The sequence below is a fragment of the Apus apus genome, chromosome W (genome assembly GCF_020740795.1).
Source record: "Apus apus isolate bApuApu2 chromosome W, bApuApu2.pri.cur, whole genome shotgun sequence".
NCBI classification, from domain to species: domain Eukaryota; kingdom Metazoa; phylum Chordata; class Aves; order Apodiformes; family Apodidae; genus Apus; species Apus apus.
The window spans coordinates 4830585-4974763 of NC_067311.1; the positions used below are offsets into that span (position 1 = coordinate 4830585).

At 44.4% G+C, this 144179-nt stretch overlaps 1 protein-coding gene across 1 annotated transcript; it reads right to left on the reverse strand.

Annotated features, from left to right (window-relative positions):
• Positions 1-49252: 49252 nt before the first annotated feature.
• Positions 49253-92134, reverse strand: LOC127395164 (zinc finger protein 366-like). Its single transcript, XM_051641664.1, is given in 9 exon segments — positions 49253-51284; positions 51287-51670; positions 54976-55150; positions 61788-61979; positions 64036-65360; positions 67055-67124; positions 82288-82434; positions 82942-83051; positions 92013-92134. Coding segments are annotated over 7 exon segments (2469 nt in total). The 5' UTR covers positions 82396-82434; positions 82942-83051; positions 92013-92134; the 3' UTR covers positions 49253-51069.
• Between the last annotated feature and the right edge of the window lie 52045 nt (positions 92135-144179).

A 144179-nucleotide genomic window follows, 5' to 3' on the forward strand; every position in this document is an offset into this window, starting at 1 on the left:
CAACTGCTTGGCTTCTCTCTCATCCACGTTGTAGGTTTCAGCACCACTATCAAAGCATCGGAGCAGCCAAGGAAGAATTCCCTCACCGTCAGTGTGGGTGAAGTCCTTTCTCATGAGGCGCAGTTCTTTCATAGAGAAAGGCTGGGCGAGGTCACCGTCGTCATCTGATTGAGGAGGGCCTGCTTTTCTATCTGCTTGAGAGTGGTCTGTTTTGTTATCTGTTTGAGAGGTACCTGCTCCATCAACTGATTTAGAATCCTCTGCCTCCTCAGTTTCAGTCTTTGTTGCTTTAAGAAACTCTGGATATCTCAGATGGGAGCGGGTAAAAAGGGAGGAGCGTTTTGCCTTTGCCTTGCTCCCGGTCACAGGATTAACTACTTTGATGTGAAAGGGAGTGGACTTTATCTTTGTAGGAACAGTTGTTTTTGTAGCAGCACTTGTAGAAGCAGCTGTTTTTGTAGTAGTACCAGTGGTGGTCTCAGCAGCAGTGGTGTTGGCAGCATCAGAGGTGGCAGCAGCAACAGTGGCAGCAGCATTGCCTGTGGGGGATTGGCAGTGATTAGAGCAACACCTCGCCCTACGTATCCACACTACATTATAAACATTCAGCAGAAGCATCCCTACTGCAACAATGCTATTCAGATCAAGAGCTGGGAGATTCAGCTCAAAAGAAAATGGAGAGGTAAAGTTGAACCAGCTACTGCTGTTAACAACATGGACTGTTCCATTCACTTTAGGAGTTGTACCATAACTGTATGTCCTGGTTTGAGCCAGGATTAAGCCAATTTTTCTTTTCACTGATTTTTTTTTCCTTCAGTAAGCTTTCTTTTAACTAGCAACTGTGTGTTCTGCTAGGCTGATAAGACAGTGGAATGTTTTTCTAACTACTAAGGTTTCAAGGTTACACCTTCACTCCGCCGGCTCAGACACTATGGGGAGATCTCTGACCCCCCCCCCCCGTGGGAGGCTGAGTTAGACAGACAGCAAAATTGGCCAAAGATATTCCATTCCATATATCTACGTAAGCTCAAAGGAAGGTCAGAGATCATAGAAGACAGCTTCCTTCTTCCTCTCGCCTTCTCTTCCGTCCATGGCCGGCGTCCGGGGAGGACTCTGTTCATCCATCACCGTCGACCCTTAGGCTCGAGCTCTCCTGACCCTCACAACTCTCTGCTTTCTCCAGCAGCAGCTCCGGGATTCCTCGGGACTCTTCCCAGTTCAGGGGAGTGCTGTGGGAGTTGCTGGGGGTGGGGGGAGGCGAGAGGCTTTTGCCCATATCTGAATATATCTGTATATAATTGTATATATTTTCTTGTATGATTCATTAGTGTTTTAATTAAAGCTGTTGTGGGGAACGCCCTATCTTCTTTACCCCACATAAGACTAAACAAAAGATGCCTTTCAAGCCAGCAAAACAGGAGTGACGCCTTCACTCAAGAACAGAATGAGCAGGCCTCTTGCCCTGCAAGATAGGTGCATAGCAAAGGAACAACATAAAGGTTATGATGACTGGCAGAAGAAAAAACAGTAGATTAAAAACGTAAATATACATGGCCAATGGTAATTGGCTAATTCAGACAGTGGTATCTTTTGGAACAATGGTCTTTGGTCTATAAAAAAGAAGAAAGAGAAAAATCTGCGGGGGTTTTTAGGACTCTGCTCGCCCTCTCTGCCTGCTTTGGACAGACCCCGCTGCAGCACCCGGACCTGCTTGGACGCCACTCCCACGCTCGGAGGGACGGAGAAAGGGGGGCGCCGCCTGTGCTCGCCCCGCGGGGGTCGTGCCCGCTCCCTGGAACTCTGCCTGCCTGGCCCGGACCGAATCGGACCAAAGAAGCCAGCCCAGCCTGCGTCTGCCACTTGCCACGGGACCGGAGCCTTGCCCGCCAGTAGCAGGAAGGGGTCACCCCGGTTACTGGGACGCCGGCCCCCTTGCAGATCTCCAATTGAGCCTGCCAGCACTTCGGACGATCAAATTAAGAAAGGAAGGTAAATATACAGGCACACACGCACACACACACATACTTTTACCTTCTTACAGGGCTCAACTCCTACCCTTTCACTCCATTGGTTTGCACCTCTCCTGAACCTTGATCCCTTAGTGTGTGTTATCCCTTAATAAACTGATTAATTTACAAACTAAACATTGGTCTCAGTAACAATTTCTGAGCGTGGTAGGGGGGGGGGGGTACTTCAATCTACCCTCTAAGAAACGATCCCACACTCAGGGCTCATTTATAAACCTCTCCACATTGGGGGGGGAAGTCGCGAAAATATCCTGACAGCCGGTAGCCCTTGGTACCGGCCCGCGACATTTTTGGTGTCAGAAGTGGGATATTGAGGGTCTTTTGGAGCCCCATACCACACTCTCAATTGCTAATTAACAAAGTCAAACTAATCTAATTGGTATCAAAATGAGCAGTGAAAATATCAACACTGAGGCTGCTTATGCAGAAAATACCGAGGTTCAGGACGGGTCGGTTCCAGCATCTTCTATATTTGAGGAACAACTGCGCAAATATGTGTTTGTACAACCTTTTTGGGACCACCTTAAAAAGCACCAATACATTCCAACCTTTGAAGAATTTATGTGGGCTCATGAATACTATGTGAAGGGAGATTTCCGTATCATAGCTGATAACATTATAAATCTGGATAAGGATTTCCCTTTTCCTGGAGAAATAAAAATGGGTATCAAGAATAAGAAATACGGGCCAGACTATATTAATGCTCGCTGTTTCTTTATTCTGGCCACGGTTGCGTGGCAGGATAGAGAAATGCAACAGCATGAGTTTACAGAGCTGCAGCAAGAGTTTAAAGGGCTGCAACGACGTCTTGAAAAAGGGGTTGCAAGGCTGCAACGAGAAAATGAGGGGCTGCAACGAGAAAATGAGGGGCTGCAACAAGAAAATGAGGGACTACAACTAGAGATTGAACAACTGCGAAAGCAGTTAGAGCAGAAAGATGCTTCCCCTTTAAGGGAGGAGGACTTTGGGGATGCCTGGAACTCCTCAAATTCCTCAAAGTCAGATAGTGAAAACCATGAGCTTCAGGATTGCTATGAGACAATGGAGAAATACAAGCCTGTAAGTTCGTTGCAGGTACCTCTATCTGATCAGTCGGTTAAAAAGCATTTATCTTTTAATGATACTGTAGAAATAATTAACCCTTCCCTTTCAAAATCAAAAAAGCAACAAGCCCCCGCGCAGCTGCTCCCTTCCTCCTCTCCGGCCGATAGCAAGCGGGAGAGCTCAGCAGCCGAGATAAGGGTGCTGTGTGAACTCCTTACTAAACGAATACAAGCCCTGGAAGAAAAATATGATCAATTTTCTGCTAGGGAGGAAGACATTTCAATCCATTCATTTTCTCCATGTAGTTTTGGGGACGAGATGACAGAGGAGGGAGTGGAACATAAATATGTGCGCCCGGTTGTGAGGACTTCAAGTTCTCGCAGAGAGGGTGCAAGGAGAAAGGAGGTAGTAACTAAAGAAATACCTTACACTCCAATGGAATTGACAAATATTAGAAAACAATACAGCAGGCTCCCATCTGAGACAGAAGCTGAATATGTAATAAGAGTGTCCCTCACTGGAGGAGACCATATCATGTTAACTGAGGAAGAAGCTGACGATTACTGGGGACCCGGAATCATTCTAACAACTGATGATGATTCACACCCCTGGAGTCTAACTCAGCGTGCAGCTTATTGTGTTGGCTCAAGTAATCTCCTTGCTAGAGGAGAGCCATTGACACTGAGTGGGGAAAACTCTAATCTTATGGCGAACATCCGAAAGGCTGCTGTAATTCAAATGATTCATGAACATAGATTAGTAGCAGGTGACAGGGGTCCTATGAAACTTCGAGTGAATCCCGAAAGACTGAATGCTCTAATCAGGGGACTCCCTACACAACTTCAAGGGGTAGTCATCCAAATGAAAGAAAAAATCAAAAATGGAACCATACAAAACAAAACATGGTCTGAGTTGGCCAGAGAACTGACTAATTACAGCAAGGAGTACGGTATAGATATCTCTGGAAAACCCCGCAAGCCTTCTGCGGTCAGACAAGCCACTCGATCTTCATATGCTGATGTGGCTGCTAGGCCACCCCGGAACCCTCCTCCTCCTAAGCAACAAGAGAAGTCACGGGGTGACCGGATGGATGTGAATAGAGGCAAACAAAACAGAAATCCAAATAGCACATACAGAAACCGACACCCCCCAAATCAAAGTGATTCATCACAAAAGGATAAGGGGCCGTACGCTAAGCTTAAGGAGGAAGCCAGGCGTATAGGTATCCCTCCGAAGCTTTTGTCCCAGAATGTTTCTTATCAGTACCTGAAAGACCTAGTAGAAGCCTGGTCCGGAAGGCCTGATGCGAGGTTTAATTCAAGAGAAAATCAATCTGGAAGGTCTAACTCACGTTCTAATTCGAGAGAAAGACCCAATAGTTCGGGAAACTAAATACCCCTCCTTCTGCAAAGAAAGGAAAAGCTAAAAGACAGCGGAGGAGGGGAAAAAGACAGGATTTTGATACAGGAACTGAAAATTATTGGCAAACAAACAGTAATCAATCAGGCCCTAAAACTTGTAGTCCTCCAAAAGATTGGCAAAATGTGTTAAGGTTAGTTCAAAATAAAAGTGGGGACTTAGAACTTACCTGTGCTGTTGGGCCAAGGCGTTATCCTGTAACATTTGTGGTAGACACAGGAGCACAAATCTCCACGCTGAAAGCTGATGTAGCTGAACAATGTGGTATTAAACCATCTTTAAAGCCAATATATGTAAGTGGAGCATTTGGCAACTCTGCTTTACAAAAAACAGCTAAAGTCACTTTGAATCTACCAGGAGAAGTAAAACCAATTCGGGTTAAAATGATTGTGGGTGACATTCCGTTCAATCTGTTAGGAATGGATGTTCTCACGGGCCGTGGGTGGAGAGATGAAGAAGGCCGTTACTGGAATTTTGGCACATCCACACCAAAGATAAGGTTGTTAAAGTGTGCTCCGCGCCTGCCACAAAGCAGGATAGCAAATGTGAAACAATATCCAATTCCAATTGCTGCAAAGGAAGGCATTAGAGAAGTAATTTCCGATTTAAAACAAAAAGGCATTATTGTGCCCTGTCATTCACCATTTAACTCCCCAATCTGGCCTGTAAGAAAACCAAATGGTAAATGGAGGATGACTGTTGATTACAGGAAACTGAATACCAATACAGACACACTTACAGCTGCTGTACCTAACATCGCTGATTTGGTATTAGAAATCCAGGAAGCAGCACACCCAGTGCTGGCCTCGCTGGATATAAAGGATATGTTTTTCCAAATCCCTATTGATCCTGAGGACCAAAAATATTTTGCCTTCACTTGGGAAGGGGTGCAGTACACTTTCACAAGGCTGCCTCAAGGATATAAGCATTCATCCACACTGGCCCATCACGCACTTGCGTGTGAACTAGAAAACATTCCAGAAATCAAGAATAACACCAATGTCAAAGTCTATCAGTACATAGATGATGTTCTGATAGGTGGCCAAAGTGAGAAGGAGGTAAAAGTAGTTTATGATGCTATAATTAAGCATCTAATTGACATGTACATAGAAATCCCAGAGGAAAAGAGACAACCACCTTCCCAAGAAGCAAAATTTCTGGGAATAAAGTGGAAAAGGGGAACCTGGAATATTCCTTCTGATACTTTGTCCCACCTGAAAGAAATAAAGATGCCCTCTAATAAAAAGGAATTGCAGGAAATACTAGGAACCCTTCAGTACTGGAGAAAGCATATCCCAGATTTGTCTATCATAGCACGTCCTCTTTATGATTTACTGAAAAAGAATCGCCACTGGGAATGGAATAAATCTCATAATGAGGCCCTTGAATTATTATTATTGGAAGCACAGACTTTCCAAACTCTGGGACCTCTTCACCCAGAAGATCCAATAATAATAGAATGGGGGTTCTCAACCAGCGCCTTGTCCTATCACTTTTGGCAACGAGGGCCTAAAGGGAGTACTCGACCGATTGGTTTTTATTCTCAATCATTTAAGGATTCAGAAAAGCGATATTCCATTCTGGAGAAAGGTTTGTTAACTGTGTGCACAGCATTGACAGAAGTCAGCAAAATCATTAAAAAACAAAGGGTAATTCTTCAAGGCCCTTTCAAAGTAGTTAACCAAGTGCTGTCAGGAAAAGCCCCTCCTGAAGGAATATCCCAGAAGGGTACAATTAGGAAGTGGTACAGCCAAATTGAGTACTATTCTGGCCTTTTCAAACTTGAAGAAGGTCCGGACAAACAATTAAAGATTCAGGAACAAATTGAATCGACAGATGAGAAAGGTTTAACAATGAAAACTCCCAGTCCTATTAAAGAAGCCCCGGAATACAAGAGTGAAATGGTTAATGCGTGGTTTACAGATGCTTCCTCACAAAGAGAAGGAAAAACCTGGTTGTTTAAATCTGCTGCAATTAAACCCTCCACAGGCGAGCAAATAATAAATCATGACAAGGGCAGTGCCCAAGTGGGGGAGCTGGATGCTGTTCTCAATGTTTTTGTAAAAGAAAGAGCCTCCAAGGACGCAGTATACATTTACACAGATTCATTTGCAGTCTTCAAAGGCTGTGTAGAATGGATAACTTTCTGGGAAAAGAATAATTGGGAAATTAACGGGGGTGCCAGTTTGGCGTAAAGAAAAATGGCAGCAAATATTGAAAATTGCCAAAAGGAACCCTAATTTTCATGTAGGGTGGATTCCTTCTCACCAGGCTAATTTGAAAAATGAAGCTAGTAAGTGGAATAACTATGTTGATGAACTAGCTAGAATTAATGTGGAAGAAATCCGATTAGCTATCACAGAAGGAGAAAACCAGGAATGGAAAAAATTATTAGAATGGCTCCACTGTAAAAGAGGCCATTCGGGAATCTTTGATTTATATAAAGAGGCACAAGCCCGTGGATGGCCTGTCACCCGTGAGCAGTGTAAAACAGTCATTTCTTCATGTGATCTTTGCAAAATCAGACTTGGGGAACATCCACTGACATCTGATCATTTGCATATCAGGGAAGGAAAACCCCTGTGGTCCACATGGCAGGTGGACTACATTGGTCCCTTCCGCAAATCTGGAAATAAACAATACATCATTGTGATTGTGGAGGTAGTATCAGGATTAACCTGTGCTGAAGCTGTTTCTAAAGCAAATGGGGAAAACACAGTTCATTTCTTGGAAAAGGTATTTGGGGTTCTCCCTAAACCCACAAATATTCAATCTGACAATGGAACTCATTTCACATCATACCTAGTACAACAATGGGCCAAAAGAGAAGGTATCAAATGGACATTTCATGTCCCATACTACCCACAAGCTAACGGGATAGTAGAACGTACTAATGGATTAATTAAAAGTCTCATTCGTCCACAGGATTCCAGATGGGATGAAAGATTGAGATATGCAGTTTCTACTGTAAACAATAGGTGGGGGGTGAATGGGTGCCCTCGCCTAAATGCTTTTTTCCCTACATCACCTACTCAGGATGGTGACAAGCACAGAAGACCTCATAACAAATCTAAAACTCCTCTCCACCCTGGACAAACTGTTTTGGCAAACTTGCCAAATATTGGTAAGGTCAAACTTACTTTGCAGACACCAGTGAATTCGAATATGTGGGTTGCAACTGATTTAAATGATAGACAACATAAAATCAGTACAAATTGGATAATTCATGTTGAGTAAGACGATATCTTTTTTAGGAAAATCAGTTATTTCTGCATACCTGTGCTAGTGGTGTTAGTTAATACATTGCAAATTGTAACAGCATGAAAGCCAGAGACATCCCGGTGACAGTACCAGGCCTGATCAACCTGTTACTGAACACCGGAGGAGTTACTTTGTGACCGCTGTGGGACTGATCACCCCATGGTCTAAACAAGGTGCTCTATAACAATGTCTCCTTCCATATTTATATTCACCTTTGAATTGTTGTTGTTTGCAATGTATTGTATTAGATGGAAATACTTAAAAATACTGCTACAGAACTCAATGAAATATTAAGAATTTGTTTCAATTTGGGAATCTTCCAAGTAATTTGCTTCCTTTTTCTATAAAATTGAAAATTAAGTATGTATTATAATAAATGCAATTATTCTATTTCTTTTACTTTTACTCTTTTTAAATAAGACTGATAAGAAAGAAATGTTTTCCTAACTACTGGATCCTCGAGGTAACATTTTTATTTTGCCGGCTCAAACACTTCAGAGAAATTTATGACTCCTTGTGGGAGGCTGAAACAAACGGACAGCCAAATTCCTGCTCTCCTAATCTTCACCACTCACTGCTTCTCTCCACCGGCAGACTGGAATTCTTCGGAACTGTTTGCAGCTGGGAGGGGGGGGGGAGAGGGAAGAGGGAGCCTTTACATGTGTTTGAACTTGTTTGTACATGGTTGTGTATATATATATATATATTATTTTTTTTTTCTTTTCCTTATATATATCATTGGTGTTTTATTGAAGTTGTATAATTATATATTTTGTTTGGGAATTGTTCCCTTGCTTGTCATTATGGATTATTGTATTTTGTTGTTTGTTTTTTTTTTTTTAATATTTATTTTTGTTTTTACACCCGAGGAGGGGAGAAATCTAATGTGAGGAAAGGGTATGGACAAGAGCCTGATTCACACATACATATTCGTGGACAGTAAAGACACTACATAATTGCTGTCTTAAAAGCCACGGGGTGAGATGTGGGGAACGCCCTATCTTCTTTACCCCACATAAGACTAAACAAAAGATGCCTTTCAAGCCAGCAAAACAGGAGTGACGCCTTCACTCAAGAACAGAATGAGCAGGCCTCTTGCCCTGCAAGATAGGTGCATAGCAAAGGAACAACATAAAGGTTATGATGACTGGCAGAAGAAAAAACAGTAGATTAAAAACGTAAATATACATGGCCAATGGTAATTGGCTAATTCAGACAGTGGTATCTTTTGGAACAATGGTCTTTGGTCTATAAAAAAGAAGAAAGAGAAAAATCTGCGGGGGTTTTTAGGACTCTGCTCGCCCTCTCTGCCTGCTTTGGACAGACCCCGCTGCAGCACCCGGACCTGCTTGGACGCCACTCCCACGCTCGGAGGGACGGAGAAAGGGGGGCGCCGCCTGTGCTCGCCCCGCGGGGGTCGTGCCCGCTCCCTGGAACTCTGCCTGCCTGGCCCGGACCGAATCGGACCAAAGAAGCCAGCCCAGCCTGCGTCTGCCACTTGCCACGGGACCGGAGCCTTGCCCGCCAGTAGCAGGAAGGGGTCACCCCGGTTACTGGGACGCCGGCCCCCTTGCAGATCTCCAATTGAGCCTGCCAGCACTTCGGACGATCAAATTAAGAAAGGAAGGTAAATATACAGGCACACACGCACACACACACATACTTTTACCTTCTTACAGGGCTCAACTCCTACCCTTTCACTCCATTGGTTTGCACCTCTCCTGAACCTTGATCCCTTAGTGTGTGTTATCCCTTAATAAACTGATTAATTTACAAACTAAACATTGGTCTCAGTAACAATTTCTGAGCGTGGTAGGGGGGGGGGGGTACTTCAATCTACCCTCTAAGAAACGATCCCACACTCAGGGCTCATTTATAAACCTCTCCACATTGGGGGGGGAAGTCGCGAAAATATCCTGACAGCCGGTAGCCCTTGGTACCGGCCCGCGACATTTTTGGTGTCAGAAGTGGGATATTGAGGGTCTTTTGGAGCCCCATACCACACTCTCAATTGCTAATTAACAAAGTCAAACTAATCTAATTGGTATCAAAATGAGCAGTGAAAATATCAACACTGAGGCTGCTTATGCAGAAAATACCGAGGTTCAGGACGGGTCGGTTCCAGCATCTTCTATATTTGAGGAACAACTGCGCAAATATGTGTTTGTACAACCTTTTTGGGACCACCTTAAAAAGCACCAATACATTCCAACCTTTGAAGAATTTATGTGGGCTCATGAATACTATGTGAAGGGAGATTTCCGTATCATAGCTGATAACATTATAAATCTGGATAAGGATTTCCCTTTTCCTGGAGAAATAAAAATGGGTATCAAGAATAAGAAATACGGGCCAGACTATATTAATGCTCGCTGTTTCTTTATTCTGGCCACGGTTGCGTGGCAGGATAGAGAAATGCAACAGCATGAGTTTACAGAGCTGCAGCAAGAGTTTAAAGGGCTGCAACGACGTCTTGAAAAAGGGGTTGCAAGGCTGCAACGAGAAAATGAGGGGCTGCAACGAGAAAATGAGGGGCTGCAACAAGAAAATGAGGGACTACAACTAGAGATTGAACAACTGCGAAAGCAGTTAGAGCAGAAAGATGCTTCCCCTTTAAGGGAGGAGGACTTTGGGGATGCCTGGAACTCCTCAAATTCCTCAAAGTCAGATAGTGAAAACCATGAGCTTCAGGATTGCTATGAGACAATGGAGAAATACAAGCCTGTAAGTTCGTTGCAGGTACCTCTATCTGATCAGTCGGTTAAAAAGCATTTATCTTTTAATGATACTGTAGAAATAATTAACCCTTCCCTTTCAAAATCAAAAAAGCAACAAGCCCCCGCGCAGCTGCTCCCTTTCTCCTCTCCGGCCGATAGCAAGCGGGAGAGCTCAGCAGCCGAGATAAGGGTGCTGTGTGAACTCCTTACTAAACGAATACAAGCCCTGGAAGAAAAATATGATCAATTTTCTGCTAGGGAGGAAGACATTTCAATCCATTCATTTTCTCCATGTAGTTTTGGGGACGAGATGACAGAGGAGGGAGTGGAACATAAATATGTGCGCCCGGTTGTGAGGACTTCAAGTTCTCGCAGAGAGGGTGCAAGGAGAAAGGAGGTAGTAACTAAAGAAATACCTTACACTCCAATGGAATTGACAAATATTAGAAAACAATACAGCAGGCTCCCATCTGAGACAGAAGCTGAATATGTAATAAGAGTGTCCCTCACTGGAGGAGACCATATCATGTTAACTGAGGAAGAAGCTGACGATTACTGGGGACCCGGAATCATTCTAACAACTGATGATGATTCACACCCCTGGAGTCTAACTCAGCGTGCAGCTTATTGTGTTGGCTCAAGTAATCTCCTTGCTAGAGGAGAGCCATTGACACTGAGTGGGGAAAACTCTAATCTTATGGCGAACATCCGAAAGGCTGCTGTAATTCAAATGATTCATGAACATAGATTAGTAGCAGGTGACAGGGGTCCTATGAAACTTCGAGTGAATCCCGAAAGACTGAATGCTCTAATCAGGGGACTCCCTACACAACTTCAAGGGGTAGTCATCCAAATGAAAGAAAAAATCAAAAATGGAACCATACAAAACAAAACATGGTCTGAGTTGGCCAGAGAACTGACTAATTACAGCAAGGAGTACGGTATAGATATCTCTGGAAAACCCCGCAAGCCTTCTGCGGTCAGACAAGCCACTCGATCTTCATATGCTGATGTGGCTGCTAGGCCACCCCGGAACCCTCCTCCTCCTAAGCAACAAGAGAAGTCACGGGGTGACCGGATGGATGTGAATAGAGGCAAACAAAACAGAAATCCAAATAGCACATACAGAAACCGACACCCCCCAAATCAAAGTGATTCATCACAAAAGGATAAGGGGCCGTACGCTAAGCTTAAGGAGGAAGCCAGGCGTATAGGTATCCCTCCGAAGCTTTTGTCCCAGAATGTTTCTTATCAGTACCTGAAAGACCTAGTAGAAGCCTGGTCCGGAAGGCCTGATGCGAGGTTTAATTCAAGAGAAAATCAATCTGGAAGGTCTAACTCACGTTCTAATTCGAGAGAAAGACCCAATAGTTCGGGAAACTAAATACCCCTCCTTCTGCAAAGAAAGGAAAAGCTAAAAGACAGCGGAGGAGGGGAAAAAGACAGGATTTTGATACAGGAACTGAAAATTATTGGCAAACAAACAGTAATCAATCAGGCCCTAAAACTTGTAGTCCTCCAAAAGATTGGCAAAATGTGTTAAGGTTAGTTCAAAATAAAAGTGGGGACTTAGAACTTACCTGTGCTGTTGGGCCAAGGCGTTATCCTGTAACATTTGTGGTAGACACAGGAGCACAAATCTCCACGCTGAAAGCTGATGTAGCTGAACAATGTGGTATTAAACCATCTTTAAAGCCAATATATGTAAGTGGAGCATTTGGCAACTCTGCTTTACAAAAAACAGCTAAAGTCACTTTGAATCTACCAGGAGAAGTAAAACCAATTCGGGTTAAAATGATTGTGGGTGACATTCCGTTCAATCTGTTAGGAATGGATGTTCTCACGGGCCGTGGGTGGAGAGATGAAGAAGGCCGTTACTGGAATTTTGGCACATCCACACCAAAGATAAGGTTGTTAAAGTGTGCTCCGCGCCTGCCACAAAGCAGGATAGCAAATGTGAAACAATATCCAATTCCAATTGCTGCAAAGGAAGGCATTAGAGAAGTAATTTCCGATTTAAAACAAAAAGGCATTATTGTGCCCTGTCATTCACCATTTAACTCCCCAATCTGGCCTGTAAGAAAACCAAATGGTAAATGGAGGATGACTGTTGATTACAGGAAACTGAATGCCAATACAGACACACTTACAGCTGCTGTACCTAACATCGCTGATTTGGTATTAGAAATCCAGGAAGCAGCACACCCAGTGCTGGCCTCGCTGGATATAAAGGATATGTTTTTCCAAATCCCTATTGATCCTGAGGACCAAAAATATTTTGCCTTCACTTGGGAAGGGGTGCAGTACACTTTCACAAGGCTGCCTCAAGGATATAAGCATTCATCCACACTGGCCCATCACGCACTTGCGTGTGAACTAGAAAACATTCCAGAAATCAAGAATAACACCAATGTCAAAGTCTATCAGTACATAGATGATGTTCTGATAGGTGGCCAAAGTGAGAAGGAGGTAAAAGTAGTTTATGATGCTATAATTAAGCATCTAATTGACATGTACATAGAAATCCCAGAGGAAAAGAGACAACCACCTTCCCAAGAAGCAAAATTTCTGGGAATAAAGTGGAAAGGGGGAACCTGGAATATTCCTTCTGATACTTTGTCCCACCTGAAAGAAATAAAGATGCCCTCTAATAAAAAGGAATTGCAGGAAATACTAGGAACCCTTCAGTACTGGAGAAAGCATATCCCAGATTTGTCTATCATAGCACGTCCTCTTTATGATTTACTGAAAAAGAATCGCCACTGGGAATGGAATAAATCTCATAATGAGGCCCTTGAATTATTATTATTGGAAGCACAGACTTTCCAAACTCTGGGACCTCTTCACCCAGAAGATCCAATAATAATAGAATGGGGGTTCTCAACCAGCGCCTTGTCCTATCACTTTTGGCAACGAGGGCCTAAAGGGAGTACTCGACCGATTGGTTTTTATTCTCAATCATTTAAGGATTCAGAAAAGCGATATTCCATTCTGGAGAAAGGTTTGTTAACTGTGTGCACAGCATTGACAGAAGTCAGCAAAATCATTAAAAAACAAAGGGTAATTCTTCAAGGCCCTTTCAAAGTAGTTAACCAAGTGCTGTCAGGAAAAGCCCCTCCTGAAGGAATATCCCAGAAGGGTACAATTAGGAAGTGGTACAGCCAAATTGAGTACTATTCTGGCCTTTTCAAACTTGAAGAAGGTCCGGACAAACAATTAAAGATTCAGGAACAAATTGAATCGACAGATGAGAAAGGTTTAACAATGAAAACTCCCAGTCCTATTAAAGAAGCCCCGGAATACAAGAGTGAAATGGTTAATGCGTGGTTTACAGATGCTTCCTCACAAAGAGAAGGAAAAACCTGGTTGTTTAAATCTGCTGCAATTAAACCCTCCACAGGCGAGCAAATAATAAATCATGACAAGGGCAGTGCCCAAGTGGGGGAGCTGGATGCTGTTCTCAATGTTTTTGTAAAAGAAAGAGCCTCCAAGGACGCAGTATACATTTACACAGATTCATTTGCAGTCTTCAAAGGCTGTGTAGAATGGATAACTTTCTGGGAAAAGAATAATTGGGAAATTAACGGGGTGCCAGTTTGGCGTAAAGAAAAATGGCAGCAAATATTGAAAATTGCCAAAAGGAACCCTAATTTTCATGTAGGGTGGATTCCTTCTCACCAGGCTAATTTGAAAAATGAAGCTAGTAAGTGGAATAACTATGTTGATGAACTAGCTAGAATTAATGTGGAAGAAATCCGATTAGCTATCACAGAAGGAGAAAACCAGGAATGGAAAAAATTATTAGAATGGCTCCACTGTAAAAGAGGCCATTCGGGAATCTTTGATTTATATAAAGAGGCACAAGCCCGTGGATGGCCTGTCACCCGTGAGCAGTGTAAAACAGTCATTTCTTCATGTGATCTTTGCAAAATCAGACTTGGGGAACATCCACTGACATCTGATCATTTGCATATCAGGGAAGGAAAACCCCTGTGGTCCACATGGCAGGTGGACTACATTGGTCCCTTCCGCAAATCTGGAAATAAACAATACATCATTGTGATTGTGGAGGTAGTATCAGGATTAACCTGTGCTGAAGCTGTTTCTAAAGCAAATGGGGAAAACACAGTTCATTTCTTGGAAAAGGTATTTGGGGTTCTCCCTAAACCCACAAATATTCAATCTGACAATGGAACTCATTTCACATCATACCTAGTACAACAATGGGCCAAAAGAGAAGGTATCAAATGGACATTTCATGTCCCATACTACCCACAAGCTAACGGGATAGTAGAACGTACTAATGGATTAATTAAAAGTCTCATTCGTCCACAGGATTCCAGATGGGATGAAAGATTGAGATATGCAGTTTCTACTGTAAACAATAGGTGGGGGGTGAATGGGTGCCCTCGCCTAAATGCTTTTTTCCCTACATCACCTACTCAGGATGGTGACAAGCACAGAAGACCTCATAACAAATCTAAAACTCCTCTCCACCCTGGACAAACTGTTTTGGCAAACTTGCCAAATATTGGTAAGGTCAAACTTACTTTGCAGACACCAGTGAATTCGAATATGTGGGTTGCAACTGATTTAAATGATAGACAACATAAAATCAGTACAAATTGGATAATTCATGTTGAGTAAGACGATATCTTTTTTAGGAAAATCAGTTATTTCTGCATACCTGTGCTAGTGGTGTTAGTTAATACATTGCAAATTGTAACAGCATGAAAGCCAGAGACATCCCGGTGACAGTACCAGGCCTGATCAACCTGTTACTGAACACCGGAGGAGTTACTTTGTGACCGCTGTGGGACTGATCACCCCATGGTCTAAACAAGGTGCTCTATAACAATGTCTCCTTCCATATTTATATTCACCTTTGAATTGTTGTTGTTTGCAATGTATTGTATTAGATGGAAATACTTAAAAATACTGCTACAGAACTCAATGAAATATTAAGAATTTGTTTCAATTTGGGAATCTTCCAAGTAATTTGCTTCCTTTTTCTATAAAATTGAAAATTAAGTATGTATTATAATAAATGCAATTATTCTATTTCTTTTACTTTTACTCTTTTTAAATAAGACTGATAAGAAAGAAATGTTTTCCTAACTACTGGATCCTCGAGGTAACATTTTTATTTTGCCGGCTCAAACACTTCAGAGAAATTTATGACTCCTTGTGGGAGGCTGAAACAAACGGACAGCCAAATTCCTGCTCTCCTAATCTTCACCACTCACTGCTTCTCTCCACCGGCAGACTGGAATTCTTCGGAACTGTTTGCAGCTGGGAGGGGGGGGGAGAGGGAAGAGGGAGCCTTTACATGTGTTTGAACTTGTTTGTACATGGTTGTGTATATATATATTTTTTTTTTTTTTTTCTTTTCCTTATATATATCATTGGTGTTTTATTGAAGTTGTATAATTATATATTTTGTTTGGGAATTGTTCCCTTGCTTGTCATTATGGATTATTGTATTTTGTTGTTTGTTTTTTTTTTTTTAATATTTATTTTTGTTTTTACACCCGAGGAGGGGAGAAATCTAATGTGAGGAAAGGGTATGGACAAGAGCCTGATTCACACATACATATTCATGGACAGTAAAGACACTACATAATTGCTGTCTTAAAAGCCACGGGGTGAGATGTGGGGAACGCCCTATCTTCTTTACCCCACATAAGACTAAACAAAAGATGCCTTTCAAGCCAGCAAAACAGGAGTGACGCCTTCACTCAAGAACAGAATGAGCAGGCCTCTTGCCCTGCAAGATAGGTGCATAGCAAAGGAACAACATAAAGGTTATGATGACTGGCAGAAGAAAAAACAGTAGATTAAAAACGTAAATATACATGGCCAATGGTGATTGGCTAATTCAGACAGTGGTATCTTTTGGAACAATGGTCTTTGGTCTATAAAAAAGAAGAAAGAGAAAAATCTGCGGGGGTTTTTAGGACTCTGCTCGCCCTCTCTGCCTGCTTTGGACAGACCCCGCTGCAGCACCCGGACCTGCTTGGACGCCACTCCCACGCTCGGAGGAACGGAGAAAGGGGGGCGCCGCCTGTGCACGCCCCGCGGGGGTCGTGCCCGCTCCCTGGAACTCTGCCTGCCTGGCCCGGACCGAATCGGACCAAAGAAGCCAGCCCAGCCTGCGTCTGCCACTTGCCACGGGACCGGAGCCTTGCCCGCCAGTAGCAGGAAGGGGTCACCCCGGTTACTGGGACGCCGGCCCCCTTGCAGATCTCCAATTGAGCCTGCCAGCACTTCGGACGATCAAATTAAGGAAGGAAGGTAAATATACAGGCACACACGCACACACACACATACTTTTACCTTCTTACAGGGCTCAACTCCTACCCTTTCACTCCATTGGTTTGCACCTCTCCTGAACCTTGATCCCTTAGTGTGTGTTATCCCTTAATAAACTGATTAATTTACAAACTAAACATTGGTCTCAGTAACAATTTCTGAGCGTGGTGGGGGGGGGGGGGTACTTCAATCTACCCTCTAAGAAACGATCCCACACTCAGGGCTCATTTATAAACCTCTCCACATTGGGGGGGGAAGTCGCGAAAATATCCTGACAGCCGGTAGCCCTTGGTACCGGCCCGCGACAGCTGTGTAGTTTAGTTTTCAATCCAGCCAAGTCTCTCTCTTTTTCTCTCTCTCCTTCCCTACCTGGGTGGGGGGGTGAGGGGATCGAGAGCATTGTTGTCGGACCTGAGTCAAACGGTGACACTGTACACATAAAGTGCCCCCGTAAAGATCAGTATCATAAGCCCTAGGATCACTAGGCTGATAATTATACGGTTGATTATGGCTACAGTTCTGTCGATAAAGCATAAAGCAATCACAAGAGCAGCTACACAGAGCAGCATGCCCTTGGCTGTATACCACATGTACAATAGCAGGTTTGGAAAAAGATCCAGTAGATTCATTGCAGAAGGTGTCTGTTCAGTTTTCAGTCCGTCAGGAAATTCAGCAGAGCTGTTGCCCATTGCTATCTGAGGGATTCCTCCCATCAGAGATGGAATTTTGAACACTTCCAATTAATGAAAATGTACAATCTGGGCTTAAAATTGAGCCCCATGTTGGGCGCCAACAAATTGTTTTCACCATTTGACTCAGGTTCGACAACAATGCTCTCTGAGCTTACGTAGATATATGGAATGGAATATCTCCGGCCAATTTTGCTGTCTGTCTAATTCAGCCTCCTACGGGGGAGGTCATAGATCTTCCTGTAGTGTCTGAGCCTGCAGAGTAAAGGTGTGACCTTGAAGACCCAGCAGTCAGGAAAACATTCCACTGTTATCAGTCTTAGTTGGAACACTCTGGTGCTAGTTAAAAGAAAGCTTACTGAAGGAAAAAACAATCAGTAAAAGGAAAATTGGCTTCATCCTGGCTCAAACCAGGACAGCAGCTTCATCTGCCAGTTCCCTCAGGAGCCATGAATGGATCTTGTCAGGTCCCATGGACCCGTGCACTTTCAGGTTCTCTAGATGGTACTGAACCTGCTCTTCTCTTGCACTGGGTGGATCTTCCTTTTCCCAGTCCCTGCCTTTGCCTTCTGCATCTTGGGTGGTGTGCCTAGAGCCCTTGTGCGTGAAGACTGAGGCAAAAAAGTAATTGAGTACCTCAGTCTTCTCCATGTCCTGCATGACCAGGTCTCCTTTTTTCTTTCTGGACAGGGCCCACATTTTCCCTCGTCTTCCTTTTATCACTGATGTACCTGTAGAAGCTTTTCTTGTTACCTTTGATGACCCTGGCCAGATTTAATTCTATCAGGGCTTTAGCTTTTCTAACCTGATCTCTGGCTGCTCGGACAACTTGGTTGTATTCCGCCCAGGTTCCCTGTCCTTGCTTCCACCCTCTGTAGGCTTCCTTCTCATATCTAAGTGTGTCCAGGAGCTCCTTTTTCATGCATGCAGGCCTCCTGGCATTCTTGTCTGCCTTCCTCTTTGTTGGGATGCATTGTTCCTGGGCTTGGAGGAGATGATCCTTGAATATTGACCAGCTTTCTTGGGCTCCTCTCCAGGGCTTTATCCCATGGTACCCTACCAAGCAGATCCCTGAAGAGGACAAAATCTTCTCTCCTGAAGTCCAGGGTAGTGAGTTTGCTGTGCACCCTCCTTATTGCCCTAAAGATCCTGAATTCCACCATTTCATGGTCACTGCAACCAAGGCTGCCCTTGAGCTTCACATTGTCCACCAGCCTGTCCTTGTTGGTGAGAACAGGTCCAGCGTAGCACCTTTTCTCATTGGTTCCTCTACCACTCGGAGAAGCAAATTGTCATCAGTGCATTCCAGGAACCTTTTGGATTGCTGGTGCCTTGCTGTGTTGTCCCTCTAACAGATATTGGGGTGGTTGAAATCCCCCATAAGGACCAGGGCTTGTGAACTTGAGGCTACTCCTATCTGCCTATAGAGGGCCTCATCTGCTAGGTCTTCCTGATCAGGTGGCCTGTAGCAGACCCCCACTATGATATCACCTGCCCCTGTCTTCCCTTTAACCCTGACCCATAAGCTTTCAGTCAGCTCCTCATCTATCCCCAGGCTGAGCTCCATGGACTCCAGCTGGTCGTTGATGTAGAGGGCAACACACCCTCCTCTTCACCCCTGCCTGTCCTTCCTAAAGAGCTTGTACCCATTCCCACACTCCAGTCATAGGAGTCATCCCACCATGTCTCAGTAATGACAACAACGTTGTAGCCCTGCAGGCCATGTACATGTCTCTAACTCCTCTCGTTTATTCCCCGTGCTACGTGTATTTCCATGGAGGCCTTTAAGTTGGGCCCCCATTGAAGCTGTCTTATTGGCTGGGATTACATTCTCCTGCATTTCAGGTGTTCTCCTGCTGGCCTGTGATCCTTCTCCAGGCCCGGGGCATCTATTACTAGCACTGGCCTCAAAGTGGTGGCAGCAGGATGGATTGAAGATCCCCTCCCCCAGCAACTCTAGTTTAAAGCCCTCTTTACTAAATTGGCAAGCCTATGGACAAAGATGCTCTCACCTTTCTCAGAGATGGACACAATCAGCCCCTAGGAGACCAGGTTTCTCGAAGATAGACCCATGGCCTAAGTATCCGAAGCCCTGGCTGTGGCACCACTCCTGTAACCATTTCTTGATTTTCCCAATATGATTGGCCCTTTCAAGCCCCTTCCCTTTGACCGGGAGGACTGATGAAAAGACTACCTGCCCTCCTGAGTCCTTCACCACCAATCCCAGGGCTCTCTAATCCTTCTTGATGGTCTTCATATTGCTCCTGGCTGTATCATTGGTGCCCACATGAAACAGCAGGCACGGCTAATAGTGGGACATATAAGTTTTGGTAGTCTTTTGGTGACATTCTTGATATGAGCCCCCAGTAAGCAGCAGACCTCTCTAGAGAGTGGGTCAGGTCAGCAAGTGGGTGCCTCCATCCTTCTCAGAAGTGAGTCCCCTACTACTATCACCTGTCAATTCTTGTTTGCACTGGTTGTTATACGGTGAGCCAATCGGGCTGCCTTACCGAGTTCCAGCAACTTACCTGATGCAATATGTTTTTCCTCTTCAGTCTGCAGAACTGTGAAACGGTTCTGCAGGGGCACCTTGGGCTTTGAGGGAGGTCTCTTCTTCTTGCTGTTTTTTACCTTTGAAATCTTATATTCCTCTTCAGGCCCAGGTAGCCCAGAAGGCAAATGGCATCCTGGCTTGTATCAGGAATAGTGTGGCCAGCAGGAGTAGGGATGTCATTCTCCCCCTGTACACGGCACTGGTGAGGCCTCACCTCGAGTACTGTGTACAGTTCTGGGCCCCTCACTTCAAGACAGATATTGAGGTGCTGGAGCAGGTCCAGAGGAGAGCAACGAGGCTGGTGAAAGGATTAGAGGGAAAATCTTATAGGGATAGGCTGAGGGAGCTGGGGTTGTTTAACCTGGAGAAGAGGACACTCGGGGGACCTTATCACTCTCTTCAACTACCTGAAGGGAGGTTGTAGTCAGGTGGGGGCTGGGCTCTTTTTCCAGGCAACCAGCAACAAGACAAGAGGGCATGGCCTGAAGCTACTCCAGGGGAGGTTTAGGTTGGATATTAGGAAGTATTTCCTCACAGAGAGGGTGATTAGACATTGGAATGGACTTCCCAGGGAAGTGGTAGAGGCACCATCCCTGGATGTGTTCAAGGAAAGGCTCGATGTGGCACTTAGTGCCATGGTCCAGCCGATGTGGTGGTGTTGGTCATAGGCTGGGCTTGATGATCTTAAAAGTCTTTTCCAGCCTTGGTGATTCTGTGATTCATTACTGACTTCCCTCCTTTCTGTGTGTGCTGGTGGGGGGGTTATTGGCTGTGTGGCCATAGGGTGTGGGTTCACTGCAGCCCCTGGGCCTGGATCCAGCTCTCTCTTTTTCTGCCTCCCTGATGATACACAGTCTTTTCACCGTTTCCTGCAGCTTGGCCACCTGCTGCAGGAGGTCCTCCACCTGAGCACATCTTTTGCAGGCAGGTTTTCCACCTATCCCTGTCCCATGTGAGAGGTCTAGGCACTTCCCACAGCCAGAGGTCTGTACAGCAACCTCTCCCTTCAACAGCTCTATCTGGGTGGAACATCAGTCGCCACCAGGGTGGATGGTGCAGACCCCCCCCCAGCTGGAGCTGGAGCTTTGGCTCTCTGCCAAGTGCTCACCATTCTCCCTCGTGGGTCAGGTAGGATAAGCACCCTTGACCTGTGCAGATGATGGAGAGAGGTGATTCTGCTCCTCAACTCTGCTCTGGTGAGACTGCACCTGGAATATCACAGAATCACAGAATCTTAGGGGTTGGAAAGGACCTCGAAAGATCATCTAGTCCAACCCCCTTGCCAGAGCAGGATCACCTAGAGTACATCACACAGAAATGCATCCAGGCGGGTTTTGAATGTCTCCAGCGAAGGAGACTCCACAACCTCTCTGAGCAGCCTGTTCCAGTGCTCTGTCACTCTCACAGTAAAGAAGTTTTTTTTGATGTTTACGTGGAGCCTCCTATGTTCCAGTTTGTACCCATTGCCCCTAGTCCTATCGCTAGACATCATTATAAAAAGCCTGGCTCCATCCTCCAGACACTCGCCCTTAACATATTTGTAAACATTGAGGTCGCCCCTCAGTCTCCTCTTCTCCAAGCTAAAGAGACCCAGCTCCCTCAGCCTTTCCTCATAAGGGAGATGTTCCACTCCCTTAATAATTTTTGTGGCTCTGCGCTGGACTCTTTCAAGCAGTTCCCTGTCCTTCTTGAACTGAGGGGCCCAGAACTGGACACAATATTCCAGATGCAGCCTCACCAAGGCAGAATAGAGGGGGAGGAGAACCTCCCTTGACCGACTAACCACACCCTTTCTAATACACCCCAGGATGCCATTGGCCTTCTTGGCTACAAGGACACATTGATGGCTCATGGTCATCCTCCTGTCTACCAGGACCCCCAGGTCCCTTTCTCCTACACTGCTCTCCAGCAGGTCAGCCCCCAACCTGTACTGGTACATGGGGTTTCTCTTCCCCAAATGCAAAACTCTACACTTGTCCTTGTTGTACTTCATCAAGTTTCTCCCTGCCCAACTCTCCAGCCTGTCTAGGTGGCGCTGAATGGCAGCACAGCCTTCTGGTGTGTCAGCCACTCCTCCCAGTTCAGTGTCATCAGCAAACTTGCTGAGGGCACACTCTGTTCCCTCATCCAGGTCGTTGATGAAAATATTGAATAGTACCGGTCCCAGTACCAACCCCTGAGGGACTCCACTAGTCACAGACTTCCAACTAGATTTTGTCCCATTGACCACAACTCTCTGCCTCCTTCCTTTCAACCAGTTCTTGATCCACCTCACGTCCTGACCATCAAGAGCACACTTCCTCAGTTTACCTACACCCTGGCAGAGCATGACTGAAATAATCACACCAAAATCCACAGAAAACATTCTGAGGCTTCTTACTTTTGAACTATCCTGCTGACTTCAAAGGCCATTTAATTGTGTCATCCTTTTACATCAAAATAACCGGAGACAGCAAAGCTGTTTATCTCCGAACATTGCTAACATCTCTCTACATGTTCAGTGGCAATTACAGGACAGAGAAAACACACTACAAGAAAATTTGCTTGCAGAAGTATTCCCATCCCGGTGGGAGCATGGAGAAAGCTTTTGAGTTGTTTTAGATGGATTATAAAATTATAATAATTATTATAAAAACAACTGCTTTGTCACCCTGAATGTTGATTTCTCTCCCCTTGGCTGAGAGCCAGAGATGCCTCTCTCTATTTCTAGATAACATTTTGTGCATACAGGTGGGGGGAATGTAGGAAAGAAAGCTTGTTAGGCTGAACAATAGTGTTGGCCCTAGAACAAATAGTCCTGACCACAAATAAATTTAGCCGGAGCAAGACGGTTTCTAAAAAGTAAAGCAGTGAGCTTTTGATAAAGTGTCCGATAAGAAGAGGCCAGGAAAAGAAATCCAACATCATTTCAGACAGAGCTGCTTTACTTGACACTGTTTCACAGCATGACTGACTGGGGACAAAGAGTATTGTCCTGGTTTGAGCCAGGATGAAGCCAATTTTCCTTTTACTGATTATTTTTTTTTTCCTTCAGCAAGCTTTCTTTTAACTAGCAACAGTGTGTTCTTCTAAAGCTGATGACAGTGGAATGTTTTTGTAACTGCTGGGTCTTCGACGTCACATCTTTAGTCTGCCGGCTCAACCTCCTACAGGGAGATCTATGACCCCCCCCCGTAGGAGGCTGAGTTAGACAGACAGCAAAACTGGTGTCGCAAGCCGGTACCGGGGGGCTACCGGCTGTCAGGATACTTTTGCGACTCCCCCTCTCAATGTGGAGGGGTTTGTGAATGAGCCCGAGGGTCACACGTGGCGCTGCCTCTCACGGAGCAACGGCCGCCGCGGGACCGTATTTCCGGGTGGTAGCTAGAAAGCACCCTCACCTCACCACGCTCAGAAATTGCCTCTAAAGCCAAGATTTACTCCACAAACTAATTGGTTTATTAAGGGTTAACACAAACCGAGGGATGATGTTTAGGGACAATGCAGGTGTGAATGGCTATCAGGGATATCAATATGTATGTGGTGAGAAAGTGTCCTTTAGGGAGGCAATGCAAAGGTGCTTTTAAGGGAGAGGATTAAGGACCAAAGGGAGGAGGGAGGAGGGAAGGAAACCCGACGCCGGTCCTCCTTAAGAGGTCGAGCTGTGTGTGCAAGTATGAGGAAAGGAATATGTGTGTGTGTGTGTGTGTGTGTGTGTGTGCGAGGTGATGTTACCCTCCGGCGACTTGTCCAGTGTAGGTCGGTGGCCGGAAGGCAGGACGGCAGGTCCGTGGTGTCGGAGGGGCAGCCTCTCGGCAGCGGGTGCAGCGGCCGTTGGTTTCCTCTCCAGCGGCAGCAACACGGGGAGGGGGCTCCGGCCCCGACCCCAGGGCTCGAGACCCCGGCACGCTCGGCGCTGAGGCTCAGGCTGGACCCGGGGCAGGCAGGCAGGCAGGGTCCCAGCACCAGTGTCCGCAGCAGGGGGGTGTCCCACGCAGAAAGCGTCCGAACGGGCCTCAGGGAGGAGGGAAGGGGCCCACCTGCTGCCCTCGCCACCTTTTATACCCCCTGACCCACCGGTCCAGTCAGTGTCACTGTCCAGAGCCAATGAGCATCCATGAGCCCCACTTTAAGGTGGTGACTGCCAGGGGCACAGGATGGCTTGTCGTCCATCCTTTCTGTCCCAGGCCACATCTGTTGTTTTGGGTTCAGTTGTCCTTGAGAAGCAAGTCTGTTTTAGTTTGTTAGCTGGGGATAATCAGGAGAGGCCTTCGCTGGCTTAAAAGACATTTTGTTTAGACTTATGTGGGGAAGAAAAGAACAGTTTCCCACAACTGGCCAGAGGTATTCCATTCCATATATCTACGTAAGCTCAGAGGAAGGTCAGACATCACGGAAGACTTCTTCCTTCTTTCTTCTTCCCTTCTCTTCCGTCCATGGCCGGCGTCCGGAGAGGACTCCGTCCATCTATCACCGTCAACCCTTAGGCTCGAGCTCTCCTGACCCTCATCACTCTCCGCTTTCTCCAGCAGCAGCTCTGGGATTTCTCGGAACTGTTCCAGCTCAGGGGAGTGTGGTGGGAGTTGCTGGGGGTGGGGGGAGGCGAGAGGCTCTTGCACATACCTGAACATATCTGTATATAATTGTATGTATTTTCTTATATCATTAGTGTCTTAATTACAGCTGTGTAGTTTAGTTTTCAATCCAGCCAAGTCTCTCTCTTTTTCTCTCTCTCCTTCCCTACCTGGGTGGGAGGGGGAGGGGATCAAGAGCATTGTTGTCGCACCTGAGTCAAAAGCTGACAACAACTTATTGGCGCCAAACGTGGGGCTTGATTTTAAGCCCAGTTTACACATTTTCATCAATTGGGAGTGTTCAAAATTCCATCTCTGATGGGAGGAATCCCTCAGCAATGGGTAAAAATTCTGCTGAATTTCCTGATGGATTGAAAACTGAACAGACACTTTCTGCAATGAATCTACTGGATCTTTTTCCAAACCTGCTATTGTACATGTGGTATACAGCCAAGGGCATGCTGCTCTGTGTAGCTGCTCTTGTGATTGTTTTATGTTTTATTGACAGAACTGTAGCCATAATCAACCGTATAATTACTGGCCTAATGATCCTAGGGATTATGGTACTGATCTTTACGGGGGCACTTTATGTGTACAGTTACAGTACAAGTCCTAGTGGTACAACCCCTAAAGTGAACGGAACGGTCCATGTTGGTAACAGCAGTAGCTGGTTCAACTTTACCTCTCCATTCTCTTTCAAGCTGAATCTCCCAGCTCTTGATCTGAATAGCATTGTTGCAGTGGGGATGCTTCTGCTGAATGTTTATAATGTATTGAGGATGCGTAGGGCAAGATGCTGTTCTGCTCACTGCCACTCCCCAACAGGCAATGCTGCTGCCACTGCTGCTGCCAACTCCTCTGCTGCTGAGACCACCACTGGTACTACTACAAAAACAGCTGCCTCTACAAGTGCTGCTACAAAAACAACTGCTTCTACAAAGATAAAGTCCACTCCCTTTCGAATCAGGCTAGTTCATCCTGTGACCAGGAGCAAGGCAAATGCAAAACGCTCCTATCTGAGATATCCGGAGCTTCTTATAACAACAGAGGCTGAGACTGAGGAAGCAGAGGATTCTAAATCAGTTGATGGAGCAGGTACCTCTCAAACAGATAATAAAACAGACCACTCTCAAGCAGATAGAAAAGCAGGCCCTCGTCAATCAGATGACGAAGATGACCTTGTCCAGCCTTTCTCTATGAAAGAACTCCCTAGAGACAACTGGTCATGTGTTGCAGCCATTAAGAAGAGACGTCCTGCTACGAGACAGCAGCGAGAGAGACAGGACCCACTGCCACACCACCCGTGGGGTCTCTTGCGTAATTATTTTAAAGAGTACATGAGAGTCTGGGACAAGAAACCCACTGATATTCTCCAGTTATGTGTGCAAGAGCTATTAAACAGAAGAAGAGCAGGAGATGGTTCTTCCAAGAAGGTTGCACCAGTCAAGAACCAGGATGGTTCATCGAACTCTAATACTCAAACTTAGAGGTGCCCTGCCTCCAGCCAGGGGGAGGAGATGGACAACAGAGTTTACTGGACTGTAGAGGAACCTCTCTCCTGTCCATCATGCCACCGATGTGATTTGGAGTAAATGGACTGCCTTAATCACCCAGAGATCTCGAATAGGAAAACCTACTCGTCCAGATAACTCCTGTCGTCTTGTAGGGAACCGCTGGAAGTGGAAAGCTGCCGTGTGGAGTCCTACATGACTGGTTGCACAAGCAGCTGAAGGAGAAGGTGAATCAAGTCAGTTTGCAGAGGTAAAAGCCATCCAGCTGGCTTTGGACATTGCTGAGCGAGAGGGGTGGCCAAGACTCTACCTCTACACTGACTCATGGATGGCAGCAAATGCCTTGGGGGTTGGCTAAAGCAGTGGCAGCAGAACACCTGGCAGAGAAAGGGTAAACCTATTTGGGTTGCTGACCTGTGGAAGGACATTGCAGCTCGGGTGGAGAAACCGGTGGTAAAAGTGCATCATGTAGATGCACACGTACCTCTGAATCGAGCCACTGAGGAACATCGACACAACCAACGAGCAGATGAGGATGCTCAAGTGTACCAAATAGACTGGGAACATAAGGGTGAGCTCTTTCTGGCTCGGTGGGCCCATGATACTTTAGGTCATCAGGGCAGAGATGCAACATACAAATGGGCTCGTGACCAAGGGGTGGACTTAACCATGGACACTATTGCACAGGTGATCCATGACTGTGAGACGTGTGCTGCAATTAAGCAGGCAAAATGGTTGAAACCTTTGTGGTATGAGGGGAGGTGGTCAAAGTACAGGTTTGGGGAGGCCTGGCAAATTGACTACATCACACTGCCTCAGAGCCGCCAAGGTAAGCTCTATGTGCTTACAATGGTGGAAACAAGTACAGGATGGTTGGAAACATGTCCTGTGCCTCATGCCACAGCCAGGACTACTATCCTGGGCCTTGAGAAGCAAATCTTATGGAGACATGGTACTCAAGAGAGAAATGAGTCAGACAACGGGACTCATTTCAAAAACAGTCCTGTCACTGACTGGGCTAAAGAGCATGGTATTGAATGGATATACCATATCCCGTACTATGCACAGGCTTCAGGGAAAGTTGAAAGGTACAATGGTTTGTTGAAAGCTACCCTGAAGGCAAGGGGTGGTGGAACTTTCAAGAACTGGGACAAAAATTTGGCAAAGGCCACCTGGTTAGTTAATACCAGGGGATCCATCAATCGGGCTGGTCCTGCCCAGTCAGACCTTTTGCATACTGCAGATGGGGATAAAGTCCCTGTGGTATGTGAAAGGAACCTGCTGGGTAAAAGTGTTTGGGTCTATCCTGCTTCAGGCAAAGGTAAACCTGTTCGGGGTGTTACTTTTGCTCAGGGACCTGGATATACCTGGTGTGTTGATGATGGAGGATGGTGAAGTACAGTAACCTCAAGGTAATCTGACTCTGGGGCAGAATCCTTAATTTGACAGCTGGTAAAGTACAGAGCCTATATGTAATATATGGTATGGAATAAGGGGTGGAATGTCCTGGTTTGAGCCAGGATGAAGCAATTTTTCCTTTTACTGACTTTTTTTTTCCTTCAGTAAGCTTTCTTTGAACTAGCAACAGTGTGTTCTTCTAAAGCTGATAAGACAGTGGCATGTTTTTCTAACTGCTGGGTCTTCGAGGTCACATCTTTACTCTGCCGGCTCAACCTCCTACGGGGAGATCTATGACCCCCCCACCCGTAGGAGGCTGAGTTAGACAGCAATACTGCTCAGGGGAGTGCTGTGGGAGTTGCTGGGGGTGGGGTGAAGCGAGAGGCTTTTGCACATATCTGAACCTATTTGTATATAATTGTATATATTTTCTTCTGTACCTGGGTGCTCTCGATCCCCTCCCCCTCCCACCCAGGTAGGGAAGGAGAGAGAGAAAAAGAGGGAGACTTGCCTGGATTGAAAACTAAACTACACAGCTTTAATTAAACACTAATGATGATATAAGAAAATATATACAATTATATACGGTTGTGGGCAAAAGCCCCTCGCCTCCCCCCACCCCCAGCAACTCCCACAGCACTCCCCTCAGATGGGACAGTCCCGAGGAATCCCAGAGCTGCTGCTGGAGAAAAGCGGAGAGTTATGAGGGTCAGGAGAGCTCGAGGTCGGGGAGTCGATGGTGCTGGATGGATGGAGTCCTCCCCGGACGCCGGCCATGGACGGAAGAGAAGGGAAGGGAAGAAGGAAGGAAGTTGTCTTCTGTGATCTCCGACCTTCCCCCGAGCCTACGTAGATATATGGAATGGAATACCTCTGGCCCATTTTGCTGTCCGTGTAACCCAGCCTCCCACGGGGGGGCCACAGATCTCCCCGCAGTGTCTGAGCTGGCAGAGCGATGGCACGACCTTGAAGGCCCAGCAATTACAAAAACATTCTAGTGTCTTATCAACCTAGCAGAACACACAGTTGCTAGTTAAAAGAAAGCTCACTGAAGGAAAAAAAACAAAACAGCAAAAGAAAAACTGGCTTAATCCTGGCTCAAACCAGGACACTGACCTATAGGGTGGCAATGTATAGTCAGGATTTTCATGTGACCAGAAAGGTTTATGCTACTAATGGCAGGGTCAATTTCACCTCTCCATTTTCTCTCAGGCTGAATCTTCCAGCTTTTGATCTGAATGGCATTGTTTCAGTAGGGATGCTTCTGCTAGGTTGGATGAGGCCTTGTGCAGCCTGCTCTAGTGTGAGGTGTCCTCTTTTAACCAGTACACTTGCTGAAACTAGTAGCAACTTTCCCAGCCAGTGGAGTGATGACACTCAAATATTTATAGTTACTGTTGAGAGGCCAAGACCACTTTGCTCCACTTGTCAGATCTGCTGCTTTGGACACTAAAAGAGCAGAAGAGTCATATCTATAACCCTCCTGTATGGAGGAGCAGACTAGACAGATGGCAAAATTGGCCAAAAAGATGATTCCATCCCATGCACCTCAGGCCTCTTGGTATAAATTCTGGGATCATGGAAGTCAAGTTCCTTCTTCTTCTTTTTCTTCCATCCATGGCCAGTATCCAGGGAGGACTCCGTCTATACATCTCCTTTGATCCCCAGGCCCACGTGTTCCTGACCCTCATATCTCTACCCTTGGCTCCTGTCTGCTCTGCCGCTGTCTCCTGAAGTGGTCCAGGACCTTCTGCAACTCATGGGAAGTGCCGTGGGAGTTGCTGGGGGGAGGCGTTAGGGATTTTGCACATTCCTGCACATATTTGTACATAATTTGTACATATTTTCTTTTATCACTATGTCGTGGTTTGGGCCTAACACGACAACAAAGAACCAGCCATATGGCTGCTCGTTCAACTCCCACCCCCCCCCCACACACACTGGGATGAGTCAAACAGTGACAACAGTGATTCATGTAACAATGTGTCAAAGACCTCCTTAGTGAATGGGAAATAAATACAATCAGGATCCTTTCCTGACAGTTGCTGAATTCTCAGCCTGCCTCAGGAAATCACACTGATGACCATGTCCAATGCAGTAGTCACTGTTTTGGTAAAAGCATGCAACAGAAACACCCATTCCAGGACAATCAGTCCATACGGTTGGAAAGAACTATAAATCACAAACAGAGAGATGGGCAAAGCAGACTGCAACCTATGCGCATGAGAAGATGCGATTTTGTCAGCCATATGGTCTAATGCTTGTTTTGCCTCAGCTGTGAGGCATCGAGATGACATCAAGTCAGCCTCACCTTTTAAGAGCGAAAAAAGTGGAGCTAATTCCTCTGTAGTGATTCCCTATAACGGTCTATTCCAATTGATGGTCCCTAACAACTGCTGCAGATCATGTAAAGTATTTATGGAGGTAGCAATACGGAGATGCTGAGGGAAAACTGTGCCTGCATACAGCCACCAACCCAAATATTTCCAGGGAGCTTCCTCTTGGATTTTTTCAGGTGCTATTTGCAAGCCATAAGTTGCCAGAGCATGTTTCAGCTGAGTCAGCGCCTGTAACAACTCTGCTTGCTGTTTAGCAGCTAACAGTATATCATCCATATAATGATAAATTGTTACTTGTGGAAATTCTGCTCTAATGGGAAAAATGGCACTGTCCAACACAATCTGACATATGGTGGGGCTGTTCATCATTCCTTGTGGCAGTACCACCCACTGGTATCTTTGCATGTGCCCTTGGTTGTTAATGGAAGGCACTGAAAAGGCAAAATGTGCAGTCATCAGGATGCAACAATATGGTAAAAAAAGCAATCCTTAAGATCAATCACATATAAAGGCCAATCTGCGGGAATCATAGAAGAATTTGGAATTTCAGGTTGTAAGGCCCCCGTTAGCTGCATGACAGCATTCACTGCCCTAAGGTCTTGTAACAAACGCCATTTTCCAGATTTGTTTCGGTATCCAAAATATCTGTGGGTTACCAGTACTCCCCAACCCCCCTTGTCCTTGCTTGTGATCAGCAGCAGTGGGGACAGAGAAGGGCGTTGCCGGCCTGGAGAAGGCAAGGATGGGGGGACGGGGTGGGGGGCGTGCGGGGCGTCTTTCTGCAGCCGCCGGTCCCTTTCTCAGGCCCGGGGTGCGGGACGTCTACTGTTTTTTTTCTGACCGCCCCCCACCCCCCGATCGGACATTCTTTTCTAAGATGACCCTCTTTACCACATTCGAAACACTTCGAACCCTCTCTGCCCACTGTAAGCTGCTGAGCAAGGGCTGCAGCCAACACAGATGCCTTATTTTTTTCTGAGCCCACTTTTCGACAAGGTCTCAATAGCTCAGCTATTGACTTAACAGAGTGCCTAATCGGGGTAATTGCCTTCTGACAGTCTACTTTTGCATTTTCAAAGGCCAGCTGAAACAACAACACACGAACCGCCTCCTCATTGTCTACCTGCCCTGAGATAGCTGTTTGAAGTCGACCTATAAAAGAAACATAGGGCTCCTGCGGCCCCCGTCTAATAGCGGCAAAAGACGATTCCCGCCACCCTGCTTCGGGTACTTCACGTAAAGCTTTTAACTCTAGGTCCGCAGCCTGCTAAATTCTGCTCGCAGCATCTCCGCTTGCGCCCGAGGGGTAGCTCTCGCGGTCTGTCCTAACAGTTCATTCTCACCGATTCCCAAACCAGCTGCGATGTTACCCAAGACCTGCACCTTAACTAACTCCTGATATTCAGCCCACCAAACGGTATACTGAGTTGCTGATAGAATCATACGCAGCAGGGCTTTCCAATCGGTTGGTGCCATAGCATAACTATCACCAATAGCTGAAATAAGATTCATGGTAAAATGATTCTGCAAGCCACAATCGCGGACTGCCTTCCTGACCTCCTTTACAACCTCATAGGAAAGGGCTACATGCTCCAGACTGCCATAGCAGTTAACAAAGCAATATCACCATTCTTTAAAGCATCCCGAGGACACTGATCAAACATCTGACTGCTAATTGGAAATGCCTGAGGTTCATTTATCTGAGTATCCAAATCAATCAGTGTGTCACCAAATATGGGAAAAATAACTTATCAACACCAATGTGATGTAGATAAGCAGACACTTCTTTATTGACGTGTGGAGGATACGGGGGATAATTCCTCCTAGTGTATCCTAAGTTGCATTACAATCAACAGGTTTTTATATATTAAATTTCTATTGTCTAAAATATTTAACATAAAAATGCATATAATGCTCGCTTTTAATTATTCATTGAGTTTAACCTTTGCATTGATTGGCCCCTTCGAGTTACATAACTTCATACACGTTCATTTTGAACAAAAATCATTGGTCACCCTATTGATTGTAGTCCCTGGTATTCAAACCAGGTTGGGATGGGGAAAGGGGATATTCAAGTAGCATAACTGGTTACTGTGACCTTGGCTACTGTGTGATAGGTTCAGGATTTATTATTGTATTATTCTTTCCACGGTAGCTGCTTAAGCATAATATCTTACTCATTATGTAACACTAGCCCTTAGCTACTTGTACGTACCGCTTGTCTAGTACATGTGGTTTCTGTGACTACTGAAGTAAGACATAACAACCCACTCCCCCTCCCAATATGATTCCTATACGAACAGTTTCTCCTAAAAGCCTTGTCTTGGTCAGGCCTAACCAGGCCCAAGCCTTCTAAATAATAAAAATTTAGTCAATTCAGTAACAAGAGGTCCCTCAGTTTTCTCAACTGTTTCATAGGGCGGTGCAGAAGGAACTACCACTTTCTCCAAACAACACTGCCCCCCCCCCCACTGATTTACATCTTTGTAATTCTAAAAGGTCTCGAGCAGTGGGAGCAGCATCCCCAAAAGCCGCATGGGGGGAGGGGGAGAGAGGGAGACGTGGGGCGGGGGGGAGCGTGGTGGTATAGATCCGACTTGTCCTCCAGATCAACAGATCCGGGGCCGAAAGCATCCTTAGATTTTCTAACTTTATCACATAAAATCCCATGAGCCCTTTTCCTCATCAGCCCGAGAAGGCAGGGATGCCACCTTAGATTGCAACAGATCCTCAGCGGGCTGCAACGTTTTCAAAGCAGTATACACTGCCTTCCAGGTGATTACCAGCTCATCTAAAACCAGGAACTGAAGGTCTTTCCGAATTTTTAACTCTTCCCCCACTCTAGCCCAGACAGCACTATCATAAGCACCAGCAGTAGAAAACCAAGTACCTTTTTTTCTAATCCACACAAACAATTTCACTAATTTCAATGAAGACACTGCAAAACCTTGTTCTTTTAAAATTCATTGCAAAACCTCAGCACACAACTTATGTTCCTTGGAGACTGGTTGCCCCATGTTTCTGCAATTGTTTGCCTATCCGTTCAACAGAAGGTAATGAAAGTAAATTTGTAGTGAACGCGCTTTCCATCCTCCGACGATCAATTGTGGAGCCACCACCGGAATTGTAAAACTTTTCTCCAGCACTCCAGGAGGAGCTGTGGTGGTTTAAGACACAGACTCCAGGGTGAGAAGCAATGGAATCGTTTATTATGAGAAAATGCTCCCTTATATACTTTTACAGTGGGAACTGAGAATAAGCAACCGGGGTACAGAGAGTGTAAACAGCACTCACACCTGCTCCTTGGCACATATACAGTCCTTGGGCTCCCAGGATGTAGCCAATCACACACCAAACACATGATAAACAGTGTTCTGATTTTTGTCAACATTTGCAGTGCTGCTCACAGCAAGCCCTGGCCCTTAGCTGGTCTCATATTGTTTTGCCTACTTCTTTACAGATAGAGGCCCCTTTTCCCATGGCTGTTCTCCACAACGAGCAGACCCTTCTCAGGCAAATGGAGGAGCAGGCCACTCTCAAGTAGATGGAGAAGCAGGCCCTTCTCAAGCAGATGACAACGATGATCTTGTCCAACCTTTCTCTCTAAAAGAAATGCACCTCATGAGAAAGGACTTTACCCGCAATGAAGGTGAGCTGCTTCTTTGTTGGTTGCTCCGATGCTTTGATAGTGGGGCTGAAACCTATGATGTGGACGAGAAAGAAGCCAAGCAGTTGGGATTCCTGGCCAGAGATGCTGGTATTGATAGAGCACTTGGTAGTAAAACAGGAACTACCACCCTGTGGAGCCGACTTCTTTCAGCTGTAAGGGAGAGATGCCCCCATAAGGGTGACATCAACTGGTGCCGAAGCAGAACGCCTGCTCTTGAAAGAGCCATCACGTATTTGAGCAAACTAGTTGTGCGAGAGGTGATCTATGATAACCACAGGATTACAAATCCCAATGATGTCCTGTGTGACATGCCCATGTTTCGGAGGTTTGCACAGGCTGCACCAGCAGCACATGCCCATATATTCTCCTTCATGGGATGTTTTGATGACTAAGAAAGACCAACTGTGCAACAACCGGCTTTGAAAGCATGACAATGCAGAGACATGTTCTCTGATTCCCATCAGTTCTACACCTCAGCCATTGAAAAAATGACTGACAGAAGGAATAAGATGCCGAACAGATGGGAAGGTAAACCCCAGTATCTTCCTAGAGACAACTGGTCATGTTTTGCAGCCATTAAGAGGAGATGTCCTGCTACGAGACAGCAGCGAGAGAGACAGGACCCGCTTTGATGCTACCTGTGAGGTCTCTTGCGTAATTATTATAAAGTTGATATGAGAACCTGGGACAAAAAACCCAGTGCTATGATCCAGATATGCGTGAAAGATCTGCTAAATAGAACAAATGCAGGAGATGGTTCTTCCAGGAAGAAGGCTGCTTCAGTCTCCAGCGACTGGTCCTTCCAACAGGCTGGTGCATTGAGCTCAAATGCTCAGTATTAGAGGTGCCCTGCCTCCAGCCAGGAGGAGGAGAGGGACAACCGAGTTTTCTGTGTGGATTCTGTAGCCTGGCACATCAGAACCACAAAGCTATAAAGCCCTGGTGGACACTGGTGCACAGTGCACCCTAATGCCATCGAATCATAAAGGGACAGACTCCGTCGCTACTTCTGGAGTGATGGGAGGATCTCAAGAACTGACTGTTGTGGAGGATGATGTGAGCCTCACTGGTAAACAGTGGCAAATGCACCCTGTAGTGACTGGCCTAGATGCTCCGTGCATCCTTGGCATAGACTACCTCAAGAAAGGATATTTCCATGACGCAAAAGGGTACCGGTGGGCCTTTGGTATAGCAGCTGTAGAGACTGAGGACACTGAACAGCTGCATGCTTTGCCTGGCCTTTCCGATGACCCTTCTCTAGTGGGGTTGCTGAAGGTCGAAGACCAGCAGGTACCAATTGCCACTTCAATGGTGCATAGACAACAATATCACACCAATAGAGACTCTGTGATCCACATTCATAAGCAGATCTGGCAACTGGAGAGCCAAGGAGTGGTCTGCAGGACCCACTCACTCTTCAAATGTCCCATATGGCCAGTGCGAAAGCCTGATGGCGAGTGGAGGCTGACAGTGGACTTTCGTGGCCTGAATGAGGTGACACCACCTCTCAGAGCTGATGTGCCGGATGTGCTAGAACTTCAGTACGAGCTGGAGTCGAAAGCAGCCAGGTGGTATGCCACTATTGACACTGCTCGTGCCTTTTTCTCTATTCCTCTAGCGCCTGAGTGCAGGCCACAGTTTGCTTTCACCTGGAGGGGAGTCCAGTACACCTGGAATCTACTACCCCAGGGGTGGAAACACAGCTCAGCTATTTGCCATGGACTGATCCACGCTGCACTGGAGAAGGGTGGAGCTCCTCTAGTTCTGAGCACATGCTGCAATGCCAGCATATGGGTTAGTGGGGCTTTCATATCTTTTTTAGCCAAGTCTCAAAAAACCTCTCTGGACTGAGTGACCTCTCTGAGCAACTTGTTCCAGTGCTGCACTAGTTTTTGCTATCAAAAACATCCTTTCTAATGCCCCTATTGTACAACCTGAACCTCACAAGCCACGATTTTTGGCCAGTGCCTCTGTTATCTCGTCTAACACTACCCAAAATTTGGCTATCATCATTCTAATTGCCCTACAAGTTGTGATAGGTAGGTCTTAGATCACACCTTAGCCTCCTCTTCACTAGGTTAAGCAAATCCTCCATCCTTTCTTCACTGGGTATATGCTGTAGGCCCCTGGCCCCATTGATAGCCCTCTGCTGGACCCTTTTCAGTTTGTCCACATCCTTCTTGAAGGAGACAAATAAAATTGGAGGCAATATTCCAGTGCCAGCCTCACCAGCACAGAGTAGTGTGTAATAATAAATTTCCTTGATCTGCTAGCTATACCCCTCCTAATGTAGCCCGGCACATCAGCCAGGTTTGCCTTATGTGCAACAAGAGTGCTCTTGTTGCCAGTCCATTCCCAGCCATACCAGTGCATGGGCTTCTTGCACTTTTCTTTATTGAAATTCATGAGCTACCTGTTGGCTCATTTATCAAGATCGCTCTGCACTGAGACTCTGCAATTCATTGTGTCAGGTGCCTTGTTTAGTGCCACATTTCAGTTATGTTGGTCAAAATGTTTTGTTGTGTTTCAAGATCTCCTCCTTTGAAGCCCCCGCAGCTCCATCACTATTGATTTAAACCTCCTCCCATCCATGTGGTTTATAACCCAAATGGCTAATGTCATGAGATCACTGAATAAACAGAATGTATTTTCTCTCTTGCTCTTCAGAGGTTTTGTCAGTGCTAATAATGCCATTCCCAACAGGTAAAATAGAAATTGGATGTCACAGAATCACAGAATAGTCATGGTTGGAAAGGACTTCTGAGATCACTGAGTCCAACCAAAAAAACCCACCACAAACCACCCCACCCCCTCAAACTCCACAAAACTACACCCCCAAAAAAACCCACAACACACAACCTACAATCTCAGCCACTAGAGCATGCCCTGAAGTTCCTCATCTACACGTTTCTTGAATACATCCAAGGATGGTGACTCAATCACCTCCCTGGGCAGGCTGTTTCAGTGCCTGACCACTCTTTCAGTAAAGAAATTCTTCCTAATATCCAATCTGAACCTCCCCTGCCATAACTTCAGACCATTTCCTCGGGTCCAGTCATTATTCACTTGGGAGAAGGGGCCAACACCCACCTCTCTACAACCTCCTTTCAGGTAGTTGTAGAGAGCAATGAGGTCTCCCCTCATCCTCCTTTTCTCCAAACTAAACATCCCAGGTTCCCTCAGCCGCTCCTCGTATGACTTTTTCTCTAGACCATTCACCAGCTTGGTGGCTCTTCTCTGGACACGCTCCGGCACATCAATGTCCTTCTTGTAGTGAGGGGCTCAGAAGTGAACACAGCACTCGAGGTGCGGCCTCACCAGTGCTGAATACAGGAGCACGATCACCTCCCTACTCCTGCTAGCCATGCTATTCCTGATGCAGGCGAGGATGCTGTAGGCCTTCTTGGCCAGCTGGGCACACTGCTGGCTCATGTTAAGCTGGCTGTCCACCAGCACCCCCAGGTCCCTCTCTGCTGGGCAGCTCTCCAGCCACTCCTCCCCAAGCCTGTAGCATTGCCTGGGTTTTTTGTGACCTAAATGCAGGACCCGACACTTGGCCTTATTGAACCTCATGCAATTGGCCTTGGCCCATTGATCCAGCCTGTCCAGGTCCCTCTGCAGAGCCTTCCTATCCTCTAGCAGATCAACACTCCCACCCAGTTTGGTGTCTTCTGCAAACTTACTGAGGATGCACTCAACCCCCTCATCCAGATCATTGATGAAGATGTTTGTCACAGTTTGACTCAGGATCAGCAATTAAACCAGCGACGATATTCCCACCCAGGTAGGGAAGGAAAGAGAAGATGAAGGAGAGAAACTTTCTGGATTGAAAACTAAACTAGACAGCTTTAATTAAATAATAATGATAAAAGAAAATATGTACAATTATATACAAGTATGTGCAGGAATCTGCAACACCCCTATCGCTTCTTCCCACCAAACCAGGACAATGTTGAACAAGACCGGGCCCAAAACTGAGCCCTGAGGGACACCACTGGTGACTGGCCGCCAACTAGATTTAACCCCATGTCCTGGTTTGAGCCAGGATGAAGCTATTTTTCCTTTTACTGATTTCTTTTTTCCTTCAGTAAGCTTTCTTTTAACTAGCAACAGTGTGTTCTTCTAAAGCTGATAAGATGGTGGCATGTTTTTCTAACTGCTGGGTCTACGAGGTCACATCTTTAGTCTGCCGGCTCAACCTTCTACGGGGAGATCTATGACCCCCCCCCCCGTAGGAGGCTGAGTTAGACAGACAGCAAAATTGGCCAGAGATATTCCATTCCATATATCTACGTAAGCTCAGAGATCATAGAAGACAACTTCCTTCCTGCTTCTTCTTCCCTTCTCTTCTGTCCATGGCCGGCGTCCAGGGAGGACTCTGTCCATCCATCGCTGTCGACCCCTAGGCTCCAGCTCTCCTGACCCTCACAACTCTCCACTTTCTCCAGCAGCAGTCCGGGATTCTTCGGGACTGTTCGCAGCTAAGGAGAGTGCTGTGGGAGTTGCTGGGGGTGGGGGGAGGCGAGAGACTTTTGCACATACCTGAACATATCTGTATATAATTGTATATATTTTCTTATATAATTAGTGTTTAATTAAAGCTGTGCAGTTTAGTTTTCAATCCAGCCAAGTCTCTCTCTTTTTCTCTCTCTCCTTCCCTACCTGGGTGGGAGGGGATCGAGAGCATTGTTGTCGAACCTGAGTCAAACTGTGACAGCCTGGCAGGTTGATTACATCACCCTCCCTCAGATTCATAACGGCAAGCGATATGTGCTTACAATGGTGGAAGCAAGCACTGGGTGGCTGGAAACATATCCTGTCCCTCATGTCACTGCGTGTAACACTATTTTGGGCCTCGAAAGACAAGTTTTATGGAGACATGGTACCCCTGAGAGGATTGAGTTGGACAATGGAACTCATTTTAGGAACAACTTAATATACAGCTGGGTCAAAGAGCATGGTATTGAATGGATATACCACATCCCTTACCATGCACCAGCGGCTGGAAAAATTGAACACTACAATGGCCTGCTGAAAACCACTCTGAAAGCAATGGATGGTGGAACTTTTGAAAATTGGGATAAACGTTTGGCAGAAGCTACTTGGTTAGTTAATACTAAGAGATCTGCCAACCGAGCCGGGCCTGACCAGTCAAATTTTTACATACAGTGGACAGGGGTAAAGTCCCTGTTGTGTGTGAAAGGAATCTACTGGGAAAAACTGTTTGGGTATACCCTGCTTTGGGCAGAGGCCAACCCATCCATGGGGCTGTCTCTGCTCAAGGTCCTGGACATACTTGGTGGGTAGTGCAGGAGAATGGGGAAGTTCAGTGTGTTCCACGGGGGAGCTTAACCCTGGCTGAGGGTATTTAGTTTGGGTTGTATAGTTTTAATTACTGAATGATAGTGATAAGTTGTTTTCAGTGTTTTGTCTCTAGGAGAATGCAGTGGCACCCAAGAAGAACATGCAGAACATGAACTCCGATGAACCCTGTGACACCACCTCTGCCCTGGGAGACTGCCACGGTGGATGAAAATCCAGAGTCTGGACGCAATGAACTATATTGCACAAGGACAGTTGACAACCTGGTGAATTATTGTGACGAGAAGTGGTTTCGAATAAGGGGTGGAATGTAATGGTTTGGGAGACCCTTGCATGGTGTTGGACACCTATATAGAGAGAGGGTCCATAGGACTCTAAAACACTGGAAGGGTCAGTACTCCTGCCTGCTTCCTGTCACAGTCTATAAAAGCCAGGAGAGCCGGAAGCTGGGCCCTTCTCCCTTCCTGCTCCTTTCTCCCTGCTGGGGCTGCTGCTGGTTCCTTTGGTTTCCCACGTGCTCGCTCCAGAATCCAACTGCATCAGGTGCTGTGAGGAGCCGTGGACCTCTCCCCTGGAGCGGCCCTGCCTTTTCCATATCCCTGCCATCATCAAGATCGGTTTTGTACATAGATACTTACCTGTCCTTCCCCCACGTTTTACCCTTTTATCTTGTGTTATAGTAGATTTGTTTGTAGTTTCAATTTCCAAAGTTTAAGTCTCTCTTCCTTATTCACCTTCTATCTTCCCTTGGGAGGGTGGAGGGGGGGGTAATAGAGAGCAATTCTGCCCTCTGGTTTTTGGGATTCACCTTTAATATTTAAACCAGGACAAAGTGTTTGGAGGAGAGTTGTCCAGCAGAGAGTTGGTTGCAGTGGACAGTTGTCCTAGACCCTGGCTGGAAAGTAGCCCTGCAGAAAGGGATCTGGGGGTGCTGGTTGACAGCAGGCTCAATATGAGGTTTTATCTAGCCTGGAGGAGTCACTGAGGTTGTTGGCTTATGTCCTGCATCAAAACTGCCTCCATAAAGAAAAAAAGATGGACCATTGTCATAGGAGACTCCTTTCGGAAGGGAACAGGCGGCCCAATATGCAGACCAGATCCACTTCTTAGGGAAATCTGTTGCCACCCTGAGGCCTGGATTAAAGATGTGACAAGAAAACTTCCTACCCTGGTATGGCCCTCAGATGATTATGCATTACTGATTTTTCAGGTAGGTAGCCATGAAGTTGCAACAAGAAGTCCAAGAGCTATCAAGAGAGACTTTAGGGCCTTGGGGCAACTGGTGAAGGGATCAGGAGCACAAATAGTGTTCTCCTCTATCCTTCCAGTTGCAGGGAATCATGAGGGAAGAAACAGGAAGAGCCAGCAGATCAATACCTGGCTCTGAGCCTAGTGTCACTGGCAGGATTTTTGGATGCAATTGGTCTACAGGACACCAGGCCTACTGGCAACATATGAGGTACACCTGTCTCAAAGGAGGGACAAGGACCTTTGTGCAGGAGTTAGCAGGGCTCATTGAAAGAGCTTTAAACTAAATTTGAAGGAGGAAAGGGAGAAAAACAGATTCACTAGAGATAATAAGCCTGGGGATGGCGTGCTAATGTTTGAGGGATGGTGTGTTGGTGAGGTTCTTGGATCTGCCATCTCAGCGGAGACGGGATGGAGACCCATGCAGTGGCAAAGACACAAAGGTGTCTGCTGGTAAGTGATAGCAAGTGGCTTGGTGAGGACCCCCGCCAGCTCTTTCAGCACTCTTGGGTGGATCCCATCTGGCTCCATAGATTTGTGCACCTACCTCCCTCTCCATTTGCCCTCCTCAGGAGGCTGTAGAGAGCAATGAGGTCACCCCTGTCTCCTTTTCTCCAAATTAGACAAACCCAGAGTTAGTAGCCCTTCTCATAGGACATGTGTACTCATAGAACCATAGAATCATTTTGGTTGGAAAAGACCTTTAAGATCATGAAGTCCAACTGTTAACCTAACACTGCCAATTCCATCATTAAACCATGTCCCTAAGCACCACATCTACAAGTCTTTTAAATACCTCCAGCAGTGGTGATTCAACCACTTCCCTGGGCAGCCTATTCCAATGCCTGAAAACCATTTCAGTAAATAAATTTTTCCTCATACCCAATCTGAACCTCCCCTGGCACAACTTGAGGTCATTTCCTCTCATCCTACCACTTGTTACTAGAGAGAAGAGACTGACGCCCACTGCGCTACAACTTCCTTTCAGGTAATTGCAGAGAGCAATAAGGTCTCAGCCTCATTTTCTCCAAACTAAACAACCCAAATTCCCTCAGCCGCTCCTCATAAGACTTGTTCTCTAGAACCTTCACCAGCTTTGTTGCCCTACTTTGGACATGCTCTAGCACCTCAATGTCTTTCTTGTAGTGAGGGGTCCAAAACTGAACACAGCCAGTTTTTTACCCAGCAAAGCCTGTTCAAGCCATGAGCAGCCAGTTTCTCCAAGAGAATGCTGTGGGAAACAGAGTCAAAGGCTTTACTAAAGTATAGGTAGACAACATCCAAATCCTTTCTCCCATCCACTAAGCAGGTCACCTGGTCATAGATGGACATCAGGTTAGTCAAACATGACCTGCCTTTCATGAACCCATGCTGACTGGGCCTGATCACCCAGGTGTCCTGCATGTGCCACGTGATAGCACTCAAGATGATCTGCTCCATAACCTTCCCCAGCACCAAGGTCTGTAGTTCTCTGGATCTTCCTTCCAGCCCTTCTTGTAAATGAGTGTCACATTTGCTAGCCTCAAGTCAACTGGGACCTCCAGTCAGCAACCTGCTACACCACTTAGACACACACAAGTCTGTGGGGCCAGATGGGATCCACCCAGGGGTACTGAGGGTGCTGGTGGAAGTGCTCACAAAGCCGCCTACCATTATCTATCAGCAGTCTTGGCTAACCAGTTCCCCTTGGATTATGGAGGCTTCATTTTGCTCTCTGTCTTTCAGCTCAGGGAGGCTGGGTACCTGGAGAACAACTGGTCTTACTACTAAAAGCTGAGGCAAAGAAGGCATTAAGTATCTCAGCCTGTTCCCCATCCTTTGTCACTATGTTCCTCCCCACATCCAATAAAGGATAGAGGTTCTCCTTAGCCCTCCTTTTGTTGCTAATATGTTTGTAGAAACATTTTTTATTGTCTTTTACTGAAGTAGCCAGATTAAGTTCCAGCTGGGCTTTGGGCCTTCTAATTTTCTCCCTGCGTAGCCTAACAATATCTTTGTAGTCCCTCTAAGTTGCCTGTCACTTCTTCCAAAGGACATAAACTCTCATTTTTTTCCCTGAATTCCAGTCAAAGTTCTCTGCTCTTCTTCCCTGCCAACTCGTCTTTTGGCACAAGGGGAGGTTCTGCTCCTGTGCTTTTAAGATTTCCTTCTTGAAGAGCATCCAGCCTCCCTGGACTACTTTGCCCTTCAGGATTGCCTCCCAAGGGACTCTATCAACCAGGCCCCTAAACAGGCTAAAGTTTGCCCTCCAGAAGTCCAAGGTGGCAGTTCTGCTGACCCCTCTCCTTACTTCTCCAAGAATTGAAAACGCTATCATTTTGTGATCACTGTGCCAAAGATGGCCTCCAACCATCACATCCCTCACAAGTCCTTCTCTGTTTGCAAGCAACAGGTCCAGTGGGGTGCCTTCTGTAGTTGGCTCCCTCACCAGATTTGTCAGGAAGTTATCTTCCACAAACTCCTGGAACCTCCTAGGCTGTTTCCTCTCTGCTGTATTGTAAATAACTGGTTGGACAGCCGGGTCCAAAGAGTTATGTTGAATGGAGTTAAATCCAGCTGGCAGCCAGTCATGAGTGGTGTTCCCCAAAGCTCAGTGCTGGGGCTGCTCCTGTTTAACATCTTTATTGATGACTTGGATGAGGGGATAGAGGGCACCCTCAGTAAGTTTGCAGATGACACTAAGCTGGGTGGAAGTGTCAATCTGCTAGAGGGTAGGGAGGCCCTGCAGAGGGATCTAGACAGGCTTGACCATTGGGCCAAGGTGAATAGCGTGAGTTTCAATAAGGCCAAATGTCGGGTCCTGCACTTTGGTCACAACAACCCCTGGCAGTGCTACAGGCTTGGGGTGGAGGGGCTGGAGAGCTGCCCAGCAGAGAGGGACCTGGGAGTGTTGATTGACAGCTGGCTGAACATGAGCTGGCAGTTTGCCCAGGTGGCCAAGAAGGCCTACAGCATCCTGACCTGCATCAGGAACAGCGTGACTAGCAGGACCAGGGAGGTGATCCTGCCCCTCCACTCAGCCTTGGTGAGGCCACACCTCGAGTACTGTGTGCAGTTTTGGGTGCCACAGTATAAGAAGGACATTGAGGTGCTGGAGAGGGTGCAGAGAAGGGCAACTAGGCTGATTAGGGGTCTGGAGAACCGGCCTTATGAGGAGAGGCTGAGGGAGCTGGGGCTGTTCAGCCTGGAGAAGAGGAGGCTGAGGGGAGACCTCATTGCTCTCTACAACTACCTGAAAGGAGGTTGTAGTGAGGTGGATGTTGGCTTCTTCTCCCTAGTGACTAGTGATAGGACAAGAGGAAATGGGGTCAAGTTACGCCAGGGGAGGTTCAGATTGGATATCAGGAAACATTTCTTCACAGAAAGAGTGGTGAGGCATTGGAACAAGCTGCCCAGGGAAGTGGTGGAGGCACCATTCCTGGAGGTGTTCACAGAACAGGTAGAGGTGGTGTTTCAGGAGATGGTTTAGTGGTTAGGGGTTTGTTGCGAGCCGATATTGGGGGCTACCGGCTGTCAGGATGCTTTTGTGACTTTCCCTCTGCCCCCGATGTGGAGGGGTTTTTGAATAAGACCAAGGGCTCACACGTGGCACTCGCCTCTCACAGAGGAACGGCCACCGTGGGACCGTATTTTAGGTTGGTAGTTAGAGTGCACCCCCCTACCACGCTCACAAATTGTTTCTAAGACCAATGTTTACTACACGAATTAATCGGTTTATTAAGGGTTAACACAAACTGAGGGATGATGTTTAGGGAAGATGCAAATGTAAGTGGCTACCAGGGATATATATATATATATATATACACACACAGTAAGAAAGTGTCCTTTAGGGAGGCAATGCAAGAGGTCCTGTGCTTTTAAGGGAGAGGGTTAAGGACCAAAGGGAAGAGGGAGGAAGCCCGACGTCAGCCTCCTTAAGAGGTCGCACTGTGTGTGCGAGTATGAGGAGTGTGTGTGCGCGCGCGTGTTACCCTCCGGCTTGTCCCGGACGGCTCCGTTCCCAGCGGCAGCGGCGGTTGGTGGCCCCTTTTCGCCAGGCAGGACGGCAGAGTCCGCAGCCCGTGGTGTCGGAGGGGCAGCCTCTCGGCAGCGGGTGCAGCGGCGGTTGGTTTCCTCTCAACCAGCAGCAACACGGGGGGGTGGGGCTCCGGCCCGACCCCAGGGGTCAGGACCCCGACACGCTCAGCGCTAAGGCTCAGGCTCAGGCTCGACCTGGGGCAGGCAGGCAGGCAGGGTCCCAGCACCAGTGTCCGCAGCAGGGGGGTGTCCCACGCAGAAAGCGTCCGAACGGGCCTCAGGGAGGAGGAAAGGGCCCACCTGCTGCGCTCGCTGCCCTTATACCCCCGTGACCCACCTGTCCAGTCAATGTCACTGTCCAGAGCCAATTGGCATCCATGAGCCCCAAGTTAGGGCAGCGACTACCAGGTGCACAGGGTGACTTGTCGCTCATCCTTTCTGTCCCGGACCAAATCCATTGTTTTGGTTTCAGTTGTCCTTGAGAAGCAAGTCTGTTTTAGTCCCTTAGCTGGGAATAATCAGGAGAGGCCTTTGCTGGCTTAAAAAGCATTTTGTTTAGATTTATGTGGGGAAGAACAGTTTCCCACAGGGTTGTAGGGCAGACAGTTGGACACAATGATCTTGAAGGTCTTTTCCAACCTTGATGATTCTATTCTATGCTGATCTCTTCTCCCTGGTATCTGGTGACAGAACGTGTGGGAATGGTTCAAAACTGCATCAGGGGAGGTTCAGACTTGACATTAAGAAAAATTTCTTTACCAAGATTAAACATTTCTTTACTACATCATTTGCAAAATCTCTTAGGAGTACAACATGTTAACTCTGTTATATCTTGTTCATCTAAGTAGATATGACTTATTTTCAAATTGTTAGTAATTACAAAAAAATTATTGGAATAATAAATATAGTACTTACATTATTTCTTAACTGTACACTCATAATAGCAGAGTACAGCAGCACTGTATGAAGAGAGCAATAAGAGAATAGCCACTAAACCAATACAGAGTTGTAAAAATGTGTGAAAACTTTCTCGTAACTTGCTAAGAACATGTTTTATAGGACACAGAGCAGGATAATCTTCTATTTTAATATTATCATAAAGTGTTTTATTCTTTGAGCTGCTAAGCACATAGCACCTGTCTTTACCTTCAGAGACTGAAGGCGTTCAGCTGCCAGGAGAACTCAGGTTCACAAGGAGATGGATGAGTCCTGGTGGCCAGACTCAAAACAGTTCAATCCAAGATCATCTTAAAACTTCACTCAGTAAATACATTGTATTCCTTTACCCTCGAATTTTATTAAACCAACTTTTGACATCCACCTACTATGTTCTGTACAGTGTCTTGCAGAATTCTCCCTGCTGCCCTTTACAGCAGAAAAGCCTCTAATTTAACAAAACACATACTTCACTTGCCCAGAGTCATTATAGTGTTGCCAATTTACAATTCTTCAGCAAGATTTCTTGAGCATCTGGTTTGGAAAGCACCTCAGATGTATCAGTTTGTGGTCACTCTTGTTTGCTCTGATGTTCTCCAAGAGGATGAAGTTAAGCTTCATATAATAATGCAGGAAAATGGTATGGATGTGATTTAATATAGATGTGGTGGAGACTGGTCTTTATTGTGCTGAAAACCCAAGTAGCAGAGAAGAGTTACTTTTTTTTCCACAACATTGCAAGAAAAAGGTAGATAGACTCAGATTAGGAAGGAGAAAAAAAGAAAATTAGTGTCCCAAGGTCCAGGACACAGGCAATGTCTCTACAGGATTTCTGGGTCTCTATTCAAAGTAAAAAAATGAAGCTAATCCTTCAAAAAAGGGAAATAACTTGGTTATGAGAGCAAATTTCTGTGTTTTCAAAGCTATTAAAAATCAAAGACTGTTACTGTCTGTTCCCAAAATGGTGCCGATGTACATAGTGTGAAAATAACTTATTTTTTAAAAGCAAGATGCTTCACAATGAAGGCTGTTATTTCACTTTTAATTTGTCCCTTGGGGTCTCTTGTTCTGCAATACGGAGGACTATAATCCTTTTACTTGGGTCACTTGGCACTGCCTCTTTATCTCAGTTATAGCTTTGTTTGCAATTCTTCTGACTGGTCACAGTTTTAGATGAGTTCTTTACTACTCTAACATGAATTAGCTGTGGGTGCTTATGAATTAGCTTAGTGTGACTCTGTGACCAGGCACAGTCTCAAGGCCTCATTACAATGAAATATTCTCTATTTTCTAGGAAGAATGCAAGAAAAGGAATTTACGTTGCAAATTATTCCCGAAAAGCACTGCCATTCTGGGGACCGCTACTCCTTTCTACCTGGCTGTTGCTTTTGCTCCAATGAGAAGTGGGATTTTAGAAGTGGATAAATTAGCTCCAGTGAAGGTGTGGTTGAAAATGTTTGGGTTAACCATTCAGACAAATTAGACTTGTTTGCAGTGAGTTCCTTTCCTGAGGAAACATCTGACACCTTCCCTTATGAGGTCTGTAAGGGAATTCTGGACTGCATACTTCCAGTAGATGACATTTTTCTGATTATGGTGTTATCTGCTGGGAGTTGTGCTCTGTTGAAAATGTCTCATTTGTTCGATTTTCCTGGAATGCTCTTGATATGTAACCATTTGTCTCTTTCTTGATAAGGATTTTCTAGCTGTCCTGTAACACTTTCCAATTAATAGAAAAAAGGGCTATACAAGGGATGCACACTTTTCTGCTCTACTCATTGCAGAAGTGACTTGCTAAAACTCGTCTATATGACCACCATTATAGAAATTGCAATCAGGTTCAACTTTTATTATAGGAACTTATATGGCTGCAAAGGTGGAGTGGACTGATCGTGAATGGTGCACAGCTGGGAACTACCTTGAGAGAGACATTTTTGAGAGTCAATGGACTCAATCTCTTGGCTGTATACCTCCTAAAATAGGATCTTTTATCAGTCAGAGGCATATATTGCCAAGAAGGTAACTGAAGGACTTGTTCCCATTTCTAAAAGACAGTCCCCTAGACTGAATTAATAATGAATTTCTACCTGATCATTTCCCTTTGAGACTGAAAAAGAATGCAGTTGTACATGATTCCTGATGGATTTCTAATTCTTCTGCTTGACCACATTGTTTTTCTTGAAAGATAGCTCTTTTTTCAAGAGGTGTTATTTTGCAGTGGTAGCAAGGAACTTGAATGTATATGATAAAACAGTTCATCACTGAAAAAACATGATTTTGTGTCACGGTTTGACTCAGAATTGGCAATTAAAACAGTGACAATAATGTTCTCGATCCCCTCCCCCTCCCACACAGGTAGAGAAAGGAGAGACTGGGATTTCTTCTGGTGTGTCACCCCACACAATGATGTCACTGATATACTGCAGCTGTTCTGGACCTTCTCCAGTGCAGTGTGGATCAGTCCATGGCAAATGGTTGAGCTGTGTTTCCACCCTTGGGGCAATCAATTCTAGGTGTACTAGACTTCCCTCCAGGTGAAAGCAAACTGTGGCCTGCACTCTGGTTCTAGAGGAATAGAGAAAAAGGCATGAGCAATGTCAGTAGTGGCACACCATCTGGCAGCTTTCGACTGCAGCTCGTACTGAAGTTCTAGCATGTCTGGCACAGCAGCACTGAGCAGTGGTGTAACCTCATTCAGGCCACGAAAGTCCACTGTCAGCCTCCACTCGCCATCAGGCTTTTGCACTGGCCATATAGGACTGTTGAAGGATGAGTGAGTCCTGCTGATCACTCCCTGGCTTTCCAATTGCCTGATCAGCTTATGAATGGGGATCTCTGTTGGTGCAATATTGTCATCTATGCACCGTTAAAGGGGCAATTGGCATCTGTTGGTCTTCAACCTTCAGCAACCCCACTAGCGAAGGGTCATCTGAAAGGCCAGGCAAAGTATGCAGCTGTTCAGTGTCCTCAGTCTCTACAGCTGCTATACCAAAGGCCCACCAGTACCCTTTCGAGTCATGGAAATATCCTTTCTTGAGGTAGTCTATGCCAAGGATGCACAGAGCATCTGGGCCAGTCATTATAGGATGCATTTTCCACTCCTTACCAGTGAGGCTCACATCATCCTCCACAACAGTCAGTTCTTGAGATCCTCCTGCCATGCCAGAAATAGTGACGGAGTCTGTCTCTTTATGATTTGATGGCATTAGTGTGCACTGTGCACCAGTGTCCACCAAGGATTTATACTTTTGTGGTTCTAATGTGCCAGGCCACAAAATCCACACAGTCCAGTAAACTCAGTTGTCCCTCTCCTCCTCCTGGCTGGAGGCAGGGCACTTCTAATACCTGGCATTTGAGCTCAATGCACCATCCTGGTTGAAGGACCAGTTACTGGAGAGTGGTGAAGCCTTCTTCCTGGAAGGACCATCTCCTGCATTTGTTCTATTTAGCAGATCTTGTACGCATATCTGGAAAATAACAGTGGGTTTATTGTCCCAGGTTCTCATATCCTCTTTATAATAATTATGCAAGAGATCCCACAGGTGAGGTAATACTGACCCTGCCATTACCAACACAGAACTTTCTGTTCACATAAAAATCCTTAGTATAATGTGCCACCATACAGATTGGTATCAAACCCGCTGTGATCACTAAATAGCTTATCTCATGATAGATTATGGCTTTGGCTGTAGTCTTGTTGATAAACCATAAAACAATAACAAGAGCAGCTGCACAGAGCACTATGATCCCAGCTGCATGCCACATGTACAATTGCATGTTGGGAAAAAGATCCAGCAGAATCATTGCAGAAATTGTCTGTTCAGTTTTCAACCCATAGGTATATTCAGCAGAAGCGTTGCCCATAGCTGAGGGATTCCTGCCATCAGAGATGGAATTCTAAACATTCACTAATTACTGAGAATTTATACACTGGGCTTAAGATCGAGCCCACTATTGGGCACTGTCCTCAAACCAGGACAGGCGCCAATAAATTATTGTCACGGTTTGACTCAGGATCGGCAATTAAACCAGAGACAATAATGATCTTGATCCCTTCCCCCTCCCACCCAGGTAGGGAAGGAGAGAGAGAGAATGACAGAGAGACTCTCTGGATTGAAAACTAAACTAGACAGCTTTAATTAAACACTAATGACAAAAGAAAATATGTACAATTATATACAATTGTGTTCAGGAATGTGCAAAACCCTATTTCCTCCCCCCACCCCCAGCAACCCCCATGGCACTCTCCTTAGCTGTGAGCAGTTCCAAAATGTCCCAGACTGCTGCTAGAGATAGCAGCAGTGCAGACAGGAGCTGAGGGTTGAGTTATGAGGGTCAGGAATGCATGAGCCTAGCGATCAACGGTGACAGACAGAGGTCTCCTGGGATGCCAGCCATGGATGGAAGAGAAGGGAAGAAGAAGCAGGAAGGAAGTTGTCTTCTGTGATCTCTGACCTTACACTGAGCTTATGTAGGTATATAGAATGGAATACTTTGGTCAATTTTGCTGTCCATCTAGTCCACTCCTCCCTATGGGCTGCAGATATGACTCTTCTGCTCTCAGCAGCATCCCTGAGGTGGCAGAGCAAGGTGACCTTGGCGTCTCAGCAGTAACATAAACATTCCAGTGTTTTCAGTCCACTAGCTGGAAAACTTGCTGCTAGTTAAAAGGGAGTTTACTAAAGGAAAAAAAAAAAATCAGTTAATGGAAAATTGGCTTCAGCCTTGCTTAAACCAGGACAATGGGGCACCTCCCACCTCTCTGGGCAACCTGTGCCAATGTTTCACCATCCTCAGCGTAAAACATTTATTCCTTATATCTAGTCTAAATCTACCCTCCTTCACTTTTAAACCATTACCCCTTGTCCCACCATTACATGCCCTTGTAAAAAGTTGCGCCCCAGCTTTCCTCTAGGTGCCCTTCAGGTACTGGAAAGCTGCTATAAGGTTTCCCCGGAGACTTCTCCAGAACAACCCCAACTCTCTCAGCCTGTCTTCATAGGAGAGAGGCTCCAGCCCTCTGTCTTTGTGGCCATCTTCTGGACTCACTCCAACAGCTCCATGTCCTTCTTATGTTGAGGACTCTAGAACTGGAGACAGTACTCCAGGTGGGGTCTCACAAGAGTGGAGTAGAGGGGGAGAATCACTTCCCTTGACCTGCTTGCCATACTTCTTTAGATGCAGCCTGGGATACAGTTGGCTTTCTGGGCTGCAAGCATGCATTGCCGGCTCATGTTGAGCTTCTCATCAACCAGCTCCCCCAAGTCTTTCTCCTCAGGGTTGTTCTCAATCGTTTCTCCACCCAACCTGGAACTGTGCTTGGGATTGCTCTGACCCACATGCAGGACCTTGCAATTTACCTTATTGAACTTCATGAGGTTTGCATGAGCCCACCTCTCAAGCCTGTCAAGGTCCCTCTGGATGGCCTCCCTTCCCTCCAGTGTGTCGAGTACACCACACAGCTTGGTGTCATCAGCAAACTTGCTGAGGGTGCACTCAATTCCACTGTCCATGTCACCAACAAAGATGTTAAACATTGCCAGTTCCAGTACTGACCCTTTAGGAACACCACTCGTCACTGGTTTCCACTTGGACATTGAGCTTTTTGGCCACAGCTTTTTGAGTGTGACTATCCAGCCAATTCCTTTTCCACCAAGTGGTCTATCAATTGAGTCCTTATCTTTCCAATTTAGAAACTAGGATGTCATGTGAGACAGTGTCAAATACTGTGAAATACTTAGCATTTTCAGATTTTTTGAGACCTATGGTTAGAAATGTTCATATATATTTAGTCAGATAACAAATCAAATGCTAAATTATGCTGCTTTGATAAGTAGAAAATTGTGTATAAGTCTCTACCACCCCAGATAAAGGAAAATGAAATTCTGTACTCATCCTGTTGTCTGCTTCTACATCAGTTGGATAAGTATAAAAATGTTATTGGTCAATATCTATTGCATTTCTTGGTGACCTTGGACTGCTTTATTCTTTTATTCTTTACATGTTTTACCTTAAATTATTCTTATTCATTTGGCTTGTTTATTTCTAAAGACTACTGCAAACTTCCAGGCTTTGCTAAATTACAGTTCATGCTAAAAGCTATCTGGTTCAAATTTTCCAGCTGTTTTAAAATGTCCATTTTAATGCCTATAAACATTGCTTGTTTTTCCATTTTTTCCCCCAGTAATTCTTTCCAGCTTTTGTTCATGTGTTTGAAATACAAGTAATCAGAGAGAGAATGGCCAAGTCTGGCCTTTTCAAAGGTATAAAGCTTAAGTGTTCTTTGTTGCTTGCAAGGTCTGTCTCTCCTTGACTCTCCTGTTTGTCTGAATTTCCTATTCTCTTCTCCTGTCCTCCCTCACTTAGCATTTCTTCCTTCTCATTACCGTCCTTCATCATGCACTCAGGTTTGCCAGACATATTTTGACCTACGTACAGCTTGTTGTTGTCATGATACATGCGAGGGGTGTAATGCTCTGTCTCACAGCAGTTTTCTTCTTCTTCTTCCTGACATGAGCTTCCCTTGGGACTCTTGCCATCCAAATGAAATGAGATTCCTTTCACTTGGCTTTTCTGGGAAAGATCAAAGGGTTCTTCCTGTTTCAAACTTCTCAAGACATTTGTCTGGGACAGGGAAATTCTTCTTCCCAATTCTTGTAGTGGTTTGAGGGAGGAAAAAAGGAACAATTTATATATATAGCAAATGTTACTGTGTGATACGTGGTTAAAAACATGAGATGGCCTTCTATTTAGTATTTTACCTTTGTCTTCCACCCAGCTATCTCCAACTACTTTACTGTTTACATCTCATGGCATCTCCTTTGAGATGCTGTTGCAAGAACTACTACTGTATTCACTTCACAGCCAGGTCGGGACACACAAAACGTGCTATACATGCCAGACACTAGATGAGAGAGCTAGGAATATAAGTGAAGTGTCCTAGCCTCTTGTTAACTATTTTTGCCAGTGAACCTTCCCACTTCCTCCTTCCTTTGTTTTTAAAATGAGCACTTTGATCTAAACCATTACATGCCATAATCAAAGTCCCAGGTTTTGTACATTTTTTCCAGAGGAGTGGGAGAGATTAAAAACATGTTAACAGATTTGTTCTAGGGACCCTCTGGTTCAACGCTACTACTTTAAAAATGAAAACACAATCATGTCTCATCAGTCTACGACCTCTACCCTCTTTGATTTTTCCTCTCTCATCTAGCACTACTGAAAAGCTAGATAGTGCTTCAGCTTGAAGAAATCATTATAATCAAATGATGATTTGGAGTTGTGTAGTATAAATTTGAGTGTGCTCCTTGATCAGATTTGTCTTAATATTTGTCACAGCATCTCCTTTCTTTTCCTCTTGCTGGAAACCCAGACATTACCCAGCAGGCATCTGTGGACTTTAATGTGCTCTGACCATCAGGATGCACAGAAGAAGATTCAGACAGTGCAGGCATAATACATCTTAATTAAAAGAAAAATTACATTACTGGGGTAAGGATTTCACCCAATAACAAAAATCTATGAGAGACACTGTCCTGGTTTGATCCAGGACAGAACTAATTTTCCTTTTAGTAATTTTACTTTTCGGTTAAGTCACTTCTAAGTAGCTGCACTTGCTGAAATTAATAGCTTGTTTCTCAGTCAGTGTCTGCTTCTAGGACTGATAATGCTTGATGTTTATAGTTACTGCTGGAGAACAGTGTGCAGAACCAAGGCCACTGCTTGGTTCTGAAAAGCATCTTATGCTCTGGAAACAGAAGGGAGGAAAGGGGTCACACCTGCCACCCTCCTGTGGGGAGGAATGGACCAGACAGATGACCAAAATTGACCAAAGTATCCCTTCCCATACATGTCATATTCAGTATAAATCTGAAGGATCACGAGAGTCAAGCTTTCTTCATCCATGGTAGGCATCCTGGGAGGACTCTGTCTGCCTTTGATCCTGATCCATGTGTTCCTGTATCCCTGTGTTCCTGCATCCAGCTCCAATCTGCTGCTGACTCCAGGAGTCCAGTCTGGGACTTTTTCAGGGCCTGCCCTACAACCTCAGTGGTGACATGAGCGTTATGGGGGGGGGGAAGCATGATAGTGGTTTTGTATATATTTGTATATATTTAATGTTAATTTTTTTTCATCACTATTGTTTCATTAAAGCTGTGTAAATTTAGTTTCCAACCCACAAGTCTCTCTCCCTTATTCTCTCCCCTTTCCCTATAGGGTGAGGGAGAGGGGGTTAATAGAGAGCATCTGTCATTTGTTTAATTGCCAGCCCAGCATTAAACCGTGACAGCTACTATTTTACTTGCTTAGTTTTGGGTTGTGTTTTTTTTCCTCAGTAATTAAGTGCAGTTTCTGTAGGATTTATGCAGCCTCACTAGATACAACTGCTACTTGGCAACAGGTTGTATTTGTTAAAATGGTTCATGAGCAGGTGGCAGCCCTCACAAATTGTCTTCTGTGTGATAACCCTCAAGGGCTGAAGAATCTCTGTATACTGAAAAGCACTTAGATTGTCTTCAATTACAAGTAATTGTGTAACTAGCATAGTGCTGTAGAATATTTACAAGGAAAAAAAGAGCCATTTATATTATTAACTGTTAGGAGCTTTGTAAATTTTATCCCAAATTTCATTAGAGCATGTGTTTTCCATATGTGCCAGGCTGCCCTAAAGCCTGAATTTGAGGAACACCAAGAAGTCTTAACTGTGAAGGAGTTATTTATCCAGAAAATCTTAACCAAAAATATCTTGGATACCACAACTCTCAAACCAATCCCCTCTAATTACCCCACTTCTTTAGAAATTTGCATTGGCATGTGTGTACAGATGAGGCTGATTTTATGAAGTGTATGTGGTGGGCAGGAGGTAGGAAATGCTTTGCAGGATAACCTGAGTGGTCAAAAAAATCCCTGAACTTTGAGAGAGAGGAGTATCTCTTCCTATCCACATGCTTCTTTTTAAATTGGGTCTGAGCTTATGGCCTTGTCTAGCATCAGTTATGACAATACATCACAGAATTAACATATCTGAAGCAGAAAGGCTCTTGGATGTAGTGCTATTTGAGCTTCCATTCCCATTCCAGACTAGAATCCAAAAAGAAGTGAACAAGAGCCGTGAAATCTTCTAGATTTTTTGCTTCTGTTGGTTTTGAATGTATTTATGATTTATCCCCATGTTTAAAACCATGGGGATGTACCTCAAAGATGAGAGAAAAGCTATAAACTCCTAACCAGATGTATCTGGGGGGAAATGTCTGCTTGTTCATGGCTGCTAGGCTGTGGTCTGTCAGCATCTGGGAATCAACTCCTCCCCAAACTGTAAAATTTCTTAAAAAATAATGGAACCACACCCTCAGTCAGGAAGATCAATGCCATTTCAGCCATGTCCTCAAATCATTCCCCTGGCCAACTACACGTGCCACAGTCTCACTAAGGCTCTCTCCATCAGCTCACTCCCATTTGTGTCTCAGGGGCACCCACATACTGGGAGAAGCTCTGTGGTGCTGTGGATATTGCACCTTCTGCACAGTAATGGGCAGCCCTGGGCTTAAGTACAAGAATGTATGGTATGGCTTGATAAATTCTCTGCTTTGACACTACTGACTATATTTTCCCTAACACTTGACAACAGCAACGTAGTGCAATAAATTTATTTCCTTTGTGCTCACAAATACTGTCTCACTTTGTCTCAATCTACTACTCCATCTTGGTCTGTACCTCTGTATCATCACATATCTAGTCTGAAAGTTCTCTGAGACAAGGGTCACTACCTTGGGGATCTCTGAACTATAGCACTGGAGTAATATAGATAGTTAATAACAAATTCCTATGCTTATGGATCTCAGTCTTTTCCAGTCACTTTGGATCTATGGTATGAGACCGTAGATCTATGGTACAAAGCCCATTTGGATTTACTGATATGCTCCTTCAAATCTCTCAGAAAATAACTGAAAAATATTACCTTGAGAATGAAATCCTCTTTCCATGATGCTGTGTTTGACTTTCATGTGCCTGGTTAGGTTCCCCTTTAAGGTGAATTTGCTGGGACAGTAGAGGCACTTGAAAGGCTTACTGTCTGAGTGCAAGTGCATGTGTCCCATTAAATTGTGCATTCTGTTAAATTCCTTTCCACACAGCTGTCAAAAACAGTAAAAATGAAAATTATTTGTTCATAGGGGTACTTCCAAGGAGACCATTTTAAAAGGAAACAGAACCTACCCTTCTCAACTTGAACCCTGGCAGCTTCTGGCTGAAATTTCTTTTTCAAAGATACAAGCAAAAACCTACAGACAAGAAGAGGTGGTTGAGTTTCATCTATCTAGTGCCTTCTGCACTGCTGCCATGTTTTAAAAATTTGGTGACTAGGAGAGACACAGAGTCAAGGATTCCCCAAAATCAGAGAATGCTGTTGTAAGGAGGGGGAGAGGTTTAAGAACGTAATCTGAATGCCTCTTAACCTGAACGAAATTCAAAGTATAACTTTCTGCCTTGGTGAACCCTTTCATTTGTAGTTTGTAAATCTAGCCTTTAATAAAAAACACTATCAGGTAGAGATAGAGATACAAGATAAAAATCAAAGAAGGATTTCTGTGAAACAGACAAGCAGAATATTACTTTTTAAGTAGAAATGAAATGGCTGTACATTTTTCTTAAAGCTAGAAAAAAAATTCCTTTTTCTCTTTGTGTCTTCCTTCTCTATTTTTCTCTGAACCTCTTATCTTGTGTTTACCAGCTTCTGTGTTTCAGTGTTTGGTGAGTAAGCTGGAATTTAAACAGTCATAGGGCTGCAAGAATGACTCAGCTTTCCCTGAAGGGTTTTCCTGACAGCTTGAGCTATTGATTGTGCAGGTTTCCATTTGATGAAACAATAAGGTATTTTTTTTCATTGTTGTTGTTTATCTAGATGGGTCTTTTTGTAGTCTGGTCCCTTATAAATCAAAGATATTTTTGCATCCAAAGAAGAGCAATCAAGCTGGTGAAGGGTCTAGAGCACAAGTCTTATGAGGAGCAGCTGAGGGAACTGGGGTTGTTTAGAAAAGGAGGCTGAGGGGCAATGTTACTGCTCTTTACAACTACCTGAAAGGAGGTTGTAGTAAGGTGGGTGTCAGTCTCTTTTCCCAGGTAGCAAGTGATAGGATGAGAGGAAATGGTCTCAAATTGCAGTAGAAGAGGTTTAGATTGGATGTTAGGAATAATTTATTCACTAAAAGGGTTATCAAGCACTGGAACAGGCTGCCCAGGCAAGTGGTGGAGTCACCACCCCTGGAGGTATTTAAAAGACATGTAGATGTGGTGCTTGAGGACGTGGTTTAGTGGTGGACTAGGTAGTGTTAGATTAATCGTTGGACTCAATAATCTTAAAGGTCTTTTCCAACCAAAATTATTCTATGATTCAAGACATAAGAGTTTAACATCCCTATTGCAAGCTTCTAGTCTTTCACTATCAGGATTTATAATTTTATTCCTATTCAAGTGGATATTTTCATTCTCTGCAAATTTCTTTGCTTTCTACTTAAACTCTTTTTTGGAATGTTTTTAGCTAAATACTTTTATAATCAGAATTTTTTAATTTTTATTACTATATGAGCCATGACTACCATTCCTGAGTAACTGAATCATATCTTCATCTGGAAGAAAATTATTAAAAAGCAATTACTGAGATTCCACCAAATTTTTAGTCCAATCTGACTTTTGATTTAATTTATTTTAGTAGTACAGAAGGTCTGCTACAGTACTTTTTGAGTCAAATTCACAAAGCCATCACCTAGAGTATCTGGATGAAATTTAAGTAGTGGAATGATCCTCAGTGAAGTAGTACTGTATCCTATGCTTTTTACACCATCTCTCGAGTGAAAATGGAATCAGTTCACTAATATAAAAATTTGCAGTGGTATTGTTTTTAAATAAAAACTAGAGCTGAGTCAGTGTTGCAAAGAGGAAAAGCCCAGAAATATTCACTTGCTTTTAAAAAAAATTGACTTCAGCTACATTAGTTCTCTTCTGTGATTTTGCTAAAATTAACATGCTAGCAAATACATTTATCAGCAAAAAAAATGAATAGCGACTGAAAATGAGTTATTAATTTTTAAAAGTAAGATATCAGATTACAAGGGTCATCCATTCACTTAGGAAAGAAGACTGTCTCCCTTTTACATGTAAAGAAAGCTAATCTGCCATTCAACTTATATTCAGTTAAATGAATACACCAAAACCATTCTGAAAGTGCTGAGGGAAAACAGGAGAAGCAGAACTGATAAGCACAGAAAATTCCCAAGGAACAACACCAATTGAATATCTTGACAGCTGCTGGAACAATCTATGATGTGTCAATATTTCTCTGGCTATAAGAATGCCAATAATAATACCTCTAATACCTCTTAGCAGGCTTCTGGTTATCTGCTTGGCTGACTTGTGTTCTCACCAGCTTTTGCTAGGTCTTTATTTCTCTGTCTAAACTGGTAATGAAGGAAAATCACGTTGAACAGCTCAATGGTTAGAGTAATTCATGCAAATCTAATCTTTATAAGGTATTGAGTAGTAAAATGGGTCTGGTAGGAGCATTTTTTTCTCTCAAGGCAACATTTATTTCTCTTTCTTCACAATGAAAAAAGAGAGGGGGATTCCTAAAGGATAGTTCCTTACAGCATAAGAGTTTTGTCTCTGAATAAAGGAGATAGGTTTTACATTTCCCCGTCATGCATAGTCTTGGGGATGTGTAATGCATTCCTGTCCTGAAATCTCCTCTGGGGACGTGAGGAAAAGGTACCAGAGTGGAGAGGTATGGCAAAAAAATGAAAGAAATGCAGATATGAAAATTGTTTCTTCAGAACCATGGTTCTGTGTGGCATCATATCTGGTTAAAATGTCCCTTTCAAAAGGCACAAGACAAGTTTCAGATTAATGTCCATGATTCAGAGAGAGAAGGGAGCAAGTTTCAGGCTCACGTGTTGAAAGATGGCAACTCAGAGCTAGATGGGGTTTACAGATAGTGCTTAAACAACAGTCTGAGTCTGCAGACCAAACTATGAAGGTGTACAAGTTTTTCTTCCTCTGTAATAGGACAAGGATATGAGCACTGATGAGCAGAGCCAGTTGCATGGGAGGGAACTGCAGCATAAGTCACCACAGAGCACCTTAGCACTCAGGGAGATGCAAAGCTTATGCAAGAGATCTTGGGATAGCAGGAACTACATGGTTTACTTGTGGACCTTTTGTTAGGCTCTCTAGACAAAATAAAATTCAAGCCCTGAAGAGAGAGACCTCAGTTGCAAGTCTGCTGAACACACTTTGATGCACTGGCTGGTAAAATGGACTACAGTACAGTTTGCTAGAAAAGCTGAATTAGTTAAACACTGGAATTTTGTCTTCCTAAGCCACTGCATGAAGTATCACCCTTCTAGATTTGTCAGTCTGTTTTGTTTCTTCCCAAAGTACTCATCTGTCACATTCTCTTTGGTTTTGACTCTTGATCTAAACCTGCAATTTTAGATGGGGAAAAAGTGGAGTTCAAAACATCTGCTGCAAAGAGCTGGAGAAAACTTTATTGCATTCTTTATTAGAAGTCTGAAATCTTATTGACTGCAGCACTAAAATCAACTGTAAATTTCATAGGAGCTTCCTCTGCAAATCAGAATTAGCAATATTGTACTGTTTGGTGCAGAACTCAGTGTTTTTGTTTAAAACAGAAATAAACAAGGAAGCAAGGGCTCAGGCCTTTAGAAAGTACAGAGAAATTCACAGATCCAGGCTGCAGCTGGATGAGGAAACAGAAGGGACAACTGCTATTCCCCCACTTCAGATGGTTTGCGCTTAGCTGTGATTAGACACTTAGGAAAGCCTCACGTTTTGTTTTTTTTCTGTGAGAAAAAGGTAAAGAAAACCATTTGCATGCAGTGAAATAGAAAGACTACTGCTGTGCTCTCTTTCCCTTGTATTTTTATTTATTTTTTTTTTCTTCTTCGTAAAAAGGGTGTTCCTTTCCTCAAAGACAGAAGGAGAGGGGGAAAGACTGTAAACTGTCCAAAAGGACCGTGAGAAAACAGGAAACTTTGAAAAGGGCAAGAGAAAGCAAGATTAAATCTATTTGCAAGTGGTTCCCAGGGGATATGTGAGCCATTGTTAAGCAGGCTGTTCATACAGCTACATCCTTCCTTCTGCTGAGGAGGAGCTTGGTGCCAAAAGGCTGCTATCTGGTCATTGCCTTAACCTTCTGAATACTAGCCAGAAATACTTGTTCAAGTCTTTCAAGGGCTCTTACAGTGAGGCAAGGGATGTTGCTAATGCCAAAGAGCAATTCCTGATTCTCCCTTTGCTTATAGTTAGGATCTCTGCTCTGTTCAAGGGTAGTGATGTTGATTCATACCCCTTCAGCCAGAGGAAAAACTGGTCCTTGTGCTTACTTGTTTTTCTCCTCTTAGGAACATTGGGTGGGGATAGAGAAGTAAAAAATAAATAAATAAGAAAAACAGGTGTTCCTGTAGAGCTTTTGTTACTGGCTGGAAAACTGGTACACCAGTTCCTGGATGTCTTTGATTTTATTTTTTCAAGGTGAAATGTTTCAAAGTTACCAAAGAAAAATGAGGAAGTAGAAAATATGAATTTTGACATTTTCCTATTTAAATTATCACTGAAAGCCATATTTTCCTATGACATTTTGAAGTTCTACATTTTTTTAGAGAAAATAATTCTATTTAAAATTTTTCATCCAGCTTTGCTTCTTGATGCAGGACTCCCTTTAAGAAAATATTTAATTCCATAAAGATGTCAGAGTAAAGAGTTATAGAAATTGCTTCCAGATCAATCTTCAGGCATAAACTGGATAATACGCTCCACTCCATATTTACAGCCCTCTTAGAGCAGATCAAAGTGGGAATAAAACCTACAGCTTTTGACTTCACAAGGTATAACTACAATGATGAACCAGATAGGCAGAAAAAGGAACAGATGTAGTCTCTAGTACTGAATAGGAATATAAACATTCATAAGGAAGAAATTAGAGATGAGTACAGTCAAGAAAGCCAAAGCCTCAAAAGTTTATGGGGAAGAAGAGGGAATGGAAAGGGAATGTCAGCCTCCAGTGTGCTGGAGGGAGGTGGCAAACTGGAATTCCCAGAGGATCCTGAAAAGGCCAGATGGTCTCAGAGGCCACTTGATTAAGATACCGATTTCCTGCCTTGAATTTCAGTCTAGTAATTTGGCCCATTCAAGCCCATTATGCAGTTAAATTTTTCTTTGGTTTTGAGTCTTTCCTGATGTCCTGGTTTGAGAGTACTGGGATAAAAATTTTCTATGGCCTGCTAACCTGAGAGCACCTAGGACCCCACCAGCTGTTGCCAGCTTGTTTGTGTATCAATTACAATGGAGAGGGGAGCAGCTGTGCCTATGGGGAGGAGAGTATGGGCCAGGTGATACAAATGGACTGATTATAGTATTCCTTCCCATGGTGCTCAGTATAGGATTACTCTTAAGAGAGCTTTCTTCTGGGCTTTGTGGCTGGCATGTTGGTTAGATGGAGGTTTGTCTGTTTATAATATCTTCCTGTTCTGCTGGTGTTCTTGTATCCTGTTTTTTTTTTTTTGCTGAAGAAGAACATTGTACATTGAGACAGGTTCCCTTCCTCTGTACAGGACTGGCTTGGTGCTCCAAGGTTTTTTTGTGTACTGGGACTGTGGACTTGGGCACCCCCATCTGCTTCTGAGTCTAGTTTGGGATGTTTTTGGTTGGGAAGTAATTACTAACTGAGGAGTGTGGGTTCTAAATTTTCATATTCATTGATAAATTTGAGTATTTATATATATTTGTATGTAATTCATGTTTCTTATGATTATGATTTATTATTTCATTAAACCTGTTCTAGTTGGGTTTTTTCCAACCTCTCCTTTATTCCTCTTTTATCTTTACCTGGGAGGGTAGTGGAAGGATAATAAAGAGTATTTGTCATGTGGTTGTTGTCTGTAACTGTGACACCTGTTCTGTTGCATAGCATTACTGTGTGAAGTTGTGGCTGCTGCTTTGTCATGGTCCTCTGCAGGGTGCAAGAGTTGATATCTGTGTTTAGTCAGTATTTCAAGCTATTAAGCACTTAGACTTCTGTTTGGGTGGCTGTACTAAGCAACTGGATGGTGTGTTTTGGGTTGGAAGGGACCTTAAAGATCATCTAGTTCAAATCTCCCTGCAATGGGCAGGGACATCTACCAGATTAGGTTGTTCAAAGACCTATCCAACCTGGCCTTGAACCCTTCCAGGGAGGGGGCATCAACAATTCCTTTGGACAACCTGTTCCAGTGTCTGACCACCCTCACAGTAAATAATTTCTTTCTGATGTCTAACCTAAATCCACCCTCTTCCAGTTTAAAACCATTATCCCTTGTTCTATTGCTATATGCCCTTGTAAAAAGTCCCTCTCCAGCTTTCTTGTAGGCCCCCTTCAGGTATTGGAAGGCTGCTATAAGGTCTCCCCAGAACCTTCTCTTCTCCAGGCTGAACAACTCCAACTCTCTCAGCCTGCCTTAATAGGAGAGGTGCTCTCTCTGATTATCTTTGTGGCCCTCCTCTGGACTCTCTCCAGGAGATCCACGTCCTTTTTATGTTGGGGGCCCCAGAACTGGACTCACTACTCCAGGTGGGGTCTCAGGATAGTGGAGTAGAGGGGGAGAATGACCTCCCTCGACCTACTGGCTATGCTTGTTTTGATGCAGCCCAGAATATGGTTGGCTTTCTGGGCTGTGATATCCAGTGGGTTCATGCCTCTGCTACCGAAGGAGATGTACTTACCTTGCATTTAAAGGGTTTAACATCAGAATGAACAATCATGTGGGCCTTGAGAGTCTGCTTTTGCACAAAGCTCTTGAAGCACAGATTACATTTATAGGCTCTGATATTGGTATGAATCAGAACATGTCGCTTCATGTTGGCCAGCAAAGTAAATTCCCGGCCACAAATTCCACATTTGTGCTCTTTCACACCCTGTAAGAAAATTGAGAAAAAACAACCAAAATTCTGTAGATAGACTATTTTTTAGATAATTTCATCTTAATTCTGCAATAGCAAAGCAGGTAATAAATTATTTTGCTTTTAACATAATTGCTAAAGTAATAGATATTTATGCATTTTTAATTGGTGAATTTATACAAGAGTCTGAGAAGCAGAGAAGGAAAACGAAATGTAAGCTCAAGTTCTGTTTCCATCAGTAAGTTTACAAATCAGTGAGACAGTTGTGGAGCTCCTATGTCCTACTCTGCTGCTTATGTAAAATATTGGTCAAACGTGTATACTTATTGGCCAAGAATAAAAGCTAACCAGATAAGAGACTAAAGTAGTGCCTGCCTATGGTAGTTGAGCATCAATGGCTTCTAAGAAAGACCTGTCCCTGTTTTGAAGAAAGCTATAGAAAAAAATCTGAAATAGTTGAAAAGTATTAAAGCAATGTTGCCAAATAAGAATGTCCATGTTACATTCAAGGAAAATGAATACTATTTACTCTTAGTGGGACTTGCACTAACTGATGGAGTGATCCCATTTTATCTGGTGTTTACAGAGCATTTCTAGCACCCTGTATGCCATCCAGTCAACTTACTAATGCATAATTCAATATTCTGGGTCACAGCCATGTAATCTAATTGCCAGCCTCTCAAAAAGTGATTTAGATACTATGAAATTCAATTAATTTACCAATAAACACTTTAAGAGTTTGAGTATAACTTGATGAAGGTAATGAGGATTTACTACTGAAGTATCAAGAGCAATTGCAAAGATGACTTGAAACAATCTCTAGTTCTGTACCAGTAAGTGGATTTAATAGTTAATTGCAAAGCTAAAACTGTGAACACCAACAGTAAATTTAAGTGTCTGCCTATCTCATGTGAGGCTACATTTGGGCAGCTAAGTTATGTTGATTATGTTCACAGCTGCAGCTGTGGACAAAGAAGGTCTTTAAAGGCTCAATGGCATTACTTATAACAAAAAACTAAAAAGTTTTTAATTAGTAGAATTTTGTGTGGATAATCCAAAGACCAGAGAATCTCCAGAAAGAGCAGAAATTATACTAGTGTAGTAGGGAAGAACAAGCAAACACAGAAGTAGAGGTTGTTTTTTAAAAGAAAATGTCTATTAGACTAAAATGCTGTAGCTTTGTTTTTCATATAAAAGCCAAAATTCACACACAACACGAAAAGTGTTAAAGGAAAAAATATGCAAGACTGGAAGCAAATTTTTATAAAATGTGTGGGGTTTTTGACTTGTCTTAATAACATTGTTAAAGGTGGATAAAATAATTTCCAACACTGTTGAATGGAATACATTTTTCCTATTTTTTAAAGTGATTCTATTGAATGCGTTCCAAAGTCTGCTCGTAGTCAAAACTGACACCACTGATGTCAGTAATGACAGCAGTAGCAAGACTGCTACTTGATATGAATTGGCTGGGATTATGGTTCTGCTTGTCCACTTTTATTAACTGGCATTCTGGATTACTTATGCAAAAAGGGGAATTTGTCTTAGGTTGATTTTTCCCTAAATGTCTCATTATAATGATTCTTCAAATTCTGATGAGTAATAATATACCCTCTTTTGCTGCATATATACAGCCTACTGCATAGCCACCTACTTCCAAGATAAAGGAAGAAAAGCAATAGACCTGTTTTTCATAAAATTTCTGTTAAAACGTCAGGGGTTACCTTTACAAAAGTATATTATTTTACAGAAGTTCATTCTGAAGATAAAACCCAGAAACAGAAATGCAAATAGAATTTTGGGAAGTAATACAGGTGTTTTAATTTAACTCCTGTTTATAACAAAACATTTTTGCATGTGCTTTCTGAACACTGACAGACATCTAGCTTATAGTATTGTCAGTGCTGCTGGGGCTTTTGCTCTGCATAAAATTATCCTATTGGCAAAGGGCCAGCATGAGGCTCTGTAGATTGATTACCTTCTTTCCAAGGAGGTACATATACCTTTAGTAGTCTGTAATCCTTGTACTACCTTCCAGTGCATGATGACAGTGCAACTTGTGATGGCTTACCTTGTGAGTCAGGGAGTGTTGTTTGAGATGGTGAGGCTGCACAAACTCCATGCCGCATTCAATGCAGATATATGGACGGATGTCTTTGTGCTTCATCATGTGGTTTTGCAGCTGACTCGGGTACTGGAAAGTCTTATCGCATTCAGTGCAATTGTACTGTATAGGGCCACGATGGGTTGTTAAGTGTCTCTTCAGCTGGGCCAAGCTTGAGAAGTCCAGACCACACTCCACACAAATGTTTTCTTGGCCACTCTTGTGCTTAGATTCATGTGCTTTCAGCTCACTGGGATAGGCAAAACCTCTGCCACAGATCCTGCAGTTGTAAGGCTTGATGTCACTGTGTTGCATCATGTGTCTCTTAAGGTGACTGGTTTGAGTGAAAGCCTTGTGGCACACCTGGCACTTATGTGGCCTAGTGCCCTGGTGTGTCAACGTATGTGTGTGCAAGTGGCTTGCCTGCTTGAAAAGTTTGCCACATTGGGTGCAAGCATGTGGCTTAATGCCACTGTGCCCCAAGATATGGGTCACCAAATTGTACTTGGATGTATAGGACTTCTCACACATGGGACATTGCCAGCGTTTCTGTTCACCCCCCATATCAACATAGTAGCTGTCATCTATCTGAAGGTTGACATCTACTCTTTCCACTTTATGTTTGTTTTCACTACTTCCTCTTATTTCAGCCCTCCAGAAGGGTGGCTCTGGAGGCCTTTTCATTTGAAAGGGGTTCCTGAAATGAAAGTTGGGGGGCACAATAAAAGGAAACATTAAGCCAGGATGGACTTTAGGATAATAAGGGTAAGGAGCCTGTATTAGTGCTGAGCTACTGGGCCATGCCCTTGTAGACTTCACTGGTTCTTGCTTAATGGGCTTGGCCCCAAAGTTCTCCAGAGTTCTGTAGAACTGAAAACCAACGTTGCAGAGATCGATCATCTGGGAACTGTATTTGGGCTGTGCTGAGTGTTGAAACATCAAGGGACGACTGGAAGAGCTTATATTATTGTGATCTTCAGGCCTGTCTGGTGATGAGGAACCCTCAAGAGCAATAGAAGGAGGCATTTTTGTTGGCATGCTCTTGCGTTTCCGAGACCCTCCTTCCAAGGACCCCTGGAAAGTTTCTATGCCTCCAAGAGGAGGGTGGCCACAGTGGAAATGTGAGATATGTGGTTTGAATTCTTCACCAAATGGAGTAATTCTGTGTGGCTTTGTAACAGGACTCAGTGGCTGCAGGCAGCAGGAAAAAGGAGAGGCTCGTGTACTGTCCACATTAAAACTCATTTCTTCATTCTTCATCATATTTAATTTTTTCTGTGTTGGCCAAATTCCTTAAAACAAACAAAAAGCCATCTAAAGGATATGGCAATACAAATGATAATGTGCACGTTTATTATGACTGTGACCTGAAAAGTCAAAGCCAAAAAAATTTAAATTTCTTTGTATCATTAACACATGCTGCTGTGAGAGGAAACAATGGCCAGGTGATCTAAGGACATAGTGTACTATCAGGTATTGCGCTGTTTTCTGTCTTCTCTCACTTTGTATTGTAATAAGAAGGTGGAGATTAATTAATTTTCTTTGGTTTAATCCCAGAGATGTTTACCTGGCAGATTTGAGAGAGGAAAGGCCTTTGACCACTCTCTGAATTACTTTTACAGACATAATCTAGGTGTTTGTTTGTTTGTTTCTAAACAGGTGGGCAAAACCTCCACTTTAAATATAGAATTTATGTCAACAACCCTTCAAATCTCCAGAGTAATTGGCACCTGTCATGGTTTAGACAGTTGTTCTGTCACCCAACCCCACCCAAGAAGGGAATTGGGAAAAGGAAAGGAGTCCTGTGGGTTGAAATGAAAACAAATGTAATAGAATAATATTCACCCCCATGCTAATATGAAATGCAAAGTTATACTCAGCTCCAGATAGTAGTTATGAGCTGTGTGCTTCTAGCAGTGAAGGCTAAATGCCAAACACTGTGAGCACGAAAGCTCCAGTGAGAATGCAATGGTCATAGCAAGTGGAGGAGTAGGCCTCAGGCATGGAATGACAAATGAGATGGACAGGACCCTTTTGGGAAAGTAGTCATATTAAAAGAAAAAAAAAAACTATCCCTGCAAACTTCCTGATATATAGTGAGGGTGATGTTTATGGTATAGAATACTTTGGTTGGTGTGGGAAACGGTTCTTCTTCTTTCCCATGTAAGTCTAAACAAAATGCCTTTTAAGCCAGCAAAGCTAGCTTGGGTCAGCTGTCCTGGGCTTCACCCCTCCAAACCCGTTGCACCAGCATAGTTCAAAACTACTTTCAGCCTTGGTCACTATAGAAACCTGCATACCAGAGCTGGGTATAAAGAAAAATGGCACATCTTGTCTCATTTGTTCTCACAGAATTGGACTCTGCAGCCTCTCAAAACTAGAGTTTCTCTGAACAGGAAAATGATCTTATCGTTCTGTCCCAGCAAAACTAGGACAGTACCTAACCCCATGGGCAAAATAAGGAAGAGTTAGATCTTGAAGACTCTTTGGGTACAAAGGATTGACTTATTAAAAAGTGGGAAAGGAAAAGGAATTCTTCAAATACAAAAAAAGATTCCACTTCTTTCCAAAAGAGAAAAAGTTTTTCAAAATTCATCTTGGGCAATGTTAAACTTGCACAATTTGAACATAAAATACACCTGTAGACCAAAATCTCCCTGTCAAAGTATGGACTTGTCCTTCAAATGTCTTTCATCTTGTGTATCTGATTCTTTCCCAGCAAAATTAGTATAAAATGTTTTAGAAAGCCCATAGTAATTGAGAACCCACCTATGTTATTTACTTGTTTTGTTAGATTATTGAAATTCTGACAAAAATAAACACAAGTGACAGTGAGTTGTGTCTAATTGCTCTCTTGGCTGCTGGTGCCTCCCTTCTTCCACAGCCTGTTTTATGCAAAATTTCAGTCTATCTGGAATGTGGAGTTATGGCAGAAGCTGTAGAACTGCTTGAAATTACTAGAAAAAAATAATTTCCTTGCACTAACCTTTGGTTGCTTTCACTGAGCGTATGTTTTTATTCCACTGTCCATGGTTACACACATCATGGGACCAAGCCTACAAGGGAAAGTGTTTAAACAGTCAGTGACCAGCTCAGTTAGAGGGGTGCTGTATAATCTGACAAAAGAGCACCTAAAAGAGGAGGGAAAGCACAGATTTGCAGTCTAAATATGGATCATCTTGCTGCTTTTTTTTCCCCCTTCAAACTGCCAAGTCCCATGATGTAGAAATTCATCAAGGAAAGATTGAATCTAGCCTCTCTTCTCATATCCTTTCTTGTTGGTAGCAAAACCTTGCTAATTTATTGGAGGCATTAATCAGAACTTAATTCCATAAAAATGTGAATCCTGAGGAAACCATAGAAGATACTGCTGATTTTGACCACCATGCAAGAAATAGTTGAAGAGCAGTCCCTTCTTTAAATAACTTCAGTAGTTAACTTTAAAGCTTTTAATAACACAGTTCCCCATTAATTTTGTTCTATCTGACTCTGGAATAACTGATCTCATTTTAGTACTCAACAACAAATAAGGGGGGATGAACTGAAGGATTTTTGTATTAAATATCTCCTTGGGACCTTTTGTCTTTCCTATATAAGCGCTTCAAAATTTATTTCTTTCTCCAGTACCTAGTTATTTAAGATGGAATGTTATCTAGTGCAGCATTGTGTGATTCTAAACATTTAGTTTAAAACTGGATAGAAATTAAAAATTCTAGCTTTTTTTATTATTATTATTTTATTAGCAGTATTTCTGCTTTTCAGTTTTGAAAACTTGTTCTGGAAACCTCGCTGAGACAGATGTTTCCATGCTATGTTGGCACCTAAACATAAACTCCTAAACCTAGTACTCCAGAGCTTATAAAAAAGTTAATTTATTTAGAACAGGCAAGCATCCTCACAGTTTCTTTTGTTATGTAAATAAGTATATTTGGAAATACACTATTTTAAAAAATAGAACCAAAATTAATCTCTCTGCCCTTTTAAAAAAGAAAAAAAAAAGGCTAAAGTGAGTTCAGATAGTTGTTGAGGTATTTCCAAAATAGAATATCTATGCAGCAGCTAATAATGTTAACTTCCATGAAAGAATAAGAGTTTAACACAAAATATGAATCACCATTTACTTTTTCATTTCCACTCATTTCTACAGACAAAGGATTTTTTTTTAAAAGTACATAAATCATATTATTCACTCTACAAGCATATGCATTGTTATAGTCCCCAGTTAACATTCTGTACTGATGTAAACAGTAAAATTTATTTAGACTTCAATAGAACCAAGGTTCTGCTTCCAGTATGAAAGTGTCTTCTATCTATAGAATAAATGTAAGCTCAGCAATAAAACTGCATACTAAAGTCTTTACTTAGTTTTCACTCGGTCACTATCTATGCAAAACTTGCATCAGTCTCAGCATCTGACCAAAGAGGCTTCACTATGCTGAATTAATCTCATTTTAGCAGCAAAGCAGTGTTGCCTACCAAATCTGCACTGCTTTGAGGTATTTTTCAGACTTTGAAAATGCCAGGAATATCTGTACAAACATAAATGTATCCATCACTGGTAACCAAGTATTTTCAGTTAGTACACATCTGATTGATTTTCCCTGCTAGTTTCCTTTAGTGGCAACATGAGCCTTCCATAAGCCCCTTTTTTCTTCATCTTCAGCTTGTTTTCATGTCTTCTTTCAGGCTGCCTCCTGTGTGTGAGTGAAGTCCCACAATAATGTTACTGTTCCCCATTTCCTCTTCTATTGGGAGTTTTGTAATTTTGGAGAGTTGGAAAATAGTTAAGTGGATTTAAATTTTTTTTTACCTCTAATTTTCAAGTGTATCTTGTCTGTTTTGCTGGTTTTATGGCCTGTCTTGACTAAGTTGAAATGATTATAATAGTCCATATCTGTAAAATCCATGCATCTGCTTGTCATTTGTACAGTCAGATTTTTGTGGGTGCTGCCTTGATGAATTATGCTGAAGCTGTAAATATGCTCAAAAGATTTAGTTATTTCAATCCTAGGCTCTCTAGACATTAGTCCAAACTGCCATTGTTATTCGATAATGGGTTATTTGTACAGTTTTTATAAAATTAAGGCATTTTATTTACTCTAGGCTTGTGTGACTATAGTCATTAGAGGAGGTCAGGAAGTAAAAGATCATGTTCAAATCCATACCAGAACTTCTCCAAAATCAGTGTCAAGCTTACTCTCTTATTGTTTAGAGAAGTCTGTGCAAAGTGTTTTCCATCCATGTTCTCTAGGCATCACTAGCTACATTTCAAGGACACAAATTTGAAAAATGGACTCCATTAACATATACTGACTGCATGTTAATATACTTGAGCTGAGTATATAAACTGAGCATATGTTATGTATAAACTAAGTACATGTTAATATACCCAAATCAGCCTTTTAGTCTTTATGCTACATTATTTGAAGTGAACATAAAGATTATTTACATTTTAAATTAAGATAATGCTTTTTCTGCTACATTGTGGAGCTAGGAGAAGGCAGAAATTTGGACTAATTTGCAAAAATAAACATGGATTTAGGAAAAGTATCCAAAATCAATGAGTGCAGATACTGGTTAGGGAGACAGCAATGTTGGGGAGGCTTTAAAAAAATGGGCCTAAACTGGGAATAATAGACTGTGGAGTTAAATCAGATCTTTTCCAATACTACTTCTATAAATGTTTGTTTTCTCTCTCTCTCGCATTCATGTAGACCTTGTGTCAAATGAAGTCCATGATTTAATCATCAGCTTAATTGTCTTCTGAGATAAGACTTCTTGTCCCATACCTTTTATGGGACAGATATGTCTGCTGAAATGGAGAACGCTATCACAATAACGGTAATCCTCTTCCCCTTTTGGATTACCATCATTAATAGAATTGGAAACAAGTAAACAATTGTTCATGAAAATTATCTGGAATTACTGTAAACGAGAAGTGGACCATATCAGTTTTTTTCTTCCTACATTCATATGATAGTACTGAGGAGTTCGATGTCTTTTCATTTCTCCCTGGGAAATTAACCTCATCTGCTGATATCAGGCTTCAGGAGAAAACATTTTCTTTCCAACAAATACTTTTTTTCTCAGTAAATGCTTGGTAAGGTAAAACTTATAACCTTGGTAATGCTTCCTAGGACATAATTCAGAGGTCATTAAGGCTTATAAAAAGACTTCAAATCGACTCTGAGTGAGGGACCAGCCCTCGGATCCTATACTTACTGGAATTGGTGTGAAACCCCATTGTAACCCTTAAACAAAGTCTCGTTTGCATCCCAAAAGGCCTGCCTGAGAGGATGGAGACTGCACTGATGGTCTGCATATGGCCTGAGGCTGCATGTGCAGCGATTGAGATAAGGATGGAGGGGCGAAGGTCCACTCCAGCTGCTCAGGCTTATGACTCAGGCTTGCTTATCCTTGCGAAACAAGGTAACTAGGCCTATAAAACAGGGGGCTGCAATGGTGGGCTTTGGGAGCCTCGCTGACACCAACTCTCCCCCGTTGGCTGGCCCAAAGCTGGATCCAGGACTGGTGACTTTCTATTATCTATCTCTCTAAACTTTTCTTATCCTACTCTCTCTTAATTCCTAAAATCATTAAGTAACGCAAGGCCTAACCACGATTTTTTCTCGGGTTGTGCAGCTTAAACACATATGCATTGTACTCTTGTGATCTAATTGTCAGCCTTTACGATCATGCAGCCTGTGGGAAACTGTTCTTTTCTTCCCCACATAAGTCTAAACAAAATGTCTTTTAAGCCAGCGAAGGCCTCTCCTGATTATCCCCAGCTAACGAACTAAAACAGACTTGCTTCTCAAGGACAACGGAACCCAAAACAACAGCTGTGGCCCGGGACAGAAAGGATGGGCGACAAGCCATCCTGTGCCCCTGGCAGTCACCGCCTTGAAGTGGGGCTCATGGACACTCATTGGCTCTGGACAGTGACACTGACTGGACCGGTGGGTCAGGGGGTACCAAAGGTGGCGAGTGCAGCAGGTGGGCCCTTCCCTCCTCCCTGAGGCCCGTTCGGACGCTTTCTGCGTGGGACACCCCCCTGCTGCGGACACTGGTGCTGGGACCCTGCCTGCCTGCCTGCCCCGGGTCCAGCCCGAGCCTCAGCGCCGAGCGTGCCGGGGTCCTGAGCCCTGGGGTCGGGGCCGGAGCCCCCTCCCCGTGTTGCTGCCGCTGGAGAGGAAACCAACGGGCGCTGCACCCGCTGCCGAGAGGCTGCCCCTCCGACACCACGGACCTGCCGTCCTGCCCTCCGGCCACCGACCACCGCTGGACAAGCCGCCGGAGGGTAACATCACCTCACACACACACACACACACACACATTCCTTTCCTCATACTTGCACACACAGCGCGACCTCTTAAGGAGGACCGGCGTCGGGTTTCCTTCCCTCCTCCCTCCTCCCTTTGGTCCTTAATCCTCTCCCTTAAAAGCACCTTTGCATTGCCTCCCTAAAAGACACTTTCTCACCACATACATATTGATATCCCTGGTAGCCATTCACACCTGCATTGTCCCTAAACATCATCCCTCGGTTTGTGTTAACCCTTAATAAACCAATTAGTTTGTGGAGTAAACCTTGGCTTTAGAGGCAATTTCTGAGCGTGGTGGGGTGGGGGGGCTTTCTAGCTACCACCCTGAGATACGGTCCCGCGGCGGCCGTTGCTCCGTGAGAGGCAGCGCCACGTGTGACCCTCGGGCTCATTCACAAACCCCTCCACATTGAGAGGGGGAGTCGCAAAAGTATCCTGACAGCCGGTAGCCCCCCGGTACCGGCTTGCGACACAGCCTAAGATAATAATTGAAGTATCCATATTCCTTCTATAGCTTTAAGTAAACCTAATATTCAAATACAGGCCTTGAGTGTTGTTTCACCTTAATCTGATCAAGGGGTATTGGACAGTTGAGCATCTCCTCAGACGGTGACATTTGTCCTGGTTTGAGCCAGGATTAAGCCAATTTTCCTTTTGCTGATTTTTTTTTTTCCTTCAGTAAGCTTTCTTTTAACTAGTCACAGTGTGTTCTAACTAAGGCTGATAAGACAGTGGAATGTTTTTCTAACTGCTGGGTCTTCAAGGTCACATCTTTACTCTGTTGGCTCAGACACTACAGGGAGATCTATGACCCCCTGTAGGAGGCTGAGTTAGACAGCAAAATTAGCCAGAGATATTCCATTCCATATATCTACGTAAGCTCAGAGGAAGGTCAGAGATCATGGAAGACAACTTCCTTCTTTCTTCTTCCCTTCTCTTCTGTCCATGGCTGGCGTCTGGAGAGGACTCCGTCCATCCATCACCGTCGACCCTTAGGCTCGAGCTCTCCTGACCCTCATCACTCTCTGCTTTCTCCAGCAGCAGCTCCGGAATTCCTCGGGACTGTTCACAACTAAGGAGAGTGCTGTGGGAGTTGCTGGGGGTGGGGGGAGGCGAGAAGCTTTTGCACATACCTGAACATATTTGTATATAATTGTATATATTTTCTTTTATCATTAGTGTTTAATTAAAGCTGTGTAGTTTAGTTTTCAATCCAGCCAAGTCTCTCTCTTTTTCTCTCTCTCCTTCCCTACCTGGGTGGGAGGGGGAGGGGATCAAGAGCATTGTTTTTGAACCTGAGTCAACATTTTAATCACTCTCCCTGGAAGGGCCAGGTCTGAGACAAAGGTTGGATCCAGCCACACCTGGGCTCCTCTCTGACAAGGAGTTTAGAAAGCAAGGGGGGCTGATCTGAATCTCTTTGGGTTGCTCTACTCAGGTCACGACACTCTGAAACTAATCCTTCACAAATTTCAGGGAATCATAGGATCATTAAGGTTGGAAAAGACCTTCAAGATCATTGTGTCCAACTGTCTGCCCTACAACCCCTAACCACTAAACCATCTCCTGAAACACCACCTCTACCTGTTCTGTGAACACCTCCAGGAATGGTGCCTCCACCCTGGGCAGCTTGTTCCAATGCTTCACCACTCTTTCTGTGAAGAAATGTTTCCTGATATCCAATCTGAACCTCCCCTGGCGTAACTTGACCCCATTTCCTCTTGTCCTATCACTAGTCACTAGGGAGAAGAAGCCAACATCCACCTCACTACAACCTCCTTTCAGGTAGTTGTAGAGAGCAATGAGGTCTCCCCTCAGCCTCCTCTTCTCCAGGCTGAACAGCCCCAGCTCCCTCAGCCTCTCCTCATAAGGCCGGTTCTCCAGACCCCTAATCAGCCTAGTTGCCCTTCTCTGCACCCTCTCCAGCACCTCAATGTCCTTCTTATACTGTGGCACCCAAAACTGCACACAGTACTCGAGGTGTGGCCTCACCAAGGCTGAGTGGAGGGGCAGGATCACCTCCCTGGTCCTGCTAGTCATGCTGTTCCTGATGCAGGTCAGGATGCTGTAGGCCTTCTTGGCCACCTGGGCACACTCCTGGCTCATGTTCAGCCAGCTGTCAATCAACACTCCCAGGTCCCTCTCTGCTGGGCAGCTCTCCAGCCCCTCCACCCCAAGCTTGTAGTGCTGCTGAGGGTTGTTGTGGTCCTTGTGATTAAGAGATCTGTTGTCCAATGAGATATGATCCCATCTACGCCATGACCAAAATGTGATAATTCTGACCAAGGTGTTATATAAATATGGAAGAAAATATCTTATATCCTGAGACAATATGATAACAGATGGTAACTTTTGTACACAAACTTGCTGGAAATCATACAATTGTACACCTAAGAAGCTTAATTGATTAAAAAATCTGAAATGTTTAAACAGCTTAATATGACACGGTAGACATGCAACAAACAACTTTTGAAGATATCTCATTTATTAATAATCCTTTTTTTCCCCCCTTGTTTCATGTTTGAGGTTTGATTATTTTATATATTCCATCTGTTTTAAGAGTTTCCTGTGCAGTGTAGCTGCATTAATATTGTATAGGATATTATACCAATATGAAGAAATGGGTCTTGTCTCAAAAAACTGTGCAAGAGAAATATCTTCCCTGCATTGTCTTTGTTATCCCCAAGTATTAACATTTGAACTTACATAATTTTTGTTTTCTTTTAGCTGGGAAATACAGATGTTTAGGAAACATGCCCACTTGCCTGCAGTGCTTATAGAGTGGCTTTTGGAATTGTCTTGGAAAGATGTTAACTTCTTTTTCTACTCTATTTACAGGGAGAAAGATGCTATAAGCACTTTTACAGGAGTATAGTTAGTTTGGTATTTCTTGTAACAGACAAAATGCTTAAAAAATATCAAAATTAATGCACATTCACTTTTCTGTAACTTACAAATAATTTTTGTCTTGATAGTTATTGAAAATGTTAAAGTAGATTCTCAGTTTTCCTTTGCTGAAAATCTGGAGCAGTCTAACCACCTACGCTGCCAAAACTGAGGCACCGTTGGTGCTTATAGAATGGGTTATGGCATAATTTGCTTTTCATTAGTGGCATTTATTAGATTTATTTTTTTTTTTAATATCTGGTGCTGTAGTGACGTAGCTGTAAATATTTTTCTTCTCTCCAGTGTGAATGCTCTTTTCTCAGTTTAGCATAATGGTTTGCTATCCCTCATTGCTTTCATATGTGCTTTGTTCTTAAGTTTAGCAAAACTTTTCTATCATTCTCATTAGCTTTTTTTTTTACTGAAAAGACAGTTGAGTGTTTCTTCTTTCAGTACCCTGAAAACCATGTGTATTGCAAGTAATTTCATTTATGCCCCACTTTCCATCACCACTGCCTGAACAGCTGATGCCATCCTGCTTCAATTTCTCCCAGCTTTTGGAACTGATCTTTTGCCACTGCAAAGCTGGATCATGTTTTCTGATGTCCCTTGAACTGCATAGTCTTAATTGGTTAATTTTTTTTTTAATGTACAAGCAAGCTAACCAGTGTGTGGCACTCAGCTAGTGTTCATGTCAAGAAGAAATTGTCTTAGGTACCCCAGACTAGTTTCATCTGTTTTGAAAAGAAAACAAAAAAGCAAGGCTAAGTGCCAAGAGCTTTTGTCCAGGAAGTGAGTATAGGTCTGAGTTTAGGCTGAGGATGTTCCAAGCCTAGAAAAGTACCTTAACAAATTGCACTCACCCATACTGGACCCAGAGTCCCTTCTTCTGGAGCTTTGGCACTGCAGAGAAAGGGTTACTAGAAAGAATGAACCAAAAGGAGCCTGACTTCGTATCCAAGCTGTAAGTGCAATCACACAGGAGGGTAAAGTATCTTTAACTTATGGCAGTTCAATAAACCTGCAGAAGTGTCACCTGGAGGGAGTCCCGGACCTATCTCAGGAAAGGATGGACTGCAGTCCCTAACTACCCCATCTGACTTCTCTCTGCTCCCTGCCCCTTGGCACTTGCATTTTTGGCTGCATAATAGCCCAGCTCCAGTCAAAGGAGAGCAGGGTTACTCTCACAGAACAGGTCTCTAGTAAGGGCACTACCTTAAGAGGCTAGAGATGAGGGTCCAAATCCCTCAGGAGAGAGGAGGAAAATTAATTAGTCTCCCACTTTGTGGCTGATATATTTTACACTGAATTTGATGCCATTAGTATATATTCCATTTCATATAAATATACTTACAGGACTGGATCCCCATTTAGGCATAGGTATACTGAATTTCCAGACCCTGCCCAGATGTCAGCACTGACAAGACCAGATTGGCCAGGATAATGACATCAGGAGAACATACAGTAGCAGAACTTCAAATTTGCAAAGCTTAACTGCTACCAGCAGACTGGATGGAAATGCAATTTAATCCTGCCCTCACCACTTATTAGAATCAACGAGTTGGTAAGCTCAGTGAATTACTCAATTAAACAGTGTCAGTAATTGATCCTAAGTAACTGTTCTAATTCATAGAAACAGAATCATAGAATAGTTTGGGTTGGAAGGGACCTTTAAAGGACATCTAGTCCAAACCCCCTGCAATGAGCAGGGACCTCTTCAACTGGATCAGGTTGCTCAGAGCCCTGGCCAACCTGACCTTGAATATTTAAAGGGATGGGGTATCTACCACTGCGCTGGTTTGGTGCAGTTTTTGTTAGTGGGGGAGGGGGCCCAGGGTTGGCTCCTGTGAGAAGCTGCTGAAAAGCTCCCCTGCTCCAAAAAATGTGGCCACACCTCTGGCTGGGGCTGAGCCCATCAGAGACAATGGATGTACCTCTACAATTACAGAATCACCAAGGCTGGAAAAGACCTTTAAGATCATCAAGTCCAGCCTATGACCAACAGCACCACATCGGCTAGACCATGGCACTAAGTGCCACATCCAGCCTTTCCTTGAACACATCCAGGGACGGTGTCTCCACCACTTCCCTGGGAAGTCCATTCCAATGTCTAATCACACTCTCCGTGAGGAAGTGCTTCTTAATCATAGAATCATAGAACCATTCAGGTTGGAAAAGACCCTTGGGATCACTGAGTTCAACCATCATCCCTACTCTACAAAGTTCTCCCTTAAACCATATCCACCAACATCACATCCAAATGACCCTTAAACACATCCAGGGACGGTGACTCAACCACCTCCCTGGGCAGCCTATTCCAGAGTCTGACCACTCTTTCTGTGAAAAAAATTTTCCTAATGTCCAGTCTAAACCTACCCTGTTGCAGCTTGAAGCCATTCCCTCTTGTTCTATTGCTAATTACCTGTGAAAAGAGACCAACACCAACCTCTCTACCATGTCCTTTCAGGTAGTTGAAGAGACTGATGAGGTCTCCTCTCAGCCTCCTCTTCCCCAAACTAAACATTCCCATCTCTTTCAAGCATTCTTCATAAGATTTTTTTCTCTAGGCCCTTCACTAGCTTCATTGCCCTCCTCAGTACTTGCTCCAGCACCTCAATATCTCTCTTGAATTGAGGTGCCCAAAACTGGGCACAACACTCCAGGTGTGGCCTCACCAGTGCTGAATACAGGGGGACAATCACCTCTCTACTTCTGCTGGTCACACTATTTCTAATACAAGCCAGGATGCCACTGGCTTTCTTGGCCACCTGAGCACACTGCTGGCTCATATTCAGCTGCTTGTCAATTAGAACCCCCAGGTCCTTTTCTGCAAGACAGCTTTCCAGCCACACTTCCCCAAGCCTGTAGCATTGCATGGGGTTGTGGCTCAAGTGCAGGACCCGGCACTTGGCCTTGTTGAAGCCCATACCATTGACATTAGCCCAACAATCCAAGTCTCTCTGTAGAGCCTCCCTATCCTCATGCAGATCAACACTCCCGCCTAGCTTGGTGTCATCTACAAACTTACTGATAATACACTCTATGTCCTTATCAAGATCGTCAATAAAGATGTTTAAACAGAAACGGTCCCAACACTGAGCCCTGAGGAACACCACTTGTGACCGGCCGCCAGCTGGATTTGACTCCATTGACCACCACTCTTTGGGCCTGACCATCCAAGCCGTGTCAAATGCTTTTTGGAGGTCCAGATAGACAATATCCACAGCCTTTCCCTCATCCAATAGTCAGGTCATCAGGTCATAGAAGGAGAGGAGGTTTGTCAGGGAGGACCTGCCTTTCGTAAACCAATGCTGACTGGGCCTGATCCCCTGGTTGTCCTCTATATGGCTTCTGATGACACTCAAATTGATCTGCTCCATGACCTTCCCTGGTACTGAGGTCAGACTGACAGGTCTATAGTTTCCCGGATCCTCCTTTCTGCCTTTCTTATAGATGGGTGTTACATTTCCTACCCTCCAGTCCATTGGGACCTCCCCAGTTAGCCAGGACTTCAGGTAAATAATGGAAAGTGGCTTGGCGATCATGTCTGCCAACTCTTTCAGCACCCTAGGATGTAACCCATCCGGTCCCATAGACTTGTGTGCGTCTAAGTGGTGTAGTAGGTCTCTGACTACTTCCTTTAATTGTGATGACCCCATTCTGCACCCCCTCTCTGTCTCCTAGCTCATGTGGTTGAGTATCCATGGAACAGCTAGTTCCACTGCTAAAGACTGAGGCAAAGTAGGTGTTGAGCACCTCAGCCTTTTCCTCATCCTTTGTTACTAAGATTTCCTTTGCATCCAGTAAAGGAGGGAGATTTTTCCCTAATCCTCCTTTTGCTGTTAATGAACTTATAGAAATATTTTTTATTATCCCTAACAGCTGTAGCTAGTTTGTGCTCTAGCTGTGCTTTGGCTCTCCTAATTTTCACCCTGCATAGGTTCACTTCATCTTTATAGACTTCATGAGTGACCTGTCCCCTCTTCCAAAGGTCATAAACTCTCTTTTTGTTCTTAAGGTCCAGCTAAAGGTCCCTGTTTAGCCAGGCTGGTCTCCTACCCTGCTGTGGGGAATGGTCCATCTTCTCTCCCCCCACATAAGACTAAACAAAATGCCTTTCAAGCCAGCAAAACAAGAATGGCGTCTTTTTACTGATTTAGCCAAGGACAGACTGGAACAGGCCCCTTGCTCTACCAGATAAGTCCACAGCAAGAAAACAGCATAAGGGTTACGATAACTGGCAGAAAAATGGACAATAGGTTAAAGACTGCCTCTAACAGAGCACGTACCTGGCCAGTGCTAATTGGCTAATTTGAACAGTGGTACTTTTTCGAACAGTGATTTCTAATCTGTAAAAAGAGGGCAAGATCTGCAGGCCGCAGCTCTCTGCCTAACCAGCCGACCCTGTTGCAGCACAGGAAGCTGCGTGAAACGCCATCACCGCTGCCCAGAGAAGCCGAGAGGGAAGGGGGGGCTGCCCCGTGACCGCTGCCCGAAGAAGCAGAAAGGGCAGGGCCGCCTGTGCCTGCTCCCCGGGGACCCTGCCTGCCCAGCCTAAACCAAACCGGACCAAAGTAGGAGCTTGCCCAGCCTGCGTTTGCCACCTGCTTCGGGACTAGAGCCGTGCTTGCCGCAGCTGCTGCTGCTGGGAGGGGTCGCCCCGGTTACCGGGAAGCCGGCCCCCCCACGGATCTCCAGCCGAGCCTACCAGCCGCATCCCGGGAACCACCCGCTACGGAAGGAGGGTAAACGCACACACACTCTATCTTTCTTACCGGGCTCAACTCCTACCTTTTCACTCCATTGGTTCTACACCTCTCCCTTGGAGTGTGCCTTTAATAAGACCATGGCACCTTTGAATCCCTTTTCCAATATACACCTAGACAACCTCTCCTGAACCTTGATCCCTTAATTTGTGTTGACACTTAATAAACCGATTCATTCGTAAACTAAACATTGGTCTCAGTAGCAATTTGTGAGCGTGGTGGGAGGGTATTCTAATCTACCCTCTAAGATATGGTCCCGCAGTGGCCGTTCCTCTGTGAGAGGCAAACGCCACGTGTGACCCTTGGTCTCATTCACAAACCTCTCCACATTGGGGGGGGGAAGTTGTGAAAACATCCTGACAGCCGGTAGCCCCCGATACCGGCCCGCGACACCTGCTTACTGTTTTTTCAGCACACGAGGACAGCCTGCTCCTGTGCCTTCAAGACTTCTTTCCTGAAATATGTCCAGCCTTCCTGGACTCCTATATCCTTCAAGGCAGCCTCCCAAGGGACTTTGTCAATCAGTCTTCTGAACAGGTCAAAGTTTGCCCTCTGGAAGTCTAAGGTGGCAGTTTTAATAACCCCTCTCCTTGTTTCTCCAGGGATCAAAAACTCAGTTATCTCATGATCACTGTGCCCTAAACAGCCTCCAACCTTTACTTCCCCCACAAGATCTTCCTGTTCACAAGAAGCAGGTCCAGGAGGGCACCTTCCCTGGTCAGCTCACTTATCAGTTGTGTGAGGAAGTTATCCTCCACACATTCCAGGAACCTCTTGGAATGTTCCCTCTCTGCTGTGTTGTATTCCCAGCAGATGTCTGGGAGGTTAAAGTCCCCCACAAGAACAATGGCAAGTGACTGGGAGATTCCTCCCAACTGCTTATAGAAAGCTTCATCCACCTCACTGCTTTGGTTGGGAGGTCTATAGAAGACTCCCACAGCCATATCAGCTTTATTGGCCCTTAACCTAATCCAAACACTCTCAACCTCATCATGACTATACTTGATTTCCAAGCTCTCATAGCATTCTCTAACATACAGGGCCACTCCACCCCTTCTCCTTCCCTTTCTATCCCTCCTGAAGAGCTTGTAGCCATCAATTGTGTCACTACAGTTGTGCGATGCATCCCACCACGTTTCTGTGATAGCCACTATGTCATAGTTTTCCTGGTGTATCATGGCTTCAAGCTCCCCCTGTTTGTTGCTCATACTGTGTGCATTGGTATAGATGCACTTCAGATGAGCTAATGATCCCAACACCTTTTTTTGACTGTGGGCCCCATTTCCTACCAGATTCTTCTCAGGTGCTTCCATGATTTCTAAACATCTATCCTTTCTCTCAAATGAAATGACAGAGTAAGAATCCTCCCTAGTCCACCATCCTTAAAGCCCTAGCATGCTTCTCTTGGGCTTGTTCCTAACAGGAACCTAAACCTTCCCTGGAGCAGCTTGAGGCCATGCCCTCGTCTTGTTGCTAGTTGCCTGGAAAAAGAGCCCAGCCCCCACCTGACTACAACCTCCCTTCAGGTAGTTGGAGTGATAAGGTCCCCCATGAGTGTCCTCTTCTCCAGGCTAAACAACCCCAGCTCCCTCAGCCTATCCCTATAAGACTTTCCCTCTAGTCTTTTCACCAGCCTCGTTGCTCTCCACTGGACCTGCTCTAGCACCTCAATATCCGTCTTGAAGTGAGGGGCCCAGAACTGTACACAGTACTTGAGGCGAGGCCTCACCAGTGCTGTGTAGAGGGGGAGAATGACATCCCTATTCCTGCTGGCCACACTATTCCTGATACAAGCCAGGATGCCATTGTCCTTCCAGGCCACCTGGGCACACTGCTGGCTCATGTTCAACTGGTTATCAACCAGAACTCCCAGGTCCCTCTCTGCCAGGCTGCTCTCCAGCCACTCCTCCCCCAGTCTGTAGCATTAGGGTTATTGTGGCCAAAGTGCAGGACCCTGCATTTGGTCTTGTTGAATTTCATGCCATTGGCCTCAGCCCATTGACCCAGCCTGTCTAGGTCCTCCTTGCAGCTTCTTCCTACCCTCTTGACAGATCGACACTCCCCCCCAACTTTGTGTCATCTGTGAACTTATTGAGGGTCGACTCAATCCAGGTCATCAATAAAGATGTTGAATAGGACTGGGCCCAGTACTGATCCCTGGGGGACACCACTGGTCGCCAACTGGATGCAGCTCCATTCACCATCACTCTCTGGGCCTAGTCATCCAACCAGTTTTTAAGCCAGCAAAGGGTGCACCTGTCCAAGCCATGGATTGCTAGCTTCTCCAGGAGGATGCTGTGGAAGACTGTGTCAAAGGCCTTGCTGAGGTCGAGGTAGACCACATCCACAGCCTTCCCCTCATCCACTAGGCGGGTCACCCAGTCACAGAAGGAGATGAGATTGGTCAGGCAGGACCTTTCTTTCCTAACCCCATGTTGGCTGGACCTGATCCCCTGGTTGTCTTCTACATGCCGCTTGATGGCACTCAGGATGATCTGTTCCTTAATCTTGCCAGGCACCAAGGTCAGGCTGACAGGCCTATAGTTCCCCAGATCCTCCTTCCAGCCCTTCTTGTGGATGGGCATCACATTGGCCAACCTCAACACCAAGGTGTTAAGTACCTCAGCCTTTTCCTTGTCCTCCGTTACTAAGTTCCCTCCCTCATCCAATAAGGAATGAAGATTTTCCCTGACCCTCCTTTTGTTATTAATGTATTTATAAAAGCATTTTTTATTATCCTTTACAGAGATGGCTAGATTAAGTTCTAGCTGAGCTTTTGCATCTCTTAATTCTATTTCTACGTGCCCTTACAATATCCTGATTCACCTGCCCCTTTTTCCAAAGTTGATACACTCTTTTTTTTATTTATGAGTTCTCGTAATAGTTCCCCGCTCAACCAGGCTGGTCTTCTTCCCTGCTGGCTCCTTTTTTGGCACATAGGGACAGCCTGCCCCTGTGCCTTCATAATTTCATTCTTAGAGTAAGCCCAGCCTTCCTGGGCTCCTTTGGGCTCCCAAAGGACTCTCCGAACCAGCGTCCTGAAGAGACCAATGTCAGCCCTCTGGAAGTCCAAGGTAGAGGTTTTGCTGACAACCCTCCTAACTTCTCCACATATTGAAAATTCTATCATATCATGGTCGCTGTGCCCAAGACAGCCTCCAACCACTACATCTTCCATCAGCCCTTCCCTGTTTGTAAACAGTAGGTCCAGCATGGCACTACCCCCTGGTGGGTTCACTTACCAGCTGTAGCAGGAAGTTATCTTCCATACATTCCAGAAACCTCCTGGATTGGCCCCTTTCTGCTGTGTTGTACTTCCAGCAGACATCTGGTAAGTTGAAGTCCCCCATGAGAACAAGGGCTAGTGAACACAAGACATCTCCGAGTTGCTGAAAGAATGTCTCGTCAGTGTCTTTATCCTGGTCGAGTGGCATGTAGCAGAATGTAGGATATCAGGACTGTAGCAGGTCTGTAGGATACCAGCCTTCCCCTTTATCCTTACCCATATACATTCTGCCTTGGTGTATCTAGCATTGAATTCTAGGCAGTCAAAGCACTCCTTAACATATAATGCCACCCCGCCATTAACATATCAAAGAAGGGGAATGAACTGATTTAAGACAGGAAGGCAGAGGTGAGAGCAATGTTGGAGCAGAGATACCAAGGTCGGTGAGGAAGGAGGGGGAGGAGGTGCCCAAGCAGAGATTCTCCCCACAGCCCGAGGAGAAATGACAGGTTGTCCCCCTGCAACCCATAGAGGAGCACGGTGGAGCAGCCCCTGGACCACGATGGAGCATGTGTGGACCTGCAGCTGTGGAGGACCTCACGCCGCAGTGGGGACTGTTCCCAAAGCAGGTCATGACTCTGTAGGAAGCCTGCACTGGAGCAGTCTGTACCTGAGGGACTGCACCTCATTGGAGGAACTCAAGTTGGAGAGGTTCGTGAAGGACTCTCCTGCTGGATGGACCCCGTCGTGAAGCAGAGGAAGACTGAGGAATCCTTCTCCCTGAGGAGTGGCAGAAAACAACATGTGATGAACTGACTCTAAAACCCTGTCCCCCTGTGCTGCTGGGGGGACGGAGGTAATCAGGAATAAAGTAATTTGGGCCTGGGAAGAAGGGAGGGGTGGGGTAAGGTATCCCTCTATTACTCAATTGTGATTAAGCTGTCTCAGTAGTGACTTAGTCATTTCCCTCTGAACAGAAGTTCAACAGGAAATACGGCAAAAGAATTAGAGATGTTAGTGCTATTCCTAGGGCACAACTGAGTTTATCCTGTTGATACCCAAATGAGTAGAAAAAATAAGAAGCATGGGAAATAAGACAGAGTTAAAAATGGTTCTTAAGGCAAATTACTGGGGCATTTGGAGGGAACGGCTGCACTGTGATTGGGGAGTTCTGCTTTCCAGACTGACACAGCATAAAATGTCTTGAAACTTTCCAATCATGCTGAACTAAAATGTGTTTATTGTTCAGAAAAAAGATCACCTTCACATACATTTCACAGCTGCATTCAAATAAGGGTTCATTTTAAAAAATAGATTTTGTTTAAAGAGCAATGTGCTTAGTTCTTCAGTTTGAGCAGAAAATGGTATTTTTTGACTGATCATATGAAATGCCTGCAAGGATGTAATTTAATTTCCTCTCTAGCTTTGTCCTTCACCTGTCATGTCAAACTTGAATCTTATTGACTGGACAGCAAGAAACAAATGTTTTCTGTTGCTGATCCCAAAAATGCATCATGTATATAGCATTTAATTATTCTGTTAACTTTCAAAAAATTTTTAAAATAAGCATCAGCTTGTTGCAACAGCTAAAGGAAATAACAGAAATTTGAAATTTAAAACAGTTTTGATATTGCTTCTGTCACTTTGATAATTTGGAAAACAAAGCTCCATGGAAATCAACAGGGAGAAATTCCTGGAATTACTTTAAACTGAAACATTAAAAAATGCCAGTGTCACAGTTTGATTCAGGATCAGAAATTAAACCAGCAACAACAATGCTCTTGATCCCCTTCCCCCTCCCACCCAGGTAGGGAAGGAGAGAGAGAATGAAGGAGAGAGACTCTCTAGATTGAAAACTAAGCTAGACAGCTTTAATTAAACACTAATGATAAAAGAAAATATGTACAATTATATACAAATGTGTTCAAGAATGTGCAAAAGCCTCTTGCTTCCCCCCACCCCCAGCAACTCCCACAGCACTCTCCTTAGCTGTGAACAGTCCTGAAAACTCCTCGACTGCTGCTGCTGGAGAGAGAGCATAGAGTTATGAGGGTTGAAGGATGCACAGCCTAGAGGTCGACAGTGATGGATAGCTGGAGTCCTCCTCCCTGGACACCGGCCATGGACGGAAGAGAAGGGAAGAAGAAGCAGGAAGGAAGTCGTCTTCTGTGATCTCTGACCTTCCTCTGAGCTTACGCAGATATATGGAATGGAATATCTCTGGCCAATTTTGCTGTCTGTCTAATTTTATGGAATTCAATAAACTAGCATATAGAGGGGGAACGGCAGATCAGACTTAGCCAAATGTCATCAGCAGATACTGGAATAGAGACTAGAGCTACAAACAAATAAGAGATTGCTTTTTGCCCCCCTTCCCCAAAAAGAAAGAAGAAACTGAGCATAGTTTGAAATCTGAAATTCTGAATGTTTCCCAAACCAGTCTAGTACTACTGCTTCACTGTTAGTGATGTCAAAGACTTGTTCTGGATGCCAACTCAATTCAGATTTTCATTGCAAGAATAAGGAAAGTAAAAAGAAAAAATAATAAAAAAAATAAATCAAAGTGCTGTGAGTCTACCCCATGTAAAAGAATAGCCAACCAGCAATCTAAACTGAAGTTTTGTAAAAAACACCCTATATATTAATAAACTTTCTCTGAATCCCCCCCAAATGAATAACTAACTAAATAAATCATTCTACTCACAGCTTTTTCCCCATAAAAATGTCAAGTATGTACAAAAACCTAGAAGACTTGATAGACATTATTGCTGTGTTTTGGAAAGAATGGCAGGTGAGCTGTGCTATGTGCAGGGGGACAATGCCCAAGGATAAACTGTTGTGTTAATTCTGTTCTGGCTTACTGTCCTGACCATGTTCAGTGCCTTCTACTGGGTGCTTGTTAATGAATTTTTTTTCTGTGTCTAGTAGTGAACAAATTAGTGAAAATCCAGAGTCCTGACCATTTGCCTATGGAATCCAGTGACATCTGTTCAATCACATTTCTTTACCTGTGGCTAAAGCTTGGGGGGGAATCCCTTTTTGTGGGATAGGAAAAAAGAAATGAATTTATTTGGGGTTAAGAGACTTTAATTAGTATTTTGATTTCTCTGGCAGAGAGGAGAGATATGGAGGAGGAGTTGGTCTTGGTCAGCATCATTTCTCTGATGCATGTGACTACTTCCATAGCAGCTTGACAAAATGCTACAGACTTTAAAAATGGTTCTGGAAACCTTGGTGACTTCATATTGTGAGTGGAGTATTACGCAGAAAAAATGTTTGATATAACATTCATGCCGGTGTGATTCCTTGCTGTGGTGCTGCAAAAAAAAAAAATATAAAAAATTTCCTGCACCTTTGTAAAAGAGGGGGTTGAGTTTCTGGTAAACTTACAAGTACCCTGTTGTCAACTTGCTCTTCCAGGAGATTCTCTACAGTTTTCTGTCATTCCTATCACAGGACAATAGTTTTGGACTAATACAGGATGCTCTTCTTCATGACTTCGGAAACCTGCACTAAAGAACCAACCCAGTGTGGGCTAATGCTTACCAGATGGTTCAAACAAGTTCTGCTGTTCCTTAGAAGCTGGCTAATGCTCTGAAAACAGGTCATACCTTTGCTTTTCACCTCCTGATATTGTTTTCATTACATGTATATTCTAAATACTTTTAAGAAAAATTAGATACAAAAATATCCCGCTACTTGGAAGTACTATATGAACGACACTCCCTTTTCAAATAATGCTTTCAAATAATTTAATCTGGAGTTGAAATACCAAGGAGTTATTTGCTTTAGAAAGCACCTCAGAGAGTGGACTAAACTTGAAATAGTGACTATATTGTATACAATGTGTTCTTCCCTGATATCTTTAGAATGGGTATATTGAAATTTGGTTTAAATCTAATGTATTGGATGTTAGAAAGAGACAGACTTGTTCCTATTTACAAAGACCTTAAGAAACCTTTGGATTTTAACTATTTCCAGAGGAGTAGTAGCAGATCCAGCATAGAGTCCTCCATAAAACAAAATGTCTTTCATTGCTGTAAAAAGAGTCTAACAGTTACACTGCAACTCTGATCAGAGAAGGCTAAAGCATAAGTGGATTTTGTACAGCTGAGGAAAAGAAAGAGGAAGACTTGATGTCATCACTCCCAGTTGACATAGTTGTGGCTTTATCAGAGCACTTGGTATCAGAATAAACTGCTCCCTGACAAGGGGTAAAGCCATGTGCTCCTGTGGGAAACTGTTCTTTTCTTCCCCACATAAGTCTAAACAAAATGTCTTTTAAGCCAGCGGAGGCCTCTCCTGATTATCCCCAGCTAAGGGACTAAAACAGACTTGCTTCTCAAGGACAACTGAACCCAAAACAACAGATGTGGTCCGGGACAGAAAGGATGGGCGACAAGCCATCCTGTGCCCCTGGCAGTCACCGCCTTAAAGTGGGGCTCATGGACGCTCATTGGCTCTGGACAGTGACACTGACTGGACCGGTGGGTCAGGGGGTATAAAAGGTGGCGAGGGCAGCAGGTGGGCCCTTCCCTCCTCCCTGAGGCCCGTTCGGACGCTTTCTGCGTGGGACACCCCCCTGCGTGGGACACTGGTGCTGGGACCCTGCCTGCCTGCCCCGGGTCCAGCCCGAGCCTCAGCGCCGAGTGTGCCGGGGTCCCGAGCCCTGGGGTCGGGGCCGGAGCCCCCTCCCCGTGTTGCTGCCGCTGGAGAGGAAACCAACGGGCGCTGCACCCGCTGCCGAGAGGCTGCCCCTCCGACACCACGGACCTGCCGTCCTGCCCTCCGGCCACCGACCAACGCTGGACAAGTCGCCTATTAGTTTGTGGAGTAAATCTTGGCTTTAGAGGCAATTTCTGAGCGTGGGAGGGGGGGGGGGTGCTTTCTAGCTACCACCCTGAAATACGGTCCCGCGGTGGCCGTTCCTCCGTGAGAGGCAGCGCCGCGTGTGACCCTCGGGCTCATTCACAAACCCCTCCACATAGGGAGGGGGAGTCGCAAAGGTATCCTGACAGCCAGTAGCCCCCCGGTACCGGCTTGCGACAGCTCCTATCCCAGAGCTGTCACACCTGCTCCTCCACTCTGGGAACACCACCCTGTGAAATTCTTTGTATGCAAAGAAATTAGGTGGTTTCTATTCTTCATCAGGCCTCCAAACAGAGGACTGTCTGGTTAATGCCTGCTTGTCATGTCTGTGAAGAAAGGAGGATGGCTAATGTCTCCCCCATCTATAAGAAGGGTTCAAAGGAGGACCCGAGTAATTACAGACACATTAGCCTCACTTCAGTCCCTGGAAAGGTCATGGAGCAAATCCTCATGGGGACTGTCACAAGTCAATTGTAGCACGTGATTGAGAAAAGCCAACATGGATTTATCAGGGGCAAATCATGCTTGACAATCCTGATCGCCGCCTACGACAAAGTAACCTGCTCGGTTGATGCAGGGCGAGCAGTAGACATCATCTACCTGGATTTTTCCAAGGCTTTTGATACGGTCTCCCACCGCCTCCTCCTGGAGAAACTGACTCATTATGGCTTTGACAAGTAGTCTGTGCAGTGGGTGGGGAACTGGCTGATGGACTGTACCCAGAGGGTGATAGTAAATAGTTCCTCCTCAAACTGGCAACCGGTCACAAGTGGGGTCCCCCAGGGATCGATATTGGGCTCTATGCTGTTTAACATCTTCCCAAGTGACCTGGATGTTGGGATCAAGAGCACCCTGATGAAGTTTGCTGATGACACCAAGATGAGTGGAGAGCTTGACACTCCAGAATGAAGGGCCACCCTCCAGGATGACCTAGACAGGCTGGAGGAGTAGGCTAGCAAGTACCTTATGAAGTTCAATGGGGAGAAGTGTAAGGCCTTGCACCTGGGAACACATAACCCAGGAGCAAAGTTCAGACTGGAATCCACCTGGCCAGAGAACAGCCCTGTGGAAAGGGACCTGGGGGTCTTGGTGGACAACAGGCTCAACATGAGTGAACAGTGTGCTGCAGTGGCAAAGAAAGCCAACAGGATGCTGGGCTGCATCAACCAGGAGAGATAAAGTAATCATCTTGCTCTACTCAGTGCTTGTCAGACCACACCTGGAGTATTGTGTTCAGTTTTGGTCCCCACTCTACAAAAAGGATGCAGAGAGGCTGGAGAGAGTTCAGAGAAGGGCCACAAGGATGATCAGACTGGAGGACCTGCCATATGAGGAGAGGCTGAGATAACTGCGTTTGTTCAGCCTTGAGAAAAGAAGGCTCTGGGGAGACCTTATTACCATGTTCCAGTACTTAAAGGGTGGCTGCAAAGAAGATGGAGGCTCCCTATTTACAAGAAGTCACATGGAAAAGACAAGGGGTAATGGGCACAAGTTACTCCTGGGGAGATTCTGATTGGACACAAGAGGCATATTTTTTCACCATGAGGACAGTCAAACATTGGGATAGTGGTAGATTCCCCCACATTGGACAGTTTTAAGTCTCAGCTTGACAGGGTGCTGAGCCATCTCATTTAAACTATAGTATTACCTAAAAAGGTTGGACCAGATGATCCTTGAGGTCCCTTCCAACCTGGCATTCTATGATTCTATGATTAGTATTCCTTAGCATTGTCTGAGAATAATAACTAAAAATGTATAACCCTTCTCATAGCCTTGGTTTCAATTTCAACTCAGTTGCATATTATATTGGAGAAAAGTCATGTTATCAATTGTAGCAGGACGCTCCATCTCTCAATATGCCTGCCTCAGTTTCCCTCTATGATTCAACTGCTTTTGTGTCTCAGTTTTGCAGGCCCAGGCCTGGAGCGGAAAATTCCCATGAGAAAGGGAAAGGCCTAGCAAACTCTGAGCTGGTAACAACCTTGAAAGGTATAAACAGAGGCCAAGTTGATGTTCATAACACCAGCTGCTCTCTGGTGTTGAAGAACACGGAGCCCAGCCTAGCCACAACTAGGCCTGAAATGGAGATAAAGTAAGAACGGACAGATAAACAAAAAAGTTTGCTTGGTGTGAACAAGGCCTTTGTGGTTTTCTACTGCTTTCCTTTCATTCTCCAATGAGAGATTTTGGAGATACGGCTCAATGGTTAAATGACAGCAGTCAGTCAGTCCACTTTATTCTATAAAAGCCTGGTCCCATCTTTGATCGGGGGAACTTCCCATACACATTCCCAGGAGGTGTGCTGGACCTTCTCCTCTCCAGTGGGGACACCTGCTAGAGAGACTAATTCTCGAGAATTACGAACCACCCAGGGACACCCAACTGTGGCTGGGCAAGGGTGAGAGATATTAACTTTTTCGTTGGCTATATTAGCAAACTTAACATTAAGTAATTTTCTTAATTAAGTTTAAAGATTATAGAATCCTTTAAGACTGATAATTAATGTTCTAGGCCTAGTATAAAACTTGATAATAAGTAAGTTGCTAGCATTTACATGGTTAACCTTTATTGTTTGATCTAACTACAAGTAGTACATTTCACTGTTAAGATACCCTTTGCATTCAAACTTCAGCTTCTGTTCCTATCTCCTCATTTCCCTACAATTTGACTTTGCTTTTGCCTTCTGCTTTAAGGAGTTAAGACCCCAATGTTATATGCAATAAATCTTGATCTACGCATATACGTCTCGTCTGCCATCCCGTCCCATTTGCGACATCAGTGTATTAGACTCTGTTTACCTCTTAGCTTTTTGTAATTAAATGAACCTTCAGATTCAGTGACCATTTGTGTTTTTCAATATTCCCAGAATTTTGGTGTTTCTAATAAGTATAAGCAGCTGGAAAGTTGAATGTTTTCAGGTTTACTTTTTTCTGAATATTGGCAAGGGGAAAATAGGTTTTCATGAAACATACTTTAAATCATAATTCTTTTAAATAACACCCCTAAGTTTTTTCTTTTAAACCAAAATTCATACACATTAATTGATGCACATCCACAAAGTATAAGGAAAATGTGTCAGGTTTAGTTTTCACAGTAGAAGAGGGAGGGGAGAAAAAGTAAGAATAATAATTTTAGAATTCTTCATTCAAATAATAAATCCGTAATAAAATTAAATAATGCATTAATGTTTAGTATCTTCAAAAATAAAATTTGTCCCTAAATACTGCAACTGACTCTTACCTACATGGTAAATGGAACTTATGAACTAACCAGATCAAAACTTCCAAGTGACTGTAGTCCAGACTAACACACTGCAATTTGAGCAAAATACCACAACAAATACAGAGCTTAAATATTTTTGCATGTTTAGGAGACTCCACTTCTCACTTGAAGTAAAAAGTGGTTTTCCAGATGTTTGACATGCAACTATTGAAATAGCTGTCCAAATCATCTGCTTAATTGAATCTGTATTTAATAATGTAAAACATAAACCCAGGTATCCTGAGTGAAAGATGTGGCAGGTGGTTTTCATGGCAACATTTAGAATTTTCTTTATATTAGCAGAGAATTCTTTGTGGGTTAAGTATCACCAAGTGAATCTAATAATTGGCACCAAACTAAACCAAGCTGCAATATTAAGCTATGAAATTTGAAAAACAACTTATTTCCACCTCCTTTGGCAGAACCCCTGCGTTGCTCTTCAAGTGAGAGGAATTTACAACTTACCCAGAAATTGGACTGAATTTGGGGTAGATCACTCTTTCCTGTGAAAAAGCTTGCAGAAAGTCACCAAATAGAGGGGGAAGAAAATCTGTTCTACTAGTTGGTTCAGCAAGGAGTGGGAGCAGAGGGCTATCCCGGGGCAGAAGCACAGCCTTGGTGGGAGTGGGGCAGCTCAAGCTCGCCGCCAGATCTCTGCAATGCCTGTCTGCCATTTGGAGTGGCTTTGTCTGGGCTCCAGGCATCCTGTAGAGGACCTTGCACTTCAGAGAGCCATAGCTTGAAGAAATACTGGGTGAAAAGATGACCAAGCTCTCCTACAGAGAAATGGTCACCTGTCCTAATTCTTCCCCTCACCTCTACATTCTGCATTTATAAAAGCATAGGGGAGGGGGAATTTTCTCTTCCACTATTTGAAACATACTCTTACATTCAATCACTTCTGGTTATTCTGACAGATTTATGCCCAACATAAAAAAAATTATCTACAGCAATGTAAATGACAAATAGACAACATTTGAGTCCATCCTATTAGTGATGCTACATACTATGCAACATGAACTACCTTTTTCAAGTGAGAACCTGGAACTGTTTTAGCATGTCTCAAATGTCACTTTTCCTAGTCTAATTGCATATACGGATGAGTAGAGATAAACACAATAACATTTGAAGGAAAAAAACCCCAATAGTAATTTTTTCTCCCACTATAGCATGGGTTGGTGCAGACTTCAGTAGTGGCAGATGATATATGAAATATATCAATTTGCATATGACACAGCTTCTCTCTTTATTTGAGAAATAGCCCAGGGAAGCTTGCCGAAACATTCAGGATAAAGTTAGTGAAGCCTGTAACAAGATTCTGTTAGAATAAGTCCTATATGCAAAATTCACAGCAGATTATGTTATGAATATTATCAGCCATACTGGAAAACATATTTTTTTTCTGCATTGGTCACACCACATGCTATTAGCACCAGTATCTAAAAACTAGGCTATGGGTATATATAACAAAAATATAATGCTTTCAAATGCATATGTTTATTATATTTTTATCAGTTAAATATGCATCTGATAAATGCCTTTTCTTAATTAAAAAACATTTATATTGCACTTCTAAAGAGTTAATAATAAAATAATTTTTACTTAACTTACCAGTTATTGAAGCTGGAACAAACCTTGCCTTAAACTCTACCTACTCTCATGTTGATAATTGATCTCTCTCTCTTTCCTCCCCCCTGTGCAGAGATTGCAGTAAACTTATAAAACTAGCAGGGATGGTGTTTCAAATGACTTAAGAAAGAAAACAGGAACAATAATTTCATTCTCTTTTTTTCAGATAAGTACAGTACCTTCCGAAAGAAGGAAGGAAGGGAGGGGAGAGGAAGTCAACAACCCTTTGCTTTCCTGCAAAAAAATAAGGAAACAGCAGATAGCAATCTCATTTTCTCTCAAACAAAATGTTTGGAAAAATAAATATAACTAAACCAAAAGGGATTCCTTTAGTATTATATGTGCATTATTTGCTTCATAAAGCCTACTTTACAACTTGTTATGTGCAACTACATTAATGCAATTGAATTTCCCATGTAGAGACTAGCAATAAGACACCCAGATCTTATGCAGACCAGTTAGTCATAAGCTTGCTCAGATAATGCAGGCTTTTAATCCAGACAAGGAGTATGTATACATGTATACATGTATCTTGTTTCCACAGTGATATAGGTAAAAAAATTCCTAAAACTCCTCTTTACTGTGATCACAAGAAAACAGTAGATTGGATATTTACAGAATGCTATCAAATGAAAATGGGGATATAGGAGATCATAAATATAGTAAGGATTGTAGTTTGATATTGAAGTTGCAGTAAGAAATAATTTATCTTAAAGACTTGCAATAGAGAAGGCATCTTGATTTATCCAAACAAAAGCTATATGTGCTTTTTTTTTTGACAGATTGTATACTTTATTTTGTTTCATTCTTTCCCTGTTAAACATATGCAGATGAAATATTCTATAAGAAGCTGGGAGAAGTCTCAATATCACTAGCCCTTGTTCTCGTGGGGGACTTCAACTTACCAGATGCCTACTGGAAATACAATACAGCAGAGAGGAAGCAGTCTAGGAGGTTCCTGGTGTGTGTGGAAGATAACTTCCTGACAAAGCTGGTGCAGAAGCCAACTACAGAAGGCACCCCACTGGACCTGTTGTTTTCAAAAAGAGAAGGACTTGTGGGCCACGCCATGGTTGGAGGCCATCTTGGGCACAGCGATCATGAAATGATAGAGTTTTCAATTCTTGGAGAAGTAAGGAGGAGGGTCAGCAGAACTGCCACCTTGGACTTCTGGAGGGCAAACTTTAGCCTGTTTAGGGGCCTGGTTGATAGAGTCCCTTGGGAGGCAGTCTTTAAGGGCAAAGGAGTCCAGGAAGGCTGGATACTCCTCAAGAAAGAAATCTTAAAGGTGCAGGAGAAAGCTGTCCCCATGTGCTGAAAGAGTATGCAGTGGGGAAGAAGACCAGCCTGGCTGAACAGAGAGCTTTGGCTGGAACTCAGGGAAAAAAAGGAGAGTTTATGTCCTTTGGAAGAAGGGGCAGGCCACTCAGGAGAACTACAGTGATGTCATGACGTTATGCAGGAAGAAAATCAGAAAGGCCAAAGCCCAAATGGAACTTAATGCGGCTACTGCTGTAAAAGACCAAAAAAAAAATAAAATTCTATAAACATATTAGCAACAAAAGGAGGGCTAAGGAGAATCTCCATTCTTTATTGGATGCAGGGGGAAACATAGTGACAAAGGATGAGGAAAAGACCGAGGTACTTAATGCCTTCTTTGCCTCAGTGTTTAACAGTAATGCCATTTGTTCTTGGAGTATCCACCACCCTGAACTGGAAGACAGGGACAGGGAGCAGAATGGATCCCCCATAATACAAGAAGAAATGGTTAGCAACCAAGTCTATGGGTGACACGGCCCGGATTTAATAACCCAGGAAGGTTAGAACTGGACCGCCTTGCTTTCTAAGCTCCTGCTGCAATAGAGGAGCCTAGGTGCGGCTGGATCCAGTCCTGTAAGTGTCACAACTCAGACTGGGCAGCCCAGGGAGATTAGGACTGAACCCCCTTGCTTTCTAGACTTCCTTCAGAGAGGAGCCTAGGTGTGGCTGGGCCCAAAATCCTTCTCTCAGACCTGGTCTTTTCCCAGAGAGAGTAAATGTATGATGGTCCGAGTAAAAGCTCGACCGTCCAATACCCCTTGATCAGCTTAAGGTGCAGCGACACACAAGGTCTGCTTATAACAAATAACACATTTATTACACTAGTAGGAGTTAATACTGAACAACCTAAACAAAAACCACCCGCATATATATATAAAGTAAGGAAAAGGGGATGAGAAGAAAAAGGTGAGAGGGGGGGAGAAAGAGAGAAATAAAGAGACCAGGAAAATCACCAGTCCTGGTTCCAGCGTCGTTGGTCCAGCCAACGGGGGAGGGTCGATGTCGATGGTCAGTGTTGATGAAACTCCCAAAGCCCACCATTGCAGCCCCCCTATTTTATAGGCCTAGAATCTTGATTTCACAACGAGTACGTGTGATTGAGCCATACATGTGTGAGCAGCTGGAGTGGACCTCTGCCCCCTCCATCATTGTCGTTATCTCAATCTTTGCAGTTATCTCATCTATGCAGGCCATTACTGCAGTTTCCATCCTTCCAGGCATGCCTTTTGGGATGCATATGAGCAAGGGCTACAAGGAGGTTTCGATACCATTTCCCAAAGTAGGTCCGGAGGGCTGGTCCCTCACAATGGGGCCAGATGGGATCCACCCAAGGGTAATGAGGGAGCTGGTGGAAGTGTTCACCAAGCCACTTTCAGTCATTAATCAGCAGTCCTGGATAACCATAAAGGTCCTAGTTGACTGGAGGTTAGCAAATGTGCCGCTCATCTACAAGAAGGGCAGGAAGGAGGATCTGGAGAACTACAGGCTTGTTAGTCCAACCTCAGTGCCAGGGAAGGTTATGGAATAGATCATCCTGAGTGCCATTATGCAGCACGTGCAGGACACCCAAGTGATCAGGCCTAGTCAGGATGGGTTCATGAAAGGCAGGTCCTGCTTGATCAATCTGATCTCTTATGACAAGGTGACCTGCTTAGTGGATGATGGAAAGGCTGTGTGTGTTTACCTGGCCTTTAGTAAAGCCTTTGACCCTGTTTCCCACAGCATTCTCCTGGAGAAACTGGCTGCACATGGCTTGGATGGCTAACATCTGGCTCAATGGCTGGTCCCAAAGAGTTGTGGTGAATGGAATTAAATCCAGCTGGTTGCCTGTCACAAGTGGTATACTCAAAGGCTCAGTGTTGGGGCCACTTTTCTTCAATACCTCTATCAGTTACCTGTATGAGCAGTTTGAGTGCATCCTCAGGAAGTTTGCAAATGAAACTAAGTTGGGCAGGAATGTTCATCTGTTTGAGGGTAGGAAGGCTCTACAGAGGGATCTGAAAAGGCTGGATCAATAAGCTGAGGCAAATTGTATGAGATTCAGCAAGGCTAAGTGCCTGGTCCTGCACTTGGGTCACAACAACCCCATGCAACGCTACAGGCTTGGGGCAGAGTGGCTGGAAAGCTGCCCAGCAGAAAAGGACCTGGAGGTGTTGGTGGACAGCCAGCTGAATATGAGCCAGCAATGTGCCTAGGTGGCCAAGGCGACCAACAGCACTTTGGCTTTTATCAGAAATAGCGTGGCCAGGAAGACTAGGGAAGTGATTGTCCCCCTGTACTTGGCACTGGTGAGGCCGTACCTCAAGTACTGTGTTCAGTTTTGGGCCCCTCACTACAAGAAAGACATTGAGTGCTGGTGCATGTCCAAAGAAGAGCAATGAAGCTGGTGAAGGGTCTAGAAAATAAGTCTTATGAGGAGCATCTGAGGGAACTGGAGAAAAGGAGACTGAGGGGAGACCTTATCACTCTCTACAACTACCTGAAAGGAGGTTGTAATGAGGTGAGCATCAGTCTCTTTTCCCAAGTAGCAAGTAATAGGACAAGATGAATCGTCCTTGAGTTGTGCCAGGGGAGGTTTCAATTGGTTGAGTCATCATCCCTGGTGGTATTTAAAATATATGTAGATGTGGCGCTTAGGGACATGGTTTAGTGGTAAACTTGGCAGTCTTTGGTTAATGGTTGAACTCAATGATCTTAAGGGTCTTTTCCAACCTAAATGACTCTATGATTCTGTATTTTGACAACCAAGATAATATTTTGACAGTTGGCCAGCTGGCTGGGATAAGTTTAGTCTATTGTGCTCCACTGTGTCTTTGTTTGTGTATGTTTTCTCCTAACTTGATCTATCATTTGAAGTCCACTTCAAAGTAGATGATCCTTTTTTTCCCCACTAATTTGTTTTCATTCTAATATTCTTGCCAGTAAACAGCTTCACACTGTCGTTGTTCCCCAGTAGGAAGGCAGGAGTAAAGTAATTGTTTAAAGGACCATGCCCATTCATACCTTGAACGATCCACTAAGTGAGGAGTCCCTGGTTTACTAGGGATTTGAATGCACCACTCTGCATCCCATTGTACACCATATTCATGCTGAAAAGAATTTGAATTAGGGGGGGGGGTTCCCACCAGGGTACTATAGTACAGGGAATAGAAGTAACACCCTGTATTGAAGTGGCTAGAGAAAAAGAGGGAACTATCCAGTTGGTATGGATATGGTATGTTTTACCACAGGCATCTTCTCCCACCCAAGTCTTATTACCTGATGGGGTTTTCAGGACAAGGGGTACCATTCCCACAGTGGGAAGTTCCACTAAGACAGGCTGGCCAGACTGGTGAGTTGCTGAACTTGCTGTTAGCTTAGTCCCCAGTATTTGAGTTGGGGGGCCAGTGAAAAAAGCAGTCACATGGGGGCATCCATTCACCCCCCAATGACTATTTACTCTGTACACTGCATCTGATAGTCGCTGGTTCCAGCCTGGTTCGTGGGCCCTTAAAAATCGTTTCAGGAGACCATTGGTACGCTCAACAATGCCATTAGCTTGAGGATAATAGGGAATGTGGAAAACCCACTGAATTCCCTCATTCTGTGCCCACTCTTGGACCACTCCAGCAGTAAAGTGGCTGCCATTATCTGATTGTAATGACTGAGGTTTGGGCAGACAGCTGAACCACAATTTCAAACCTTTAACAGTATTGTCTCCTGTAGCTTTTGAGACTGCTTCAGCTAAAGTCAATCCTGACACAATTTCAACTCCTACTAAAACATACCTTTTCCCCTCAGACACTCAAAAGGGGCCTATGTAGTCTACCTGCCAAACTTCCCAGAGGCCCTTGTGGTCTCGCAAATGGAGAGGGGGATCTTTTAGAGGGTGAGGCTCTTTCAGATGGACGTGACATGATCCACATGCAGAGATAATAGTGTTACACAATTCCCTTGTAACTGGCCATCCTCTACTGATGGCCTCATGATACAAGTCTTTAGCCCCAGAATGTCCACGCTTCCTATGCAGCCATTCCAGGAGGTGTCCCCACTTTTCACCCTCTTGTTCCTTAAGCAAGGTAGCCAGGCGTGTTAAAGAGTCTACCTTGTTATTAAGGAGGTGGGCTGGATGGTCTCCTGTTTGGTGTGCTGCAACCCAACCCATAAATATTTCCATTCTCCTGGAAACATCAAGGATTTCTGCCCACTTTTCCCTTTGCCAAACTGGTACCCGGTTAACTTCCCACTGATTCTGGTCCCAGAAAGGGAGCCACTCAGTGCATCCCTTAAAGACAGCATAGGAGTCTGTGTAGATATACACCGGACCCTTAAGTTTCTTATTACTTATCACACTCCAGACTGCCACCAGTTCTCCTACTTGGGCACTCCCTTCCCCCTCAGTCACAATTCTATCACCGGAATCCACATGTAGGGCCACTGCTCGGTATTTCCATGCCTTGCCTTCTCTTTTGGCAGAAGCATCAGTAAACCAAACATTTTGTAGGTCTGATTTAAATTCGGGTGCCACTTTGATGGGAGATACTGGAAGCCCCTGGTCCAAATCCTCCTTGGTAAGCTCCTGTACAGGAAGTATTTTAGGAGCACCCTCCTCAATGTTATGAATATGACAATAATGATCTAATTGTGCATACCATTTCCTGATGGTCTCTCGTTGAGCAACTCCCAAAGTGGGAGGGGTCCCTGTTGTTAATTGCTTTTAAGACCTTAAAGGGTCCTCTTAATATGATAGATTGTTGCCGAACAATTTTATCTGCTTCTTGTAAGGCAAGGTTGGCAACAAAAAGGCCCTTTTCCCACAGAGAATATCATTTTTCTGCATCTTTGAAACTACGGGAGATGAAACCTATTGGGCGAGTTGCACTTTCAGGTCCCCGTTGCCACATATGTATGGTCAACCCACTAACTGCAAATCCCCATTCAATATGAAAAGGATCAGTAGGGCGTATAGGCCCTAAGGACTGATATATTCCTGTTTCACAAACTAGGAGCTTTAGAGCTTCCTCATGGACCGGTGTCCAGTCCCACTTTGCTCTTTTCCGGGTTAGGTCATACAATGGGCGAGCTATAATTGAGAAGTCAGGGATATGTTTTCTCCAAAAGACTAATAACCTGAGAACATGTTGTAGCTCCCTACGGGAGTGTGCACCTTTCCGTTCTTCGGAGACGACGGCTCCCTGGATGACGACTTCAGATCCTGGACGAACCCCCAAATTTGTGAGAAAAGCACCAGTTATCTCAATTCCAAGCCCATATGTGCGATTAACTTCTTTGTCAATTTTTGTAAGACTGATGATTACAGGATTACACCATAGATGCTGACAGCTGGGAACAGATGATCCCCTAAACATTTGGAGTTGTTTTTTTTTAGAGGGTTTCCCTGACTACGAAGATCTGTCCATCCCTTAGCAGCAGTCATGAACCATACACTAGACCATTGTCCACATGGCTTGCCTACTGCTATACCACTTTCAGGACACAAATATTTATTCGCATGTCTCCACTTCCTCTGAGATTCTAAGGGTCCAAAATTCAGTACCTGACATGCATCAAACACTATGGTTTGGGGAGTGCTCTCCTCCGTTACATTTATCCACAGTTGGACTGGGTAGCTCTGAGGTGCTACAACATTTATGTCTAGAGACCCCTGGATGTTCCACAGACAACAACTCACTATTATGATAATCTCCCTCATTTTCACTAAAAGGTTCCCTTCTCCTTTTATGCCCACAGAACCTATGTTTTTCCACACAACAGATAAACATTAACCCAATAGCTGCAATAACCAGAATTACTACAAGCTCTACTTCATCAGTTAGCATGGATCAATTCTAGTGCTTCTTCAGTTTAAGGCACAAGGGGTTTTCAGTTGGGTAGGCCCGCCACTGTTCTTTCTCAGGTGGAGCCTCTACTGGTCCTTTGAGTCAGGTATAATGAGTCCACCCTTTCTCAGCTGTCCGGATGGCAGTCTCTGTAGTCAACAGAACTTGAAATGGTCCTTCCCAGGTTGGTTGGAGTTTGGCTTCTTTCCAGGATTTAACCAGGACCCAGTCTCCAGGCTGAAATCGATGCCCTGCAAATTCCAAGGGTGGAGTCTGTGCCAAGAGCCCTTGGTGCCTAAGGAAGGACAAAGAAGACCACAACCCAAGTATACAGTTCTTCAGAAAAACATCTTTAGTTTCAAACTGTGGAAGTCCATCACCTTTGCTTAAATATGGTAGTCCAAACAGCATTTCATAAGGTGACACCCCCTATGTCTTTGACACTTAGTTCATTAAATCCTGCAACACTTTGGAGGTAGGAAATGCTTCTACCCACCCTGTTAGATGATCTGCTAGAACCAGTAAATATTTAGCTCTGCCTATCTTTGGTACTTGAATACTCTGAAAAGGTCTTAAAGCTAGAGCTCACCCCCCTGTTGGTTGCCTTTTTAGCACCTTTTTGTTGATCTTTCTACAAACCATACATCCTTCACAAATTTGCTTAGCTATTGTATAAATTCCAATGCACCCATATTTTTGTAGCACCAGGTCACACACGGCTTATGTTCCCCAATGGCTACCTTAATGCAGAACAGCTAACATTTCCCTCATGGTTTGTTTGTTTAACATTTCTCTACCGTCTGGGAGTAACCATTTTCCATTCTGTTCTGTTGCCCCCAGTTTCTTAATAGCCTCTTTTTCTTTTTAGCTGGCACCTCAGGAATGAGACAATTCATTGTTATTACTTCTGATTGTAGGGCTGCTTCTCGAGCAGTTTCATCTGCCAGCCTGTTCCCTCTAGCTTGTGGGGAGTTTCCTTTCTGATGCCCATTAACATGCACCACTGCTACTTCTTCTGGCAGCATCAGATTCTGCTGCAATTGCTGAATAAGTTCTCCATGGGCCAACTCCTTCCCTTTACTGTTTACCAGTCCTCGCTCCTCCCAGATTTTCCCAAAGGTATGCACTACTCCAAAGGCATATCTGGAATCAGTGTAAATTGTTCCTTCCTTGCCTTCTAGCATCAGTAGTGCTTGGTTGAGAGCATATAACTCACATGTTTGGGCTGACCATCCATTAGGTAACCGCCCCATTTCTTTGACTTCACTGCTTACCCCTTCTACAATAGCATATCCATTGTGCCGCTTTCCCTGAATTACTCTTGAAGATCCATCTATAAACAGCTGAAGTCCCGCATGCAAAGGTATATCCTTAAGATCTGGTTGGACCTTGGTTTGGTATTCTATTAGGTCCAAGCAACTATGTTCTAATTCTAAGTTTTCATTATCACCTTTCCATAAAAAGGAGGCAGGATTCAGGCATGACTGTTTTTAAAGTTAAATCATCCTTTTCCATCAACGTAATCTCATATTTCAGGATTCTAGAGTCTGTCAGCCACCTACCAGCTTTTTGAGTCAGAATTGTTTTTACTTGATGTGGTGTGCTTGCACTTAATTTCCCCCCAAAAGTTAATTTCCTGCTTTCTTCTACCAAAAGGGCAGTTGCTGCCACTTCCTGCACACACTCTGGCCAACCCCGGGATACTGGATAAGCCACTGGCTGTTGCTTCACCCCCCATTCTTGGGTGAGAACTCCCAGAGCTGCTCCACAGGCGGCAATATTGTCCGGGAAAGTGGCAGATTTACAACTCCCTGGATCCTTTCAGGGTTAATCCTCTGCTTTCCTCCTGAAATAAGGTGTTCAAATATTTAACCTCTTCCTCCACATATTGGAGTTTTGTCTTTGAGACCCGTAGGCCCTGTTTACCCAAAAAAAAAATTTAAAAGTGAATCTGTGGCTTGTTTTATTTCTTGCCGTTCCCTTATCTATTCCAGCCTCATCTTGTTCTATTAACACATTCATAGGAATAACCATACATTCTGAGTGAGTTCTGATTTGCAAGCCCAATTGTATAATCATGTCCCTGCCCAATAGGTTACCACCTGCCTCGGGAACATACAGCAACTGTCCCTGGGCTTTTCTATTCCCAATTTTAAGTGTTGTCACCCTCTATTCCTGCAACAAACACTAGTTGACAGGTTAATTTTAGCCCAGGAGGAACATAGTTTAAAGAAGTTCTGCTCGCTCCTGTATCCACCAAGAAGATTACCTCTTCTTCCTGGGGTCCCACCTTTATATTTATCAAGGGCTCTGGGTGGGACTGAGAGAACCCCTGAGTTTCAAGATCCATCATTGACATCACCCTCCCTTCTCTCTTCAAGTCTGGGCACTGCTTTTTAAAATGCCCCAGCTTGCCACAGTTATAACATCCAGCTGAAGGGAGATTACCAGACAATCCTTGCCCTGATAATTTCCTACTTCATTCTGCACTTCTCGCTCTCATTCTCCATTCTCCCTTCCCTCGGCTCTGTTTCCACTCTCTCTCTCTCTCTTGCACTATGGGTTCATTTTAACCTTCTATTTCTGTTTCTCTTCCTCCTGATTCACATACACTCTCTGTGCTTCTCTCAATAACTCCTCAAGCGGTTTCTCACTCCAACTTTCTACTTTCTGTACCTTCTTTTGAATGTCTGGCCATGCCTTAGTAACAAAATGTACTTTTAACAAACCCTGGGCCACCGGATCCTCAGGGTTCATCCCTGAATATTTCCTCATTTGATTCTGTAATCCTTGTAAAAAATCTGATGGGGACTCATCCTTCCCTTGCTGGAGTTCAAATGCCTTAATAAAATGTTAGGATCTCGGGGCAGTCTCTTTAATCCCCTGTATTATTAATTCCCTCAGGTCTTTCATATTATTCCGGTGTACAGGGTTATTATTATCCCAATTGGGATCCACATTGGGGAATTTCTGCTCTGCGGGAACTAGTCCTTGCCCGGGGGGGTTCCTCCTTTCCTATTCTTGCAGAGCCACCCGTCTAATCATTCCCCGTTCTTCTTCACAAAAGAGAATATTCATGATGGACATTAATTCTGCCCAGGAATAATAATTAGGACCCAAAAGTTGATCTAATTGTTCGGATAAGCTGACAGGGTCCTCAATCAATGATTTCATTTCCTTTTTAAAGTTCCACACCTCAGTGCTTGTCAGCGGGGCACTGACATATCCCACCTGTCCGGAGCCAAGAGGTACTTCCTGGAGGGGAAACATAACTTCCACCGAGCCTGCCCGTCGGTGGTTGCCCCCTTGTATGGGAAAACTCTCCAAATCTCTTTTACATTGTTCCAATTGTCTTCTCAATTTTGGAAGATTTGTCAAAGGGGAAGCACTCCCAGCACTTGCAGCTTCCTTGTTAAGTGCTGTCACAGTGCTCAGGGTCCTGTAAAGGGGGAGAGGAATTCACAGGAGTGTGTGAAGTAGGGGGATGATTTACAACACTCTCCTGGGGCTCAGGGTTGTGAGGAGGTGGAGGAGGGTTAACAGGACCGTCCTGGGGACGCTCTGTAATCCAGCATAGAGCATACTCACACTCCTCCAAAGAAAAAGGAATTTTTGCATTCACATAGAAATGCAAATCCTGGCACAGCCAGCTATTATCCAACCCATACTTCGGCCAAAGTACATGCTGCCCCTGTATGGGTTCCCATGTCCAGATAAACACACAATAGTTTATCATCTTCTTCTTATCCTTCCCTTTAGTACCTGACATGTCTTCCCAGTACTTCCCAGTACTTCAGCACCCTCCCTAAAGGACTGTCTGGAGGAATTGCTCCCGAGGATATTCCCTTATCCTCCCTAGGCCTAGCGCTTTTCTTTCCCATTCCCGAGACTCTCCTTGCACTCTTTTGCTCTCGCTTCATCCTTCTCCAGCTGTTTTCCTCGCAGAAGAACAGAACCACAAAGTTGGACTCCGCACTCACTTCGTACTAATGTACATCTCACTCACACACACACACGAGTCTCAAACCACCAGGGTGATACTTAACAGTCAGTTTTCTCACCCTGGCCCCGACCACCAAGGCAATACTTAACAGTCAATTTTCTCACCTTGGTCCATGCACAGAGTTTGCCTGGTCAATATCAGGGCGCCTACTTTCCTTTATTCTTTATTCTCCCCTCTGTGGTTCGTGGGATCTGTTTATAACCAGTCTTGGGTCTTGGTCAGTCTCCCTGGAGCCAGCACCGCCAATCCACAGAACTGTTGAAATCAACGGGGTGCACACCTTTCCGTTCTTCGGAGACGACGGCTCCCTGGATGATGACTTCGGATCCCGGACGAGCCCCCAAAGTTGTGAGAAACGTCTGTCGCGCCAATGAACAGGCCCACACAGATCCTTCAGCGAAGCACAGTTTATTTACATTCTTGCAAGAATGGGTGACCTAAGCAAGTAGGCACACCCATAGTAAGGTGAATAACGGTTTATATTTCCTATTCCCGATGCAAAGTTCCCTCCCCTGTTTCCCCACTGGCTGGGTACTCCAGGGTTTACAGCCTATCTGATGCTTCAAATTATCCTACGTTTCCCGCCCCTGTTTACACATTCCATTCTAGCAGTTTACTTTTTACCTTTTAAGGTAAAATTTTGACCTTTCTTGCCCCCTTGGCTGTCTTCCCAATTAACAAAATGATCTATACCTGCTGGTGCCATCCTGCTCCTAGGAGCAATATAGAAGTGGCTTTGTTTGGTCTTATCTTGGGCCATAAATCCTTCTCCATGTTCAGATCCCCCAGATGGAGCCCAATTAAGTCCCTCAGTTTCTTGGGCCGTAAACCACTCTTGGTGTAATTGGAATGTGCAGATATCTCACTTATCTCAAGCAAACTATATATTCCTAACACTAGAGTATATATGTATATATATGTATATATGAACCAAACCCGAGACTATGTTTCTAACACTAGAATGCCAAATCAACACTACATTTCATTTCTAACACCGACAATTGGCGTAGTCGACAGGATCCCATAAGGCCCTGCAGGGTCCGGCAAGGATCCTTCAGGATCACGATGGCAGACAGTGTTGTAAAACAAGTGACGGGATTAAAGGAGTTTCTTAAGAGGCACAATATACAGAATGAACCTAAGGAAGCCAATTGGTGTAATTGGGAGAACATTTTAACAAGAATAGATAAGAACAGAGGCTCATTAAAGGATGCAAAGGGAAAAGGTGTAATATGTAATGTGTTAGGAATTTGCTTAACAGCTGCATGGCAATGGAAAGAACAAGCTCTCAAAATAGTTACTTATTTGAAACAAACAGAAATGTTTCAAAGTTTGCAATCAAAATGAGAACTGAAAGACATCAAAGTAAGGTATAATTGATTGGAGGAGAATGTGGAATTAATGATGCTGAAAGCCCCTAACCCTATAGATGTTAGAAAAGTCTGGAAATTAATAACATCACCAGAAGACTGGGACAGTGATATTTGGGAGAGCTTAGATCTTGAGGAGGAGGATTATGAGGAGGACAAATGGCTTTCTCTGCCAGCTCCAGCATCTTCCCAAACAGCAGAGACTGGTACCACTGCTACCACAGCAAGTGCAGTTACCGGAGGCTTTACCAAAACTGTTCCTCCTGTTGCTGCCTCCTTCTCTGCTGCAACAAGTGCTGTTGTGGCTACTGCCGCTCCTGTTACAGGCACTGCTCCTGCTGCAGGAAGTGTTACTGCTTCCCCTGCTACAAGCACCACTCCTGCTACTTCTGTAATGTCGGTTGCTGCTCCCACTGCCTCCTCCCCTGTAACAATTAAACTTTTGGATCTCAAAGAGGGGGAGGAAGCAGAACTAAAAATGAGACCTGTAATCAAAACTGAAGTATCAGAGGGGCTGCAAGGAGGTCAGAGGAGAATGGCAATTAAGTGTGCATTTTGGGATACTCTGCAGATGTCAAAATTACAGGATAGATATGGGTGGCAACCAGGAGAAACAATAATTCAGTATTTATGGAGGGTGTGCCTCACCGGAGGAGAAGTAATGCTAGATAATACTGAAGCCTGTGGGTTTTGGGATCCAGCAATCTGGTTAAAATTATATGGTGGTTTGCTATGCCTCTTTAATTCTTTGTGCTTGGTATGCACTAGAATTCTGATTGAGGATTCTATTCCCAAGGTAGTATCAAGAATTTCATTTATGGTATATACCCTAAGTGCATTGCATTTTTTGCTTTTAAAATTGACCCTCCTGTTAAGCTTTCACTCATTCCAGAAAACACTGGTGATGTTATAAATCCAGAAATCACTTGTAGCACCTGCAATGCTCTGGCAACTACTGATGCCCATAATCAAGCTTTTAATTGCTGAATATTAAAATAAAAGCCTCTCCAGTCAAATAATTGTTAGATCTGTTGTTAATCTGCTGCAATTAAACCCTCCACAGGCAAACAAATAATAAACCAAGATAAGGGCAGTGCCCAAGTGGGAGAGCTGGACCCTGTTCTTAATGTTTTAGTAAAAGAAAAAGCCTCTAAGGATGCTGTGTACATTTACACAGATTCCTTTGCAGTCTTCAAGAGCTGTGTGGAGTGGATTACTTTCTGGGAACAGAATAACTGGGAAATTAACAGGGTGCCTGTCTGGCATAAGGAAAAATGGCAGTAAATACTCAAGAGTACTAAAGAGAACCCTAATTTTCATGTAGGGTGGATACCTTCTCACCAGACTAATACGAAAGATGAAGCTACTAAGTGGAACAACTATGTTGATGAACTAGCTAAAATCAACGTGGTGGGAATCCGATCAGCTATCACAGGAGGAGAAAATCAGGAATGGAAAAGATTGCTCAAATGGCTTCACTGTAAGAGAGGTCATTCAGGAATCTTTGATTTATACAAAGAGGCACAAGCCCGTGGGTGGCCTGTCACCCGTGAGCAGTGCAAGACAGTTATTTCTTCATGTGATCTTTGCAAAATCAGACTTGGGGAACATCCCCTAACATCTGACCATCTGAAGCTGTTTCTAAAGCAAATGGGGAAAACACAGTTTTTTGGAAAACGTATTTGGGGTTCTGCTTAAACCCACAAATATTCAATCAGACAATGGAACTCATTTAAAACAAGAGAACGAAGGAACACTGAACAAGGCACTAAAAATTTGGGTTCACATTTGTTAAGATGTTCCCGCATATTGAATTGTCTCACTGGGGCGGGAGATCCTTTTGAAACCTGGTATATTCCTGAACTGAGAACTTTCATCCGTGATATGTGTACTTGTTGGGGTTTCCCAAACTCTGGTTATAAAAACAAAGATAATCGTTACAAGGGCTCCTTTTCGGATATGACTGTGGCATTCCAATCACCCACGGCCTGAACCAAAGAAAGGTATGGGACCCAGAAAACCCAGAACAAGTACTAAAAGGTGATCTATATGATTGTGAAAAGGCTAAATACCCAGCCCCTAAAGGGACTGTGTGGGCATGTTCAGATGGGAAAATGTATTCTCATCTGAACATGTATGAGATGGCCAGATTAACCTGTACAATTAGTATCCCTTCCATGTGTCCATCTCGAATATTTAATCTGCCTAAGAAAAGCCATATCCAAAAACGATCTGCCCAGAATGCTAAAGAATGGATCTCGAGTATCCAAAACCCTGATTACTACACCTGGGGACAAAAAATTAGCCTAGATCTAGAGGCATTTTTTGCACCTACTGCATTAATAATCCAACATCAATATGTATTAGAGAATCTGACATGGCAGGTTCATGTTTTAAGCAATTGGACCGAGATTGCATTAAATGAATTAAACACACAGGTACAGCAAGTATCCAAGCTCGCCTTGCAAAATCGGTTGGCATTGGGCATGCTATTGTTAAAAGAACAAGGCGTCTGTGGTTTATTAAATTTAACAGATGGAGAATGCTGCATTACGATCCATAATGCCACAACCACCATAGAGGAAGCCCACCTGAAGATGAAGGAAGTCACCATACAGACAGGAGAACTCTTTAAAGTCATGCAGCCAAAGGACTGGATCGGTAGACTTAACCCCCTGTCGTGGATCAGCAACCTTCTCAAGAAACTGGGACTGACGGGGTGGTGGGATTGGATTGTTGAAATAGTTATTATGTTGATTATTATGTTAGTTGGATTGATAATTGGTTTTTCAATTATTCGATGTTTAGTTGCTCGATTCTTCAGCTCTACTTCCCCATCTTTTCCTTCTGTTTGCTATATAAAAATCACCACAATGGACGAAGAGTACAGCGTGTTTGAGCCACGGGGTGGTGTGAGGGACCAGCCCTCCGGACCTACTTTGGGAAATGGTATCGAAACCTCCTTGTAGCCCTTGCTCATATGCATCCCAAAAGGCATGCCTGGAAGGATGGAAACTGCAGTAATGGCCTGCATAGATGAGATAACTGCAAAGATTGAGATAACGACAATGATGGAGGGGGCAGAGGTCCACTCCAGCTGCTCACACATGTATGGCTCAATCACACGTACTCGTTGTGAAATCAAGATTCTAGGCCTATAAAATAGGGGGGCTGCAATGGTGGGCTTTGGGAGTTTCATCAACACTGACCATCGACATCGACCCTCCCCCGTTGGCTGGACCAACGACGCTGGAACCAGGACTGGTGATTTTCCTGGTCTCTTTATTTCTCTCTTTCTCCCCCCCTCTCACCTTTTTCTTCTCATCCCCTTTTCCTTACTTTATATATATATGCGGGTGGTTTTTGTTTAGGTTGTTCAGTATTAACTCCTACTAGTGTAATAAATGTGTTATTTGTTATAAGCAGACCTTGTGTGTTGCTAAACCTTAAGCTGATCAAGGGGTATTGGACGGTCGAGCTTTTACTCGGACCATCATACATTTACTCTCTCTGGGAAAAGACCAGGTCTGAGAGAAGGATTTTGGGCCCAGCCACACCTAGGCTCCTCTCTGAAGGAAGTCTAGAAAGCAAGGGGGTTCAGTCCTAATCTCCCTGGGCTGCCCAGTCTGAGTTGTGACACTTACAGGACTGGATCCAGCCGCACCTAGGCTCCTCTATTGCAGCAGGAGCTTAGAAAGCAAGGCGGTCCAGTTCTAACCTTCCTGGGTTATTAAATCCGGGCCGTGTCACCCATAGACTTGGTTGCTAACCATTTCTTCTTGTATTATGGGGGATCCATTCTGCTCCCTGTCCCTGTCTTCCAGTTCAGGGTGGTGGATACTCCAAGAACAAATGGCATTACTGTTAAACACTGAGGCAAAGAAGGCATTAAGTACCTCGGTCTTTTCCTCATCCTTTGTCACTATGTTTCCCCCTGCATCCAATAAAGAATGGAGATTCTCCTTAGCCCTCCTTTTGTTGCTAATATGTTTATAGAATTTTATTTTTTTTTTGGTCTTTTACAGCAGTAGCCGCATTAAGTTCCATTTGGGCTTTGGCCTTTCTGATTTTCTTCCTGCATAACGTCATGACATCACTGTAGTTCTCCTGAGTGGCCTGCCCCTTCTTCCAAAGGACATAAACTCTCCTTTTTTTCCCTGAGTTCCAGCCAAAGCTCTCTGTTCAGCCAGGCTGGTCTTCTTCCCCACTGCATACTCTTTCAGCACATGGGGACAGCTTTCTCCTGCACCTTTAAGATTTCTTTCTTGAGGAGTATCCAGCCTTCCTGGACTCCTTTGCCCTTAAAGACTGCCTCCCAAGGGACTCTATCAACCAGGCCCCTAAACAGGCTAAAGTTTGCCCTCCAGAAGTCCAAGGTGGCAGTTCTGCTGACCCTCCTCCTTACTTCTCCAAGAATTGAAAACTCTATCATTTCATGATCGCTGTGCCCAAGATGGCCTCCAACCATGGCGTGGCCCACAAGTCCTTCTCTTTTTGAAAACAACAGGTCCAGTGGGGTGCCTTCTGTAGTTGGCTTCTGCACCAGCTTTGTCAGGAAGTTATCTTCCACACACACCAGGAACCTCCTAGACTGCTTCCTCTCTGCTGTATTGTATTTCCAGTAGGCATCTGGTAAGTTGAAGTCCCCCACGAGAACAAGGGCTAGTGATATTGAGACTTCTCCCAGCTTCTTATAGAATATTTCATCTGCATATGTTTAACAGGGAAAGAATGAAACAAAATAAAGTATACAATCTGTCAAAAAAAAAAGCACATATAGCTTTTGTTTGGATAAATCAAGATGCCTTCTCTATTGCAAGTCTTTAAGATAAATTATTTCTTACTGCAACTTCAATATCAAACTACAATCCTTACTATATTTATGATCTCCTATATCCCCATTTTCATTTGATAGCATTCTGTAAATATCCAATCTACTGTTTTCTTGTGATCACAGTAAAGAGGAGTTTTAGGAATTTTTTTACCTATATCACTGTGGAAACAAGATACATGTATACATGTATACATACTCCTTGTCTGGATTAAAAGCCTGCATTATCTGAGCAAGCTTATGACTAACTGGTCTGCATAAGATCTGGGTGTCTTATTGCTAGTCTCTACATGGGAAATTCAATTGCATTAATGTAGTTGCACATAACAAGTTGTAAAGTAGGCTTTATGAAGCAAATAATGCACATATAATACTAAAGGAATCCCTTTTGGTTTAGTTATATTTATTTTTCCAAACATTTTGTTTGAGAGAAAATGAGATTGCTATCTGCTGTTTCCTTATTTTTTTGCAGGAAAGCAAAGGGTTGTTGACTTCCTCTCCCCTCCCTTCCTTCCTTCTTTCGGAAGGTACTGTACTTATCTGAAAAAAAGAGAATGAAATTATTGTTCCTGTTTTCTTTCTTAAGTCATTTGAAACACCATCCCTGCTAGTTTTATAAGTTTACTGCAATCTCTGCACAGGGGGGAGGAAAGAGAGAGAGATCAATTATCAACATGAGAGTAGGTAGAGTTTAAGGCAAGGTTTGTTCCAGCTTCAATAACTGGTAAGTTAAGTAAAAATTATTTTATTATTAACTCTTTAGAAGTGCAATATAAATGTTTTTTAATTAAGAAAAGGCATTTATCAGATGCATATTTAACTGATAAAAATATAATAAACATATGCATTTGAAAGCATTATATTTTTGTTATATATACCCATAGCCTAGTTTTTAGATACTGGTGCTAATAGCATGTGGTGTGACCAATGCAGAAAAAAAATATGTTTTCCAGTATGGCTGATAATATTCATAACATAATCTGCTGTGAATTTTGCATATAGGACTTATTCTAACAGAATCTTGTTACAGGCTTCACTAACTTTATCCTGAATGTTTCGGCAAGCTTCCCTGGGCTATTTCTCAAATAAAGAGAGAAGCTGTGTCATATGCAAATTGATATATTTCATATATCATCTGCCACTACTGAAGTCTGCACCAACCCATGCTATAGTGGGAGAAAAAATTACTATTGGGGTTTTTTTCCTTCAAATGTTATTGTGTTTATCTCTACTCATCCGTATATGCAATTAGACTAGGAAAAGTGACATTTGAGACATGCTAAAACAGTTCCAGGTTCTCACTTGAAAAAGGTAGTTCATGTTGCATAGTATGTAGCATCACTAATAGGATGGACTCAAATGTTGTCTATTTGTCATTTACATTGCTGTAGATAATTTTTTTTATGTTGGGCATAAATCTGTCAGAATAACCAGAAGTGATTGAATGTAAGAGTATGTTTCAAATAGTGGAAGAGAAAATTCCCCCTCCCCTATGCTTTTATAAATGCAGAATGTAGAGGTGAGGGGAAGAATTAGGACAGGTGACCATTTCTCTGTAGGAGAGCTTGGTCATCTTTTCACCCAGTATTTCTTCAAGCTATGGCTCTCTGAAGTGCAAGGTCCTCTACAGGATGCCTGGAGCCCAGACAAAGCCACTCCAAATGGCAGACAGGCATTGCAGAGATCTGGCGGCGAGCTTGAGCTGCCCCACTCCCACCAAGGCTGTGCTTCTGCCCCGGGATAGCCCTCTGCTCCCACTCCTTGCTGAACCAACTAGTAGAACAGATTTTCTTCCCCCTCTATTTGGTGACTTTCTGCAAGCTTTTTCACAGGAAAGAGTGATCTACCCCAAATTCAGTCCAATTTCTGGGTAAGTTGTAAATTCCTCTCACTTGAAGAGCAACGCAGGGGTTCTGCCAAAGGAGGTGGAAATAAGTTGTTTTTCAAATTTCATAGCTTAATATTGCAGCTTGGTTTAGTTTGGTGCCAATTATTAGATTCACTTGGTGATACTTAACCCACAAAGAATTCTCTGCTAATATAAAGAAAATTCTAAATGTTGCCATGAAAACCACCTGCCACATCTTTCACTCAGGATACCTGGGTTTATGTTTTACATTATTAAATACAGATTCAATTAAGCAGATGATTTGGACAGCTATTTCAATAGTTGCATGTCAAACATCTGGAAAACCACTTTTTACTTCAAGTGAGAAGTGGAGTCTCCTAAACATGCAAAAATATTTAAGCTCTGTATTTGTTGTGGTATTTTGCTCAAATTGCAGTGTGTTAGTCTGGACTACAGTCACTTGGAAGTTTTGATCTGGTTAGTTCATAAGTTCCATTTACCATGTAGGTAAGAGTCAGTTGCAGTATTTAGGGACAAATTTTATTTTTGAAGATACTAAACATTAATGCATTATTTAATTTTATTACGGATTTATTATTTGAATGAAGAATTCTAAAATTATTATTCTTACTTTTTCTCCCCTCCCTCTTCTACTGTGAAAACTAAACCTGACACATTTTCCTTATACTTTGTGGATGTGCATCAATTAATGTGTATGAATTTTGGTTTAAAAGAAAAAACTTAGGGGTGTTATTTAAAAGAATTATGATTTAAAGTATGTTTCATGAAAACCTATTTTCCCCTTGCCAATATTCAGAAAAAAGTAAACCTGAAAACATTCAACTTTCCAGCTGCTTATACTTATTAGAAACACCAAAATTCTGGGAATATTGAAAAACACAAATGGTCACTGAATCTGAAGGTTCATTTAATTACAAAAAGCTAAGAGGTAAACAGAGTCTAATACACTGATGTCGCAAATGGGACGGGATGGCAGACGAGACGTATATGCGTAGATCAAGATTTATTGCATATAACATTGGGGTCTTAACTCCTTAAAGCAGAAGGCAAAAGCAAAGTCAAATTGTAGGGAAATGAGGAGATAGGAACAGAAGCTGAAGTTTGAATGCAAAGGGTATCTTAACAGTGAAATGTACTACTTGTAGTTAGATCAAACAATAAAGGTTAACCATGTAAATGCTAGCAACTTACTTATTATCAAGTTTTATACTAGGCCTAGAACATTAATTATCAGTCTTAAAGGATTCTATAATCTTTAAACTTAATTAAGAAAATTACTTAATGTTAAGTTTGCTAATATAGCCAACGAAAAAGTTAATATCTCTCACCCTTGCCCAGCCACAGTTGGGTGTCCCTGGGTGGTTCGTAATTCTCGAGAATTAGTCTCTCTAGCAGGTGTCCCCACTGGAGAGGAGAAGGTCCAGCACACCTCCTGGGAATGTGTATGGGAAGTTCCCCCGATCAAAGATGGGACCAGGCTTTTATAGAATAAAGTGGACTGACTGACTGCTGTCATTTAACCATTGAGCCGTATCTCCAAAATCTCTCATTGGAGAATGAAAGGAAAGCAGTAGAAAACCACAAAGGCCTTGTTCACACCAAGCAAACTTTTTTGTTTATCTGTCCGTTCTTACTTTATCTCCATTTCAGGCCTAGTTGTGGCTAGGCTGGGCTCCGTGTTCTTCAACACCAGAGAGCAGCTGGTGTTATGAACATCAACTTGGCCTCTGTTTATACCTTTCAAGGTTGTTACCAGCTCAGAGTTTGCTAGGCCTTTCCCTTTCTCATGGGAATTTTCCGCTCCAGGCCTGGGCCTGCAAAACTGAGACACAAAAGCAGTTGAATCATAGAGGGAAACTGAGGCAGGCATATTGAGAGATGGAGCGTCCTGCTACAATTGATAACATGACTTTTCTCCAATATAATATGCAACTGAGTTGAAATTGAAACCAAGGCTATGAGAAGGGTTATACATTTTTAGTTATTATTCTCAGACAATGCTAAGGAATACTAATCATAGAATCATAGAATGCCAGGTTGGAAGGGACCTCAAGGATCATCTGGTCCAACCTTTTTAGGTAATACTATAGTTTAAATGAGATGGCTCAGCACCCTGTCAAGCTGAGACTTAAAACTGTCCAATGTGGGGGAATCTACCACTATCCCAATGTTTGACTGTCCTCATGGTGAAAAAATATGCCTCTTGTGTCCAATCAGAATCTCCCCAGGAGTAACTTGTGCCCATTACCCCTTGTCTTTTCCATGTGACTTCTTGTAAATAGGGAGCCTCCATCTTCTTTGCAGCCACCCTTTAAGTACTGGAACATGGTAATAAGGTCTCCCCAGAGCCTTCTTTTCTCAAGGCTGAACAAACGCAGTTATCTCAGCCTCTCCTCATATGGCAGGTCCTCCAGTCTGATCATCCTTGTGGCCCTTCTCTGAACTCTCTCCAGCCTCTCTGCATCCTTTTTGTAGAGTGGGGACCAAAACTGAACACAATACTCCAGGTGTGGTCTGACAAGCACTGAGTAGAGCAAGATGATTACTTTATCTCTCCTGGTTGATGCAGCCCAGCATCCTGTTGGCTTTCTTTGCCACTGCAGCACACTGTTCACTCATGTTGAGCCTGTTGTCCACCAAGACCCCCAGGTCCCTTTCCACAGGGCTGTTCTCTGGCCAGGTGGATTCCAGTCTGAACTTTGCTCCTGGGTTATGTGTTCCCAGGTGCAAGGCCTTACACTTCTCCCCATTGAACTTCATAAGGTACTTGCTAGCCTACTCCTCCAGCCTGTCTAGGTCATCCTGGAGGGTGGCCCTTCATTCTGGAGTGTCAAGCTCTCCACTCATCTTGGTGTCATCAGCAAACTTCATCAGGGTGCTCTTGATCCCAACATCCAGGTCACTTGGGAAGATGTTAAACAGCATAGAGCCCAATATCGATCCCTGGGGGACCCCACTTGTGACCGGTTGCCAGTTTGAGGAGGAACTATTTACTATCACCCTCTGGGTACAGTCCATCAGCCAGTTCCCCACCCACTGCACAGACTACTTGTCAAAGCCATAATGAGTCAGTTTCTCCAGGAGGAGGCGGTGGGAGACCGTATCAAAAGCCTTGGAAAAATCCAGGTAGATGATGTCTACTGCTCGCCCTGCATCAACCGAGCAGGTTACTTTGTCGTAGGCGGCGATCAGGATTGTCAAGCATGATTTGCCCCTGATAAATCCATGTTGGCTTTTCTCAATCACGTGCTACAATTGACTTGTGACAGTCCCCATGAGGATTTGCTCCATGACCTTTCCAGGGACTGAAGTGAGGCTAATGTGTCTGTAATTACTCGGGTCCTCCTTTGAACCCTTCTTATAGATGGGGGAGACATTAGCCATCCTCCTTTCTTCACAGACATGACAAGCAGGCATTAACCAGACAGTCCTCTGTTTGGAGGCCTGATGAAGAATAGAAACCACCTAATTTCTTTGCATACAAAGAATTTCACAGGGTGGTGTTCCCAGAGTGGAGGAGCAGGTGTGACAGCTCTGGGATAGGAGCTGTCGCAAGCCGGTACCGGGGGGCTACTGGCTGTCAGGATACCTTTGCGACTCCCCCTCCCTATGTGGAGGGGTTTGTGAATGAGCCCGAGGGTCACACGCGGCGCTGCCTCTCACGGAGGAACGGCCACCGCGGGACCGTATTTCAGGGTGGTAGCTAGAAAGCACCCCCCCCCCCTCCCACGCTCAGAAATTGCCTCTAAAGCCAAGATTTACTCCACAAACTAATAGGCGACTTGTCCAGCGTTGGTCGGTGGCCGGAGGGCAGGACGGCAGGTCCGTGGTGTCGGAGGGGCAGCCTCTCGGCAGCGGGTGCAGCGCCCGTTGGTTTCCTCTCCAGCGGCAGCAACACGGGGAGGGGGCTCCGGCCCCGACCCCAGGGCTCGGGACCCCGGCACACTCGGCGCTGAGGCTCGGGCTGGACCCGGGGCAGGCAGGCAGGGTCCCAGCACCAGTGTCCCACGCAGGGGGGTGTCCCACGCAGAAAGCGTCCGAACGGGCCTCAGGGAGGAGGGAAGGGCCCACCTGCTGCCCTCGCCACCTTTTATACCCCCTGACCCACCGGTCCAGTCAGTGTCACTGTCCAGAGCCAATGAGCGTCCATGAGCCCCACTTTAAGGCGGTGACTGCCAGGGGCACAGGATGGCTTGTCGCCCATCCTTTCTGTCCCGGACCACATCTGTTGTTTTGGGTTCAGTTGTCCTTGAGAAGCAAGTCTGTTTTAGTCCCTTAGCTGGGGATAATCAGGAGAGGCCTCCGCTGGCTTAAAAGACATTTTGTTTAGACTTATGTGGGGAAGAAAAGAACAGTTTCCCACAGGAGCACATGGCTTTACCCCTTGTCAGGGAGCAGTTTATTCTGATACCAAGTGCTCTGATAAAGCCACAACTATGTCAACTGGGAGTGATGACATCAAGTCTTCCTCTTTCTTTTCCTCAGCTGTACAAAATCCACTTATGCTTTAGCCTTCTCTGATCAGAGTTGCAGTGTAACTGTTAGACTCTTTTTCCAGCAATGAAAGACATTTTGTTTTATGGAGGACTCTATGCTGGATCTGCTACTACTCCTCTGGAAATAGTTAAAATCCAAAGGTTTCTTAAGGTCTTTGTAAATAGGAACAAGTCTGTCTCTTTCTAACATCCAATACATTAGATTTAAACCAAATTTCAATATACCCATTCTAAAGATATCAGGGAAGAACACATTGTATACAATATAGTCACTATTTCAAGTTTAGTCCACTCTCTGAGGTGCTTTCTAAAGCAAATAACTCCTTGGTATTTCAACTCCAGATTAAATTATTTGAAAGCATTATTTGAAAAGGGAGTGTCGTTCATATAGTACTTCCAAGTAGCGGGATATTTTTGTATCTAATTTTTCTTAAAAGTATTTAGAATATACATGTAATGAAAACAATATCAGGAGGTGAAAAGCAAAGGTATGACCTGTTTTCAGAGCATTAGCCAGCTTCTAAGGAACAGCAGAACTTGTTTGAACCATCTGGTAAGCATTAGCCCACACTGGGTTGGTTCTTTAGTGCAGGTTTCCGAAGTCATGAAGAAGAGCATCCTGTATTAGTCCAAAACTATTGTCCTGTGATAGGAATGACAGAAAACTGTAGAGAATCTCCTGGAAGAGCAAGTTGACAACAGGGTACTTGTAAGTTTACCAGAAACTCAACCCCCTCTTTTACAAAGGTGCAGGAAATTTTTTATATTTTTTTTTTTTGCAGCACCACAGCAAGGAATCACACCGGCATGAATGTTATATCAAACATTTTTTCTGCGTAATACTCCACTCACAATATGAAGTCACCAAGGTTTCCAGAACCATTTTTAAAGTCTGTAGCATTTTGTCAAGCTGCTATGGAAGTAGTCACATGCATCAGAGAAATGATGCTGACCAAGACCAACTCCTCCTCCATATCTCTCCTCTCTGCCAGAGAAATCAAAATACTAATTAAAGTCTCTTAACCCCAAATAAATTCATTTCTTTTTTCCTATCCCACAAAAAGGGATTCCCCCCCAAGCTTTAGCCACAGGTAAAGAAATGTGATTGAACAGATGTCACTGGATTCCATAGGCAAATGGTCAGGACTCTGGATTTTCACTAATTTGTTCACTACTAGACACAGAAAAAAAATTCATTAACAAGCACCCAGTAGAAGGCACTGAACATGGTCAGGACAGTAAGCCAGAACAGAATTAACACAACAGTTTATCCTTGGGCATTGTCCCCCTGCACATAGCACAGCTCACCTGCCATTCTTTCCAAAACACAGCAATAATGTCTATCAAGTCTTCTAGGTTTTTGTACATACTTGACATTTTTATGGGGAAAAAGCTGTGAGTAGAATGATTTATTTAGTTAGTTATTCATTTGGGGGGGATTCAGAGAAAGTTTATTAATATATAGGGTGTTTTTTACAAAACTTCAGTTTAGATTGCTGGTTGGCTATTCTTTTACATGGGGTAGACTCACAGCACTTTGATTTATTTTTTTTATTATTTTTTCTTTTTACTTTCCTTATTCTTGCAATGAAAATCTGAATTGAGTTGGCATCCAGAACAAGTCTTTGACATCACTAACAGTGAAGCAGTAGTACTAGACTGGTTTGGGAAACATTCAGAATTTCAGATTTCAAACTATGCTCAGTTTCTTCTTTCTTTTTGGGGAAGGGGGGCAAAAAGCAATCTCTTATTTGTTTGTAGCTCTAGTCTCTATTCCAGTATCTGCTGATGACATTTGGCTAAGTCTGATCTGCCGTTCCCCCTCTATATGCTAGTTTATTGAATTCCATAAAATTAGACAGACAGCAAAATTGGCCAGAGATATTCCATTCCATATATCTGCGTAAGCTCAGAGGAAGGTCAGAGATCACAGAAGACGACTTCCTTCCTGCTTCTTCTTCCCTTCTCTTCCGTCCATGGCCGGTGTCCAGGGAGGAGGACTCCAGCTATCCATCACTGTCGACCTCTAGGCTGTGCATCCTTCAACCCTCATAACTCTATGCTCTCTCTCCAGCAGCAGCAGTCGAGGAGTTTTCAGGACTGTTCACAGCTAAGGAGAGTGCTGTGGGAGTTGCTGGGGGTGGGGGGAAGCAAGAGGCTTTTGCACATTCTTGAACACATTTGTATATAATTGTACATATTTTCTTTTATCATTAGTGTTTAATTAAAGCTGTCTAGCTTAGTTTTCAATCTAGAGAGTCTCTCTCCTTCATTCTCTCTCTCCTTCCCTACCTGGGTGGGAGGGGGAAGGGGATCAAGAGCATTGTTGTTGCTGGTTTAATTTCTGATCCTGAATCAAACTGTGACACTGGCATTTTTTAATGTTTCAGTTTAAAGTAATTCCAGGAATTTCTCCCTGTTGATTTCCATGGAGCTTTGTTTTCCAAATTATCAAAGTGACAGAAGCAATATCAAAACTGTTTTAAATTTCAAATTTCTGTTATTTCCTTTAGCTGTTGCAACAAGCTGATGCTTATTTTAAAAATTTTTTGAAAGTTAACAGAATAATTAAATGCTATATACATGATGCATTTTTGGGATCAGCAACAGAAAACATTTGTTTCTTGCTGTCCAGTCAATAAGATTCAAGTTTGACATGACAGGTGAAGGACAAAGCTAGAGAGGAAATTAAATTACATCCTTGCAGGCATTTCATATGATCAGTCAAAAAATACCATTTTCTGCTCAAACTGAAGAACTAAGCACATTGCTCTTTAAACAAAATCTATTTTTTAAAATGAACCCTTATTTGAATGCAGCTGTGAAATGTATGTGAAGGTGATCTTTTTTCTGAACAATAAACACATTTTAGTTCAGCATGATTGGAAAGTTTCAAGACATTTTATGCTGTGTCAGTCTGGAAAGCAGAACTCCCCAATCACAGTGCAGCCGTTCCCTCCAAATGCCCCAGTAATTTGCCTTAAGAACCATTTTTAACTCTGTCTTATTTCCCATGCTTCTTATTTTTTCTACTCATTTGGGTATCAACAGGATAAACTCAGTTGTGCCCTAGGAATAGCACTAACATCTCTAATTCTTTTGCCGTATTTCCTGTTGAACTTCTGTTCAGAGGGAAATGACTAAGTCACTACTGAGACAGCTTAATCACAATTGAGTAATAGAGGGATACCTTACCCCACCCCTCCCTTCTTCCCAGGCCCAAATTACTTTATTCCTGATTACCTCCGTCCCCCCAGCAGCACAGGGGGATGGGGAATGGGATTTATGGTCAGTTCATCACATGTTGTTTTCTGCCACTCCTCAGGGAGAAGGATTCCTCAGTCTTCCTCTGCTTCACGACGGGGTCCATCCAGCAGGAGAGTCCTTCACGAACCTCTCCAACTTGAGTTCCTCCAATGAGGTGCAGTCCCTCAGGTACAGACTGCTCCAGTGCAGGCTTCCTACAGAGTCATGACCTGCTTTGGGAACAGTCCCCACTGCGGCGTGAGGTCCTCCACAGCTGCAGGTCCACACATGCTCCATCGTGGTCCAGGGGCTGCTCCACCGTGCTCCTCTATGGGTTGCAGGGGGACAACCTGTCATTTCTCCTCGGGCTGTGGGGAGAATCTCTGCTTGGGCACCTCCTCCCCCTCCTTCCTCACCGACCTTGGTATCTCTGCTCCAACATTGCTCTCACCTCTGCCTTCCTGTCTTAAATCAGTTCATTCCCCTTCTTTGATATGTTAATGGCGGGGTGGCATTATATGTTAAGGAGTGCTTTGACTGCCTAGAATTCAATGCTAGATACACCAAGGCAGAATGTATATGGGTAAGGATAAAGGGGAAGGCTGGTATCCTACAGACCTGCTACAGTCCTGATATCCTACATTCTGCTACATGCCACTCGACCAGGATAAAGACACTGACGAGACATTCTTTCAGCAACTCGGAGATGTCTTGTGTTCACTAGCCCTTGTTCTCATGGGGGACTTCAACTTACCAGATGTCTGCTGGAAGTACAACACAGCAGAAAGGGGCCAATCCAGGAGGTTTCTGGAATGTATGGAAGATAACTTCCTGCTACAGCTGGTAAGTGAACCCACCAGGGGGTAGTGCCATGCTGGACCTACTGTTTACAAACAGGGAAGGGCTGATGGAAGATGTAGTGGTTGGAGGCTGTCTTGGGCACAGCGACCATGATATGATAGAATTTTCAATATGTGGAGAAGTTAGGAGGGTTGTCAGCAAAACCTCTACCTTGGACTTCCAGAGGGCTGACATTGGTCTCTTCAGGACGCTGGTTCGGAGAGTCCTTTGGGAGCCCAAAGGAGCCCAGGAAGGCTGGGCTTACTCTAAGAATGAAATTATGAAGGCACAGGGGCAGGCTGTCCCTATGTGCCAAAAAAGGAGCCAGCAGGGAAGAAGACCAGCCTGGTTGAGCGGGGAACTATTACGAGAACTCATAAATAAAAAAAAGAGTGTATCAACTTTGGAAAAAGGGGCAGGTGAATCAGGATATTGTAAGGGCACGTAGAAATAGAATTAAGAGATGCAAAAGCTCAGCTAGAACTTAATCTAGCCATCTCTGTAAAGGATAATAAAAAATGCTTTTATAAATACATTAATAACAAAAGGAGGGTCAGGGAAAATCTTCATTCCTTATTGGATGAGGGAGGGAACTTAGTAACGGAGGACAAGGAAAAGGCTGAGGTACTTAACACCTTGGTGTGGAGATTGGCCAATGTGACGCCCATCCACAAGAAGGGCCGGAAGGAGGATCCGGGGAACTATAGGCCTGTCAGCCTGACCTTGGTGCCTGGCAAGATTATGGAACAGATCATCCTGAGTGCCATCAAGCGGCATGTAGAAGACAACCAGGGGATCAGGTCCAGCCAACATGGGGTTAGGAAAGAAAGGTCCTGCCTGACCAATCTCATCTCCTTCTGTGACTGGGTGACCCGCCTAGTGGATGAGGGGAAGGCTGTGGATGTGGTCTACCTCGACCTCAGCAAGGCCTTTGACACAGTCTTCCACAGCATCCTCCTGGAGAAGCTAGCAATCCATGGCTTGGACAGGTGCACCCTTTGCTGGCTTAAAAACTGGTTGGATGACTAGGCCCAGAGAGTGATGGTGAATGGAGCTGCATCCAGTTGGCGACCAGTGGTGTCCCCCAGGGATCAGTACTGGGCCCAGTCCTATTCAACATCTTTATTGATGACCTGGATTGAGTCGACCCTCAATAAGTTCACAGATGACACAAAGTTGGGGGGGAGTGTCGATCTGTCAAGAGGGTAGGAAGAAGCTGGTCTACCTCTTCTACCCTTCTTCCTCCTTCTTTTCTTCTGTTCATGGCTGGTGTCCAGGGAGGACTTGGTCTGTCCATTTCTTTCGATCCCTAGGCCCGTGCATTCCTGACCCCCGTATCCCTGACCCCTCAGCTCCTGTCTGCTCTGCCACTATCTCCAGTAGCGGTCTGGAATTTTCAGGACTGCCCTGCAGCTCAGGGGAGTGCCATGAGAGTTGCTGGGGGTGGGGGGAGGCGATAGGGGTTTTGTAGATTCCTGCACATACTAGTATGCTATTTTTACATATTTTCTTTTATCATTAGTATTTCATTAAAGCTGTCTAGTTTAGTTTTAAATCCAGAAAGTCTCTCTCCCTCATTTGCTCTCTCCTTTCCCTACCTGGGTGGGACAGGGAGGTGATCGAGAGCATTGTTGTCATTGGTTTAATTGCCAATCCTGAGTTAAACTGTGAAATGTGGTCATGGTTAGATAACCATATCTACCTATGCAGATATCAAGGTCAGTGAAGAAGAAAGGGGAGGAGTTCCACCGGAGCAGAGATTCCCCTTCAGCCAGTGGTGAGATGGCAGGCTGTTCCCCTGCAGCCCATGGAGGAGCATGGTGGAGCAGCCCATAAAGGATGCTCTGCCTTAATGGGCCTCTGCGGGAAAAAGACTCAACATTCACTCTACTCTGTGCACTCTCTGGTAAAAAACAATGACCAGATAAGCTAGAAGGTCATGTTCTACCTTTGTGTTGGAAGACACTCTGGAGCAGCTGGGCCCAGCCAGAGTGAAAAACAGAAAACTGATAAAGAGAGAAAATTTTATGAGATAAAAGTATTTTGCTAAGCTAGAAGGATCCCTGAGATAGGAGAGAAGGTTTGGCTTAGTAATGAATGACTGACAGTCCGTCATTTTATTCTATAAAAGCCCAGTCCCATTCTGATCATATGGGATTCTTACACACTTTCTCCACTAGATGTGTTTGGTATTCCACCCTAGATCAAGGATGCCCCTTGAACAGTTGCTCCTCAGAAGCTAAGTAAGGAAGCTACCCCACAATTGTTGGGTAGGGTAAGTAACATCAACCCCCATTTAATAACTAAGCTGGCTTTAAAATATTGCTTTACATATTGCTTTACAATATTTCTTTGTTTATTGTTCTAGATCTAGTAAATGTCAATTAATAAATAGTTCCCATAGCGCTTACATTGATGACTATGTTATAGTAGATATTCAGATAGTCTGATTTATGTTATTTACCTCAATCACATCATTATTATAATTTATAATAAAATTTTGCTTTGTGTATACATACGTTCTGATCTGCCATCCTAAACCTATACAGGACAAACATGGTGGAGCAGCTGTGGACTTGAGCTGTGGAGGACCCTGCGCCAGGGGAGGTGACTGCATTTGAAGAAGGCCATAACTCTGTGGGAAGCTTGCATAACTTCACGTTGCAGCAGGGCAAGAGTGTGAGGAGTCCTCCCCCTCAAGGAGGAAGGAGCAGCAGAAAACGTGATGAACTGACCGTAACCCCCATTCCCTGTTCCTCTCTGCTGCTTCAGTGGAAGAAGTAGAGAAATCGGGAGCAAAGTAATTTGGGCCTGGGAAGAAGGGAGAGGGTGGGGGAAGGTATTTTTAAAGTCTGCTTTTTTTTCTTATTGTCTTGCTCTGATTTGATTGGTGACAAATTAAACTGATTTTTCCCCAGGTTGAGTCTGTTTTGTCCATGACCATAATTGGTGAGTGAATCCTCCCTGTCCTTGTCTAGACCCATGAGTTTTTATTTGGATTTTTTCCTTCCCGTCCCACAGTGGGGGGAGGAGTGAGCAAGCGTTCACATGGTTCTTTGTTGCTAGCTAGGCCTGTACTATGACATCCACTTGTAAAGTTACTATGTGGATTAAAAATTTTATAATGCATGGCAAGATTGGTTTCAGTCTGCCCTATATAACCGTGAAGATCATCTTATCTCTTGCATCAGCATGAATCCCGTTAAGGCAACTGAAGTTTGTGGTTTTTTTACTCAGAATTTTTTAATTTACTGGGCTGCTAAGATAATTGCAAAAAACATCACCAATTGTTTTTCTTGTATTCATTGTTTTCCTCCACATCTCAAGAAAATAAAATTATGTATATTAGAAACCTATTTTATACTACAAAATAACATAACAATAAATCCAGGTTTTATCTCCTGAATTGATTGCTGTGGTGGGATGACCTTGGCTGGCTGCCAAGGTGCCCACCAAGCTGCTCTATCACTCCCCCTCCTCAACAGGACAGGGGGAACAAAATATGATTAAAATATCATAGGTCAAGATAAAGACAGGGAGATAATTCACTAGTTGCCATCATGGGCAAAACAGACTTGACTCAGGAAAATTTAATTTATTGATGATTAAATCAGAGTAGGATAAGAACAAATCTTAAAATACCTTCTGCCCACCCCTCCCTTCTTCCCAGGCTCAACTTCACTCCCTACTCTTCTACCTCCTCCTTCCAAGCGGTGCAGGGGGACAGGCAATGTGGCTTGTGCTCATTTCCTAATGCTTTGTGTCTGTCTCTCCCTTCTCCTCATGCTCTTCCTCTGCTCCAGTGTGGGGCCCCTCCCATTTGAGACAGTCCTTCACAAACTTCTCCAACATGGGTCCTTCCCAAAGCCTGCAGTTCTTCAAGAACTGCTCCAGCATGAATTCCTTCACGGAATAGAATAGACTCTGTCTATCCATCTCCTTTGATCCCTAGGCCCGTGCATTCCTGACTCCTGTATGTCTACCCTTAGCTCCTGTCTGCTCTCCCGCTGTCTCCAGAAGTGGTCAAGAATTTTTCAGGACTGCCCTGCAGCTCAGGGGAGTGCCATGAGAGTTGCTGGGGGGGGGGTGGGGGGGTGCGCTAGGGGTTTTGTACACTCCTACACATATTTGTAAATATATTTGTACATATTTTCTTTTGTCATTAGTATTTCATTAAAGCTTTCTAGTTTAGTTTTCAATCCGGAAGCCTCTTTCCTTATTCTATCTCTCCTTTCCCTACCTGGGTGGGATGGAGAGGGGATAGAGAGCATTGTTGTCAGTAGTTTAATTGTCGGCCCTGTGTTAAACTGTGACAATAATTTATTGGTGCCCAACATGGGGCTGTATCTTAAGCCCAGGCTATGAATTCTGACTAATTGGCTGGATAGTTAGAATTCCATCTCTGGTGTGAGGTTTCTCCGAGATGGCTATGTGCAACACTTCTACTGAATGTATTGACAGGTTGAAAACTGAAAAGACAATGCCATTACTAGAGTTTTTTCCCAATATACAGTTTTATATGTGGTAAGCAGCCAGGATAATACTTCTCTGTGTAGCTGCTCTTAATACTGTTTTATGGTTGCTTTAGAGTGGGATCGGGGGTTATTTTAGCGGCTCAAAAGGGGAGACACATGAACAAAATGCAGGTTCCTCCCAGTGTTCTGTTTCTTCCAAAGCTTGCATTCCTCTCTTATCTCTTTCAGCCATGGACCATCACTATTAACCCTTTTGGATACATGCCACCGCATGGTCTGTGGTTGGAACACGCTGATATTCTACAACCCATACAACCGCATGATGTAAAGCAGCATCCATAATTTGGTGCATAAGAAAAATTAAACAATGAATACAACACATGATACATAAAAATCCAATACCAATCAAACATACAAACATCACCAATTTTCTTAACCAATCCCACCCCCATGTCCATGGGCTAAAAGCAAAAAATCAATAGCTGCCCTATTCTACAAGATAGCATGGCGAATGCTGTCTACATCTACTAATAAATCTTGTAATGCAGTGCTAATAGCATTAGTAAAGCTTAGAGTCACTCTCGTGGTTGTTTCATTACACCAAGTTAAAGCATTATACTCTGGATGGGTTGCATTCACCCACCATGACACAGTGTCATTACGTCAACTGGTGAAATTGAAGTAAGTACACCAATCTGCAATAAGAGAATGCAGGATCTGTAATTCTTGAGGTGGTAACATGGGGAAGATGCCCATACGTGGCAAGGACATCCAGAAGTTAGAATTGCTCTTACAGATGATGTTGCTGACCCTGCCAATACTGATATTACACAAGTGGATCAAGTCCTTATGGCTGGCTGGTACCCTCACCAAGCAGATAGTGAAAGGGTTCTGCAGAGTAGCGGTACTGAGACATAGCGTGTCTTGTTCTGTCACGTTAGCCGATGTCACCCACATGTTCATCTGCAGCTGCTGGTAGACTCGCATGGCCCACCTGTAAGGGTGAAAAGAGGGGAGAGGAAGGACAACACATCCTACATAGCATTACCCCCTACAGTTTAGCTGGTCAGTGGGTACCCTGCACCATTCCTGTTCACCCTGTACCAGGATCATGATGGCCTGGGAGTCATCTGCTGCAATAATCTCAGTGGGCAGTGGCACACCACCCTCTTCCATTAGTCACACTAGCCAGTATTGTGGTCACTCTCCAGGTTCCTGCCTATATTTAGCCAGTAGGTTTTTAATATCCTCGTGGGAGAAATCCTCCACCTCATCCCTCCTTACAAACTGGCCATTCGGTGGCACTTGAACCGCTTTTTGGCTAACAACTGGTGCTGCATGCCTGCCCTTCCTGCTCTCACATTCCCCATTCTCATTCTCCATTGTCAAACCATTATCCAGGTCCCCCGACTTACTACTATCCCAAATGTTTCCATTCCAGTTCTCTGGGTCCCACTGTGGGCTTGTCACTAGTGCCCAGACCCACAGTCCAATTTTCTGCTCGGTGGGTGGCCAGCTGTGTTGACGTGCTGCTCGCACCACAAAGCGGGTAGCTAGTTTAGCACATTTCTCCAATAACTCCTTGCATTGTTTTGTCTCAGTAAGCAACGCCTGCTGTTGTATTACTGCTGTAACCTGATGCTCTCTCACTTGTTTAGTTAATTCCTCCATGTGTTCCTGTAGCTCACTGATTGTACCCATAGCAGACTTTTAAGCAAACAGCAGTGCCCCTCCCCTTCGGCCAGCATGTTTCAGCCGGTCCCGATCCTTACTATGGGAGGACTCTACAAACTGCCCCCAATATTGTAGGACTTCCATAGGGGATTTTTGCTGCCATGGTTTGGGATTGACCCGAGTACAAGTCTCCCACTGGTGCCACAAGGTACTCCATGGCTCCCACGTCCATCCAGGACGTTCCACAGAGGAGGCGGTCTCCTTACACCCCCCATCTCATGCTCTGTGCCCAAATAGACTCATTGTCCCTTCAAAGCCACAAATATACACAGTGCCCTCATCCACGAAAATATTCCACCAACCTAGCCTCTCCAATGGGTGTGCTGTGCCAGCACCGCACACACAAGGGAGATAAAGTCTGATCTGAGTAATAGCTCAAACATGAGCCCCTACACTGACAACAAACACACTGCACAAAAATATATATTTATGAAACAAAAAAACCACCCCAGACATATATCACATCTGGCACCTTCAAACGGCTGCCCAACAGGATCCCTGTTTGCTGACCCTCCCACGCACTCCAGTGGCGCATCCGCGGATAGCTATCGACCCCACTACCCACGTCCCACCCATTCCTCCCATAAATTCTGGTGACGCATCTGTGGATAGCTGTCAACCCCACTACCCACGTCCCACCAATTCTGACAACAGACACACATTACACTCCCACACTGAACCGCTTCTGCAGGAATCCCATCCTCATCACCAATTTATGTTTTAGAGTGGGATCAGAGATTCCATTAACGGCTCCAAAGGGGAGACACATGAACACACTGATAAGATAAGCACATGCAATTTATTAAGCTACTAATTCCCTACACAAAAGCAAAAGCAGTACTACTCATTAAAGTTTATACATATCAAGCCAACAGGGATGAAGACCCACAATCTGAGGTGTAGCATTGTGTGGTGCAAGAGGAAGTCAGCAGGCGCAGCACTTTACGTGGGCATCCCCATGGAGGCAACAGTGACCTTAGAGGTGCACTAGCCCAGTGCCCTCAGGAAAATCCTGGTTTATATGTTCTTGGCAGGGGTATGGAGTTTCAACAGAGGGGGCCAGCCTGAGTCACAAGTCGTCCCGCCCAGGTTGCATAACACACATGCGCAACTAATTGGGTCTGGGGTACATGACATCCCCCCTGGTGTTACTTCATCTATCTTCTTCTACCTCCCTCTGTCTTTTGGCTGCCCTTTCTGTGCAGCCACTACTCAGGCGCTGATCTCACAAACAGTTGCTTCTACCTCCCTCTGTGGTGTGTACAAATTCCAGATTCCTCCCAGTGTTCTGTTTCTTTGAAAGTTTGCATTCCTCTCTTATCTGTTTCAGCCACGGACCATCACTATTAACCCTTTCAGATACAATGGTTTATCAACAAGACTATAGCCATAAGCAACCATGTAATAACCTGTTTAGTGATAACAGGGGGGTTGATACTGATCTGTATGGTGGCATTGTATAGTACAAATTTTCTTGTGGATAGAAAGGTCTATGTTGGTAATGGCAATAGCAGGTTCAGTTCTACCTCTCCATTTTCTCTCGGGCTGAACCTCACAGCTTTTGATCTAAATAGCATTGTTTCACTAGGCATGCTTCTGCTGAATGTTTCTGGTGTGTTGTGGATGTGTAGAGTGAGATGTCGTTCCACTCACTGCCACTCCCCCACAGGCAATGCTGCTGCTGACACTGCTTGCCGCTGTTCCACCCACAGCCATCCCTCTGAGGCCTCTGTGACAAACGATGCTGCTGCTGCAACTACTATGGCCACGCCCACTCAATCCACAGCAGTAAAAGTTAATCATGTGACCAGGAGTAAAGCAAAGATGAAAGGTCCCAGCCCTTATCCCCATGCAAAAGCTCCAAAGGTTTTACAGGACCAGGGAGAGGATAATAAGGCCAGCCATTCTCAAACAGATGGAGGAGCAGGCCCTTCTCAGCCATCTGAGGACAAGATTCTTGCCCAACCTTTCTCTCTAAAAGGTTTGCATCTCATGAGAAAGAACTTTACCTGCAATGAAGGTGAGCCTGATACCTATGAAGTGGATGAAAGAGAAACCAGGCAGTTGGGATCCCTGGCCAGAGATGGTGGCATTGATAAAGCAATTGGTAGTAAGGCAGGAATCACCACCCTATGGAGCCGACTTCTTTCAGCTGTAAGGGACAGATACCCCCATAAGGGTGACATTGACTGGCGCCGAAACAGAACGTCCACACTTGAGAAAGCCATCATGTATTTGAGAGAATGACCTGTACGAGATGTGATCTATGATGACCATGGGATTATAAATCCTGATGATGTTGTGTGCAATACACCTATTTTCCGGAAGTTTGTGCAGGCTGTACCAGCATCACATGCCCATACATTTTCCTTCATGTGATGTTGGGATGAATTTGAAAGACCAACTGTGCATGAGTTGGCTTTCAAAGCATGACAATACAAAGACATGATCTCTGAATATTGTCAGTTCTACACCTCAGCCATTGAAAAAGTGACTGAAAAAAGTGACTGACGCATTGACTGAGGTACTGAACAGATGGGGAGGTAGACCCCAGTCTGTCCCTAGAAACAACAGAAGCCATATTGCAGCCATTAAGAGGAGATGCCCTGCTATGAGACAACAGCGAGAGAGATGGGACCCACTTCGATGTCACCTGTGGTTGCTCTTGCGTAATTATTTTAAAGAGGACGTGAGAACCTGGCATAAGAAACCCACCACTGTTCTCCAGATACACATACAAGAGCTGCTAGGTAGAAAAAAAGAGGTCCTTCCAGGAAGAAGACTGCTCTAGCCTCCAGTAACCAGTCCTCCAACCAGAATGGATGAATCCAAGACCCCAGTGCATCAATCTCTCTGGGGAATGGTCCATCTTCTCTTCCCCCACATAAGACTAAACAAAATGCCTTTCAAGCCAGCAAAACAAGAGTGGCACCTTTTTACTGATTTAGCCAAGGACAGAATGGAACAGGCCTCTTGCTCTACCAGATAAATTCACAGCAAGAAAAACAGCATAAGGGTTACAATAACTGGCAGGAAAAATGGACAATAGGTTAAAGACTGCCTATAACAGAGCACGTACCTGGCCAGTGCTAATTGGCTAACTTGAACAGTGGTACTTTCTCAAACAGTGATTTCTGATCTATAAAAGAGGGCAAGATCTGCAGGCCGGTGCTGTCTCTGCCTGACCGGGACGAGACCCTGATGCAGTACCTGGACCTGCCTGGAACGCCAGCCTCGCTGTCCGGAGGAGCCGAGAGGGAAGGGGGGGCCGCCTGTGCCCGCTCCGCGGGGACCGTGCCCGCTCCCCGGGGACCCTGCCTGCCCAGCCTAAACCAAACCGGACCAAAGTAGGAGCTTGCCCAGCCTGCATTCGCCACCTACTTCGGGACTAAAGCCATGCTTGCCGCAGCTGCTGCTGCTGGGAGAGGTCGCCCCGGTTACTGGGAAGCCGGCTCCCCCACGGATCTCCTGCCGAGCCTGCCAGCCGCATCCCGGGAACCACGCGCTACGGAAGGAGGGTAAATACACACACACACACACACGCACACTCTAACTTTCCTGCCGGGCTCAACTCCTACCCTTTCACTCCATTGATTTTACACTCCTCCTCGGAGTGTGCCTTTAATAAGACCATAGCACCTTTGAATCCCTTTTCCAATATACACCTAGACAACCTCTCCTGAACCTTGATCCCTTAATTTGTGTTGACCCTTAATAAACCGATTCATTCGTAAACTAAGCATTGGTTTCAGTAGCAATTTGTGAGCGTGGTGGGAGGGTATTCTAATCTACCCTCTAAGATATGGTCCCGCAGTGGCCGTTCCTCTGTGAGAGGCGAACGCCACGTGTGACCCTTGGTCTCATTCACAAACCTCTCCACATTGGGGGGGGGAAGTCGTGGAAACATCCTGACAGCTGGTAGCCCCCCAATACCGGCCCGCGACAAAGCTCAAATGCCCAAAATTAGAAGTGCCCTGCCTCCAGCCAGGAGGAGAGGGACAACTGAGTTTATTGGACTGTGTGGATTCAGTGGCCTGGCACATTAGAACCACAAAAGTATAAAGCCTTGGTGGACACTAGTGCACAGCACACCCTAATGCCATCAAATCATAAAGGGACAGAATCCATCAATATTTCTGGAGTGACAGGAGGCTCTCAACAACTGACTGTTGTGGAGGCCACTGTGAGCCTCACTGGTAGAGTGGCAAATGCACCCTGTAGTGACTGGACCAGATGCTCCGTGCATCCTTGGCATTGACTATCTCAAAAAAGAATATTTCCGTGGCCCGAAGGGGTACTGGTGGGCCTTTGGTATAGCAGCTGTAGAGACTGAGGACACTGAACAGCTGCATACTTTGTCTGGCTCTTCACATGACCCTTCTCTAGTGGGGCTGCTGAAGGCTGAAGATTAACAGGTGCCAATTGCCACTTCAATAGTGCAAAGACAACAATATCGCACCAACAGAGACTCTGTGATCCCCATCCATAAGCTGATCCATCAATTGGAGAGCCAAGGAGTGATCAGCAGGACTCACTCACCCTTCAGCAGTCCTATATAGCCAGTGCAAAAGCCTGATGGCGAGTGGAGGCTGAGAGTGAACTGTCGTGGCCTGAATGAGGTTACACCACTGCTCAGTGCTGCTGTGCTGGACATGCTAGAACTTCGGTACGAGCTGGAGTCGAAAGCTGCCAGGTGGTATGTCACTACTGACATTGCTCATGCCTTTTTCTCTATTCCTCTAGCACCAGAGTACAGGCCACAGTTTGCTTTCATCTGGAGGGGAGTCCAGTACACCTAGAATCAACAGCCCCAGGGGTAGAAACAGAGTGTCCTGGTTTGAGCTACGATGAAGCCACTTTTCCTTTTACTGATTTTTTTTTCCTTCAGTAAACTCTCTTTTAACTAGCAGGAAATGTTCCAGTTAGTGAACTAATAACACCAGAAAGTTTTTGTTACTGCCGTGACTCCAAAGTCACGTCTTTTCTCTGCCGGCTCAGGCACTACCAGGAGATCTATGATCTCCCCGTAGGAAGCTGAATTAGACAGACAGCAAAATTGGCCAGAGATATTCCATTCCATATATCTACATAAGCTCAGAGGAAGGTCAGAGATCACAGAAAACTTCCTTCCTGCTTCTTCCCTTCTCTTCTGTCTATGGCCGGTGTCTGGGGAGGACTCCGTCCATCCATTACCGTCAACCCCTAGGCTGTGCATCCTTCGACCCTCATAACTCTACGCTATCTCTGGCAGCAGTCCGGGACTTTTCAGACTGTTCACAGCTAAGGAGAGTGCTGTGGGAGTTGCTGGGGGTGGGGGGAGGCAAGAGGCTTTTGCACATTCTCAAACACATTTGTATATAATTCTATATATTTTCTTTTATCATTAGTGTTTAATTAAAGCTGTGTAGGCCCCTGGGACCTTGTTACTTGGAGGCGATGTTATGCTTGTGTTTCCACAGATACTGGGATTCGCTGGGTACCTGCTCGGTGTGTACACCCTGTCCTGGACGCTGACAGAATTAATGGCACCTCACCTGATGCCATGGAACAGTAAAGATATATGGGTATCATTGTTACATGCCATGAATCAAACAAAATTTTGTACTTCAATGGCCCAGATTGAGTATCTTTTTCATCAGCACGAAAATGATATTAAATTATACCCATCACTATAGGTAAAAAGGAGAATTGTAACAGATAATGTTGAATTGTATTAACACAGTAGATTTGTGGAATGCTAGGGAGTGCTTTGCTGTTAGTTTATTTTTTGCTTCAGCTTGCAGCCGCAAACACAAATGTAGACGCAAATGCAAATGCTTTGATAGAATTGAATAAGTTAGTGTGTTTTGTGGTAAAAGGAGCTAATGAGATTTCCGAATTATTGAGTGTCTTAGTAACTAATATGGATAGTGTTTGCCATGTTGTTTTGTAGAATTGCACTGCTATTGATTTCCTATTGTTAGCTTATGGAGGCGGATGTGAAGCTTTGACAGAATATGGATTTGAAAGACCACTTAGAGCCAATCCACAAGGGCATCCAGGAACCGAGTGACACCACCAAAAGGATCACAGAAGATAATGGATTTTTTGGACTGAATAAATGGTTAGAAGGTTGAAACATATCAGGATGGGTTAAAAGCTTCTTGCAAACAGAATTGTCAAGATTATGTGTTATCACAGTCATTTTGTTGGTAATGCCGTGTTTGCTCTCTACTCTGCAAAGGGCCCTGCAGAGGATGGTAAATGCAGCCCTTTTGTTGAAAAACAAAATGGGGGAATTGTGGGCATCAGCTATGGGCCCCAGGCAGCCTTGATCTCGACAAACTACAGCTGTGCCCTTGGCAGTTAGAGAAAAACATGTTTGTGGGAAAAGAAGGTATGAGAGAGATACGGATGTGTGTTGACATTCTTGTAAGAAAATGTAAGAAACTTGTAACCTATCACAAAGTAAGATAGAACGTGTGAACAGAAGCTGTTAACCAATGGGAAGGAAGCGTAAGGCGGGTGGACAGGAGAAAAAGGTATAAGAATGCTATGTAACCTAATAATAAAGCTGATATTTGTGACCATCATGGCATGTCAGTCCCGGGCTCTGCTGCAACCTTCCCTGGCACCAAGGTCAGACTGACAGGCCTGTAGTTCCTAGGATCCTCCTTTCAGCCCTTCTTGTAGATGGGTGTCACATTTTCCAACCTCCAGTCAACTGGGACCTCCCTGGTTAGTCAGAACTGCTGGTAAATGATGGAAAGTGGATTGATGAGTGCTTCTGCCAGCTTCCTCAATACCCTTGGGCGTATCACATCTGGCTCCATAGATTTGTGTATATCTATATGGTGCAGCAGATCACTAATTATCGCCTCTTGGATTATGAGATCTTCAAAATGCTCTCCACCCCTGTCTTCCAGCTCAGGAGACCAGGTACCTAGCAAACAACTGGACCTTCTACTGAAGACTGAGGCAAAGAAAGCATTAAGTACCTCAGCCTTCTCCTCATCCCTGGTCACTATGTTTCCCCCTGCATCCAATAAGGGATAGAGGCTCTCATTAGTTCTCCTTTTGTTGTTGATATATTTATAGAAGTGTTTCTTGTAATCTTTGACAGCTGCAGCCAGGCTGATTTCTAGCTGGGCCTTAGCCCTCCTGATTTTTTCCCTGCACAGCCTTACAACATCCTTACAGTCATCCTGAGTGGCTTGCCCTTTTTTCTAAAGGCCATATACTCTCCTTATTTCCCTGAGTAGCAGCCAGATCTCTTTATTCAGCCTGGCTGGTCTTCTTTCTGGCCAGCTCATCTTTTGACACAGGGGGATGGCCTGTTCCTGTGCCCTTAAGACTTCCTTCTTGAAGAATGTCCATCCTTCCTGGACTCCTTTGCCTTTCAGGACTTCCTTCCAAGGGACTCTGTCAACCAGTCTCCTACACAGGTCAAAATTTGCCCACTAGAAGTCAATGGTGGCAGTTCTGCTGATGCTTCTCCTTACTTCTCCAAGAATAGAGAACTCTATAATTTCATGGTCACTATGCCCAAGATGGCCTCCAACCATCACATCCTCCACAAGCCCATCTTTGTTGACAAACGGCAGTTCCAGCAGGGCACCTTCCCTAGAAGGCTCTCTCACCAGCTGCATTGGGAAGTTATCCTCTATACACTGTAGGAACCTCTGGGACTTTTCCCTCTATGCTGTATTATGCTTCCAACTGACATCTGGGAAGTTGAAGTCCCCAACAAGGACAAGAGCCAGCGATCAAGAGACTTGTCTCACGTCTATGGAATATTTTATCTGTCTTTTCATCCTGGTTGGGTGGTCTATAACAGACTTCCACCAAGATGTCTGCTTTGTTGGCCTTCCCGTTGATTCTTACCCATAAACATTCAATACTATTATCAGCATAAATAACTTACAGGCATTCATAGCACTCCTCAACATACAGGGCTATTCCACCACCCCTCCTACCTTGCCTATTCCTTCTGAAGAGCTTGTAGCCATTGATTGCTGCACTCCAGTCATATGACTCATCCCACCATGTTTCTGTGATGGCAACGATATCATAGTTTTCCTGCTGTACAATGGCTTCAGCTCCTCCTCTTTGTTTCCCATGCTGCATGCATTTGTGTAGATGCGTTTCAATTGGGCTGATGGTCCCACCCTCTTTGTGTGAGGAGAAGTCCTAGTTCCTAGCTGGCTGTTCTCAGGCAATTCCCTGGTAACTAACCAACCAGTGACCCATGCATCTTTTTTACCACATTGTCCCGGACCACATCTGTTGTTTTGGGTTCAGTTGTCCTTGAGAAGCAAGTCTGTTTTAGTTTGTTAGCTGGGGATAATCAGGATCTCCATCCCCTTCCCCCTTCGACTCTAGTTTAAAGCCCTCTATACAAGCCCTGCTAGCTCTTGTGCCAGGATACTCTTCCCCCTTTGAGACGTGTACCGTGTCTGCTGTCAGCAGGCCTGGTATCATGTAAATCAATCCATGATCAAAGAACCCAAAGTCCTGCCAGTAACACCAGTCTTGAAGCCAGGTGTTGATCTGCTGGCTCTTCCTGCAACTGGAGGGATAGAGGAGAATATCACCTGTGATCCCTTAACCAGTTCTCCTAAGGCCCTGAAATCTCTCTTCATTGCCTTTGGACTTCTCATTACTACTTCGTCACTACCTACCTGAAATATTAACAATGGGTGATGATCTGAGGACTTAACAAAGGAAAGGAGCTTTCTACAAACATCTTTAACCCGAGTCCCAGAGAGGCAGCAGACTTCCCTATGAAGCGGGTCCGGTCTGCATATTGGGCCTTCCGCTCCCTTCAAAACTGAGTCACCTAGGACAATGACTCACCATTTTTTTTCCTTACCACGGTGGTTTTGATGGTTGTAGTTCGACTCAGTGTTCGATTCAGTTTTGGTGACACCTCCAAGGTAGGTGAATTGCTATCTTTGTCACCATTCAGTTCTCCTTGCAAGGCATTGTACCTATTATGCAAGGGTAATTGAGAAGATGTGGCAGTTGTTGGAGGGTTGTGCCTGTGGTGTCTAGTGCACTGGACAGGAACTTGCTGCCATTTACCCCTATCCTCTTGTTGTCCCAAAAACGGGGTCCATTACCCAGTGTGCAAGAAGCCAATCCACACACAGAGTTGAGATATTTGCTTTAATATCCAGTTCTGCGCGGAAAAAGGAGCAGGGTGGTATTCCACAAAGAAAGCTCAGTTTCCAAAAATGCAAGTGCTACTTTTATACCTCAAAATGTGAGAAAGAACTTTATCTCTAACATTATTCTATCACTGGCACACCCGATTGGTCAGGCTCCCCCAAAGAGGCTGTGGAGTCTCCTTTTCTGGAGATTTTCAAGACCACACATCTCCCTAGAGACAACTGGTCACGTGTTGCAGCCATTAAGAAGAGACGTCCTGCTATGAGACAGCAGCAAGAGAGACAGGACCCACTGCGAGAGATTCTGGGGTTTACTTCCCCATCTGTTCAGCATCTTATTCTTTCTGTCAGTCATTTGTTCGATGGCTGAGGTGTGGAACTGATGGGAATCAGAGATTATGTCTCCATACTGTTGTGCTTTGAAAGCCACCTGACACACAGTTGGTCTTGCGTAATCTTCAGAGCATCCCATGAAGGAGAAAATATGGGCATGTGTTGCTGGTACAACCTGAACAAACCTCCAGAACATTTGTGTGTCACACAGAACGTCATCAGGATTTGTAAGTCCGTCTTTATCATAGATCATCTCTCGCACGGCTCTCTCTCAAGTATGTGATGGCTTTCTCAAGAGTGGGTGTTCTGTCAATAAACCATGAAACAATCAAAAGAGCAGCTACACAGAGTAGTATGCCCTTGGCTGCATACCACATGTACAATTGTATGTTGGGCAAAAGGATCAGTAGATTCATTGCAGAAAGAGCCTGTTCAGTTTTCAATCTGTCAGGAAATTCAGCAGAGCTGTTGCCCATTGCTATCTGAGGGATTCTTCCCATCAGAGTGGGAATTTTGAACACTCCCAATTAATGAAAATGTATAATCTGGGTTTAAAATTGAGCCCTACGTTGGGCGCCAATAAATTGTTGTCACGGTTTGACTCAGGTCCAACAACAATGCTCTCAATCCCCTCCCCCTCCCACCCAGGTAGGGGAGGAGAGAGAGAAAAAGAGAGAGACTTGGCTGGATTGAAAACTAAACTACACAGCTTTAATTAAACACTAATGATAAAAGAAAATATATACAATTCTATATAAATATGTTCAGATATGTGCAAAAGCCTCTTGCCTCCCCTCACCCCCAGCAACTCCCACAGCACTCTCCTTAGCTGTGAACAGTCCCAAAAAATCCTGGAGCTGCTGCTGGAGAAAGCGGAGAGTTATGAGGGTCAGGAGAGCTTGAGCCTAAAGGTCGACAGTGATGGATAGATGGAGTCCTCCCTGGATGCCTGGCCATGGATGGAAGAGAAGGGAAGAAGAAGCAGGAAGGAAGTTGTCTTCCGTGATCTCTGACCTTCCTCTGAGCTTACGTAGATATATGGAATGGAATATCTCTGGCCAATTTTGCTGTCTGTCTAATTCAGCCTCCTACGGGGGGTCACAGATCTCCCCGTAGTGTCTGAGCTGGCAGAGTGAAGGTGCGACCTTGAAGACCCAGCAGTTAGAAAAACATTCCACTGTTATCAGTCTTAATTGGAAGGCTCTGTGACTAGTTAAAAGAAAGCTCACTGAAGGTAAAAAAATCAGTAAAAGGAAAATTGGCTTCATCCTGGCTCAAACCAGGACAACAAGAAAGATATGGAGCTGTTGGAGAGGGTCCAGAGAATGGCCACGAAGATGATCAAAGGGCTGGAGCACCTCTGCCATGAAGACAGGCTGAGAGTGTTTGGGCTATTCAGCCTGGAGAACAGAAGGCTCCAAGGAGACCTTATAGCGGCCTTCCAGTACCTGTAGGGGGCCTACAGGAAAGCTGGACAAGGGGTAATGGTTTTAAACTGAAAGAGGGTAGATTTAGGTTAGACATGAAGAAGAAATTCTTCACCATGAGGGCAGTAAGGTGCTGGAATAGGTTGCCTAGGGAGGTTGTGAAAGTCCCCTTCCTGGAGTTGTTTAAGGCCAGGTATGAGGCTTTGTGTAGTCTGGTCTACTGTGAGGCGTCCCTGCTCATAGCAGGGAGGTTGGATCCTGATCTTTAAAGTCTCTTCCAACCTTAACCATTCTATGATTCTATGATTGTGTTCTGATGGGTGGATACCATTGTTTCCTGGCCGATAGTTAGCAGGCTTTTAGCACCATCCTAGCACACCCTGCCTGCGCAAACTACCATGCAAACTGCCACACCGCCCTGGCTGATGTGCCACACACTGTTTGCCAGCTCTGTTCAATGCGCTCCAGGTCACCACACTCCCTGGGCAGACATTTATGAGAGTGGCCACTAGTTGTGCTGGCCAACACAGCTCAACCATTTGCCATGGACTGATCCACACTGCACTGGAGAAGGGTGGAGCTCCAGAACACCTGCAGTATATTGATGACATCATCGTGTGGAGTGACACAGCAGAAGTCTTTGAGAAAGCTAAAAAAGATACTCCAAATTCTTCTGGAAGCTGATTTTTCTGTAAAAAGAAACAAGGTCAAGGGAACTACACGTTCCTGGGAATCAGGTGGCAAGATGGACGTCACCAGATCCCAATGGACGTGATTAACAAAATAAGAGCTATGGCCCCACCAACTAACAAAAAGGACACTCAAGCCTTTTTTGGAACTGTTGGTTTCTGGAGAATGCATATGCCATGTTACAGTGAAATGGTGAAACCTCTCTGTGAGGTGACTCAAAAGAATAAAAAATTTAAATAGGGTCCTGAACAACAGAGCACTTTTGAACATTTTAAAAAGGAGATTGTGCATGCATAAGCCCTTAGACCAGTACGAACAGGGCTTGAGGGAAACTGTTCTTTTCTTCCCCACATAAGTCTAAACAAAATGCCTTTTAAGCCAGCAAAGGCCTTCTGCTGATTATTCCTAGCCCTCGAACTATTATTATTGCAGGCACAGACATACCAAATTCCGGGGCCTCTTCACCCAGAGGATCCAATAATAATAGAGTGGGGGTTCTCAGACAGTGTCCTATCATATCATTTTTGGCAATGGGAGTACTCGACCAATTGGCTTTTACTCTCAGTCTTTGAAGGATTCAGAAAAACGATATTCTATTCTGGAAAATCGGTTGTTAACAGCGTGTACAGCACAAAAAGAAATCAGCAAGATTATTAAAAGACAAAAGGTAATTCTTTGAGGCCCTTTCAAGGTAGTTAACCAAGTACTATCTGGAAAGGCCCCTCCAGAAGGAATATCCCAAAAAGGTACAATCAGAAAATGGTATAGTCAAATTGAGTACTATTCTGGACTGTTCCAACTTGAAGAAGGCCCAGATAAACAATTAAAAATTCAGGAACAAATTGAATCTACAAATGAAAAAGATTTAGTAATGAAAGTTCCCAGTCCTATCAAAGAAGCCCCGGAATATAAGAGTGAAATGGTTAATGCTTGGTTTACTGATGCTTCGTCCCAAAGAGAAGGGAAAACTTGGTTGTTCAAATCTGCTGCAGTTAAACCCTCCACAGGCAAACAAATAATAAACCAAGATAAGGGCAGTGCCCAAGTGGGAGAGCTGGACCCTGTTCTTAATGTTTTAGTAAAAGAAAAAGCCTCTAAGGATGCTGTGTACATTTACACAGATTCCTTTGCAGTCTTCAAGAGCTGTGTGGAGTGGATTACTTTCTGGGAACAGAATAACTGGGAAATTAACAGGGTGCCTGTCTGGCATAAGGAAAAATGGCAGTAAATACTCAAGAGTACTAAAGAGAACCCTAATTTTCATGTAGGGTGGATACCTTCTCACCAGACTAATATGAAAGATGAAGCTACTAAGTGGAACAACTATGTTGATGAACTAGCTAAAATCAATGTGGTGGAAATCCGATCAGCTATCACAGAAGGGGAAAATCAGGAATGGAAAAGATTGCTCAAATGGCTTCACTGTAAGAGAGGTCATTCAGGAATCTTGGACTTACACAAAGAGGCACAAGCCCGTGGGTGGCCTGTCACCCGTGAGCAGTGCAAGACAGTTATTTCTTCATGTGATCTTTGCAAAATCAGACTTGGGGAACATCCCCTAACATCTGACCATCAGGGAAGGAAAACCCTTGTGGTCCACATGGCAGGTGGACTACATTGGTCCCTTCCACAGATCAGGAAACAAACAATACATCATTGTGATTGTGGAAGTGGTATCAGGAAAAACCTATGCTGAAGCTGTTTCTAAAGCAAATGGGGAAAACACAGTTATTTTTTTGGAAAAGGTATTTGGGATTCTACCTAAACCCACAAATATTCAATCTGACAATGGAACTCATTTCACCTCACATCTTGTGCAACAGTGGGCTAAAAGGGAAGGTATCAAATGGACATTTCATGTCCCATACTACCCACAAGCTAATGGGATAGTAGAGCGCACTAATAGGTTAATTAAAAGTCTTGTTAGCCCACAGGACTCAAAATAGGATGAACCATTGAGGTATGCAGTCACTACTATAAACAATAGGTGGGGGTTGAACGGGTGCCCCCATCTGAATGCTTTTTTCCCTGAGTTACCTACTCAAGATCACAGAGAAAATAAAAAGTCTTTTAAAGGATCTAAAACTCCTCTCCATCCTGGACAAATTGTTCGGGCAAATTTGCCAAATATTGGTAAGGTCAAGCTTACCTTACAAACACCGGTGAATTCAAATACATGGGTTGCATCTGATTCAAATGATAAACAACATAAAATCAGTACAAAATGGATAATTCATGTTGAGTAAATCAGTGATTCATTTTTTGGTGTTGTTTTTGTGTGTGTGTTTGTATTTCTGTGTACTTATGTCTAATGATGTTAGCTAATATATTGCAGGTCTGACAACTTAAAGAGCCAGAGACATCCCAGTGACAGTATCGGGCCTGATCAACCTGCTACTGGACTCCAGAGGAGTTGCTTTGTGACCGCTATGGGACTGATCACCCCATAGCCTAAACAAGGTACTCTATAACATTGTCTCCTTCTATACTTGCCTTTGAGTTGTTTGCAATATATTGTATTGAATGGGAATAATTAAGAACATTGTTACAGAACTCACTGAAGTGACAAGAACTTGGTTCAAATTTGGGAATTTCCTAAATGGTCTGCATTATTTTCCTTTTTCGACAGAATTGAAAACTGGGTTTATAATAATTGCAATTTTTCTATTCCTAATGTTGTATCTGTTTGTAGCTAGTGTTTGTCCTTTGTAGATGAATTGTGCCCAAGTAAGACGACTTCACCAGAGACTCCCACTAGAACAAGTACATCAAGATCCAAGGGTAAATGATAATGCAAATGCTCTCATCCAGGTCTAAGAATAGCAATCGAGAAGTCTAATGATTGTTAGAAGCAGTGAGAGTTTAATATGTTAGTAAGAGTTTAATTTAGATTTAATAATTTGTAAATTTGGATGTTTTCAATGTTTTACTAATGCTGTGTATTACTTATTTGTTAAAAATAGTATTCATTAGTAGTCATGAAACTTTTAAAGATATATTAGATTGTTAGACATATCATTGTATATACTGTTTGGAAATTGTTCCCTTGTTTCTACATGTGTTCCAACTAACACCCGCGGAGGGGAAAGATCAAATGAGGAGGAGAAGGATTTGGGCAAGAATCCAGATATAATATATATTAATGCACATAAAAACTTCACTTTACAGCCTACTGCCTTAAAAGCCACTGGGTGAGATGTGAGAAACTGTTCTTTTCTTCCCCACATAAGTCTAAACAAAATGCCTTTTAAGCCAGCGAAGGCCTTCTGCTGATTATTCCCAGCTAATGGACTAAAACAGACTTGCTTCTCAAGGAAAACTGAAACCAAAACAACGGATGTGGTACGGGACAGAAAGGATGGGCGACAAGTCATACGTTGCCCCTGATAGTCACCACCCTAACTTGGGGCTCATGGATGCCAATTAGTTCTGGACAGTGACACTGACTGGACAGGTGGGTCACGGGGGTATAAAAAGGCGGCGAGTTCTGCAGGTGGTCTCTTCCTCTCTGAGGCCCGTTCGGACGCTTTCTGCGTGGGACACCTCCCTGCTGCAGATACTGGTGCTGGGACTCTGCTGCCTGCCTGCCCCGGGTCGAGCCTGGGCCTTAGCGGTGAGCATGCTGAGGTCCTGAGCCCTGGGGGCGTGGCCAGAGCCCCCCCCCCACCCCCGTTTTGCTGCCGGTTGCCGGGGAAACCAACTGCCACTGCACCCGCTGCCTAGCCGCGAGAGGCTGCCCCTCCGACACCACGGACTCCGGGGCCACCAACCGCCGCTGCCGCTAGGAAAGGAGCCATCGGGGACAAGCCGCCGGAGGGTAACATCACCACACACACACACACACACACACACACACACACTCCTCTCCTCATACTTGCACACACAGCGCGACCTCTTAAGGAGGACTGACGTCGGGCTTCCTCCCTCCTCCTTATTCCCTTTGGTCCTCAACCCTCTCTTGGAGAGAACGCCTTAAAATCACAGTACCTTTTGTATTACCTCCCTAAAGGACACATTCTTACTGCATATATATATATATATCCCTGGTAGCCACTTACATTTATATTTTCCCTAAACATCATCCTTCAGTTTGTGTTAACCCTTAATAAATCGATTAATTCATGAAGTAACCATTGGTCTTAGAAGCAATTTGTGAGCATGGTGGGGGTGTGCACTCTACCACTCTAAAATATGGTCCCGCAGTGGCCGTTCCTCTGTGAGAGGTGAGCGCCATGTGTGAGCCCTCGGTCTTATTCAAAAATAACCTCCACATGGCGGGGGGGGAGTCGCGAAAGCATCCTGACAGCCGGTAGCCCCCAATATTGGCTCATGCCAGGGCCAGACTTCAAAAATGTGCTCTATATCGCAGCTGGGTACAATGGTCCTACCTGGAGCCTCTGGCAGAAAGCACCAGGGGAGACTCGAGGTCGACCCTTGGGATTCTGGAGTCGAAGCTACAGACATTCCGAGGCCAACTATACATTGACTAAAAAGGAGATACTTGCAGCATATGAAAGAGTTAGAGCTGCTTCAGAAGTGATTGGCACTGAAGTGCAGCTCCTCTTGGCACCCTGATTGCCAGTTCTGGGCTGGATGTTCAAAAGTAATGTTTCTCCTATGCATCATGCCACTGATGCCAGATCGAGTAAATGGACTGCTTTAATTACCCAGCAAGCTTGAATAGGAAGCCCTAATCATCCAGGAATTGTAGAATCACAGAATGGTAGGGGTTGGAAGGGACCTTGAAAGATCATCTAGTCCAGCCCCCCTGCCAGAGCAGGATCACTTAGAGCACATCACACAGGAATGCGTCCAGGCGGATTTTAAATGTCTCCAGAGGAGACTCCACAACCTCCCTGGGCAGCCTGTTCCAGTGTTCTGTCATCCTCACAGTGAAAAAGTTTTTCCTTATGTTTATGTGGAACCTCCTATACTCCAGCTTGTACCCATTGCCCCTTGTCCTATCATTGGACATCACTGAGAAGAGCCTGGCTCTGTCCTCCTGACAGTCGCCCTTAACATATTTGTAAACATTGATGAGGTTGCCCCTCAGTCTCCTCCAAGCTAAAGAGACCCAGCTCCCTCAGCCTTTCCCCATAAGGGAGATGTTCCCTTAATCATCTTTGTGGCTCTGCGCTGGACTATTTCAAGCAGTTCTCTGTCCTTCTTGAACTGAGAGGCCCAGAACTGGACACAATATTCCAGATGTGGCCTCACCAAGGCAGAATAGAGGGGGAGGAGAACCTCTCCCAACCTACTAACCACACCCTTTCTAATACACCCCAGGATGCCATTGGCCTTCTTGGCTACAAGGACACATTGCTGGCTCATGGTCATCCTCCTGTCCACCAGAACCCCCAGGTCCCTTTCTCCTACACTGCTCTCCAGCAGGTCAGCCCCCAACCTGTACTGGTACATGGGGTTTCTCTTCCCCAAATGCAAAACTCTACACTTGTCCTTGTTGTACTTCATCAAGTTTCTCCCTGCCCAACTCTCCAGCCTGTCTAGCACACTCACTGAATGGCAGCACAGCCTTTTGGTATGTCAGCCACTCCTCCCAGTTTTGTGTCATCAACTTGCTGACAGTGCACTCTGTTCCCCCTTCCAGGTCGTTGATGAATATATTGAATAGTACTGGTCCCAGTATCAACCCCTGAGGGACTCCACTAGATACAGGCCTTCGTTACCCAACGAAGAGTGCAACTGTCTATGCCACATGCTGCCCGCTTCTCTAAGAGAATGCTGTGGGAGATGTTGTCAAAAGCTTTACTGAAGTCTAGATAGACAGTGTCCACAGCCTTTCCATCATCCACCAGGCGGGTCACCTGGTCATAAAAGGAGATCAGGTTGGTCAAGCAGGACGTGCCCTTCCTGAACCCATGCTATTTGGACCTGATCCCCTGGCTGTCCTGCACTTGCCATGTGAGTGCACTCAAGATGAACCTCTCCATGATTTTCCCCTTAAAAGCCTCCAGTCATCTGGGACCTCCTCTGTTGACTACAACTGTTGATAAATGATAGAGGCTTGGCAAGCTCCTCTGCCAGCTCCCTCAGTACTCTTGAGTGGATCCTCAAGAGAAGCCCAAGAGAAACATACCAGGGCCTGAAGGGGGGTGGTCTAAGTAGGATTTGGTCCCACCAGTGTGCTCTACTTGCTTCCTGAAATGCCTGTACACCAATGCACGCAGCATGGGGAATAAACAGGAAGAGTTAGAGGTCTGTGTACGGTCTAAGGGTTATGATCTGGTAGCAATAACAGAGACATGGTGGGACAGCTCACACGACTGGAATGTGGCCATGGATGGCTATGTGCTTTTTAGGAAAGATCGGTTGGTGAAGCGAGGTGGTGGAGTTGCTCTTTATGTGAGAGAGCAGCTAGAATGTATCAAGTTTTGTGCAGGGGCTGATGAGGGGCAAGTTGAAAGTCTGTGGGTAAGAATTAAAGGGCAGGGTGGTATGGGTGATACAGTTGTGGGGGTCTACTACAGACCTCCTGATCAAGATGAGGAAGTTGATGAGGCTTTCTACAGGCAGCTGAAAGCAGCC